Genomic DNA, 124279 nt, shown 5'->3' on the forward strand with positions numbered 1-124279 from the left:
ATAATATTCCAAAAGAAAAGAGCCCTGTGTTCACAGATAATACAATGAACGTTGTGATGGATCCACACACAGAAATACAAAGGTAGAACAATGTGGCAGTGAATGAACTATGGTGGCACCGAACAGGGTAAGTAAGTGTAAACTTAAATACCACGTGGAACAGAAGAGGCCACACTGCATTCCTATGGATTCGTAGGAAGTTAAGAGGTAAAATGGGAAGCACTCCCAAAATGTTAAAATAAGGTCCTCCAGAAATCCCCTCCTCCATAAAAACAGTTCCCTCACAGGCAAAAAGAGTCAAAACCCACCTTTTGGAGGTGTGGGAATTAATCCAAGACACTGAACCAGTCAAGCTTGTTTGTTCAAAAATGGGTATAAAACGGCTGAATCTTGGTAAGAGCACTGAGCTATGTCAAGTTTTAATTGCCTTAGTCCCATATCCCTCTCCCTCAGGTCCCCACTAGCCTTGAAAAACTGCATCATAGCAACCAGGGTAGCTGTGAAAACAGGCAGCCTACACCCAGTGGGATGGGCAGGACAGTTCAGAGCCCCCTCAAAAGCACCATGGCCATAGAGCTGTTACTACTTTTACGCCTGGCAGTTCCCCAGAAAATCCCCCTTCACAGGACTTGCCTTGCTATAAACTCTTAGAAGAAAACATAAGGAAACCTTTCACGGCACTGGATTTGGCCAAGGTCCCTCTGAGGCAAGGGACACCAAAGGCACAGGCAACAACAACAACAAAAAACAGACGAAATGGACTGAACGAAACTTTACAACTTTTGTGCATCAAAAACCACTCCTGATACAGGAAAAAGGCTACCCACAGAATGGGAGGAAGTATTTGCAAATCAAGTGTCTGTCTGATAAGGGATTAATATCCAGAATATACAGGGACAGTCCTACAAGTCAACACCACGAACAACAAAAGGAACGACCGGATTCAAAAAATGGGCAGAGAGGGGTGCCTGGGTGGCTCCATGGGCTAAGCCTCTGCCTTGCACTCAGGTCATGATCTCAAGGTCCTGGGATCGAGCCCCATATCGGGCTCTCTGCTCAACGGGGAGCCTGCTTACCCTCTCTCTCTCTGCCTGCTGCTCTTCCTACTTGTGATCTCTCTCTCTCTCTCTGTCAAATAAATAAAATATTTTTTTAAAAATGGGCAGAGGACTTGAAGAGACATTTCTGCAAAGAAGATACACAAATGGCCTGCGGGCACATAAAAAGATGCTCGACATCACTCATCATGAGGGAAACGCAAACCAAAACTGCAGTGAGGTACCACCTCCCACTCATGAGGACGGCTACCGTCCAAAAAACAGAAAATAAGACGTCCTGTGTTGGTGAGGACATGGAGGAAATTGGAACCCAGGTGTGCTGCCAGTGAAAATGTAAAATGGTACAGAGGCTGTGGAATACAGTGTTGCGGTTCCTCAAAAGATCACAAATAGACTTGCCATACGAACCAGCAATTCCACTCCTGGGTTTACGCCCCAAAGAACTGAAAGCAGGGTCTTGAAGAGCTGTTGGTATGTCCGTGTTCACAACAGCACTATTCACAATAGTTAAAACACGGAAGCAACCTAAATGTCCATCGATGGATGACCAATGGATAAGCAAAATGTGGTGTATTGTGATTGGCAATGGCACATGGGTGATTTCTACAGAACTAAAACTGTTGATTACGTCATTTGGGTTGTCCCTACTCAGCAGTTTCCCTCCCTTGGTAAAATATACATCACATAAAATTAACTATCTTTGCCATTTTTTAAGTGTACAGTTTCGTAGCATTAAGTACATTCACACTGCTGGACAGCCTTCACCACCATCCATTTCCAGAACCTGTCATCATCCCAAACTGAAACTCTGTACCCATCAGACAATAATCACTCCCAGTCACTCTTTTCCCCAGCTCCTGGTCAACTCTATTCTACTTTCTCTATGAACTACACCTTTTGAGGAACCTCATCTAAAGGAAATCACAGAGGAGAAGTTAAGATGGCAGAGGAGCAGGGGACCCTAATTTCGTCTGGTTCCTGGAATTCAGCTACATAGTTACCAACTCATTCTGAACACCTGCAAAATTAATCGGAGCTCTGAGAAAAGAATTGCTGCAATTCTACAAATAGGAAAGTGACCACCTTTTGGAGGGTAGGAGGTATGAAGACGTGAATCCGGGGCAATAGATGGGTAGATAGGTGGAGGGAGGAAGCCTGCTTAAGGAAGCTCCCTCAAAGTAAGTATTATAAGCAGGGGAGCACAAATCGGAACTTTTAGAAATCTGCTACGGTGGGGGATGTCCCTGGCTTAAAGATGCTCAGGTGGCGAGACGGGGTGGAATCCCACGTCGGATAGCGTGGCCCCGGGATCCCCAAGGTCACAAGAAGAAAGTGGGGTGCCAGAGTGTGGCAGGATTTTCAGGGATCGGAGCCGGGAAGCCAGAGTGAAAACAGCAAACCTAGCAGCCAGCTTTCTGCTCTGTGTTGCCATAAACTGTGAATTGCTTCATGGTGGTATGACTGCTCTCTGGGCAGGGGACCGCAACAGGCAGAAGTACAGCGAGGTCCGCACCCGCTTTCCTGGGAAAAATGGCATGTGTTCGCACTGCAGGAGTCTGTCAAGTTTGGAGATTCAGAGCTGGGTGGGTGCCTGATTTAAAAATGCTCGGTCACAGGCCGGGTGAACAAAAGGTTCCGTCGGAAACCAAGGAGACAAGAGGTGATTCACTGCATCCGTGAGGGCTCCCTGAAGAGTGCGGGGGAGGGGTGGCGGTGGCTAGAGATCGGGGCACGGCCATATCCATACCCCCAACCCCATCGGTGCTGAAGGCCTTCAGAGAACAAAACGGTGCGCAACACAGTGCAATCTGGAGCTGCTTGCACTGAGCCCTGCCCCCTGGTAATAGCAGTGCAATTCCACCAAGCAAGGACACCTGAGAATCCCTGCAACAGACCCCTCTGCCAGAAGACCAGCTGGAACAACTCGCTAGCACCAAGTTTTCCCATTATAGGGAACCACAAAACTTTAGCTTTGAGGAAGGACAGTATATAGAATTCACAGCTTTTTAAAAAAAATTATTATTCATTAGTCTTTCAGTTTTATTCTTTTCAGGTATTTTATTTTTTTAAATTCCTTTTTGGTTCTTATTGAAGTTTGTAATATATACTTTATTTATGTTCCCTTCTGTACTATTTTATTGTAATTTTATTATATATAATGTTACATATGTTATTATATTATACTATATATTACATTTACATATGCATTTTGTATTTCTGTATAAATACATAAGTTTATATATAATAATGTATATTTATAGATAAATTAATATTATACTTATTATATATATTTATATATTAAAGTTTTTCATTCTTTCCTACTTGAGATCTATACATACACATTGAGATATACATACACAAACAGATACACAAAAGTATATATGTAAGTTTTTCTCTCTTTCCTATTTTTGAGATCTAGTTTCTTTTAACAAACAAACCAAAGTACACTCAGCATCTAGTTTATTGTTTTGTTCTGTTTTACTTGTTGTTTAATTTCTTTTTTTTTTATTATTTTTATTTTATTTTTTATTATTTTTTTTAAGATTTTTTATTTATTTGTTTGACAGAGATCACAAGTAGGCACAGAGGCAAGCAGAGAGAGAGGAAAGGAAGCAGGCTCCCTGCCGAGCAGAGAGCCCGATGCGGGGCTCGATCCCAGGACCCTGGGATCATGACCTGAGCCGAAGGCAGCGGCTTAACCCACTGAGCCACCCAGGCGCCCCAGCTTGTTGTTTAATTTCTTCTTTTTTTTTTGGTTCTTATTTCCTCTGGTTAGTTTTGTTTGTATTTTTCTGGTGGTTTTTTTGTTTGTTTGTTTGTTTTGTCTTTTCTCTCTTTATTTTATTCTTTTCTGGACATAATGATGAGATGGAGAAACTCACACCAAAAGAAAGAACAGGAGGAAGTACTACTCACTTCCAGGGATTTAATCAATATGGATAAAAGTAAGATGTCACAACTAGAATTCAAAACAATTATTTAAAAAGTATGCTTGCAAAAAAGCAGAGAAGACACTAGAGACTCCATTACTATAGAAATGAAAGAAGTAAAAACTAATCGGGTGAAAAATAAAAATGCTATTCCTGAGATGCAGTAAAAAAAGGAGGCTCTAACCGCTTGGATAAATGAGGCAGAAAAGAGAATCGGTGATATAGAAGACAAAATGATGGAAAACAAAGAAGCTGAGAAAGGGAGAGAAAAACAATTACTGGATGATGAAGGGAGACTTGGAGAAATCAGTGATACCATAAAGTGAAATAATATTCAAATAATAGGGGTCCCAGAAGATGAAGGGGGTGCAGAAGGTTTATTTCAACAAATCACAGCTGAGCACTTCCCTAATCTGGGGTAGGAAAGAGGCACTCAAGTCCAGAAGGCACAGAGAAAGCCCCTCAGAATCAATAAAAATAGGTCAACATCTCGACCTACAATAGTGTAGCCTGTAAATTTCAGAGATAAAGAGAAAAACCTAAAAGCAGCTCAGGACAGGAGGTCTGTAACCTACAAGGGCAGAAACATAAGGCTGGCAGCAGACCTGTCCACAGAGACCTGGCAGGCCAGAAAGGACTGGCATGATATACTCAATGTGCTAAATGGGAAAAATACACAACCAAGATTACTTTATCTGGCAAGGATGTCATTCAGAACAGAAGGCAAGATTAAGAGTTTCCAGGGCCAACAAAAATGAGAGGGACTCCTAAACACTAAACCAGCCATGCAAGAAATGTATTTTGTTAAAGATTTTATTGATTGATTGATTGATTGATTGATTGGAGAGTGAGAGAGATGAGAAAGAAAGAATGAGAGAGAGAGAGAGAGAGAGAGATAAGGAGAAGGTCAGAGGGAGTAGCAGACTCCCTGACGAGCAGGGAACCCAATTTGGGACTCCATCTTGGGACTCCAGGATGATGACCTGAGCCAAAGGCAGTCGCTTAACCAAGCTACCCTGAAGCCTCTGCAAGAAATATTAAAGGGGATCCTCTGAGTGCAGAGAGAGCCCAAAAGTAACAAGGATCATGAAGGAACAGAGACAATCTACAGAAACAGCGACTTTACAGGTAATACAATGGTACTTAATATCTTTCAGTAATTACTCTGAATATAAATGGGCTAAACGCTCCAATCAACAGACACACGGTATCAGATTGGATTAAAAAAAAAAAAGGCCCCATCGATATGCTGTCTACTAGAGACACATTTGAGACCCAAAGGCACCTCCAGATTGAACGTGAGGGGATGAAGAACCATGTTTTATGCTAATGGACATTGATAAAAACTACAAGTAGCAATCTTTATATCAGACAAACTAGATTTTAAACCAAAGGCTGTAATAAGAGATGAAGGACACTATATCATAATAAAAGGGTCTATCCAACTAGAAGATCCAACCATTATAAGTATGTATGTCCCTAACTTGGGAGCAGCCAACTGTATAAACCAATTAATAACAAAATTAAAGAAACACATTGATAATAGTACAATAACAGTAGGGGACGTTAACACCTTACTCATGGCAATGGATAGATCATCTAAGCAGAAGATCGACCAAGAAACAAGGGCTTTGAATGAATGACACACTGCACCACATGGCCTTCGTGGACATATTCAGAGTGTTTCATCCTAAAGCAACAAAATACACATTCTTCTCAAGTGCCCATGGAACATTCTTCAGAATAGGTCACACAGAGTGGGTCACAAATCAGGTCTCAACTGATACAAGAAGACTGAGATCATATCATGCATGTTTTCAGACCACACGGCTTTAAAACGTGAACTCAATCACAAGAGGAAAGTTAGAAGGAACACAAATACATGGAGCTTGAAGAGCATCCTACAAAAGAATGAATGGGTCAACCAGGAAATTAAAGAAGAATTTAAAAAATACATGGAAACAAATGAAAATGAAAACTAAAGGTTCAGAGCCTTTGGGATGAACCAAAGGCACTTATATTGTATATAAGAATTCAAGCCCTTCTCAAGAAACAAGAAAAGTCTCAAGTACACAATCTAACCTTACACCTACAGGAGCTTGAGAAAGAACAGCAAACAAAGCTTAAATCCAGCAGGAGAAGAGCAATAATAAAGATCAGAGCAGAAATTAAAGATACAGAAATTAAACAACAACCACAACAACAGTACAACAGATCACAAGGAAACTAGGAGCTGGTTCTCTGAAAGAATTAATAAGATCAATAGCCCCCTAGCCAGATTTACCAAAAAGGAAAGAGAAAGGACCCAAACAAATAAATCATGAACGAAAGGGGAGAAATCACAGCCAACACTGAAGAAATACAATTACAAGTGAATATTAGGAGCAATTGTATGGTAACAAATTAGGCAATCTGGAAGAAACGGACACATTCCTAGAGACATATAAACGACCCATACTGAAACAAAAAGAAATAGAAAACCCGACCACCCGAGTGGCTCAGTCGGTTCAGCATCTGCCTTCAGCTCAGGTCATGATCCCAGGGTCATGGGATGGAGCCCTGCATTGGGCTCCTTGTTCAGCAGGAAGCCTGCTTCTCCTCTGCCTGCCTCTCCCCTTGCTTGTGCTTGTGCTCCCTCGGACAAATAAGTAAAATCTTCTTTTTTAAGTAATAGAAAACTTAAACACACCCATAACCAGCAAACAAATTGAAGCAGTAATCAAAAACCTCCCTAAAAACCAGAACCAGGGCCAGATGGCCTCCCAGTGGAATTCTACTAAACATTTAAAGAAGAATTAATTCCTAGTCTTCTGAAGCTGTTTGAAGAAATTGAAATGGAAGGAAAACTTCCAAGCTCATTCTAAGAGGCCAGCATTAGCTTGATTCCAAAGCCAGACCAAGACCCCACCAAAAAGGAGAATTACAGAGCAATAGTCCTGATGAACATAGATGCAAAAATTCTCTCCAAGATATTAGCTAATAGGAACTAAGAGTACATTAATAGGATAATTCACCATGACCAAGTTGGATTTACTCCTGGGTTGCAGGGTGGTTCAATACATCTTGACTTTCAACAATAGCTTTGTTGATACATAACTCATACTGGACAGCCACATTGCAGAAGAATGAAATCAGACCTCTTTTTTTTTCTAGGTAAGGCTCTTTATATGTAATTTTTATTTGTTTTTAAATTTTTAAAAATTTCTTTTCAGCATAACAGAATTCATTGTTTTTGCACCACACCCAGTGCTCCATGCAATACGTGCCCTCCTTAATACCCACCACCTGGCTCCCCCAACCTCCCACCCCCCACCCCTTCAGGTTTTTTTTCAGAGTCCATAGTCTCTCATGGTTCACCTCCCCTTCCAATTTCCCTCAACTCCCATCTCCTCTCCATCTCCCTATGTCCTCCATGTTATTTGTTATGTTCCACAAATAAGTGTAACCATATGATACTTGACTCTCTCTGCTTGACTTATTTTGCTCAGCATAATCTCTTCCAGTCCCGTCCATGTTGCTACAAAAGTTGGGGATTCATCCTTTCTGATGGAGGCATAATACTCCATAGTGTATATGGACCACAACTTCCTTATCCATTCGTCTGTTGAAGGGCATCTTGGTTCTTTTCACAGTTTGGCGACCGTGGCCTTTGCTGCTATAAACATTGGGGTACAGATGGCCCTTCTTTTCACTACAACTGTATCTTTGGGGTAAATACCCAGTAGTGCAATTGCAGGGTCATAGGGAGGCTCTATTTTTAATTTCTTGAGGAATCTCCACACTGTTCTCCAAAGTGGCTGCACCAACTTGCATTCCCACCAACAGTGTAAGAAGGTTCCCCTTTCTCCACATCCTCTCCAACACATGTTGTTTCCTGTCTTGTTAATTTTGGCCATTCTAACTGGTATAAGGTGGTATCTCAATGTGGTTTTAATTTGAATGTCCCTGATGGCTAGTGATGATGAACATTTTTTAATGTGTCTGATAGCCATTTGTATGTCTTCATTGGAGAAGTGTCTCTTTCTTAAACCATACACACAAATAACTCAAGACAGATGACAGACCTAAATGTGAGACAAGAATCCATCAAAATACTAGTGAGCACAGGCAGCAACCTCTTTGACCTCAGCTGCAGCAACTTCTTGACACGCCTTCAACATGAAGGATAACAAAAAGACAAAAAGTTTTGCACAGCAAAGAAAACAGTCAACAAAACTAAAAGGCGGGGGCACTTGGGTGGATGCCTTCGGCTCGGGGCGTGATCCCAGGGTCCAGGGATCGAACCCCGATCAGGCTGCCTGCTCGGCGGGAAGCCTGGTTCTCCCTCTCCCACTTCCCCTGCTTGTGTTCCTACTGTGTGTCTCTCTCTATCAAATGAGTAAATAAAATCTTTTTAAAAAGAACAAACCATAAAATAAACTAAAAGGCAACCTACAGAATGGGAGAAAATATTTACAAATGACATACCAGAAAAAGAAAATATTTACAAATGACATACGAGAAAAATGACATACTAGTATCCAAAATCTATAAAGAACTTCTCAAACTCAACACCCAAAAAACAAAAAATCCAGTCAAGAAATAGGCAGAAGACATGAATAGACATTCCTCCAAAGAAGACATAGGAATGGCTAACAGACACATGATAAAATGCTCAACATCACTCAGCATCAGGGAAATACAAATCAATATCATGATGAGATACCACCTCACACCAGTCAGCATGGCTAAAATTAACAATTTAGGGAACAACGGATGTTGGCGAAGATGTGGAGGAAGAAGAACCCTCTAACACTCTTAGTAGGAATGCAAACTGTGACAGGCACTCTGGAAAACTCTATGGAGGTTCCTCAGATAGTGAAACATAGAGCTACCCTATGACCCAGCAATTGCACTACTAGGTATTTATCCAAAGGATACAAATGTGATCTCAAGGGGCACATGTACACCAATGTTTATAGCACTGATGTCCACAATCACCAAAATATGGAAAGAGCCTAGATGTCCATCAACAGGGGAATGGATAAAGAAAATGTGGCGTGTATATTTGTGTGTGTGTGCATATGTGTATATGCAACGAAATATTACTCAGCCATCACAAAGAATGAAATCCTGGGGCGCCTGGGTGGCTCAGTGGGTTAAAGCCTCTGCCTTCGGCTCAGGTCATGATCCCAGGGTCCTGGGATTGAGCCCTGCATGGAGCCAGCCATGCATCATGCACTCTCCTCAGCAGGGAGCCTGCTTCCATTCCTCTCTCTGCCTGCCTCCCTGCCTACTTGTGATCTCTGTCTGTCAAAGAAATATATAAAATCTTAAAAAAAAAAAGAATGAAATCCTACCATTTGCGATGACTTGGATGGAACTAGAGGGTATTATGCTAAGCGAAATAAGAGAGAGGAGGACAAATATCATATGACTTCACTCACATGTGGGATCAAAGGAACAAAACAGATAAACACAGTGGAAGGGAACAAAAAATTAAATCAGATGTAAACAGAGAGGGAGACAAACCATAAGAGACTCTTTTTAAAAAATATTTTAAAAGATTTTACTTATTTATTTGACAGACATAGATCACCAGTAGGCAGAGAGGCAGGCAGAGGGGGCTGGGGGAACAGGCTCCCTGCTGAGCAGAGATCCCAGGAGCCTGAGATCATGACTTGAGCTAAAGGCAGAGGCTTAACCCACTGAGCCACCCAGATGCCCCACCATAAGAGATTCTTAACCATGGGAATCAAACTGAGGGTGTCTGGAGTGGAAATAGGTGGGTGTGGGGGTAATGGGGTAACTGGGTGATGGCCACTAAGGAGAACACTTGATGGAATGAGCACTGGCTGTTATATGTAACGGATGAATCCCTAAATTCTACCTCTGAAGCTAATAATACACCATATGTTAATTGAATTGCATTTAAATAAAACAATTTTTAAGTACATGAAATCATAGAATATTTGTCCTTTTGCGTCTGGCTCAGCTGTTCTCTTTTTAATAATTCAGTGTAAAACACATTTCTGTTTTATGCATGTCATGTGTTTGTGGTGTGATTCAAACTTAAGCATTTCAGAAAAGAAAAAAGTAGTGATGCAAATGGAACAAGAATGTTTATACACTCTGTCAAAGGGCTCATATGAAACAGAAGAGAAACTGGATGTGACTGAGAGTGACATAGGCTGAGAAGGATGGTTTCATAAGGGTGAGATATTACAGCATATAATGAGACTGGATCTATGGACAAACAGATGTTTAAGATGGAAAAGGGAGGGGCGCCTGGGTGGCTCAGTGGGTTAAGCCGCTGCCTTCGGCTCAGGTCATGATCTCAGGGTCCTGGGATCAAGCCCCACATCGGGCTCTCTGCTCAGCAGGGAGCCTGCTTCCTCCTCTCTCTCTGCCTGCCTCTCTGCCTGCTTGTGATCTCTGTCAAATAAATAAAATCTTTAAAAAAAAAAAAAAAGATGGAAAAGGGAGAAGGGACAACTGGAAAAGCAAACAACTCCACGAGAAATTAAAAAGGGTAGGAGACTCCGCATGCAAGCAGAGGGACTGGCCTTCGACTGGAGCATGGACAACTGATCCACCATAGTAGGAGGAAGATCTAGACACAGGGGGGCTCACCCGGCACCGACACGTGGAAGCACTCTTTGGACTGCTTCTATTTTTCTCAGCCAAAGGTGAGGCCGGAAGAAGTCAGGAGAGTGACCTGCTGGCCGAATGTAGGAAGAGGTACATATTGAGATCACAAATGTGCCGTTAGTCAGCATGGTTGTGGGTTTTCCTGAAGACATTTTTAGCCATTCAGGACAGGCAAGTACAAACAAGTACGTGTACAAGCAAGTACAAACAAATAACACATAACAGATGAGACATCACAGCACTCATAACCTGGGAGTCATGTATTCACTTGGTAAATAATTCTTGTTTGTCTACTTTCGGACAAGCACTCTCCTAGACCTGAGGGTATAATAAAATGAACAGACAGAACTGGTCACTGAACACACGGAGGCCGTATTCTAACACAGGAGAGACTTTCAGGATACCTAGTTTACCACAGGCACAGCATTAGCATACCAGGATGTCAGGGCCATCCTGTGAAGAGTGTGGGCCTGGACTCACCCACCAATGGGCCCATGGTACTCACCCAGAAGGGGAGGCCGCTCTACTGGCATCCCCATACACACGTTTAGACAGTGTTATAAACAGAACGTGAGAAACCAAACTTTGACGGTGTTAAAACACAGGGGTATTGACCCTTGCCCCGGGAGTCACCGGCGCACTCGGGTCTATCTTGTGGCACAGGGCTGCCACTCCACTTGCCTCTTCTAACAGACTGGCCTGTGAGATGACGCGTATCCCTACAATGCCATCCAGGGACAAAGAACAATCTGAGTTATGATGTCCGTGTGTTACGGAGCAAGAGTTTTAAAGGAGGGGAAGTGAGCAACAGAGTGTGCCTCCAAAGATGTCTAAGCCCCCTGGTCTGGAACACTTGGAGTTAGCCAAGCAACGGACGACAGCAGGGGCGGGGGTGGGGCATTCCGTGCGGCACAGTTGAGAAGGCATGGAGGTTTTGTTTCCACTCTCGAGGCAGGGTCTTGCATTTTAGCGCCTGCAGTCCTTCATGAGTACATCAGTCCACGATGTCAAAAGGACCTTAGCCAGGGAGCACTGAAGTTGATGCTGGGGAAGAAGTCACATAGAAAGGACACTACCTGAAGGATAACAGATCGGAAAGACTAAAAGGACATAGCCAGAGGCTGTGCTTCTCTCAGGTAGGCAGTAGCCACCCTTTATGCGGCCAGCATAGATCTGGAGCTAACGCCTGAGGGTCTCTGTGTCAGGGACAGCTGCTACTGATGGACACAGGCCACACACCATCAACCGATTCCCAACGGCCATGTCAGTGGCAGCTTCTTTGAGACAGTCTGCCTCCTCCTCGTCTTCTCTACAGAAATACCAAGTGGCTGCCTATGGGGCTGGCAGAGTGCTTCTGGCCTGGGCTCCACAAATGAAGGGCTGGAGGCGAGCACCAGAAGTGCCGGGACCTTCGTGTATCAGGTTGGGGATCATGCTAGTGTTGGTACTGATTTTCCTGCCAGGCTTGTACTGTGACCCTGGATCTGTGTATTACTCTTCTTACGAAACAGTCATCCCCAAGAGTCTGACAGTCAAGGGAAGGGAAGACCCAGGGGAAAAGGCATCCTATACACTATTAATGCAGGGCCAGAAGCAGGTGATTCAACTGAAGGTGAAGAGAGACTATTTTGTGAATAACTTTCCAGTCTTCAGCTACCACAATGGGGTCCTGGGGCAAAAAGTGCCTTTCATCTCTCATGACTGTCACTACGAAGGCTACATAGAAGGAGTCCCGGGTTCTTTTGTTTCCCTCAACACCTGTTCAGGCCTCAGGGGCATCCTGATCAAGGAGGGGAAACCCTATGGCATTGAGCCCACGGACACCTCCGAACGGTTTGAACATGTGTTGTACACCATGGCACCCCAAGCTCGAGTGTCCTGCAGCGTCACTTCCAGAGGCAGCCAAGTGGAGTCCACCAGCCGGCAACAAGGGAGCAGGAAGCCTCGCAGTCTACAGGCACTGCCGTCCTTTTGGTCACACACCAAGTACGTGGAGATGTTTGTCGTGGTCAGCAACCAGCGCTTCCAGATGTGGGGCAGTAACGTCGATGAGACAGTCCAGAGAGTAATGGACATCACCGCTCTGGCCAACATCTTCACTCGGGGCATAAACACCCAGGTGGTGCTGGCTGGAATGGAGATCTGGACCGAGGGGGACCTCATAGAAGTCCCAGCGGACTTGCGAGTTACACTGAGGAATTTCAATAGCTGGAGACAGGAGAAGCTCTTCCCCCGGGTGAAGCACGATGTTGCCCACATGATCGTGGGACATCATCCTGAAGACGATGTGGGACAGGCATTTCTCAATGGTGCCTGTTCAAGAGGCTTTGCAGCCGCTGTTGAATCCTTCCACCATGAAGACGTCCTCCTGTTTGCGGCGCTCATGGCCCACGAGCTTGGGCACAACTTGGGTATTCAGCACGACCACTCGGCCTGCACTTGTAAAGATAAACGCTTTTGCCTCATGCGTGAAAACATCACTAAAGAAAGTGGCTTCAGCAACTGCAGCTCTGACCACTTCTACCAGTTCCTCCGGGAACACAAAGGGGCCTGCCTGTTTAACAAGCCCCGGCCCCAAGGTCGCCTGCGTAGGGAAGCCACGTGTGGAAACGGTGTGTTGGAGATGTACGAGGAGTGTGACTGTGGACCTGACTGTGGTAATAACCTGTGCTGTGACGAAACGTGTAGGCTGAAGGCAACAGCACTGTGTAGTTCTGGACCCTGCTGTAATGAAACGTGTGGATTTCTAGAAAAGGGAATCATGTGCCGTTCTCCTTTTGGAGAGTGTGACCTCCCAGAGTATTGTGATGGTAACTCTGACAGATGCCCCACCAACACATACAAGCAAGATGGTACACCTTGTGAACGAGTTCACTATTGCATTGAAGGTCTGTGCAAGACTGCTGATTTTCAATGTGTAAATGTTTTTGGATACCCTGCAAGGTCAGCCCCAGAAGACTGTTACATTTCCATGAACACTAAAGGGGACCGGTTTGGAAACTGTGGCCTTCCCACTTCAGATAACCAGGAATATGTAAAGTGTACAGCTGAAAATATATATTGTGGGAAAATTATATGTACAAATGTTAGACATGTACCAGTGGTCAAACCCATGCACACAATGATCCAGGTGCCTCATAGGGATGACTGGTGCTGGAGCATGGATGCCTATAATAATACTGATATCCCTGATGATGGAGATGTGGATGCTGGCACACGTTGTGCTCCAGAAAAAATCTGTCTGAATTACTCCTGCGTTGATCATGCTGTGCTGAACTACGACTGTGAACCACGAAGAATGTGTAATGGGAGAGGAGTTTGCAACAATTTAAAGCACTGCCATTGTGAGGCTGGCTACGCCCCTCCTGACTGCGCAAGTATAGGAACTGGGGGTAGTGTGGACAGTGGATCTCCTATTGTACAACAGGAATCTGAAAGTGCTTTCAATGTTGCCAAACATGAACATTTCGTAGACAATACGATCATAATATTTCTCATAATTTTTTTCCTACTATTAATATTAGTAACTGCTTTTATCACTCTTTTGTGTAAACATTCAAGAAAAGCTCCTCCAGAGCCCAAAGAAAAGGGTTCAGAAGAGGCAGCAGAAGAGGTTCAGCCAGAAGAAGAGGAAGAGGAGGAAGAAGAGGAAGAGGAGGAAGAGGAGGAAGAAGAGGAAGAAGAGGAAGAATCAGAGCCATAAAAGTAGTGAGAGGAAGAAGCTAAATAGATCAAACATCTCAAGCACTGAGTGGAAATGAGGCTCAGGAAAGTACAAGTGAAGTGGGAATTGATGGCTCGGGGATGGGATCTGAATAAAAATATACCATCTATAAAAATACAATAATGTAGGAGGAGGGGTTCATCCACTTTTGGAACTCATTTTAGTAATTAAGCTTTTATTTATTTAATATATTAAATATTTTACTTTTTCTTTTCCACATTTCATTTGAACTCTTCACATGCATCTGTAGACATCAATGTATTTGTCTTGGGCCAATTTTTCCATTCACCAGAAATGTTTTTAGTACATGCCATCTTTCATCTAAGTTGTTTGACATGTACTACTGCATTTGTCTGCATTTATTACTTTCACTTTGTAAGTAACCACTACCTATTATGAGGGTAGTTGTTTGTGTGGTCATTTTAATTTGCCTTATAAATGTACATTCATTAAATAAAGAGTGTTTAAACATAAAAATAAATAAAACCCTATTCAGATTATACATCTCTTCAGATTCCACTTGGCATAGTTATTGAGTCCATTTTGTTCTGGGACTCTGTGGGAGGTACTATACCTGGGAAGCCAGAAGACCCTGATTGTCCCAAGGTCAAGGGGCAAGTGTTAAAATCATCTGCCTTTTCAAATCTGGCAGGTGTTTAACATGATGTATGTATATCCAGTTTGCTTCCCAGCATTTCCAAGAATTTCATAGAGCTATATTCCCTTTCACCTAAAAGGTTTCATTTATTTTTGTTCTAGAGCAGATTTCATAACCTTTACTCATTACTAATCTTCATGGGGTGAATTTCAGACCTCTAAATGTCTGTCTGATGAGCATCACACGACTCAAAAAACTAAGCTTATTTTCTAACAGTATACACACCCCAACATACCATAGTGCTAAGTATATGTATAAAACTAAAATTTTGTCTTTTCTGTTTTTTTAATTTATTGAAATAATAACTTGCTGACTCATATCAGAAGGAATCTCTCCAGTTATAGGCAAAGGAGCTTAGAGGTGGTAGATACTTCTCTATGAAGAAGCACAAAGCAAATATAATATTGTTATTCATTCTGTGGTAGAAACTATGTTAAATACTTCGCATTCATTTTCTCAATTTAATCCTCCCAACTTCCCTATGAAATCTCCATCTTGTTCATGAGGAAGCAAAGAAAATTTGCTCCAGAACTGGTCAGTGGTGGAACCTGTATCACTCCTCAGGTATGACTCCATCTCCATTCTCCACTCCCTCATGGGCTTTTTCCTGTGGTAAAAATGATGGAGAAAGCACTCAATATGTCCCTAATTGACCTCTATTATGAGTTCTCAAATTATGTCATTATTATTGATGAAAATGTCTTTTCTCCTATTACATCCTGACATCATGGAAGAGCATGTTGTCTTCCTATTCAGTGCTTGGACTCAGCATATTGTAAATGCTTAATAAATGTCTATCACATGAGTAGTTAACTGGAGCTAACCTTAAAATACAGGGCCAGATTCATTCCCTTTGCAGAATGCCTCTTGTTACTCCTTAACACAACCAAAATCTTAGTAAGAGGCAATATTGATACTAAACTTTAAAAATTTACTCATATTAGAGAGGGAGGAGGGGAAGAGAGGGAGAGAGAGTCCTAAGCAGACTCTTCGCTGAGCTTGGAGCCTGACAGGGCGTTTGATCCCAGGACCCTGAGATCCCAACCTGAGCTGAAACCAAGAGTCAAATGCTTAGCCAACTGTGCCACCCTGGCACACTGATTGCTAAACATTTATAAATTGTCAAGTAAATAATAAAAAGTTTATCAGGTCTTGAATTCCAGGAAATGAAGTTTTACCCACATTACGGTAGACTATGGTAGGGGAGGAGGCCAGTTTTAATGTGGGCAGGAAAAAAGTTAGATGTAACTTGGGTTGTGAAATCTCCACATTTAAGGGTCAGTTTCTTATAAAGCTCAGGCGACAACAGTTCTGCATTATGTCTGACTGCCTCTAGGAAGTATACCTCCTCATCTGATTCCTCTCCCCATTACATCTGGGGGATTCTGATGAATGCTTGCGTGTTCCAATCATCTGTGTCAGCAATCACCAGCCACCTGCTCCCCTAATGGTGACTTACTGCTACCTTTTACCTGTCTTTCCTGTGCAGCTATTGTCCCTTCTGTGCTGCCTCAGGCCATCAGAGAACCAGGCCCTTAATTCCTCAAAGCACGGCCACATCCAGGCTCTACAATTTTATCCAGATTTTGGAGCAAAGGGAAATTGCAAAGTGGAAAAGAAAAATGTGGGTGCTGAAGATACGTATTAGTGCTCCTGGAGTCCAGGGGTTATGCCTTAATGGTAGACTTAGGCCATTTCTCCCCTAGGACTTGACCCAACATCCTCTCTTATTCCTGCAGGACTGCTTGTGAGAATATCCTTGTTGCCTGGAATAAGACTCCACCACATTCTCTGGGGCCCAGTGAAAGGCAAAAGAAACTTTTTTAATTTTTTAAAGATTTTATTTATTTACTTGACAGAGAGAGACACACACACAGTGAGAGGGAGCACAAGCAGGGGGAGTGGGAGAGGGAGAAGCAGGCTTCCCACTGAGCAGGGAGCCCGATGTGGGGCTCGATCCCAGGACCCTGGGATCGTGACCTGAGCTGAAGACAGACACCTAACAACTGAGCCACCCAGGGGCCCCAAGAAACTTAAAAAAATAATAATTTATTGAAAACCCAGATCATATCTTCATAACCTCACATGAATGTAATTATGCCTACAACAAAGACATATGTTAGTTTGATAAAAATTCAGCTTTTTGTATGTTCAAACTTCTTTTTTTTTTTTTAAGATTTTATTTATTTATTTGTCAGGGACAGAGGGAGAGAGAGCGAGCGAGCACAGGCAGACAGAGAGGCAGGCAGAGGCAGAGGAAGAAGCAGGCTCCCCGCCGAGCAAGGAGCCCGATGCGGGACTCGATCCCAGGACACCAGGATCATGACCCGAGCCGAAGGCAGCCGCCCAACCAACTGAGCCACCCAGGCGTCCCTCAAACTTCATTTTTAAGCTTATTTTTTATTGAAATATAATTGACATATAACATATTAGTTTTAGGTGTACAACATGATTCATATTTGCAAATACTGTGAAATGGTTACCACAGTAAGTCTAGTTAACATCCGTCACCACACAGTTAAAATTATTTTTCTTTTTTTTTTTTAAAGATTTTATTTATTTATTTGACAGACAGATCACAAGTAGGCAGAGAGGCAGGCAGAGAGAGAGGAGGAAGCAGGCTCCCCGCTGAGCAAAGAGCCCGATGTGCGGCTCGATCCCAGGATCCTGTGATCATGACCCGAGCCGAAAGCAGAGGCTTTAACCCACTGAGCCACCCAGGCGCCCCCTAAAATTATTTTTCTTATGATGAGAACTTTTCAATTCTACTCTCTTAGCAATTTTCAAATACACAATACAGTATTAATTAGTCATCATGCTGTATATTATATCCGCAGGACTTATTTATTCTAACTGAAAGTCTGTACTTTTTAGTCACCTTCACCCATTTCACCAAACCTCTCATGCCCTGCCTCTGGCAACTTATTCCCTGTATCTATGAGATATTTTTGCTTTTTGCTTGTTTTTAGATTCCACATACAGTTGAGATCATATGGTATTGGTCTTTCTCTAGTGACTTATTTTACTTACCAGAATTCTCTCAAGATCCATTCATATTGTTATAAATGGCAAGATTTCTTTTTTTATTGCTCAATAATATTGTATATATATTACATATATATGTATGTACATTACCTTATATATAGGTATATATTAGATATTTTATATGTATATATAAATATATATATTTCTTTATCCATACATCCAATGATAAACACATAGCTTGCTTCCATGTCTTGATTATTGTAAATAATGCTCCACGAATATGGAGGTACAGAGATCTTTTCAATTTAGTGTTTTCATTTCCTTTGGATAGCCAATAGTGGAATTACTAAACATATCATAGTTCTCTTTATAATTTTTTGAGGAAACTCCATAGTGTTTTTCATAGTGGCTGCACCAATTTATACTTTTTTTTTTTTAAGATTTTATTTATTTATGACAGAGAGAGATCACAAGTAGACAGGGAGGCAGGCAGAGAGAGGGAGGGAAGCAGGCTCCCTGCTGAGCAGAGAGCCCGATGTGGGACTCGATCCCAGGACCCTGAGATCATGACCCGAGCCGAAGGCAGTGGCTTAAACCACTGAGCCACCCAGGCGCCCCAATTTATACTTTATACTTCCCCCAACAGTGCACTTTTGTCTACATCCTAGCCAACTCTTGTTATTCCATGTCTTTGATAACCATTCTAACATGTGCAGTGTGATATCTCATTGTAGCTTTGATTTGCATTTCCCTGATGATTAGTGGTCCTGAGTTCCTTTTTATGGACCTGTTTGCCATCTGGTATGTCTTCTCTGCAAAATGTCTATTCTGCCCATTTTTTATTTGGATTGTTTTATTGCTATTTAGTTGTTGGAGTTCTTTGCATATTTTGGATATTAACCCCTTATTAAGTACATGATTTGCAAATACTTTCTTCTACTCAGTAGCTGCATTTTCCCTTTATTGATGGTTTCCTTTACTGTGGAAGCCTTTATTTTTTATTTTAGATTTTATTTAAATTCAAGTTAGTTAACATTTGTGTAGTATTAATTTCAGGGATAGAATTTAGTGATTCATCACTTGCATATAACATCCAGTGCTCATTTCATCAAGTGCCCTCCTTAATGTCCATCACCCATTTTACTCAATGCCCCCACTCACCTCCCCTCCAACAACTCAGTTTATTCCCTATTTTTTAAAAAAGATTTTGGGGGGGCGCCTGGGTGGCTCAGTGGGTTGGGCCGCTGCCTTCGGCTCAGGTCATGATCCCAGGTCCTGGGTTCAAGCCCCGCATCGGGCTTTCTGCTCAGCGGGGAGCCTGCTTCCTCCTCTCTCTCTGCCTGCCTCTCTGCCTACTTGTGATTTCTCTCTGTCAAATAAATAAATAAAATCTTTAAAAAAAAAAAAGATTTTGGGGCGCCTGGGTGGCTCAGTGGGTTAAGCCGCTGCCTTTGGCTCAGGTCATGATCTCGGGTTCCTGGGATCGAGCCCCGCATCGGGCTCTCTGCTCGGCAGGGAGCCTGCTTCCTCCTCCTCTCTCTGCCTGCTTGTGATCTCTCTGTCAAATAAATAAATAAAATCTTAAAAAAAAAAAAAGATTTTATCGGGGTGCCTGGGTGGCTCAGTGGGTTAAGCCTCTGCCTTCCGCTCAGGTCATGATCTCAGGGTCCTGGGATCGAGCCCCACATAGGGCTCTCTGCTCAGCGGGGAGCCTGCTTCCCCCCTCTCTCTCTGTGGGGGGCTCTGCCTACTTGAGATCTCTCTCTCCCTCTGTCAAATAAATAAATAAAATCTTAAAAATAAATAAATAAATAAATAAATAAGATTTTATCTATTTATTTGAGAGATAGAGAGCAAGAGAAAACACGAGCCAAACAGGGGGTGGGGAGGGTCAGAGGGAAAGGGAAAAGCAAACTCCCTGCAGAGCAGGGAGTCCAGTGTGGGGCTCCATCCCAGGACTCTGAGCTCATAACCTGAGCTGAAGGCACTTAAGTGACTGAGTCTACACAGGTGTCCAGTTTGTTCCCTATTGTTAAGAGTCACTTATGCTTTGCTTCTGTAAGGGCCTATTCAGCCAGAGCAGCCCCACACCGGTTGAACTGCCATTTTGTTGTAAAACTTAAATTGACCTTGCCCCCCCAGGGGAACTTACTTAAAAGCAAGTCCGGGAAACCAGTCCCAGGTAACAAAGTCCAAATACAAGGGTGGGTCAGACCAGGTGGAGGTATTTAATCAGTGGGGGCACCTACGGTCTCCTAGCTACCAAGGAGTATGGGCCCCGCCCTTTGGGCACCTTTTGGGCACCAATTCTGAACTAGGTGATAGGCTGGTTCAAATGTCTACTAGGGTAAATTGTAATTCAATTGGTCGCCTAGCATCACTGTGGAGTTTCCTGTGTGTGTGTTATAATCTCATTGGCCACCTGTGTGTGCCAGGCCCAACCACATGGCCTTTGCTCTATAAAAGTTAGTCTGGAAAGCAGGGAGGGGTCATCCTCTGGGTAGGGGCGGCCCTGACCCGTCTGTTTGACGGTCGGTCTGATTCCTGATGCTTGGCGCGAAATAAAGCTTTGCTTGACCTTCACTTTGTATCAGTCTCGCTCCTTTAATCATGGACCCATTATTGGGGTACCCAATTTTAGGGGGACCCAACACTTCCTTCTCTGTTTTTAGCTTACCTTATTTTTCCTTCCCTTCCCCTATGTTCATCAGTTTTGTTTCTTAAATTCCACATATGAAATCGTATGATATTTGTCTTTCTCTGACTGACTTATTTTGATTAGCATAATACCCTCTAGTTCCATCCATGTTGTTGCAAATGGCAAGACTGCATTCTTTTTGGTGGCTGAGTTATATTCTATTGTGTATATATACCACATCTTCTTTGTCCATTCATCAGTTGATGGACATGTGGGCTCTTTCCATATTTTGACTACTGTGGATAGTACTGCTTATAAACAATGGGGGGCATGTGCCGCTTGAGATCACTGCATTTGTATCCTTTGGATAAATACCTAGTAGTGCAATTGCTGGTCATAGGGTAGCTCTATGTTTAACTTTTTGAGGAGCCTCCATACAGTTTTCCAGAATGCCTGTACCAGTTTGTATTCCCACCAACAGTGTAGGAGGGTTCCCCTTTTGCGACATCCTCACCAACATCTGTTGTTTCCTGAGTTGTTAATTTTAGCCATTCTGACTGGTGTGAGGTGGTATCTCATTGTGGTTCTGATTTCTATTTCCCTGATGCTGAGTGATGTTGAGTACTTTTTCACGTGTCTGTTAGCCATTTCTATGTCTTCTTTGGAGAAATGTCTATTCATGTTTTCTGCCCGTTTCTTGACTGGATTTTTTTGTTTTTTGGGTGTTGTGTGTGAGAAGTTCTTTATAGACTTTGGATACTAGCCCTTTATCTGATAAGCCATTTGCAAATATTTTCTCCCATTCTGTAGGTTGCCTTTTAGTTCTGTTGACTGTTTTCTTTGTTGTGCAAAAGCCTTTTATCTTGATGAAGTCCTAGTAGTTTATTTTTGCTTTTGTTTCTCTTGCCTCTGGAGACATGTCCAGTAAGAAGTTGCTGCAGTCAAGGTCAAAGAGGTTGCCGCCTGTGTTCTCCTCTAGAATTTTGATGGATTCCTGCCTCACATTTAGGTTTTTTTTGAGTTTATTTTTGTGTGTGGTTTAAGAAAGGGATCTGATTTCATTCTTCGGCACGTGGCTGTCCAGTTTTCCCAACATCATTTGTGGAAGAGACTGTCTTTTTTCCATTGGTTATTCTTTCCTGCTTTGTTTAAGATAGAGCTGAGGGTCCATTTCTAAGTTCTCTGTTCTGCTCCACTGATCTGTGTCTACCTTTTGTTATACCTGAGTTTTCGCCTCTGAGAGACCACCAAGGAGCCAAGCACCAATGCAATCACACGAGGGTTTATTTGATAAGCTTAAGCTTGGGCCCAAGTATATCCGACACAGCGGAATAGGGACTTGGACCCCGAGCTTAGTTAAAGCAGGGGTATTTATGGGTTCCCGTTACTAAAGCAGGGTGGGGATTCCTGGAACCAAAGCAAGGTGGGGGTCTCTGGAACCAAAGCAGGGTGGGCCTTCCTGGAACTAAAGCAGGGTGGGGGGCTTACTAAAGCAGGGTGGGGGAAAGTTCAGCCCTTGGCATAGGGGTCTGAGATGTCTGTACTTACGCTAAGGCTAAACCTGAGGTGGGATGGCCTTAATTTTTCTAGGCCTCCACACCTTTGTGCAGGTACCATACTGTCTTGATGATTATAGCTTTGTGATACAAGTTAAAATCCAGAATTGTGATGCCTCCAGCTTTGGTTTCCTTTTCAACATTCCTTTGGCTATTTAGGGTTTTTCCTGGTTCCATATACATTTTAGAATTGGCATCAATTGATAAATGGAATAAGAAGATGTGATATATACATATACATATATATGCATATATATGTATTACTCAGCCACCAAAAAGGAAAACGTTATGCTAAGTAAAAAAAGCCAGTCACAAAAGTTCACATATTGTATGATTTCATCTATATTAATGTCTGAAATAGGTAAAGCAAAGAAAGTATACGTAGAAGAAGCTTAGGGGAGAGAATGGGGAGTAATAAAAAAGTTCTAAAATTAGATTATGATGGTGGCTGCACAATCTGTAAATATTCTAAGACCACTGAATTATAAGCTTTACTTTTTTTAAAGATTTTATTTATTTATTTGACAGAGATCACAAGTAGGCAGAGAAGCTGGCAGAGAGAGAAGAAGGAAAGCAGGCTCCCTGCTGCGCAGAAAGCCTGATGTGGGGCTTGATCCTAGGACCCTTGGATCATGACCTGAGCTGAAGGCAGAAGCTTTAACCCTCTGAGCCACCCAGGCGCCCTGAATTAAAAGCTTTATTTTATTTTATTTTTTTTTTTTAAAGATTTTACTTATTTATTTGACAGACAGAGATCACAAGTAGGCAGAGAGGCAGGCAGAGAGAGAGGAGGAAGCGGGCTCCCCGCCGAGCAGAGAGCCAGATGTGGGGCTCGATCCCAGGACCCCAAGATCATGACCTGAGCCGAAGTCAGGGGCTTTAACCCACTGAGCCACCCAGGCGCCCCGAATTAAAAGCTTTAAATGGGTGAATTTTTTTAGTATGTTAATTATACACCAATAAAGCTATTTTTATTTATTTTTTAAAAAAGATTTTATTTATTTATTTGACAGCGAGTACAAGCAGGAAGAGTGGCAGGCAGGAGAGGGAGAAGCAGGCTCTCCACTGAGCAGGGTGCCCGATGCAGGGCTTGATCCCAGGACTCTGGGATCATGACCTGAGCCAAAGGCAGCTGCTAACTGACTGAGCCACTGAGATGCCCCAGTAAAGCTATTTTTTAAAGTGAAGAACATTAAATATATGGCTAAATCTCTCTTAATCACTTCTCCCCAGTCCTCCCTATTGGGAACCATTATTATCAGTTTTGTCCATTTTTAGGTAGAAAATACCTATATTTTTATTGTTTTATGTACATAAGTATATGTATAACATAAATAGTATAATGCTTCAAAAAACTCATTATATTTTGGAGATGGGTCCATTTTACACAAAGTCTTCAAAAGAAGTGCTGTGGTGGGATCCTGGGCATTATAAATGCTTACTATATTTGATGTAATTCAAATAAAGCAGAATCACGATATCTGGGGATGGCAGTCATTTCTGCAAAGGATTTCATTCCTGGCTGATTCACTGAGCCTCTATAATGGGTCAAATATTCCCGATGATATAGTATGAACTTTGTTGTATTCTCCTTAAATTAAAAAAAAAAACAAAAAACTTTTTGGGAAAAAACATGCATGGTAAAGGGAAAATCCTGGGAAAGTTCTTAGTCAAAAGGGGAACTTTGAAGGAAGTAACAATATTTTGTATTTGCCTCACACTTTTTACTTTGCAAAGCATTTCTAGAAATGCTGTTGAACAATCAACAAATCTCATATATTGTTATTTCCACTTTACAAACAAGAAGCTGATGCTCAAAAAGATTAAATAACAAAAATAACAATTTGCAAATAACCAAACTGGGACTTGAATTCAGGTTTTCTAGATTTAAAAACAGAACAAAAATAAAAACAAAAACTTTTTGAGTAAGGCTTCATATCGCAGTCCATGGAAAAATTATTTATCATACAATGCAACATTCTACTTTTTAATGGTTATGAAACATATTTAATTATGAGAAAGGAAGGGAGATTTGTAGAAAGTGGCACAGCACTCCTTTTCAGAACCTCCTCAAATCACTCCATAAAGACAAAGCACTAGGACGGTAAAATCAAAACTTATGAATAACAACAAAAGCTGATAAGGCATCTCACAAACCCCAAAGTATGCGTAGATGAAGACAAACTACTGATGGCTCCCAAGACCAAAGTGGTATTAGTATGTGTCAAGCAGAAATCAGAGTAATGAGATGCCAACTGGACCCCAGAATAAGAAAAACCCTAACTATCAGACAGATTCTCTGGGATGCATAGTGAGCCAATTTGACAAAACCAAACAAGAAAAGCAGGCTTAACTCACTGAGCCACCCAGGCACCCCTCAATAATTAAAATGTTATTTGCGGGCGCCTGGGTGGCTCAGTGGGTTAAGCCGCTGCCTTCGGCTCAGGTCATGATCTCAGGGTCCTGGGATCGAGTCCCACATCGGGCTCTCTGCTCAGCGAGAAGCCTGCTTCCCTCTCTCTCTCTCTCTGCCTGCCTCTCCATCTACTTGTGATCTCTCTCTGTCAAATAAATAAATAAAATCTTTAAAAAAAAAATAAAATAAAAAAAAAATAAAATGTTATTTGCCATTAGATTTTGGTAAACGGTCTTCACTATGTTTATGTAGCATTTTTGTGTTCCCATGAAATTTTCAAAAATAGGAATAGGTGGTGAATTTTAACAATTTTTTGGCATGTATTCTTATGTTCATTTTTTTCTCCTTTACGTTTTTTTAAAAAAATATTTTTATTTATTTATTTGACAGATCACAAGTAGGCAGAGGCAGGCAGAGAGAGAGGAAGGGAAGCATGCTCCCTGCTGAGCAGAGAGCCCCATGTGGGGCTCGATCCCAGGCCCCCGGGATCATGACCCGAGCTGAAGGCAGAGGCCCCAACCCACTGAGCCACTCAGGCACCCCCTCCTTTACGTTTTTGTGATGAATTATGATGAACCATTTTTTTAAATTTAACTTATTTTATTTAAATTCAGTTAGTTAACAAATAGTGTATCATTAGTTTTAGATGTGGAATAGGATTATTTCTTTAGATGTAGAGTTATGATTATTTCTTAATGCCAAATTCATGGTTATGTTTCTGGCACTAATTATTTTTGAGCATGGTATTTTCCTCCAATTCACAAGATTTGTAATATATCTTTTTGTTTGCCTCTGCATTCAGAATAAGTGAGATTTGTCTCTGACCTAAAAAATGTCATCTTTTTTTATCAAAGCTATATTTTTATTTTATTTTTTTGTTTTATGTTAGTCACCATACAATACTTTATTAGTTTTTGACATAGTGTTCCAAGATTCACTGTTTGCACATAACACACAGTGCTCCATGCAATGCGTGCCCTCCTTCATACCCACCACCAGGCTCACCCATCCCCACAACCTCCTCCCCGCTAAAATCCTCAGTTTGTTTCTTGGAGTCCACAATCTATCATGGTTCATCTCCCCCTCCAATTCCCCATATACTTTTCCTTTCCTTCTCCTAATGTCCTCCATATTATTCCTTATGCTCCACAAATAAGTGAAACCATATGATAATTGACTTTCTCTGCTTAACTGATTTCACTCAGCATAATCTCCTCCAGTCCCATCCATGTTGATACAAAAGTTGGGTATTTGTCCTTTCTGATGACTGAGTAATATTCCATTGGGTATAAGGACCGCATCTTCTTTATCTATTTGTCTGTTGAAGGGTGTCTCAGCTCTTTCCACAGTTTGGCTATTGTGGACATTGCTGCTATAAACATTGGGGGTACATATGGCCCTTCTTTTCACTACATCTGTATCTCTGGGGCAAATATGCAGTAATGCAATTGCTGGGTCATAGTGTAGCTCTATTTTTAAATTTTTGAGGAATCTCCACACTGTTTTCCAAAGTGGCTGCACCAACCTGCATTCCCACCAACAGTGTAAAAGGGTTCCCCTCTCTCCACATCCTCTCCAACATTTGCTGTTTCTTGCCATGTTAGCTATTCTAACTGGTATGTGGTGGTTTTGATTTGAATTTCCCTGATGGCAAATGATAATGAACATTTTTTCATATGTCTGTTAGCCATATTTATGTCTTCACTGGAGAAGTGTCTGTTCATTACAACAGCATCAAAACCCCTAAGATACCTTGGAATAAACCTAACCAAAGAGGTGAAGGATCTATACTTGAGGAACTACAGAACACTCATGAAAGAAATTGAAAAAGAGGGGCCTGGGTGGCTCAGTGGGTTAAGCCGCTGCCTTCGGCTCAGGTCATGATCTCAGGGATTGAGTCCCGCATCAGGCTCTCTGCTCAGCGGGGAGCCTGCTTCCCTCTCTCTCTCTGCCTGCCTCTCTGTCTACTTGTGATCTCTCTCTGCCAAATAAATAAATAAAATCTTAAAAAAAAAAAGAAATTGAAAAAGACAAAGAAAGATGGAAAAACATTCCATACTCATGAATTGGAAGAATAAACATTGTTAAAATGTCTATGCTGCCCAAAGCAATCTATACTTTCAACACCATCCTGATCAAAATACCATTGGCATTTTTCAAAGTGCTAGAACAAGCAGTCCTAAAATTTGTATGGGACCATAAAAGACCCCAAATCACCAAGGAATTGTTGAAAAAGAAAAACAAAACTGGGGGCATCACGTTGCCTGATTTCAAGCTTTACTACAAAGCTGTGATCACCAAGACAGCATGGTACTGGCACAAAACAGACACATAGACCAGTGGAACAGAGTAGAGAGCCCAGATATGCACCCTCAACTCTACAGTCAAATAATCTTCGACAAAGCAGGAAAAAATATTCAGTGGAAAAAAGATAGTCTCTTCAATAAATGGTGCTGGGAAAATTGGACAGCTGTGTACAGAAGAATGAAACTCAACCATTCTGTTCCATATACAAAGATAAACTCAAAATGGATGAAAGAATTCAATGTGAGATAGGAATCCATTAATATCCTAGAGGAGAACACAGGCAATAAGTAACCTCTTTACCCTCAGCCACAGCAACTTCTTTCAAGAACATCTCCAAAGGCAAGGGAAACAAAAGTGAAAATGAACTTTTGGGACTTCATCAAGACAAAAAGCTTCTGCACAGCAAACAAAATAATGTCAATAAGAACAGTCAACAAAACAATGAAAATAGGAGAAGATATTCTCAAATGATGCTACAGACAAAGGGTTGATAACTAAGATCTATAAAGAACTTCTCAAACTGAACACCCAAAAACAGATAATCAAGTTAAAAAATGCTATCTTAAAAAAAATGCTACTTTATCAAGTTAGGGTATTATGATTATCTTAACTCTATATAGAACCTTCCATTCCTTTAGCTTTTCAAATTTAGTGACAACAGATTTGCACAAATATTTTTGTATAATTTCAAATCTCTTCCATACCCATATCATACATTCCTAAATTATTCATTTTTTTATTGCAGTAACTACATAAGAAATCTATTTTTTTGACAAAATTTTAAATTTTTTTTAAGGATTTTATTTATTTATTTGAGCACAAGCAAAGGGAGCAGCAGGCAGAGGGAGAGGGGGAAGCAGGCTCCCCACTGAGTAAAGAACCTGATGTGGGGCTTGATCCTAGGACTCTGGGATTATGACGTGAGCCAAAGATGGATGCTTAACCATTTGAGCCACCCAAGCATGCCATTTTTATCAAAATGTTAAGTGTAGTATACATTATTGTTGACTATGGGTACAATATTGTACCTAGAACTAACTTAACTTGCTTAACTGAAACTTGATGCCATTGATTAATAAATCCCCATATCCCTTTCCCCCAGCCCATGACAACCATCATTCTACTTTTTGATTCTATGAATTCAGCTTAGATACCTCATATAAGTGGAATTATGCAGTATTTATCTTTCTGTAACTTTCCTATCTTACTTAGCATAATGTCATCAAGGTTCATCCATGTTGTCACATATTGAAGGAGTTCCTTATTTTTTAAGACTGAATAATATTCTACGGTATACACATACACATTTTCTTTATCTGTTGGACATTTGTTTCTATATCTTGTTATTGTAAATCTTGGCTACGTTGAACAAAGGAAATTTAGTATCTCTTTGCATTCTTTACTTCAATCTTTTAAATAACTGCCATAAATGAGATTGCTGAATTATATGATAGTTCTATTTTTAATTGTTTTGAGGAACTTCCATATTGTTTTCCATAGTGGCCACACTGTTTTGCATAGCCAGAAGAGTGTGCAAGGCATCTAATTTCAACAGATCCTAATCAACACTGCTTTGTTTATAACAGCCATCTCAACAGATGTGAGGGGATATCTCATTGTAGTTTTGATTTGCATTTCCCTGATTATTAATGATACTGAACATTTTTTAATACATTTTTTTTGGCCATTTGTATCTCTTCTTTGGAGAAATAAATCTCTATTCAGTCTGTAGCCCATTTTATAATTGGGATATTAACTCTGCTATTGAGTTGTAGGATTCCTTACATATTTTGGAGATGAACCCCTTATCAGATATCAAGTTTGCAAATACTCTCCCACTCTGACTTTTCAATCTCTTGATTGTTTGCTGTACAGAAGATTTTTAGCTTGTGATAGTCCCATTCATTTTTGTTTTTGTTGCTTGTGCTTTTGGTAGCATATCTATGAAATTATTCCACGGCCAATGTCAAACCTTCTAGGAGGTTTATGGTTTCAGTTCTTACAGTGAGTGTTTAATTCACATTGAATTGATTTTGTGTATAGTGTAAAATAAGGGACCAATTTCATTTTTTTGCATATAGATGTCTAGTTTCCCAACATCATTTGTTGAACAGACTATTCTTTCCCAGTTGTGTATTCTTGGCACCCTTGTCGAAGATCAGTTGGCCACATCAGTGTGAATTTGTTTCATTGGTCTATGTGTCTGCCTTAATGCCAGTACTGAATTGTTTTGAGTACTGTAGCTTTATAAAAGATTTTGGGATCAGGAAATGTGATGCCTCCAGCTTTGTTGTTTTTCTCAATACTGATTTGGCAAAATCTCTCTTAGTATTGCTTTTGCTACATCCCGTATGTTTTGGTATGTTGTGTTTTCATTTTCATTTGTCTCTAGGTGTTTTCTAATTTCATTTTTAGGTGGGGGAGGGGCAGAGGGAGAGAGAGAATCTTAAGTAGGCTCCACGTCCAGAGCAGAGTCTGACATGGGGCTCAATCTCAGGACACTGAGATCATGACCTGAGCCGAAATTAAGAGTTGGATACTTAACTGACCAAGCCACCCAGGTGCCCCTAATTTACATTTAAAGTAATTACTGATAGGGAAGGATTTACCATTGGCATTTTGCTGTTTTCTGTTAGTCTTGCAGTTTCTTTTGTCGGCCTTTTCTTCTGTCTTTTGTGTTTTATTAAATTTTTTGTATTTGGCAGGTTTTATTCCTTTCTTTTTTCTTTTGTAACTTCAATTGATTTTTTTTTTTTTTGTGGTTACCCTGGGGTTTACATAAAATAGAAGAGTTTATTTTACGCTGATAACAACTTAAGCTTAATCACATAAAAAACTCAACATTTAAGTCCTCTCCTCCTCCTTTGTTATTGTCGTTACAATTAGCATCTATTCACATTGCTCATCTTTTAATATATTTTTAGTTACTTTTAACACTTTTTCTCTTTCAAATTTATACTACAATTAAAACTTATTTACTCACCACCATTATAGGTGTATAGTTTTTTGTATTTATATATTTGCCTTTTATAATGAGTTTCATATTTTCTTATATTGTATTGCTTTATAGCATCCTTTCAACTTGAAGACCTACATTTATCATTTCTTTTAAGGCAATTCTAGTAATGATGAACTCCCTCAGCTTTTGTTTGAGAAGCTCTTTATCTCTCTGTTTTTCATGGATGATTTTGTCAGGTAGAATATTCTTGGTTGGCAAGGTTCCTCTCAGTTTGAATATTTCATGCAACTCCTTTTTGGTCTACAAAGCTCCTGCTAAAAACAAAACAAAACAAAACAAAAAAACACTTAGAGGGGCACCTGGGTGGCTCAGTGGGTTGGGCCTCTGCCTTCAGCTCAGGGCATGGGCTCAGGGTCCTGGGATCGAGCCCTGCGTTGGGCTCTTTGCTTGGTGGGGAGTCTGCTTCCCCCCCTCTCTCTCTGCCTGCCTCTCTACCTACTTGTGATCTCTCTCTCTGTCAAATAAACAAATAAAATCTTTTTTTAAAAAACCCAAAACATTTAGAGTCATAAATGTTCCCTTGTATAAAACAGGTCACTTTTTTCTTGCTGCTAATTTACATTTATCTTTGACTTCTAACAATTTGATTATGACATGTCTCAGTGTGGCTATCTGTGGACTCCTGTTTGGTGTTCTCTAGTCTTTGTGGATCTATATGTTCATTTTCTTCTCCAGATTTGCAAAGGTTTCAGCCTCTATATTTATTTGATTAAGATTTCTGGTACTTTTTCCCGCCTCTGTCCTCCTATAATGTGTATGTTGCTCTTTTATCCAAGGTATCCATTAGGTCCCTTAAGATTTCATTTTTTTTCTTTTTGCTCCTCTGACTGAATTCTTTCCAATGATCTGTCTTTGAGTTCACCAATCCTTTCTTCTACTTGATCTACTATGATATTGAACCCTTCTAGTGAATTTTTTAGTTCAGTTATTGTGTTCTACAGCTCCATGATTTCTGTTTGGTATTTTTTTTTAATATCTTCTACCACTGTGTTGAAATTCTCACTTTGTTCATGCATTATTTTCTTGACCTCAGTAAGCATCTTCTTGATGGTTATTTTGAATTCTCTATTAGGTGAATCTTATGCCTCCATTTCATTAGAGTTTGTTTCTAGAGATTTATCTTACTCATTTATTTGAAACTTATCTGCATGATTCTCCATTTTCCTTGACTTCTTCTGTTGGTGTCTGTGTATTAAACAAAGCAGGCAACTCCCTCAGTCTTCATGGACTGGCCTCATACAGAAAACCTCCACTGATCAATCTAGCCAGAGATTCTGGGCATCTCTACCAACTCTTTATCTCCCTCAGGGAGCAGCAGGAAGCTATGTTTTTGTCTCCTTGCTCTGTGCTAAGCCAGAGGTAGGAGGTATGGTGCCCATCAATCCAAACCACCATCTATCTCTGTTCACCAGGTGACTATACTGCATCAGATTATCAAGGTTCCAAGTCCAGCAAGACTGACCCAAGTTTGGGGGCAGTCCTAGAAAAGTTGGGGTATATGATATATAGATAAACTCTCTCCCTCCTCAAGGAGAAGCTAAGGTGGGGTTTTTCATCTTCTCACTTTGTGCTGAGCAGGGGGTAGATAATATGATGTCTACCTGTCCAAACTGCCATCTCTGTTCTCCCCCAAGGAAGCTAAACTGTGCAAGACCCGTAAGATCTCTAATACTGTCATGTCAGAAGCTAGTCCAATGGAGAGCCCTCTCGGAAAATCTGGGTGCTAGAAATGCAAACAAACCCCCTTCTCTCCCATGAAAGAAGCTGGGAGCTGGGGGGTGTCTCCTTCTGATTATATAGCACTATTACAGGGGTAGGGATTCTGGCAAGAAGGTGTCCCCAATCTATCAGCAATCAGAGTCTGGATGCATTTTCACCTGGGGTGCAGGGAGCTTTCAATTAATATATGTTTCTGAGGGAAATGAGGGCCCAGGGCTTACTATCCTGCCATCTTGCTAATGTCCCCTTAAACAATTGTTTATTATAAAATTCATTATTTTTTTCATCACTGATTTTTACAGTTTTTAAATGGGCATAAGAATATGCACTTTCTATAGGAAATAATTATCATATATGTGTGTATAAAATATCAAGTTTGTTGTTTCTATTATATTTTGTGTGTATACCATTCTTCATTATTTAGTTTACTGGCAAATTCTGAACAATATATACTGTATTTAAAACTTCTGCTTAAATTATGTTTTATCTTCCTTTATATTCCTTATATTATACCTTCTTTATCTGCCTTTATATTCCTTATATTCTAATAGTTTAAAAAAATTTTTTTTTCAGTAATCCAAAATTCACTGTTTATGCACCACACCCAGTGCAATACGTGCCCTCCTTAATATCTACCATGGGGCTCACCCAACCCCCTTCTCCCCTCCTCCAAACCCTCAGTTTGTTTCTCAGTGTCCACAGTTTCTCACGGTTTGTCTCCTGCTCTGATTTCCCCCAACTCACTTCTCCTCTCCATCTCCCAATGTCCTCCATGTTATTCCTTATGCTCCACAGGTAAGTGAAACCATATGATACTTGACTTTCTCTGCTTGACTTATTTCACTCAGCATAATCTCCTCCAGTTCTGTCCATGTTGATACAAAAGTTGGGTATTCATTCTTTCTGATGGAGGCATAATACTCCATTGTGTATATGGACCATATCTTCTTTATCCATTCGTCTGTTGAAGGGCATCTTGGTTCTTTCCACAGTTTGGCAACTGCAGCCATTGCTGCTATGAACATTGGGGTACAGATGGCTCTTCTTTTCAGTACATCTGTATCTTTGGGGTAAATACCCAGTAGTGCAATTACAGGGTCATAGGGTAGCTCTATTTTTAATTCCTTAAGGAATCTCCACACTGTTTTCCAAAGTGGCTGCACCAGCATGCATTCCCACCAACAATGTAATAGGGTTCCCCTTTCTCTACATCCTCTCTGACACTTGTTGTTTACTGTCTTGTTGTTTTTGGCCATTTTAACTGGTGTAAGGTGGTATCTCAATGTGGTTTTGATTTGAATCTCCCTGATGGCTAGTGATGATGAACATTTTTTCATGTGTCTGTTAGCCCTTTTTATGTCTTCTTTGGAGAAGTGTCTGTTCATGTCTTCTGCCCATTTTTTGACGTGATTATCTGTTTTGTGTGTGTTGAGTTTGAGGAATTCTTGATAGATCTTGGATATAAGGCCTTTGTCTATAGTGTCACTTGCGAATATCTTCTCCCATTCCACGGGTTGCCTCTTTGTTTTATTGACTGTTTCCTTTGCTATGCAGGAGATTTTGATCTTGATGAAGTCCTAAAAGTTCATTTTCACTTTTGTTTCCTTTGCCTTTGGAGACATGTCTTGAAAGAAGTTGCTGTGGCTGATGTCAAAGAGGTTACTGCCTATGTTCTCCTCTAGGGTTTTGATAGATTCCTGCCTCACACTGAGGTCTTTTATCCATTTCGAGTTTATCTTTGTGTATGGTGTAAGAGAATGGTCGAGTTTCATTCTTCTGTACATAGCTGTCCAATTTTCCCAGCACCATTTATTGAAGAGACTATCTTTTTTTTTTAAAGATTTTATTTATTTATTTGACAGAGAGAGATCACAAGCAGGCAGAGAGGCAGTCAGAGAGAGAGGAGGAAGCAGGCTCCCTGCTGAGCAGAGAGCCCGATGCGGGGCTCGATCCCAGGACCCCGAGATCATGACCTGAGCCGAAGGCAGCAGCTTAACCCACTGAGCCACCCAGGTGCCCCTGAGACTATCTTTTTTCCACTGGATACTTTTTCCTGCTATGTCGAAGATTATTTGACTGTAGAGTTGAAGGTGCATATCTGGGCTCTCTACTCTGTTCCACTGGTCTATGTGTCTGTTTTTGTGCCAGTATCATGCTGTCTTGGTGATCACAGCTTTGTAGTAAAGCTTGAAATCAGGCAACGTGATGCCACCAGTTTTTTTTTTTTTTTTTTTTTTTCTTTTTCAACATTTCCTTAGCAACTCCGGGTCACTTCTGGTTCCATACAAATTTTAGGACTGCTTGTTCCAGCTCTTTGAAAAATGTTGGAGGAATTTTGATCAGGATGGCATTGAAAATATAGATTGCTCTAGGCAGTATAGATATTTTAACAATGTTTATCCTTTCAATCCATGAGCATGGAATGCTCTTCCATCTTTTTGTGTTTTCTTCAATTTCTTTCATGAGTATTCTGTAGTTCCTCAAGTACAGATCTTTTACCTCTTTAGTTAGGTTTATTCCCAGGTATCTTATGGTTCTTGGTGCTATAGTAAATGGAATCGATTCTCTAATTTCCCTTTCTATATTTTCATTGTTAGTGTATAAGAAAGCAACTGATTTCTGTACATTGATTTTGTATCCTGCCATATAACTGAATTGCTGTATGAGTTCTAGTAGTTTGGGGGTGTAGTCTTTTGGGTTTTCCATATAAAGTATCATGTCATCTGTGAAGAGAGAGAGTTTAACTTCTTCTTTGCCAATTTGAATACCTTTTATTTCTTTTTGTTGTCTGACTGCTGTTTCTAGAACTTCTAGTACTATGCTGAACAACAGTGGTGAGAGTGGACATCCTTGTTGTGTTCCTGATCTCAAAGGGAAGGCTGTCAGCTTTTCCCCATTGAGAATGATATTCGCTCTGGGTTTTTCATAGATAGATTTTATGAAGTTGAGGAATGTTCCCTCTATCCCTATACTTTGAAGGGTTTTACTCAGGAATGGATGCTGTATCTTGTCCAATTCTTTTTCTGCATCAATTGAGAGGACCATATGGTTCTTCTCTCTTCTCTTATTGATTTGTTCTATCACACTGATTGATTTGCAAATGTTGAACCACACTTGCATCCCATGGATAAATCCCACCTGGTCATGGTGGATAAAATTTTTTTTTTAAGATTTTATTTTTATTTATTTGACAGACAGAGACCACAAGCAGGCAGAGAGGCAGGCAGAGAGAGAGAGGAAGGGAAGCAGGCGCCCCGCTGAGCAGAGAGCCCAATGTGGGGCTCGATCCCAGGACCCTGGGATCATGACCCGAGCCGAAGGCAGCGGCTGTAACCCACTGAGCCACCCAGGCCCTGTGGATAAGATTTTTAATGTACTGTTGGATCCTATTAGCTAGGATTTTGTTGAGAATCTTGGCATCCATATTCATCAGGGATTTTGGTCTGAAATTCTTTTTGGTGGGGTCTTTGCTTTGTTGGGGGATCAGGGTAATCAGAGTCTGGAAGTTTTCCTTCTGTTTCTAAACAGCTTCAGAAGAATAGGTATTATCTCTTCTTTGAATGTTTGGTAGAATTCTCCAGGGAACCCATCAGGTCCTGGGCTCTTGTTTTTTGGGAGGTTTTTGATCATTGCTTCAATCTTGTTACTAGAAATTCTATTCAGGTTGTTAATTTCTTCCTGATTCAGTTTTGGAAGTTTATGGGTTTCCATTTTGTCTAGGTTGCTTAACTTACTGGCATATAACCTGTTGATAATAATTTCTAATGATTGTTTCTATTTTCTTGGTGTTAGTCGTGATATCTCCCTTTTCATTCATAATTTTATTTATTTGGGTCCTCTCTCTTTTCTTTTGGATTAGTTTGGCCAGTGGCTTATAAATCTTATTGATTCTTTCAAAAAACCAGCTTCTAGTTTCACTGATGTGTTCTCATTGATCTCTGTTCTAATCTTGATTACTTCCCTGCTTGTGTGTGGGGTTGGCTTAATTTGTTGTTGATTCTCCAGTTCTTTAAGGTGTAAAGAGAGCTGGGGTATTCTGGATTTTTCAATTTTTTTGAGTGAGGCTTGGATGGCTATGCATTTCCCTCTTAGGACCGCCTTTGCCGTATCCCATAGGTTTTGGACCAATGTGTCTTCATTCTCATTGGTTTCCATGAATTGTTTAAGTTCTTCTTTGATTTCCTGGTTGATCCAAACATTCTAAAGCAGGGTTGTCTTTAGCTTCCAAGTGTTTGAATTCCTTCCAAACTTTTTCTTGTTGAGTTCCAGTTTCAAAGCAGTGTAGTCTGAGAATATGCAGGGAATAATCTCAGTCTTTTGGTATTGGTTGAGCCCTGATTTGTGACCCACTATGTGGTCTGTTCTGGAGAAAGTTCCATGTGCGCTCGAGAACAATAAGTATTCTGTTGTTTTAGGGTGGAATATTCTGTATATACCTATGAGGCCCATCTGGTCCAATGTATCAGTCAGTGCTCTTATTTCTTTATTGATTTTCTGCTTGGATGATCTGTTACTGTGAGTGGCATGTTAAGATTCCCTACTATTATTGTATTCATATCAATGTGACTATCTTGATTAACAGTCGTCTTATGTAGTTGGCTGCTGCCTTATTGGGGGCATAAGTATTTACAATTTTTAGATCTTCTTGGTGGATAGACCCTTTAAGAATGATGTAGTGTCCGGGGTGCCTGGGTGGCTCAGTGGATTAAAGCCTCTGCCTTCGACTCGGGTCATGATCCCAGGGTCCTGGGATCAAGCCCTGCATCGGGCTCTCTGCTTAGCAGGGAGCCTGCTTCCTCCTCTCTCTCTCTCTGCCTGCCTCTCTGCCTGCTTGTGATCTCTGTCTGTCAAATAAATAAAATCTTTTAAAAAATGATGTAATGTCCTTCTTTATCTCTGACTACAGTCTTGAGTTTAAAATCTAATTTATCTGATATGAGAACTGCTACCCCAGCTTTCTTTTGAGGCCCATTGGTATGAAAGATGCTTCTCCATCCCTTCACTTTCAGTCTGGATGTAGCCTTAGGTTCCAAATAGACAACATATGGACAGGTCCTGTCATTTTATCCAATCTGCAATCCTGTGCTGTATTATGGGGGCATTTAGGCCATTCATGTTGAGAGTGATTATTGAAAGATACATTTTTATTGACATCACGTTGCCTGTGAAGTTCTTGTTTCTATAGATTGTCTCTGTGAATTTCTGTTCTATGTCACTCTTGGGTTCTTTCTTCTTTTATAGAACCACCCTTAATATTTCTTGTAGTGCTGGCTTGGTGGTCACATGCTCTTTTAAACCTTGCTGGTCTTAGAAGCTCTTTATCTCTCCATCCATTTTGAAATGTAACCTTGATGGATAAAATATTCTTGGCTGCATGTTCTTCTCATTTAGTGCCCTGAATATGTCTTGCCAGCCCTTCTTGGCTTGCCAGGTTTCTGTGGACAGGTCTGATGTTATTCTGATGGACCTTCCTCTGTATGTAAGGAATCTCTTCCCCCTAGCTGCCCTCAGAAGCTCTTGTCTAAAATTATGATTCGTCAGTCTCACAATTAAGTGTCTTGAGAGGTCTTTCTAGATCCGTTGATCTTGGGGGGTGTTCTTTCTACCACTAGGACATGAACTCTGGTTCCATTCCCCAGATTGGGAAAATTTTCAACCAGAATTTGTTCAACTCTATCTTCTATATCTCCTAGTCTTCTCTGTTTCTCTACCCCCTCAGGGATCCCAATAATTCTGACATTGGAACGTTTCATGGCATCATTTATTTCCCTAATTCTGTTTTCATGGCTTCTAAGTTGTTTCTTCCATGCCTCCTCCTGATCCTTTTTCTCTATCAGTTTATAGTCTAGATCACTAATTCTATCTTCTGCCTCAGTTACCCTAGCTGTTAGAGTATTTAGATTAGACTGGATCTCACTGATAGCATTTTTAACTTCTTCCTGGGCAGCTTTCACTTCTGCTCTTAGAGATTCTATGTTTTCACTAACGATTTTCTCCATCCTAGCCATTGCCTGCATAATTGTTACCCTGGAATTCCCTTTCTGACATACTGTTTATGTCCATATCCAATAGTTCTATTTTTTAAAATTTGTATTTAATTAATTTATTTGATAGACAGAGATCCCAAGTAGGCACAGAGGCAGGCAGAGAGAGGGGGAAGCAGACTCCCTGCTGAGCAGAGAGCCCTGCGGGACTTGATCCCAGGATGCTGGGATCATGACCTGGGCTGAAGGCAGAGGCTTTAACCCACTGAGACACCCAGGCGCCCATATCCAATAGTTCTGATGGAGAGGGCAGAGTCTCTGAATTTTCCCTCTGTTGGGCATTCCTCCTCCTAGTCATTCTGGTGAGAGGTGGTTCAGGGTATGTATAGCTGAATATATCAACCACAATCCAGGCGAGGTGCACCCTGGAATGCTTCTGAGCAATCAGAAGTCACCACCAAAATGAAAGAACAAAGGAAAAGAGAGAGAAAAAAAGAAGAGAGAAGACCCAGCTGGAATGGGCCCCAAAGGTTAAGATTTATAAGGTAAACAAACAAAAACAGACAAACAAAAAGACCAACAAAAGTAAATGGCAAGAAAAAAAATCAGAAAAAGAACCCAGCCAAAATGAACCCCAAGAATAGGATTTATATAATACTAGAATAAAAACAAATACACAGAAACCCTGCAGAAGAAAAAGATGGGAGGGTGGTTATAAATCCTCGATGAGGGTGAGGAAGGTTATTTTGATTCTTCCTGGGTGTATCTTGGTATCCTTGTTAAAGGACTCAACTTTCCAGAGATAAAGGGAGATTAAAACTGGTTTATATGTATGGGTAGTATTGATTAAGGAAAGAGGATTACTTGAAGTTTATAAGTATGTTTAAAAAATAGAAAAAACCCCACAGGTTTATGTATGAAAAAAGTTCAAGTGAAAAGATTATTATGGAATATGTTGTATTAAACCTCTAGTTGTAATAGTTAGGTTAAAAAAATTAAAAAGCACAAGAATAGTGACAACGAATTAAAAATAAAAGTTGTATCTATGAAATATACAGGTTTTAGGGCAATGCTGGGAGCTTAATACATTGTTTTCCCCTGTATTGGAGGTTTACAGTTTTATGGGGACCCTATGGTGGTTGTCCTCTCATTCTTTTGGCTGGCTTTCTGGGGAAGGGCCTGCTGTTTTGTTTTTCAGTCAGTCTCGCTTTGGGTTGAGTCCTTCTGCCCCCTATCGAGGGGCTGGACTCTGTGGAAACCAGTTTTTCAGGCTTTTGCTCTCTGGAGGTTTTTGGGCTTTGGTGGCTTTCTGAGGGGTTTTGGAGGTTTAGTGGAAAGCAAGCTGCACCCAGACCTCCGTCTCAAAGAGAAGCTTCAGTCTGCTCCCCTCTGGTTGGTCCAGAACACAGACTCCCCTTCTGCAAACTCCACTGAGCCATGCGACCTCCCACAGGCACTACATGTCCCCAGCCACCCTCTCAGGGGTCTCCTGAAGCACCCACTTGTCTCTGCATCCCCGTGCCACTAAAACCGCAAGTGTATTTGTCCAGGGAGTCTGCTTCCGGTGGCTGCCTTTGCGGGGACTGCTGTCTGGGATCACAATAGCCACTGCAGGATCACAACCAGAGATCACGCTGAGTTCCTTCAGACCCCGGCTGGGAGAGTCCAGACCCTGCCAGTTCCTATAGACTGCTGGCTAGTGCCTGAATGGAGCTTTCTCAGGCACAGATGGGGAGTGGGTCAGACCCCTGTCGTGCAGTGCATGCAGAGCACAAAAGTTCTAGGGAATGCAGGCTGGTGCCACCACCAGACTCCCTCATGCATGGGCAGGAGTGCACCCAGCCAAGCGGTGGTACAAGCCACACAACCCCAGGGGCTCCACTGCACTCTCTCTGGCAGGGGTTGTCGCGGGCAGTGGCCATCCAGGGTCCGTGGGCTTAGGCCCATGCCTGTGACTGCCCAATTCCACCATTTGCCCCTTAAGATCTTTTGCTCTTTTTGAGTGCTTTTAACAAGATTCCAAGTTAATGCTGATCCCCAATCACAAGGCACTTTCGTATTGGGGTATTACTTTCCAATGCCCTCTTCTGTTTATCTTCAGATATCAATCCGAGGGTTCCCACTCCACTTTACCTCTCCACTCGTGTCTTCCGCCCCTGTAGAGATCCAGAAGTGTATAATCCTACTTCCCAGGCTGATTTCATGGGTGATCAGAGTGTTATGGTAGATAATTAGCTCACTTTAGGAGACTGGTTGAAACAGGGTTTCCTACTTCTCTGCCATCTTGCCCCTCCTCTGTTACATTCTAACAGATTTTTAAATGTGCTTGACACTTGTGGGTTCTTTTTTAAATGTATTTTGAAATAATTCATAGGAAATTGCAAAGATAACATAGAAAGATCATATATACCTTTCACTGAGCTTTTCCCCTTGATATAGGAGGTTATCATAACCAGGACATGACATTGATAACATGTGAATAGTTCTATGCCATTTTATAATATGTGAAGATTTCTGTAACCACCACCACAATCAAAATAGAGGACTATTCTGTTATCACAAAGTTCTCACTCATGTTACCCATCTATAGTCATACCACTCCTCACCCACCCCACTATCCCTAACCTCTGGCAAACACTAATATGTTTTCTGTTTTTATAATTTTGTCATCTCAAAAACGTTATACAAATGGAATCATACAATATGTAACCTTTTGAGATTGCTTTTTTTCGCTCACCATAATGCCCTTGAGATCCAGCTAATTTTTGTGGATCAGTGGTTCATTCATTTTTGCTGCTAATACATGATATGGACTTACCGCAGTTTAACCTTTCCCCTATTGAGCAACACTTCGATTGTTTCCAGTTTGGGGCTATTACAAATAAAGCTGCTGTGATTATCCGTGTACAGTTTTTATGAAGACATACATTTTCATTTCTCTGGAATAAGTATCTAGAACCGTAACTGTTAAGTCACACCATTTGCTTAGTTTTGTAAAGAAACTGCTTGTTTTCCAGCATTGAAACACAATTATATATTCCTATCAGCAATGTATGAAATATCTAGTTTCTCTGCATCCTCACCAACATTTGACATTGTCTATTTTTCAAATTTTAGCTATTCTAATAGGTCTGTAGTGATCTCTCATGGGGTCTTAAGTTGCATCTCTCTAATGCCTACTAATGTTAAACATCTTTTCATGTGCTTATTTGCCATCCATATATTCTGTTCAGTGAAATGTCTCTTTGTCTTTCGCCTATTCTCTAACTGGATTGCTGAGTAATAAGAGCTCTTTATATATTCTCGATGAGTCCTTTATCAGGTATGTGGTTTGCAAATGTTTTCTCCCAGTTTTTGGCTTGTCTTTTCATATTCTTAACAAGGTCTTTTATAAATTAAGAGTTTTTACTTTTGATGTGGTCCAATTTTTTTGGATTTCTTTTATGGATCATGCTTTTGGTATCATGTTAAAAATTCCTCACCAAGCCCTAGATCCTAAAGATGTTCTATATTTTCTTCTAAAAAGTTTTATAGTTTTACATTTTACATTTAAGACTATGACCCATTTTTTTTAAAGATTTTATTTATTTATTTGACAGAGAGAGATCACAAGTAGACAGAGAGGCAGGCAGAGAGAGAGAGAGGGAAGCAGGCTCCCCGCTGAGCAGAGAGCCCTTTGTGGGACTCGATCCCAGGACCCTGAGACCATGACCTGGGCCGAAGGCAGCGGCTTAACCCACTGAGCCACCCAGGCGCCCCAAGACTATGACCCATTTTGAGGTGATTTTTGTATGTGAGGTTTAGGTTGAGGTAACTTTTTTTGGTCTCTATATATCTAATTTTGCAGCACCATTTGTTGAAAAGACTGTCTTTCCTCCACGCAGTTCCTATTATTCCTTTGTCAAAAACTAGTTGGCCATACATGTGTGGGTTCTCTTTTCTATTTGATTGATCGGTGTATCTATCCCATCACCAATATTACATTGTCTTCAAATTGAAAAGAGGGATTCCTCCCATATGTTATTCTTCTCCAAAATTATTTTAACTGTATTAGTTTCTTTGCCTTTTAGAAAATTTACATTTACGTAAATATATTTATGTTTTATATGTAAATAAATATTTCACAGTCCATACATATATCAAGTCAACATGTTGTATGCTTTCGTATATACACAGTTTATTCATGAATCATACCTCAATAAAGCTGGGGGGTAGTTAAAGAGAAAATAGACCAAAACCTTGATAGAAAAGGGGGTAAAGACATGAACAGATAACTATTAAAAGATTTTTTTAAATGACCTTAAACATATTAAAACCTGTTCAAATTCACTCAAAGTAGAAAAATAAAAGTTAACCAGCACTGAGATGCCCCTTCTCACTTGTTAAATGGCTGAAAATTAAAATTTATGGCATGGTAACATACCCTGTTGCTTACAATGTGGGAAAACGGGCGTCTAATACACTGCTGGTGGGAATGCAACTGGTAAAACCTCTTTGAAGGGGAATTCGGCAACATTAAACAAAGCTACATTTACAGTTAGTTACAGAGGCACTGCTTCCCTATTTTGTAAAGGAACGCGCCTCCACAAAAATACATATGTGCAAGATTATTTGTTGATGTGTTGTATGTAATTTCAAAACAATATATACAATTCAAAAGCCCATACAGAGAAGAGTGATCGAATAAATTATATCCATAAAATAGAGTATTTATTATGCAGCTGTGAAAAAGAAAGAATGAAGAAGCTCTCACTGAACGGCTATGGGATTATTTACAGGATGTATCTTTAAGTTTAAAGAGGAAAATGCAAAATGTTATGCTATATTTATATAAGAAAGAAGAGGAAAGAGATGCCTGAATGGCTCAGTTCATTAAGCATCTGCCTTCATCTCAGTTCACGATCCCAGGGACTTGAGACTGAGCCCCACATCAAACTCCCTGCTGAGCTTCTCCTCTCTGCTTCCCCTTTCTCTCTACCCTTCCCCATCACTCATGTTCACTCTCTCATGCACACACTCTCTATCTCTCAAATAAATAAAATCCTAAAAAAAGAGAGGAGGACACAAGAAAATATACATGCATTTACTAGTTTGTGCAGAAAGAGAGGAAAAATAAACTAAGTACTATTAAGATAGGTGGTTGGGAGCTGGGTAGAAAGAAGTAGGACATGGAACAGATTAAAGGCTCAAGGAGGTATACTCTGCATACTTTCTTCAGTATACTACTGAGTTTTAGAATCATGGTAATATTTCACATATGCCAAAAATCATCATCATCATCCAAAATGTGGGGGAAAGCCCAAAATGAAATACAAACAGTAATACATGAACTTAGCTGTATTCAAAATGAATAATATCACATGCCGAATAAGTTTAGATAAAGAAGTATAACCTAGGGCGCCTGGGTGGCTCAGTGGGTTAAGCCGCTGCCTTCGGCTCAGGTCATGATCTCAGGATCCTGGGATCGAGTCCCGCATCGGGCTCTCTGCTCAGCAGGGAACCTGCTTCCCTCTCTCTCTCTCTCTGCCTGCCTCTCTGTCTACTTGTGATCTCTCTCTCTGTCAAATAAATAAATAAAATCTTAAAAAAAAAAAGAAGTATAACCTAGATAATTCTAGAAAACATTATTTTGACTTCATACTGTAAGGCTAAAGAGAAAAAAGAACTGAATATAAATATTATTTTTCAGTTTACATATATGCTTTTCACAGAGGCATGGATTACTCTAATACTTTACATGTATTCTAGGAATTAGCCAATAAAAATATTGTGACAAAGAAAGGAAAAGGAACTGGAGGTTTGAAAAGGGCTGAATGATTCAGAATAGGGATGGTGCAAAATATGACCTACCCAGAGATCTACAAACCCCTGCTCTGGAAACCTGTGGTTTCAATGACTCAAAAGAACAATGAATGACAGGAGAGGAAGACTTCCATGGGGACTGGGACTAAACGAAGAAGGTTATAGCTTTTTCTTTTCTTGGTGTGTGATCCTGAGTCATAATACTGGCAAGACCTTTGAAAGTTTCCTCTCTGTATGAAGTTTTCCTTGGTACACTCCTCTATGAAGACAGCAGGAGCTCAATTAAGCAGCACTAAAATTTTGTGCTTTCATGAAGGTTGCAAAATTAGGGCACTCCTGAGAAGAGACCACAACAGGAGTAGGAAGAGGCACAGTCAAACTACAGATGTAATCTTGTAACTCTCAGGATGGGAACAGCTATCCTTGCAACAGGCAGCAAAGCTTTGAGCTGTAACCAAACTGTGTCACTGACAAAGATATGGATCTCAGGCAAGGCAACTGAGCCAGAGGTATAAGACTATTAGTTGTTTCAACTGGGCCATGAAAATGACAACTGTAGTTACTTTGCCTCCCTTTTGCCCTTCCTTCTATGAAATCAAGTGGTCATGGGTAAGGTTTAGAATGATTTTTCTTCCAAGAATTCTTGAATGGGCACTTAAGAATGAGCCCTTCCTACATTAAGCTGCATGACATCTTTATAGCTGATAATGACTATTCTTCAAGGGGTACATTGTAAATGGAAATCTCTTTATTATAAAACAGTCATCCCTAGCAACTTGATGATATTCAAACTTCTGAAAGAAAAAGCAGAAAAAATGTCCTATATTCTGCTCATACAAGGAAAATGGCCTCTTATTAATATGAAGCAAAAGAAAGGATTATTTATCAAGAACTACCACGTTTATACACATCAAAATGGGATACTAGGCTTAGACATACCTTTTACTCAGGATGAATGGATGTTCAGAAGGTGAATTGCATTCTCTGTGACTATCAGCACTTGCTCAGGGGTATATGACACTGCCTTTGGCATCAAGACCATCTATACTTCAAAGAATTTGGGGCATATGGTTTTCAGCATATCTTTAAAATCAGGTTATTCTTGTACAGTGAGTGGAGATAAACAAGAGGGGCTCTTAACCACTTCACAATTTCAGAGCAAAATAGAACCCTCTTCCTTTTCAATGTCGTATATGTGGTCACTACCCAAGTATGCAGAAATGTTTACTGTGGTTGACAGTATGCAGTTTCAAGTGTGGAATAATAATGCTACCAAGACAATACAGATGGTAACAGATGTTCATGTTAACAGGTACAAGAAGAAACTAAATGTACTGTAACCCAGTATTATTTACTGGGTTAAAGATATAGACAGAAAGAAACCTAGTGAAAAATCTCCCTGAATTTGCAAGAAACACTTCAAAATTTTAACTGCTAGAGAGAATGGCATCTTTTGAGAAGAGTGAGGCATAATGTCATTCATATGATCATTGGCCAACGTCTTGGGAAGTACCAGAGCCATGCATTTCATTTCTTTTCTTTTCTTTTATTTATTTATTTGACAGGGAGAGATCACAAGTAGGCAGAGAGGCAGGCAGAGAGAAAGAGGGAAGCAGGCTCCCTGCTGAGCAGAGATCTTGATGTGGGGCTGGATCCCAGGACCCTGGGATCATGACCTGAGCCAAAGGCAGCGGCTTATCCCAGTGAGCCACCCAGGCGCCCGGAGCCATGCATTTCTTAGTGGAATCTGCATTGCTAAGAATTCGACCAGTGTTGAATCTTTCTGTCATGAAAATATAACACATTTTACAGCTTTTATGGCTCACAAGCTTGGCCAAAACTTGGGAATGAAGCATGGCCATGTGGGCCTGCAAGTGTCATGGCCAGAACCTCTGACCTCTGAATGAATTTCTTACTGTAGATAAGGGCTTCAGCAACTGCACCATTGACTACTTCCACTGACTGCGGCATAAGCACAGAGGGTATAGCCTGTTTAAAAAAACCTGAGCTCCAAAGCTCCTTTGGAAAGCCATACTGGGGAAAAAGAAAAGACAGTTAATAAGGGAAAAGAATGTGATTGTGGCAGCATCCTTGGTTATTAAAAGGATCACTACTGTCTTCATGCCAGCGAAGGAAGGTTCAGATAGCACATTTGGGATCCTTCTAAAAAACCAGCATATTTCTATACCCTGCTGCCTCAGAGGAGATGAGTGTGACCTCCCAGAACACTGTAATGGCATTTCCAGGTAATGCCAGTCAGATACAAAGAAGATGGCATTCCTTACAAAGAACAGGTTACTATTACCAGGGCTGGTGCTGAAGCATGGAGAATTGGTGTATTAAATTCTTTGGAAAGGACAAAAACGTAGCCTGGAAAGTTGCAAAATGTGAAAGGCTATTGACTGAATTAAAAAACATCAAACCTTACCCAGTTCCCCATGTAGGACATGTGGTATTGGAGTGCAGAATTTTTTGAAGTCACAGACAGAGCTGTTGAGAGGGATGGTACCCAACATCATTCACAGATCTATATTAATCAAACCTGCTTAGATACCTCTATACTCTACTATGACTACAACCTGGACAAGTGTCATGGAGGGGTATTTGCAATAATTTTATGAATATCACTGTGTCTACATCCATACCCCTCCTACATGTGAATCTAGGGGTTTGGGGGGCAGTTTGAATAGTGGCCCAGCTCCATGTGTCTGCTCTGACTCTCAGTATGACAAAAAGTTTATAATCCTAATCTGGATCTTGCCTAGCCTTTTACTATCTCTCATTCCTATTACGTTTTTGTTTACTTACATCCATAGAAGATCTAAGACCAGTGTCTGTGCAAAAAATTCATCAGAGAAGCAGATGAACAAACCTGAAAAACATTTCATCATTATCTTCTTTCTGATAATAAAGCCAAATATGAAGTGATACAAAAAAGATCTTTCTAAAAAATATTTTATTTATTTGTGAGAGAGAGAGACACAGAGAGCAAGCGCGAGCAGAGGGAGAGGGAGAAGCAGACTCCATACTGAGCATAGAGCCTGGTGTGGGGCTCAATCCCATGATGTAGAAATCATGACCTGAGCAGAAATTAAGAGTCAGACACCCAACCGACTGAGCTTCCCAGGTACCCCACTAAAAGAACTTTTTAAGAATCAAACTCCATAGTTCTGGTGTCCCTCAAGGTCTAAGGAAATAGGAATTTTTTTTCCATCTGCCACCCCAAATGTTAATATTACTCATTTTTTAAATTAAAAGAATTTAAAGAAGCTCCCTATGTGAAGCAATCTTTGTTGTTCTGTGCTACCCAGAAATCAGGTTTCCAGAACTATGGGGCAATGACAGGCCTCAAGATGCGATCTTGACGTAACAAGGCCAGGTCACCCTCCACAGCAAGGGTGAAGCTCATGGCCTCAAACCTAAAGATCTGTTACTGATCTCCCTAACATTTCTACAGAGAGTTCCTTCGGAATGATTTCTTGAACTTACGTTTCATAGTATCCTATCTAATTCACCATTGTAATCTACTCTGTCAATTATCTCTACCTTGAGAATTTTTCCTTGGACCAAAGGAGCAAATCAGGTGTGAAGCATCTCATTATTAGTTCCAGGTGTTTTAGTTGATTGTCATTCCAGCCACTTTGTCCATTTGGCTTTTCCTCTTTGTTTTGATATCATAATATCTGATGCCCTGGCCTCAGACTGGTTTTGTTCATAACTTAACTGAAGAGATCAAACACCACTTGTTGTGTGATTAAAGAAGAAGGGTGGTGCCTGGCTGGCTCAGTCAGTTAAGTGTTTGAATCTTGGTTTCAGCTCAGGTCATGATATCAGGGTCCCGGGATCAAGTCCTGTGTCAGGCTCTATGCTCAGCGTAGAGTCTGCTTGTCCCTCTCCCTCTGCTCCACCCACTGCTTGCACTCTCTCTCTCAAATAAATAAATAAAATCTTTCAGAAGAAGAGGAGGAGGAGGAGGATGAAGGAGAAGGAGAGGGAAGGGGGAAGAAGAAACAGGTAGACATTCTTGCTAGTGAATGAGGCTCTGCAGTCTGGGAATCTTTTCTTTCCCAAAAGGTTCTTTCTAGCCATTCATTCACTTATTCATTCATTTATTCTATAAAGATACATCGAGCACCTACCATTAGGTTAAACCATGCAAAATTGATGATATTAGGTCATTTTCACCTACAAAAATGCTAAGTTCATATGGTTCAATCTAATTCTATGTCCAGGGACTATGAAACCTACCTTTGGACTTCTGCTTATAAATGGGAGTTGAGAGCTTTTGATACCTAAAGTTTCTTTTAATCCTGATTTCTCTTAGATCGTATTATCCCTTGTAACTTCATGAGATTGGCCTTAATTTCCTAGAGCAGATGGTTCCTACTGTCAAGACTTAGAACAGCACTGAACAAATAAGAGAGTAGGATGTACCTGAGGATCCCACTGTCAGTTTTTTGGTAGTTACTGTCCTTGATTCTTCTGAGTTTCAAAAACTCTTCAAAGAACAGACACCCAGGACTTTCTTTGTCCAACTTCAGAGAGAATAACAATACTAGCAAAATCTGAGCAAGCTGCTGCATGCCACCCTACTTCCCACACGACCACAGAGTAGAGAGCCTGGAAATGGCACATATAAGTAATAACTTGGAAATTATCCAGAAGAGATTTAAACAAATATAGTATTCACTGAGGTGATAGGAGTCTATCTCTTAGAAGGAAAGTGGCTTTACCTCTCTGAACAAAGACTTTAGTGAATCTGAGAATAACAGAGAGATCCTGCCCAATTCAACAAGAAAAGCTACTAACCACAGCACTACATCCTCTTTCACTTCCATAGTTTAAGGCATGGTTGGAAAGACCTGAGATGTTGCTCCCCAACACTCTTCTCAATCCATTAATGTGGAATAATTCTGGTTCCTGGATGTTCCAGTATTACAGTTTCAAGAATGGTGGAGGGCTGGTATCAAAACCAAGGGCAGACTCCATTGTATCTAGGCCCCTGCTATAGAATCTCTTCTGTGAGCATAATAATGGTGTTTGGGTGTCTGCATCACGCCGAGCCTGTTGCTTTAGTTGGTAGAACTTGTATTGTGTCCAGCTATATACTCCACAGTTGAGAAGACCCTGGGATGATGCTGTTAGAGCCTGAGGAGATGAAGTGATGGAACCCATCCTTCAGGTTTTCAGAGATCCAGGGAATTGTCCCCATTCCCCTTATTTATAAAGAACTGTTATATTTGTTTTATCTCAAACAGCAAAATCTGGTGTCAGTTTTTCATATTTTTCTAGCTCTTTTTTTTACTATGCTCAATTAGCCAAAATATAGTACATCATTAGTTTTTGATATAGTGTTCAACAATTCACTAGTTGCATATAACAACCAGTTCTCAACATGACACATGCCATCCTTAATACCCATCACCTGGTTACCCCATCCCCCCACCCCCTTTGTTCTGTAACCCTCATTTTGTTTCATGGTCCCGACTCTCATGGTTTGTCAACCTCTCTGATTTCATCCCATTCTAGCTCTTCCTGAACTCACTCTTTGCACCGTACCTTGTTATGGATGACTGAGGGTCGGTCATACTTCTTGGCACATACATAACGAAAATGAATGAATTTCAATCCCCTTTCTTATTTCCCCCATTTCCCAGGTCAGGCTTGAGGAATATGCCCTATCAGTATAGTCAGATAACCCCAAAAAAAGCTTCATAAGTCTAATAAAAGAGGAAAAGAGAGAACTGTTCTATTTCTGTATTCCTCTCTCCTCGTTTACCTGGAATAGCTAATTTACCCCATTCAATTCGCTTTGGGTGGGAGAGAATTATGTCACTATCAGTGTTTCATAAAAACATTATCTGGTAGATTTTGGTTTTTTGTTACCCATCCCTTAAAAACACACCAATAAAATGAAGTTAAACAGAGATACATGTGCTCTGGAACGCATGGCAGCACTTTCACAGAAGTATCTACTTCATCTGTGAGGAAAACTTCACACTTTTCATAACTGAATATAAATAATACATTTTCTTTTTTGCAACACAGAAATAAATATGCTAAGGGAAAAAACTGTGCTTACTGAGTAATGTCAGTGTAAGAGAACAGGATAAGAGAGTGTAAAAATGGATACTGAAGGTGTTACCTGGAGAACACAGAGGGCCATGTGAATCTTCATGTCCTGTGGCTTGGTCAACTTTATGATCACCAGAATGACAGCTGTGAAAACACGAAGTATAAATCTTCTTGCCAGCCCTACCTGTCTGAGCATAAAATTCCCCAGTATAGGGACACCTGGGTGGCTCAGTCGGTTAAGCATCTGCCTTCAGCACAGGCCATGATCCCAGGGTCCTGGGACTGAGTCCTGCATGGGGCTCCCTTTGCTTGCCACTCCCGCTGCTTATGCTCTCTCTCTCTAATAAAATCTTTACAAAAATCCCCCAGTATACATGCCTACGCACCATGAGAAATAAGGGTACAGGCATAATGAAGACTAGGAATGAGATTAACCAGTAACATGAATCACTGGGCCTCCAGTCTCCAACTTCCATTCCTCGCTGACTAAACTTTGCAGGTTACAGTGTAGCAATGTTGGTTAAGATACACTATGGGGAGATAAGTTACACTTCTTGGTGCTTCAGAATTCACCAAGATCTTTCATAAGCACTATCCAATCTGATCTTCACTATATTTTGTGTACTAGAAGGGACAGGTGTTAGTATCTCTGAACTCTATCAGAATGTTTCCTCTCTTAGGTTGCATCTCATGTCTAATTACCTTAATTTCTAAAACACAGGAAGAAAAAGAAGAAAGTGGGACCAACATAGATTTTACAGTTGGACGGGAATTTTACAAGTTGCAGTCATTCTTCTTGGTGAGACCACTTTGCTTCATCAGAACCCAATAGGTGTCCTCATTATTACCCAGCTCTTCCTTTTAAGATACCCACCTGGGCCCCAGCAGCAAAAGAAGGCCACCGGGTAGAAGCGTACTTGCTGCTCCACAATGTGAATCACTGCCCACTGTTCACTCCCCAAGAAGCCAGTTTTTTTCACAAACTTTTTATAAAGGGTCTGGGCTTGGATGAGTAAGACCTAAACAGGGGTACATCAGTGAGTAGTTTGCCTGAGGCTTGGTAAAACTTCCTAGCTCTAGCTTCCTATTGTTGTAGGGGTGATCACTTCTCTCAGGATCTGACAGCAGGAAAACTCGTTCTCCTGTCTTTACCATCTAAGACTGGATTTTTCTGAAAGAAAATCATCTTCAGAGTGAACTTTTTTAGCGCAGGGGAAATGGATAGATATTAGCCAAACCTGTGGTTACTGCGTTCAATACATAAACTTTACATCAACTCACAGGCTTTCCCCCCCGCCCAACTGAGGCTAATCACAGTATATATAGGAAGTTAAAGCTAAGATCTAACCAGGCCCTCTTTTAAAATGCTTTACTAGAGCCTGTGTTAGAAAGTATTCTGTGCTTAATACCCTTAAAATAAATACATCAGCACCATGGCTGAGCTGAAATTCTCAACTCAAAGCAAAATAAAGTTTTAGGAAGTCTCTTCTTGCCCTTAGATGGAAAAGGGGACTGTTTTCCCCTTCCATCTGGGGCTCTCTATATAAGCTAATGAAACAAATATAAATCAGTTCAGAACTCCAATATGCTTTCTGTGGGGAGTAAATTAGGTAATAATCTTGGTAACAAATCTGACAAATCTAAAATTCTCCCTAATCATCCAGACCCACTCTCTAAGTTAATAAGCCAATTATTTAATTAAGTTTAGCCATGTAATTTCATTTCCCCACAGACATAGGAATCAAAAGGAGGCTTTTACTTATTTGGGAATATTAATGTCTAGTAGAATCAGTTCTGAAGATTGCATTATTTAAAAAAGCAATCAAGTATTCCCAGGGTAGCAGCACCTGGGTGGCTCAGGTCATGGTCCCAGGGTCCTGGTATTGAGCCTGGTATCAGGCTCCCTGCTCTACAGGAAGCCTCCTTCTCCCCTTCCCACTCCCCACCAACTCCCCACCCCCCACTCCCCCTGCCTGATCTCCTCTCTCTATGTCTTTCTTTCTGTCAAATAAATAAATAAATTCTTTTAAAAAAAAAAGAATCCCCAGGGTACCAGGCTATGAGATACCTACCTCTCTTGTCAATTAGTTCTAAGTGAAGATCATCAAAATCACCTTAATATAAACTATTCATTTCGCCCTCTTTACAAAGTTGCTGATTTGAGCTAAGCTATCTCCACAATTTATTTTTAAATTGTTAAAGGCAATTCTCCATAATTTTATTTTGTTCACAAGTGCCAGCTGCACTAGCAAAAATTCCCTCATTATTTGGGAAATAATCAAATTAAATCAGCACATTTCCAATGTTCTAGAGCATTATACTTGACATATACTATACGGTATACTTGACATATACTAACTTTCTGGTCTGGTCTTCCATGAGGATCCACAGAAACATATATTAATTAGTCCTAGAGTGTGAGCATAATTCTCACATAATGACTAGAGACTCTTTCCCCCCCAATCATTTAATCTTGGGAAGTCCAAATACTGAGGTAGTAATTAAACTGTCAATTATCTCTTAGCTACTTTCTTAGTTCTAAGACTTTAGGAAATGCCTCTCCATACCATTTTTCCCAGTCCCTGGGAATAACATCCCATCCCTCCCAATCCCCTCTCTTTCCATAAGAGCAGATGGCACCATACCACAATGGTGAGGAGGCTGAGGAGAAAGCTGGTCAGGAAAATGGTGATCCCATAAAAATAAAGTATGCTACAGACGGATGTGTTGGCAGAAGGCAGTTCAGCCATGGCTGATGGTGGTGAGAACATCAGAATACACCTAGGAGGAGAATCAATGGACAGGACCACTATTACAGATATGACACTAGAGAGATACACATTTGGTAAAACAAAATTTATTAAGTATGCAATTTTACTTACCATTCTGCTAACCCTGGCCCATAATACCTTATTCCTTCTTTATAGATACATTATCTTCCAGTCACTTCACATTATATTCCTCCTTATGCATTTTTTGCCTTGATTATACCTTGTTCTATAGACTCTACCAAGGTTCCATACAACCTTGTTCCAAATACAAGCAACTTGGCCAGAATGTATATAGAAAGTCTTTTCCATCTCTATATATAGAAAAGAAAAGGTACAGTCTACCACAGAAATGATAGATTTGGTCCTTGCTTACCTGTGGCTCTGGCTGAAGTTGTGGAAACATTCACTAACATTGCCCAGACAGAATACGGGTATCATTAACAGAAGAGGTATCAGGCTGGGAGGGAAAAAAAAAAATCACCCTAATAGTCCGGCATTTTTATGGCCTTTCCCCATCACAAAATACTCTGTTCTTCTCCCAACTCCATCACCCCTCCACTCTCCACAAATACATATATAGTATATATAATACATTATATATATAATACATTATATATAACATAAATATATGTTATATATATAATAGAATATATATTCATATATATATGAAATTATATATATATAATTTCTTCAAGAAAAATGCCTCAAAAACCTTATGTATAGAGGTGCCTGGGTAGCTCAGTGGGTTAAAGCCTCTGCATTTGGGTCAGGTCATGATCTCAGGGTCCTGGGATCGAGCCCCACATCGGGCTCTCTGTTCATCAGGGAACCTGCTTCCCCCTCTCTCTTGCCTACCTCTCTGCCTACTTGTGATCTGTCAAAAAAAAAACACCAAAAACCTTATGTATACTTTTTGTCCAATTGATGGGTAAGTGGAGTGGAGAATGCATTTCATACCTAAATTAATGAGCCCTACAATAGTGTCAGAGAGTCTTTGGGTGTGGATCAAAGTGAAAGGAAAAAACCTAACAGGGAGTTGTGTGCTAACTTTCCATGACCACCAGGAATAACTTAATTTTCATCACCCCATTTCGAGGAGCTTTTTCAAAGCATACACTTAAATAACCAATTATTAATCCAGCTAAATACAGCCAGCTCCCTATAAGAGGGAAAGATCCAGAAATAAAAGTTATAAACTCTAATGTCAACTCTGACATGACTACTACATTAGGTGAGATCCAGACTCTTCTGAGAGTAAATAGTTCCAAGACTCTCACCCAGTGTTATAAAGGTGGATGAGATCTTGAAAGCTATCTGTTATAAAACTCTTTATGATATAAAACGGAATTAGAAGTCCAAAGACTTAAAGCAAAATATTTGTTGAAGATCACAGAGTTAATGGCAGAATTAAGGTTAAAATCTGAATCTAAAATTGCTTGCCTATTCTACCTGGGAATATGGTTCCAATGATCATATGTTTGTTGCTTCCAACTCAGTAAGGCTCTGTGAGGACCTAGGAGTGATAGACTCTATGGAAATGAAGGGCACTGTCCTATTTGTTCTCACCTAGACCACAGAATAATGAGTTTACACCTTGCTAGAAAGGAAAGCAAAACCTTACCTTGACAAAATGATGGCTATTTGACCAACGTGACAAGTATAATCTATAACCTGTGAAAAAAATAAATATGATAAAGTCTTAGAATACTGTCAATCATAATAAAATAAATATCAGGTCATTACTTATCACTTGTACGAACAAAAATTCCCAAGAGCCTGCTTCTGTGAAGCAATATTTGCTACAAAACTCAATTAAATAGACAGTTCCTTAGCATTGGAGACCAGAGAATTTTATCTCTATTACTATAATCTAAAAAGTACAACAGCAACAACAGCCACAAGGAAAGTCTGTGGGAAGTAGCTTAATATAAGACTTGGATACCACAACATATTCTTTAAAAAAGAAAGGTAAATATGAAATCATACAGTACTCCTCCATCTTCTAATAACAGTTCAATCCTATTCTCTTTTAGATCCAGGGAGGTGTGGACTTTTCAGACCTTAAGGGTGGAGCAGAAGTCTATGTATAAAATGACCAGCAGAAAGCTTAATAGGCCAGGATTAGCATAAAGGAGGGAGGTCAAATAAGCCCTTAGGATATAACATCTATTAGACTCTAGAAGAAAGAAGATTCCAAACATCCCCAGTTGTGTTAGACACTGAAAAATAATTTATAGAAGAATGTTATCTACCCACTGGAAGTTTATGATAAGATAATTTGAATAGAACACCTTAAAGTGAGAATAGACTAGAAAACAGCTTTTTTCTGTTCTGAGGTAAGAGATCCTATTATACTCTAGAATGGCATTGTTAGGGGCGCCTGGGTGGCTCGTGGGTTAAGGCCTCTGCCTTCGGCTCAGGTCATGATCTCGGGGTTCTGGGATTGAGCCCCACATCGGGCTCTCTGCTCAGCAGGGAGTCTACTTCCCCCTTCCCTCTCTGCCTGCCTCTCTGCCTACCTGTGATCTCTGTCAAATAAATAAATAAATAAATCTTTAGAATGGCATTGTTAAAAATCAATAAGCATTAAGTGAGCAGTTAATCAATAATCAGAGATAGGTAATTGATTTGCCCTAAAAACTATGGATCAGAAAGAGTAAATGATTTCAAGTAAAACAGTCACTGTTGACTTTAAGTAAAATGAGAAAAGTAAAATCAATCTTGGGTGACCTCTCCTACCTGTGTCCCTTCTTCCCTTTTTCTATCCTCTACCCATCAAGCTAAACTGTTTTTAATTCTTGTTCTTACCTTACTGTCAATGAATCTCTGATTAAAAAAAAAAAAAACCTTACTGATAATAGTACCATTTATTCATTCAACAAATTTTTATTGAGTTTCATCATGCTTATGATAGTATACCACTTTCATTAAGTCTAGAACTGATCTGTAGGCTCTAGAGAAAGGTATGTGGGTAAGTTCTCCAGATTAATTTACTCCATGATGCTCTTAAACAAAAAATCCCCTTCAAAAAAACCAAAAAAACAGGGGTGTCTGGTTGGCTCAGTTGGTGAAGCATGCAACTTTTGACCTTGGCAGGTTCAAGCCCCATGTTGGCCACACAGATCACTTAAAGATAAACTCTTTTTAAAAACCACAATAGAATGGATACTATAGAAATAAGAAAACTGGAATATTTAGCAAGATTTATACAATAAGATTAAAATATATAATGACAGCCAAAGAAATGAAAATTGCTAACATCATAAAAATGTTTTTTTTAAAAAACGACTTTATTTATTTATTTGAGAGAGAGTGAGAGAGCATGAGCAGGAAGAAGGGGAAGAGAGAGCAGGGAGCCTGAGGTGGGGCTCAATCCCAGGACCCCAGGATCAAGACCTGAGCCGAAGGCAGACACTTAACCGACCGAGCCACCAAGCCGCCCCATAAATGTTTTCTACCAAGATCACTTAGTGATATACCGAAAGAATCAGGAATAAGAAACTGATTGTATGGAGCGCCTGGGTGGCTCAGTGTTGGTTAAGCCGCTGCCTTCGGCTCAGGTCATGATCTCAGGGTCCTGGGATGGAGCCCCGCATCGGGTTCTCTGCTCAGCAGGGAGCCTGCTTCCTCCTCTCTCTCTCTACCTGCCTCTCTGCCTGCTTGTGATCTCTCTCTGTCAAGTAAATAAATAAAATCTTAAAAAAAAAAAAAGAAAAGAAACTGATTGTACTATACAATGGAATACTATTTAGCACTAAAAAAGAATGAATGACTTACATATGCCATAATGGATAAACTTCAAAAGCTTATAAATGAAATCAATCAGACACAAGAGAATATATATTGGATAATTCCATCTATATGAAATGTCCAGAAAAGGAAAATCTACAGAATCAGAAATTAGATTAGCAGTTCCCTAGTACAGGGGGTGGGTAGGAAATCAACAATAAATGGGCGTGAAGAATTCGATTAGGGTAAAGAAAATATTTTGGAACTGATTTATGATATTATTTTACAAGATAGTAAGTCTTCTTTAGAAACCACTGGATTGTAACTTAAAATAAATGAATTATGTGATAAGTAAAATATGTATGCACACACAAAAAATCCACATGCACTTGGTGTTCTCCTCTCTTTTATAAATGTCATACTAGACAGTGCCCCAAACTCTCTTTGAACCAAAGAAGGGAAGACAACTATTCCCTGGATCCACCTTGTTTTCTGATTACCACACATGAGCCCCTCTGCCCTTCTACAAACCAGCATCTCTGTTATCCACACATATTGAAGAAATATAGCAGAGCAAAACAGACATTCTCCCTTTCCAACACCTGGAGCCCAAATCCCATGTGAGCAAACTGAGCATCTTCCCTGACTCTACCCAAGATCTTATTCTTTACACTAGCAACAATGATGGATTGGCATGGAGCTAAGAAGGATGGAACCAGGCAGTAATGACAGTACTGCAAATAATGTTTCCTATAATCAAAACCTTTTTATTTTTTTGATGGCAAGAGAGAAGAGGAAATCTTTTCAGCAGAATGGAAACTCTGTGAGAACATGACTTCTCTTTTATTAAGCTCCATGAATTCACCAACTCAGTCCTGAGTGCTTGCACTGTTTATCAAGTGCATATCAAGGATATATGGATTTGTTTCAGCATACTGTTTTTTTTTTTCCATTGAGGCATTTTATTTGTACATATGTATTAAACCCCTAGAAAAAGAATTCCAGGGGCACTTGAGTGGCTCAGTGGGTTAAGCCTCTGCCTTTGACTCAGGTCATGATCTCAGAGTCCTGGGATCGGGCCCCGCATCAGGCTCTCTGCTCAGCAGGGTGTCTGCTTCCCTTCTCTCTCTCTGCCTGCCTCTCTGCCTAATTGTGATCTCTCTCTCTGTCAAATAAATAAATAAAATATTCTAAAAGAAAAGAAAAGAAAAAGAATTCCAGGATTTTCCCTCCTTTGTGTTTTCATCTTGCTTATTCATGGTCCATGATATCAGCTGAGGTTGTCAGTACAATGAAGCCAAACTGGTGGGGCGGAAGCAGGTTATTCTGCCATTTTTCTACATCTTTCAGTTGTACATTAAATCGGGACCAATCATTCCACACTTGTTTAACCTGCCCCTGAGGTTCACAAAAATTTTCCCCGCTCTGTGATCATCAACGATTTCAAATTCGCCAATGTAATCATGCTTCATCATCACAGTGAGAAACCAGACGATGACTTTGGAGCACAGCCTAATAAGAACCTGGATTTTGTCTCTCTTTTCCGCATTTTTAATGCTCTTGAGAGCATGTGCCAGGACATTCATGCACATCATTATGGTGGCACTAAACAAAGAGGAAAGAAGGCGGGAGGGGTAAGCCCACGGAATTATGGGTAGCATACTTTTTTAAAAAGATTTTATTTATTTATTTATTTATTTGGCAGAGAGAGAGATCACAAGTAGGCAGAGCAGCAGGCAGAGAGAGGGGGAGGAAGCAGGCTCTGCACAGAGCATAGAGCCCCTCTATCCCAGGAACCTGAGATCACGACTGGAGCTGAAGGCAGAGGCTCAACCCACTGAGCCACCCAGGCACCCCAGGTAGCATACTGTTCTTAACTATCAACTCTGAGTAAAACTTACCAGTGGAAATGTGCTTTGTCCATTCTGGGTGTGTCTCATCCTCAACTCTTTGTACAGATACCAGATGTAATTGACGGTGTAAAGAAATGAGGAAATGTAGAATATCTAGGTGAGAATAAAAAAAAACCTCATAACTGTTACAGTCTGACTTCTTTCAATTTATTACATTATTTTCTACCATAAGAATCCTATCTAATGGTCTATTAGTAATGTACCATCTAATATCCATAACGTGCAAAACTGGGCCATGTCTGGGAATTCTACCCAGGCCTACCTATTTTATGTCTTGGATTCCTTATTTTATCCTTTTGACTATTTAGAGAAATCACAGCATTAGCCACCTTTTCTCACCCAGCTGTTCTACATTTATGAAGATATCCTAGAGTATTTTTCTATTTTATTTTTTAACTGGAAAGACTGTAAAGATTTCCATTTCTAATAATTTGAATTATTTGAACCAGTTTCCCATTTTAAAAAACTAAATATAGGGGGCGCCTGGGTGGCTCAGTGGGTTAAAGCCTCTGCCTTCGGCTCAGGTCATGATCCCAGGGTCGTGGGATCGAGCCCCGCATCGGGCTCTCTGCCCAGCGGGGAGCCTGCTTTCACCTCTCTCTCTCTGTGCCTGCATCTCTGCCTACTTGTGATAAATAAATAAAAGCTTTAAAAAAAAAAAACTAAACATAGTAGATGAAATATTTTTTAGATCCTTAAAAGGATCAAAGAACTGACAAGATAGCAAGGAATAAGCAGGACAAAATCCCAGAGAAAAAAATTTCTGCTTCCATCTTTGATGAAATAATAGAAACAGAATTTGCCCTTCAGCCTTAAAAACTAAAAATTGGGGAAAATATATGGAACATCCTGTTTTCAAATATTAGGGTAACCATCAGTCCAGAACAGTAATCCCTGAAAGAAGAAGAACAAGCAAATGACCCAACTCACTGGCAGGAAAAAGTGAGTGCCGTGAAGGAGAAACCACCAGATGGGCTGTCTTGGTGAGTGAGGAGGCAGAGTTCAGAGTTTGGAGAGGCCAAAGCAGCTATAATATATGAAGTAGATTATCAAAGAAGAGGTAGCTATATAGGTGTAATGCTCTGGAGATTTGCAGTGGTACCCTCAAGTCCTTGATTAAGTACTGATCTATGCATGTGAGACAGAAAACCATGAAGACCAGGAACAGAACAACCACAGAGGAATAGGTGAAACAATCTCCAAAGCAATAGTTTGTGCTTCCATCACTCAGAGTGGAAAGATGTCCGAATACATAGGCAGGAAATGAAGGTATTACAGCATAATAAGGTAGAATCTTAAGAAGAGTATTGCCTCACTAATGGGACAAAATTAGCTGTACATGGAAGACTGCCTGAATCAAAGTTTAAAAGTATGTCTTAGAAAAATAAGCAAGTCTTGAAAGCATCATATAGATTCAGAGTTCACTGCATCCAAGACAAAAAAAATACATACATATATATATGTATGTGTATACACACACACACATATATAGCAGATTTCACAATGTATATATACATTGTAAAATCTGCAATGTCTGGCATCTAACAGAAACTCAATCAGTAAAATTGGTAACCATTTAAACTAAGATCAAGAAAGAACTAGAGTTGGGGTACCTGGGTGCCTTAGTTAAGCATCTGCCTTTGGCTCTGGTCATGATCCCAAGATCCTGGGATTGAGCCCAGTGTCCAGCTCCCTGCTCAGCGGGGAGTCTGCTTCTACCTCTCCCTCTGCTCCTTAGCACACTCATGCTCTTTCTACCTCTCCCTCTCAAACAAATAATATAAAAGAAAAGAAAGAGAAGAGAAGAGAAGAGAAGAGAAGAGAGAAAAGAACCACAGTAAAATTAGGGGTCGCCTGGGTGGCTCAGTCGTTAAGCGAGTGCCTTCAGCTTAGGTCATGATCCTGAAGTCCTGGGATCAAGCCCCAAATCCACATTGGGATCCCCACGCAGCAGGAAGCCTGCTTCTCCCTCTCCCATTCCCCCCTGCTTGTGTTCCCTCTCTGTCTCTCTCTGTGAAATAAATAAATAAATAAAATCTTTTTTTAAAAAAAGAAATCATGAAAGTACTGCATAGTGCTTTCAGGGAACAAAAGGAGGCTATACTACACAGAATATTTTGTTTTTGTTTTTAATTTTATTTATTTATTTGAGAGAGAGAGTGAACAAGAGATAGCACACAGCAGAGGGAGGGGCAGATGGAGAGGAAGAAGCAAACTTCCCTGCTGAGGAGGGAACCCAACAACATAGGGCTCAATCCTAGGACCCTGGGATCATGACCTGAGCCAAAGACAGACACTTAACCAACTGAGCCACCCAGGTGCCGCTATGCAGATTGTTTTTATGAACAAAGAATTAAGCTGATTATAAAACCTCTATAGAGATACTATCAAAAACAAAGAAAGAAAACTACAGAGCAATATATACTTCATGAATAGATACAAAACACTACCAACTGAATACATCAATAAATAAAAGAAATACATAACTAACAGTATAATTAATCTGAAGAATGAAGGACAGATTGACATTCAAAGTCAATTAATGAATCCATAATAAGCTACGACTTCAAACCTACTAGGATGGATATATTAAAAAGACAATAATAACAAGTATTGGCAAGGACACAGTCATTGGAACTCTCATACACTACTGATCAGAATATAAGGCAGTGTAATTGCTTTGGAAAACTGGCAGTACCTCAAAAGGTTCAAAACAGAGTTATACCATATGACCCAGAAGATGCACTCTTAGGTATATACCCTAGAGAAATGAAAACATGTCCACCCAAAAACTTGCACACAAACATTCAGATCAGCATTATTTATAACAGCCAAAAAGTGGAAACAACTCAAATGCCCATCACTTGTTGAAGGAATAAATAAAGAGCTATATCCATTTAAAGAATATTATCCCCCAATAAAGAGGAATGAAATCCTGATACATGCCACAACATGATGAACCTTGAAAACACTGTTCTAAGTGAAAGAAGCCAGTCACAAAGGACCATATATTGTATTATTCCATTTATATGAAATGTATGATCCCATTTAAATGAAATGTCCAGAATAGGCAAAATTATAAAGACAACAAGTACAGTAGTGGTTACTGAGGGTTGGGAGGAGAAGACTGGATAGTGATGAATAGGAAGTTTGGGGTTTGAGGTAATGAAAATATTCTATACATCAAAACTAATGTTGTGCTATATGCTGGCTAATTGAACATAATAAAAATTTTTTAATATTCTAAAATTGATTGTGATGATGGTTGCCATTGACTTGTACACTTTAAATGTGTGAATTAGGGGGGCCTGGGCAGCTCATCGGTTAAGCCTTTGCCTTCAGCTCAGGTCCTGATCTCAGGCTCCTGGGATCAAGCCCTGTGTCAGGCTCTCCGCTCAGTGGAGAGCCTGCTTCCCCCTCTCTACCTGCCTGCCTCTCTGCCAACTTGTGATCTCTCTCTCTCTGTGTCAAATAAATAAATAAATAAATAATAAAATAAAATCTTTTAAAAAATAAATAAATGTGTGAATTATATATCAATAAAGCTGTTGTTAAAAGTAAATGCTGAACCACCCCTAGAGCCTACCACTTGGTCCTGGTGAATAATCCTTTTAATGTACTTTTGGATCCTATTGGCTAGTATCTTGGAAAGAATTCTTGCATCCACGTTCATCATGAAAACTGGTCTGTAATTCTCCTTTTTGGTGGGGTCTTTGGGTTTTGGGGTCAGGATAATGCTGGCCTCATAGAACAAGTTTGGAAGTTTACCTTTCATTTATTTTTTTCAAACAGTTTCAGAGGAATAGGTATTAATTCTTCTTTAAATGGTTGGTAGGGGAGCTCCTGGGTGGCTCAGTCAGTTAAGTGTCCACCTTTGGCTCAGGTCATGATGCCAGAGTCCTGGAATTGAGTCCCATGTCATTGGGCTCCCTGCTCAGCAGGGGAGTCTGCTTCTTCCTCTCCTTCTGCTCTTCCCCCTGCTCATTCTCTCTCTTGCTCACTCACTCTCTCTTAAATAAATAAATAAAATCTTTAAAAAAAAATGCTTGGTAGAATTCCACTGGGAGTCCATCCAAAGTGGACTCTTGTTTGTTGGAAGATTTTTGGATTAGTGCTTCAATTTCTTTGCTGGTTATGAGTCTGTTCAGGTTCTATTTCTGTTCTATTTCTTCCTGTTTCAGATTTGGTAGTTTATATGTTTCTAGGAATGCATCCATTTCTTCCAGACTGCCTAATGTGTTGCCATATAATTGCTCATAATATTCTTTTGTAGTTGTTTGTATTTCTTTGGTGCTGGTTGTGATTTCTCAACCATCATTTTGTTGTGGTTTCTCCTCATCATTTTGTTTATTTGGGCCCTTTCTCTTTTCTTTTTGCTAAGTCTTATTAGGGGTTTATTGATCTTATTAATTTTTTTCGAAGAACCGGCTCCTAGTTTCCTTGTGATATGTTCTACTGGTTATTCCATTCCCATATTTCCATTTCCAATTTCTATATCATTGATTTCTGCTCTAATTTTCATTATTGCTCTTCTCCTGCTGGATGCAGCCTTTATTTGCTGTTCTTTTTCTACTCCTTTAGGTGCAAGATTAGGTTATGTATTTGAGACTTTTCTTAATTCTTGAGAAAGGTCTGTACTGCTGTAGACTTCCCTCTTAGGACCGTCTTTGGTGCATCCCAAAGGTTCTGAACTGTTGTGTTTTCATTTTCATTTATTTCCATGTATTTTTTTTAACTCTTCTTTAATTTCCTAGTTGGCCCATTCATTCTTTAGCAGGATGCTTATTAACCTCCATGTAATTGTGATCCTTTCAAAGTTTTTGTGAATGAATTCAAGTTTTAAAGCATTGTGGTCTGAGAATATCATGGTATAATCTCAATCTTTCTGTATGTTGAGACGTGATCTGTGACCCAGCATGTGACCTATTCTGGAGAATATTCCATGTGCACCCAAGAAGAACGTCTATTCTGTTCTCTAGGATGAAATGCTCTGAATGTATCTATTAAATCCATCTGGTCCAGTGTGTCCGTCAAAGCCCTTGTTTCAATGTGATACACCATATCAATAAAAGAAAGGAACAAGAACCATATTATCCTTTCAGTAGATGCAGAAAAAGCATTTAACAAAATACAGCATCCTTTTTTGATTAAAAACTCTCTGCTATATAGGGCTAGAAAAAACATACCCCAATATCATCATCATCATAAAAACCATATGAAAAACCCACAGCAAATATCATCCTTGATAAGGAAAAACTGAGAGCTTTTCTCTTAAGGTCGGGAACACGACAGGGATGTCCACTCTCACCACTGTTGTTCAACACAGTACTGGAAGTCTTGGCCTCAACAATCAGACAACAAAAAGAAACAAAATCCATCCAAATAGGCAAAGAAGAAGTCAAACTTTTACTCTTCATAGATGACATGATACTCTATAAAGAAACCCTAAAAGAGGGCGCCTGGGTGGCTCAGTGGTTTGAGCCTCTGCCTTCGGCTCAGGTCATGATCTTGGGATCCTGGGATCAAGCCCCACATAGGGCTCTCTGCTCAGCGGGGAGCCTGCTTTCCCCTCTGTCTCTGCCTGCCTCTCTGCCTACTTGTGATCTGTCTGTCAAATAAATAAATAAAATCTTTAAAAAAAAAGAAAAGAAAAGAAAACCTAAAAGACTCTACCCAAAAACTGCTGGAACTGATAGAGGAATTCAGCAAAGTCACAGAATATAAAATCTATGCACAGAAAAGTCAGTTGCATTTTTATACACTAACAATGAAACAGAAGAAAGAGAAATCAAAGAATATATACCATTTACAATTGCACCAAAAACCATAAGATACCTAGAAATAAACCTAACCAAAGAGGTAAAGGATCTATACTCTGAAAATATAGAACACTTATGAAAGAAACTAAAGAAGACAAAGAAATGGAAAAACATTCCATGCTCATGGATTGGAAAAACAAATATTGTTAAAAAGTCTATGCTGCCCAAAACAATCTATACATTCAATGCAATTCCTATCAAAATGCCATCAACATTTTTCACAGAGCTGGAACAAATAATCCTAAAATTTTTATGGAACCAGAAATGACCATTAATAGCCAGAAGAATCTTGAAAAAGAAAACCAGAGCTGGAGGCATCGCAATTCCAGACTTCAAACTATATTACAAAGCTGTAATCATCAAGACAATATGGTACAGGCACAAAAACAGACACACAGATCAATGGAACAGAATAGAGAATCCAGAAATGGACCCTCAACTGTATGGTCAACTAATCTTTGACAAAGCAGTAAAGAATAGGCAATGGAAAAAAGACAGTCTCTTCAACAAATGATGGTGAAAAAACTGGACAGCCACATGCAGAAGAATGAAACCAGACCACTTTCTTAAACCATACACAAAAATAGGGGCGCCTGGGTGGCTCAGTGGGTTAAGCCTCTGCCTTCAGCTCAGGTCCTGATCTTGGGGTCCTGGGACCGAGCCCCACATTGGGCTCTCTGCTCAACAGGGAGCCTGCTTCCCCCCTCTCTCTGCCTGCCTCTCTGCCTACGTGATCTCTCTCTCTGTCAAATAAATAAAATCTTAAAAAAACACACACACACAAAAAAACAGACTCAAAATGGAAGAAAGACCTAAATATGAGACAGGAATCCATCAAAGTCCTAGAGGAGAACACAGGCAGCAACCTCTTTGTCCTCAGCCACAGCAACTTCTTGCTAGACACATCTCCAAAGGCAAGAGGAACAAAAGCAAAATGAACTACTGGGACTTCATCAAAATAAAAAGTTTTGCACAGCAAAGGAAACAGTCAACAAAACTAAAAGGCAACCTACAGAATGGGAGAAGATATTTGCAAATGTCTTATCACATAAAGGGCTAGTAACCAAAGTATATAAAGAACTTTCAAACTTAACACCCAACAAAACAAAAAAATCCTGTCAAGAAATGGGCAAAAAGGGGCACCTGGGTGTCTCAGTGGGTTAAAGCCTCTGCCTTCAGCTCAGGTCATGATCTCGGAGTCCTGGGATCGAGCCTCACATTGGGCTCTCTGCTTAGCAGGGAACCTGCTTCCTCCTCTCCCTCTCTCTGCCTGCCTCTCTAAATACTTGTGATCTCTGTCAAATAAATAAATAAAATCTTAAAAAAATGGGCAGAAAACATGAATAGATATTTCTCCAAAATAGACACAGAAATGGCTAACAGACAAATGAAAAAAATGTTCAATGTCTCTCAGCATCAGGAAAATACAAATCAAAACCACAATGAGATACCACCTCACACCAGTCAGAATGGCTAAAATTAACAACTTAGGAAACAAGAGATGTTTGCAAGGATGTGGAGGAAGGGGAACCCTCTAACACTGTTGGTGGGAATACAAACTGGTACAGCCACTCTGGAAAACAGTATGGAGGTTCCTCAAAAAGTTAAACACAGAGCTACCCTATGACCCAGCAATTGCACTACCGGGTATTTATCCAATGGATATGCAGTCATCTGAAGAGGCACATGACCCCCAGTGCTCATAGCAGCAATGCTCACAATACCCAAACTATGGAAGAGCCCAGATGTCCATCAACAGATGAAAGGATAAAGATGTATATGTGTATACATATACAATGGAATATTACTAATCCATCAAAAAGAATTAAATCTTACCGTTTGCAATGATGTGGATGGAAATGGAGGGAATTATGATAAGCGAAATAAGTCAATCAAAGAAAAACAATTATCATATGACTTCACTCATATGTGGAAATTAAGAAACAAAACAGAAGACCATAGGGGAATGGAGGGAATAAGATGAAATCAGAGAGAGTGACAAACCATAATAGACTCTTAACTAGAAGAAACAAACTAAGGGTTACTGGAGGGGAGGTGGGTAGAGGGTTGGGGTAACTGGGTGAGGGCACTAAGGAAGGCACTTAATGGAATGAGCACTGGGTGTTATACGCAACTGATGAATCACTAAATTCTACCTCTGAAACAGTAGTACACTATATGTTAATTGAATTTAAATAAAATTAAACAGGGCGCCTGGATGGCTCAGTGGGTTAAAGCCTCTGCCTTCGGCTCAGGTCATGATCTCAGGGTCCTGAGATCGAGCCCCGCATCGGGCTCTCTGCTCAAGCGGGGAGCCTGCTTCCTCCTCTCTCTCTGTCTGCCTCTCTGCCTACTTGTGATCTCTGTCTGTCAAATAAATAATTAAATAAATAAATAAATAAATAAATAAATAAAATTAAACAAATGAATGTAATAGGATTCTATACATTACAATTGGTCATGACATCCCAATAACTAAATAGTTGTTGGATTAGTTTTATCCCTATATAGCTTGCTCAATATTTTTTATGTTGATTGCTGACACCATTATATACTCATGATTTTTAAACTCCCATGTTTTTCTAAGAGTTTCATTGTTTCAGCTCTGAAATTTTAAGCCTCTAATCCACTTTGAGTTAATATTTGTGTATTGTGTAATGTAAGTTCAGCCTTTTGCATGTAGATATCCAGTTGACCAAACACAATTTATTGAAAAGGCTATACTTTCCCCGCTGAACTATTTTAGCCACTATGTCAAAAGTTGATTGTTTAAAATGTTAGGGTTTACTTCTGGGCTCTCAGCTCTATTCCATTGACATATATGTCAATCTTTATGCCAGTACACACTGTCTTGATTAATGAAACTTTGTAGTAAGTTTCAAAATCAGGAAGTGTAGGTAGTCTGACTCCTTTCTTTTTCAAGATCGTTTTGGCCACTCTGGGTCCTTTGTATTTCCACATAAATTTTGGATCAACTCATCAATTTCTACAAAAAAAAGGCAGTTGGAACTTTCATAGGAATTGTGATAAAACTGTAGGTCACTTGGGGATCATCTTGTTGTCATCTTAAAAATATTGTCTTATACAACTATCATATGATCTCCCTGATATGAGGAAGTGGAGATGCAATGTGAGGGGTTTGGTGGGTAGGAAAAGAAAAAAATGAAACAAGATGGGATTGGGAGGGAGACAAACCATCAGAGACTCTTAATCTCACAAAACAAACTGAGGGTTGCTGGGGGGAGGGGGGTCAGGAGAGGGGGAGGGGGGTCAGGAGAGGGGGAGGGGTTATGGACATTGGGGAGGGTATGTGCTATGGTGAGGGCTGTGAAGTGTGTAAACCTGGCGATTCACAGACCTGTACCCCTGGGGCTAAAAATACATTATATGTTTATAAAAAAAAAAAAAAAACACTTAGAAAACAAAACAAAACAAAAAAAAATATTGTCTTATATGGGCACCTAGCTGGCTGGGTTGGTTAGGTAAACTAACTCTTGATTTGGCTCAGGTCATGATCACAGGATCCTGGGATCGAGCCCCAGGTCAGGCTCCCTGTTCAGTGGGGAGTCTACTTGTCTCCCTCCCCCTCTACCCCTACTCAGCTTGTGTTCTCTCTCTCTCTCTCTCAAATAAATCTACAAAAAAAAATTGTCTTGTGAGGCATGCATGGCTGGCTCAGAGAGTAGAACATGCAACCCTTGATCTAGGGGGTGTGAGTTCAAGCCCCATATTGGACCTAGAACTTACCTTGATAAAAAAAGAAAAAAATACTGTTTTTGATCCATCAACATAGAATTCCTTTCCATTTACTTAGACTTTATTTGTCAACAATATTTTATAGTTTCTAGCATACTATTTTTTTTAAATATTTTATTTATTTATTTGACAGAGATCACAAGTAGGCAGAGAGAGAGGAGGAAGCAGGTTCCCTGTGGAGCAGAGAGCGCGATGCGGGGCTCGATCCCAGGATGCTGGGATCATGACCTGAGCCAAAGGCAGAGGCTTTAACTTACTGAGCCACCCAGGCACCCCCCAGGATCATTACTTTTAAAGCATGGATACTTCTCCACTATTTGCATGAACCATTATTTACTTAATCATTCTTTAACTGATAGTTATTTGAGTTCTAACCTCTTATTATTACAAAAAATGATGTATGAGTAACATTTTTGCCCAGTCATGCAAATATTTCCAAAGAATAAATTTCTGGGGGCGTCTGCCTGCCTCTCTGTCTACATGTGATCTCTCTCTGCCAAATAAATAAATAAATAAAATCTTTAAAAAAAAAAAAAAAGATTTTATTTATTTGATAGAGAGAGACACAATGAAAGAGGGAACACAAGCAGGGGGAGTGGGAGAGGAAGAAACAGGCTTCTTGCCAAGCAGGGAGCCCGATGTGGGGCTCAATCCCAGGACCCTGGGATCATGACCTGAGCAGAAGGCAGACACTTGACATCTGAGCCACCCAGGTGCCATGCCATCTTGTTATTATTTTAATTCATACTTTAATTATTAGAAGGATTGAGCATCTTTTCATTTATTGGACTTTTTATTTCTTCTGGAAACTTCCCATTTACATATTCTGTGGGTCAAATTAATCTCTTGCAAAGCCCACCCAGCTCAACCAAACAGTCAAACATACATGGTTATTATAAGCCACTGACCTCTATATAGTCACTGACCTCTCAAAAATGACAGCTTAAGTAGGAGGGAACAAAATCACACTGTCATTATCAAGGTATAACAGCCACCTTGGCTTATGTCCCAGATAGGCAGTCCATGAATTTAGCTTCAGTCCATGAAATGCTACAGTCCATGAATTTAGCTTCCAAGATCTCTGTAAGGAACATGCCTAATTTTAAGATTCATTGTATCCAGAGAAGCTAAGGATATCATTCCAAACAGGTATTAATGCTTTATTTACAACCTTCCTAGTTTGGGTATATTTCATTTATCAGGGGTCATTTTTACTGTAAAAAATGTTGGGGGCGCCTGGGTGGCTCAGTTGTTAAGCGTCTGCCTTCGGCTCAGGTCTATCCCAGCCTCCTGGGATGGAGCCACACATCAGGCTCTCTGCTCGGCGGGAAGCCTTCTTCTCCCTCTCCCACTCCCCGTGCTTGTATTCCCTCTCTCATTGTCTCTCTCTGTGTCAAATACATGAAATCTTAAAAAAAGAAAAAAAGAAATGTCGCCTGCTAAAAAAAGAAAAAAAGAAATGTTCCAACCTAGCTGATTTCCAAAAGAATAGTAGGCATACCTTGTTCTATTGTGCCTTACTCTACTGCTCTTTACAGATACTGCATTTTTTACAAATAGGTTTGTGGAAACCCTATATCAACCAAGTCTACTGGCACCATTTTCCCAACAGCATTTGTGTACTTCATGTCTCTCTTTTACATTCCAGTAATTCTCAAACTATTTCAAACTTTTTCATTATACTATATTTGTTATGGTGACCTTTGATCTTTAATGTTACTATTGTAATGGTTTGGGACCCCCAAAACCATACCCATACAAGACAATGAACTTAATCGATAAATACTGTGTGTGTCCTGACTCCTGTAGCAACTGGCCATTCCTCCATCTCTCCTTTTCCTCAGTCCTCCCTATTCTCTGAAACATAACAATATTGAAATTAAGCATCTTAATAATCTGCAATGGCTTCTATAATTGTTTAACCAAAAGGAAGAGTAGCATGTTTCTCAGATTATTACTTTTTAAAGATTTTATTTATTTATTTGACAGAGAGAGAGAGATCACAAGTAGGCAGAGAGGCAGGCAGAGACAGAGGGGTAGCAGGCTCCCTGCTAAGCAGAGAGCCCAATGCAGGGCTCGATCCCAGGACCCTGAGATCATGACCTGAGCCGAAGGCAGAAGCTTAACCCACTGAGCCACCCAGGCCCCCCCTCAGATTATTTTTTTTTAAGATTTTACTTATTTTAGAGAGAGACAGTGAGAGAGCGCAAGTGGGGAGGAGAGGAAGAAGCAGGCTCCCCACTGAGTTCAGCGCCAGAATCCCGGGACCATGACCTCTGCAGAAGGCAGATGCTGAACAAATTGAGCCACCGAGGCACCCCTGTTTCTCACTTTATTTTTTATTTTTAAAGATTTTATTTATTTATTTATTTGACAGAGAGAGAGAGAGAGAGAGAGAGAGAGAGAGAACACAAGCAGGGGAGTGGGAGAGGGAAAAGCAGGCTCCCTGATGAGCAGGAAGCCTGATGTAGGGCTTGATCCCAGGACCCTGGGATGGTGACCTGAGCAGAAGGGAGACGCTTAATGACTGAGCAACCCAGGCACCAGTTTTTCACTTTAAACTAAAAGCTAGAAATGGTTAAGCTTAGTGAGGAAGGCATGTCAAAAGCCAAGACAGGCCAAAAGCTTGGCCTCTTATATCAGTTAGCAAACTTGTGAGTGCAAAGAAAAAGTTCTTAAAGGAAATTAGAAAAGCTATTCCAATGAACACAAAAATGATAAGTGAAACAACCTTATTGCTGATAGAGCTTCAGTGATCTAAATAGAAGATTAAACTAATCGCAACAATGCCTTAAGCCAAAACCTAATCTAGAGCAAGGCCCTAACTCTTCAATTCTATGAAGACTGAGAGAAGTGAGGATGCTATAGCAGGACACTTTGAAGCTAGCAGAAGTTGGTTCATGAGATTTAAGAAAAGAAGCCATCTCCATAACATAAAAGTACAAGGTAAAGCAGTAAGTGTTGATGTAGAAGCTGCGGCAAGTTACTGATAAGATCTAGCTATGATAATTAATGGTGGCTACACGAGACAACAGATTTTCAATATAGATGAAGCAGCCTTTTATTGAAAGAAGATGCTGTCTAGCACTTTCCTAGTTAGAGAGGAGAGTCAAGTCAATGCTTGGCTTTAAAGCTTCAAAAGACAGGCTAACTTTCAGGGGCATCTGGGTGGCTTAGTTGGTTAAGCATCTGCCTCTTGCTCGGGTCATGATACCAGGGTCCTAGGACTGAGGCCCATGTCAGGCTCTCTGCTCACTGGGCAACTTGCTCCTACCTCTTCCTCTGCCCCTCTCCCTTCACATACCTTCCCACCCACCGCGTCCCAGCTCATGCTCTCTCACTCATGCTCTCTCAAATAAATAAATAAAATCTTTGATTAAAAAAGGGGGGGGGCGCCTGGGAGGCTCACTCAGTTAAGCCTCTGCCTTCGGCTCAGGTCATGATCTCACGGTCCTGGTACTGAGCCCTGCATTGGGCTCTCTGCTCGGTGGGGAGCCTGTTTCCCCCTCTCTGTCTGCCTCTCTGCCTACTTATGATCTCTCTCTCTGTCAAATAAATAAAAAAAAATATTAACAAAAGTAAAATAAAATAAAAGGACTGGCTAACTTTCTTGTTAGGGGCTAATGCAACTGTTGACTTTAAGTTGAAGCCAAATGCTCATTTACTTTCAGAAAGAAATCTAGGACCCTTAAGAATCATGCTAAGTCTACTCTGCCTGTCCTCTAGAAATGAAAAAAAAAAAAAGAGAGAGAAAGAAAGAAAGAAAAAAAGAAGCCTGCCTGAATGACAGCACATCTGTTTACAACATGGTTTACTGAATAATTTTAACCCACTGTTGAGAACTGCTGCTCAGAAAAAAAGATTCCTTTCAAAATATTACTGCTCATTGACAATGTACTGGGTCACCCAAGAGCTCTGATAGAAATACACAATGAGACCAATATTGTTTTCCTGCCTGCTAACACAATATCCATTCTGCATCCCATGGGATCAAGGAGTAATTTAGACTTTCAAGTTTTATTATTTAATACATTTCATAAGGCTATAACTGTCACAGATAGTAATGTCTCTGACTGATCTAGGTAAAGTAAATTGAAAATCTCTGGAAAACATTCATCATTCTAGTAACATTAAGAACATTTGTGATTCTTTGGAAGAGGTCAAAATATTGGGGTTTGGGGAGGGATAGGGTGGCTGTGCGATGGACACTGGGGAGGGTATGTGCTGTGGTGAGTGCTGTAAATTGTCTAAGACTGAGGATTCACAGACCTGTACCCCTGAGGCAAATAATACATTATATGTTAATAAAATAATATTTTTAAAAATCAACATTAACAGGAGTTTGGAAGAAGCTGATTCTAACCCACATGTATGACTTTGAGGTATTTAAAACTTCAGTGGAGGAAGTACTTCAGATGTGGTGGAAATCGTGAGAGAACTAGAAGTGGAGCCTGAAGATGTGACTAAATTTCTGCAATCTCATGATCAGACTTTAAAGGATGTGTGCTCCAAAGTATAGGATAATGACTGCCACACTGTAAACAAGAAGTTTTCATCAAATAACTCTGAGTTCCTTTACCCAAGGCCATAGGCAGATGCAAGTTTAGATTTTAGGAAAAAATCTTAAAGAAAGATCCCTAAAACCTTCCCACCATTACTATGACAAACATATGAGAGAAGTGATGATCTATAATAGGGAGTGGTGTCCTTTAAATTACATGGCTATTCAACACTGGCAGTTTTAAGAAGCGATAGGTATCCACTATATACAATGGAATATGACTCACCCACAAAAATGAATGAAATCTTCCATTTGCAACAACATGGATGGATCTAGAGAATATTATGCTAAGTGATATAGAGAAAGAAAAATACCATATGATTTCACTCATATGTGGAATTTAAGAAACAAAACAAAAGAGCAAAGAGAGAGAAAGAGAGAGACACCAAGAAACAGACTTTTAATTAGAGAATTGATGGTTACCAGAGGGGAGGGAGTTGGGGGCTTGGGTAAAATAAATGATGGGGATTAAGGACTACACCTGTCATGATGAGCACCAGGTGATGTATGGAAGTGTTGAATCACTATATAGTATACCTGAAACTAATATAACACTGTATGTTAACTAACTGGAATTAAAATTAAAACTTAAAAAAAAGGTAATTTCATTTAAGTCCAGTAGAGGGAACCAGGATGTCATCATATCTGACTGATTCCTCCCCCCCCACCCCACTAGATATGTAAACATTCTAAATTTGACACTTCTCACAGGTTTCAGATTTAAAAATCTGTAAAATCCTGAGAGCATCGTTGTTAACAACCTTGATGATTATGACTAATATTAACATTCTTCAATATCAAATGGGGTGACTAATGATAAATTTATCATCCTTTGGGGCACCTGGGCTGCTGAGATGGTTAAGCATTTGCCTTTGGCTCAGGGCATGATCTCCAGATCCTGGGATCAAGCCCCATGTCAGGCTCCCAGATTGGCAGGGAGTCTGCTTCTCTCCCTCTCCCTCTGCTTCTTCCACTGCTTGTGCTCTTTCTCTCTCTCTCGCTCTCAAATAAATAAATAAAATCTTTTTAAAAATAAAATAAATTTATCATCCTAACTACTTGTAGTCTTTTGAGACACTCACAACTCATCAAATCCATTATCTTTATTCTCCTAAAATCCCAGTGAGGCAAACAGTTACAGAATGACTACCATGTAAAAAGAAGGACTTATAATAGAGAAGATGAGTAAGAACCATCTATTCAACCTTATATTTGTAAGATGCCTTATAACTTAAAAGTACTTTTACATATGTACTGACATATGATCTTTATTTTTTGATATAAAAAACAAAACTAGTACTTTAACATGACTTATTTAAGGTCTGTTAAGCAGCAGAAGCAAGCTCACTTCTATTATTAAATTAGTAAAAAACCAATGTAAGAACTTATTTGCCTCAAATATCCTCTACACCAATCTAAAACAGATCCAAAAGATAACTCCAGAATCTCAATTTTCAACCAGACCTTTTTTTGTTTTTTTTTTAATTGAATCCTGAAACTAAACAAGATCTTAATAGCTTATTTAGTTCACTCATGTACAAAATGAAGATACCTAAATTTAAAATGTGGTTTTCTACTTTTTTTTAATTGTCTTGAAAAGACAGCAGCTCAAACTTACCATAGAAAATAGAAATATAGTATAATCTAGTATAAAAATACTCTCAGATGGGATTTTTGAGCAAATCCATACTTGTCTTTGTAGACAAGGACACATTCTCTGAGCAACAGAAAATAAGGTAAGAGAATTCCACTCTAAAGTAGACTCTAGATGTCCCAAAACACTTAACAGTTTGGGTAAAGATACTTCTGTTACATGGACCTAGTATACAAGGGGTTTTTGCTATTGTTGTTAGAAGTATTTACCCTTAACAAAGGCGAGTGGTCATGACACAAATCTGTTCTGTCACAGATCAGAAATGGTGCCATGGCATTAATCAGATGTTGGTTAGTACACCATGGCTAAAAGAGATAGCTAGCTAAAGTGGGCTAGCATCAGAAATCTACCCATAGAAAAGGGCTTAGGGCCTTTAAGCATGAAATTAAATCCAGAGAAGTCAGCTATCAATTAGCAAAAGTTTATATGAGGTCCTATTATATTTAAACCAGACCCTAAAAATCACAATAATAATGTCACACAAACCACCAGCCACTGTAAAATTTAGGCCTTGGAGTTAGGCAGGCTAAGCCCAAAAGGTCAGAGAGGCAGTGAGAATGTATTAACAAGCAAATATCATGAAGTAAAATCCTAGATAAGAGGATATTTTTAATAGACTGCTTTTTACCAGACAAATTCAGAAGGTAACAGATCAGTAAATATGGGGAGGAAACAAAAGGCCTGCAGGTGAATTCTGTTCCTAAGAAGATCAGCAGATATCCTATTTTACCTCCAAAAATAACAAGAACAGCAATAATTCACACTAGGAGCAAGTACTTTGCATTTTTACCAAATTTAATCTTCATGACAACCCTAAGAATCCCATCATTATTCATATCTTACAAGGGAAACTAAGACTTAGGAAAAATATCTTGCTTAAAAATCATACAGCTAATAGGTACCAGAGCTGGGATTTAAACCCAGACCTGTTTGACTCCAAACTCTATGCTTTAACTCCAAGCCACGATTTTCATGTTGTCTGCAATCCAAACTGGTATCTCTCAAGTATGTGACCAGCATATTCTTCTAGGAAATGAAACATGGTTCATTCACTAAGAAAAGGTGACTGCTGACACTTCAACCCATGTCAAAATAAATACTAGAATAGCCAAAAGTAAATAGAGAAGCAGACTGGGATAGTGTCTGGCACTGTCATTTTCCCTTATCTTATTTCTCTATCACAGTTATCTCTGATCAACAAAAATACTAGCACAGCAATAATCCTAGACCCTTTTAGAAAAAGCAAGGAATTTGGTCCTGATCCCAAGATTGATCAGGGGGACAATCATATACAAATTAACCTTCTTGGTATAGATCTAATCATCTAACAGAATTAAAAATTCTCAGCATCTTAGACTATGGATCAGATTCCATCTTTCAGACCCAAATGCTATACGCCAGACAAAACCTTCAGATTCCAATGTTATGGTGGCATGGTAACATCTATTTACTGGTTGGCTGAGTTTACTAAAAAGAGAGCACTTGGAAAATCTCACATCTTAATTTATTAATCAAAGAATGAAATTATTTCTGATGGCCTAGTTCTCAAACTCACTTTGCTTCTCAGATAAGTTCCAGAACAAATGACTAGCTCTTGGTAAATGATTTCTTCCGTTCCAGTTCACTGAAGACACATAAAAGCACCAGAGCTGCAGTGAGCCAGTGTTCATCCCTGACCAGCTCTGGGTCTCCTATAAAACTCTTTTCATTATCTAAATCAGGCAAGAACTCAGTAACTCCAACACATAATAAAGTAATAACATAAGAGGTGAATAAGCCTGATTCTAATTTGCATCCCAAAGCCACCCCAATAGAGGAGGAAAAGCTCAAAACAAAACAAAAATCCACATGTCCTGAAGCTTTAACATCTGAAACCTGGAAAGAGCTATGAAGGCCTATATAGTGCAGTAATTTCCAAATGCTAGTTCAAAAATTAGTGGTGATCCCTGACTAAAGAGGCATTGGTCTAAGAAATATTGAGAAAAAGATAGGAATGTAATTAAATTTTTCATATAGCTAAATCTACTAATTTCAAGAGTCCATGTTCTTGGGGCACCTGGGTGGCTCTGTGGGTTAAAGCCTCTGCCTTCGGCTCAGGTCATGATCCCAGGGTCCTGGGATCGAGCCCCGCATCCCAACCAGCTCTCTGCTCAGCGGGGAGCCTGCTTCCCCCCTTTCTCTCTGCCTACTTGTGAGCTCTCTCTCTGTCAAATAAATAAATAAAATCTTTTAAAAAATAAAATAAAAATAAAGAGTCCATGTTCCAGTCTGAGACTATATTTTTTAGTATGAATTGTTATTCCTTTTATGAAATTAGGTAGTATTTGTTTAAAAGTATTCCTAATTTAGCAAAATAGCAACAGTATGAAAACTCACATTTTTCTCTTTAGTTTTACTCATTTGTGAAACCCTGAAGTCCAGGAATCTGTGAACCACTTATCTGGTATATCACCTGGAAATCCATTTCACATGGATGAAAATTACACATACATTTGACAGGGAAACACCAAACTGACCCTAATGATTTATTCCTGCATAATACTCAAGATTTCTACCCATACTATTTTCCTACTACTGCTTAAGCCCATTTTCTTTCATTCTGCTTCAGTGGAATTAATTAATAACTACTAAATATGTTCTAAAAATCTTGGCACTTGTTTTCTTTTTTTTTTTTTTTTTTTTTAAAGATTTTATTTATTTATTTGACAGAGAGAAATCACAAGTAAGCAGAGAGGCAGGCAGAGAGAGAGGAGGAAGCAGGCTCCCCGCTGAGCAGAAAGCCCGATGCGGGGCTCGAACCCAGGACCTGGGATCATGACCTGAGCCGAAGGCAGCGGCTTAACCCACTGAGCCACCCAGGCGCCCCTTGGCACTTATTTTCAAAAAATTTTTTTCTCAAAGGATCTCGCTTGGGGCCCCTGGGTGGCTCAGTGGGTTAAAGCCTCTGCCTTAAGGGCTCAGGTCATGATCCCAGAGTCCTGGGACAGGCTCTCTGCTCAGCCGGGAGCCTGCTTCCCACTCTCTCTCTGCCTACTTGTGATCTCTGTCAAAGAAATAAATTAAAAAATCTTAAAAAAAATTTTTTTTTAAACAAATAAAAGGATCTCACTGTTCAAAGAATGAAACTGGAAATTTAAATTAAGGAACCTGAATATCTTGTTTGTTTAGATCAGGTGACAAGTCCTTTCCTTACTATGACTCTTGGAAATCTAGGACCTCTCATCTGGTTGTGCAAATAAGGAGTGCCCCACCTCCACCCACTCCTAGTGTTTTTCTCAAGAACAAATTACAAAGGAGTGAGAGACATTAATCTCAACTGGTTGAACTGTGAAAGTTAGGGGTAGAAAAGGGAGGTGAACTTTTACTTTTCATTTGTAAACCCCAGGTATGCAAAAACACGTGTTTTAATTTTTATCAAGAACATGTATTAATTTTATAAATTAAAACAAATCTTTATGTAGAAAAGCTAAAAAATAAAAATTTTCCATTTTTAAGGAAAGATGTATTTTTTAGTCTCCAGGTCTCTATAGAGTTATTGAACTTGGAACCAGGATTCTCCAGTAACACAGAGAGACATAAAAGAGCCAATTTGGGTTTGCTCTTATGACATAATAAATACATGTAGTTCCTGACACAGCGCTCCTAAAACCCTTGGAATTTTCTGAGTGATGAGAATGATAGGGGTATCTCACACAGAGCTCCTAAATCCCTTGAAATTTCCTGCGTCATAGGAGCACCTTTTGTTCTAATGAGATGATACTTGGTGGGCTCCTGGATAGCTGGTTACCAGAAAGATCAAACCATGACTTGAGACTTAGAACTTTCAGCCCTACATCCCCAGGGTGAGGAGAGAGGCTAGAGACTGAATTAATAATTGATCATGCCTACAAGATGAAGCCTCCATAAAAAACTCTAAACTACAAGATGTGGAAAGCTTCTGGGCTGGTAAACACATCCAACTCCACAGGGACAGAAGCTCCTGCATTCAGGACCCTTTTGGACTTATGTATCCGTTTATCTGGCTATTCATCTGTATCCTTAATTATATCCAACTAGCAATAATGATTGTTGTAAAAATCAAATGACTTCCTCAAAATCATATGGAGTCTCAACAGCAAAACAATGCAGTAATAATTGTCATTTCTGATACCCCTGCTAATGGAAACATCTTCTGATGGATGTACAAAATAAACAGAGACAGAGGATAGATGTCCACATACACAGTTCATAGTTATGGCAGCTTGATGTTGAGCATATTCCTGGGGAAAGAGCTCGGTGGTCGCTGGCTGGGGAACGCACTGCCTCTATAATGGCTTGCTGCAAAACAAACACTGGATGCTATTTTTGTTTTTGCCTTTTTCCACAAAAGCCAAAATCCTCCTTGGATTTCTTTTGGTTTGTAAGGACAGGTATTCATGGAGGTCTTTATTTTTATTTTATTTTATTTTATTTATTTATTTGAGAGAGAGAGAGAGAGAGAGACAGTGAGAGAGGGAACACAAGCAGGGGGAGTGAGAGGGAGAAGCAGGCTTTCCAGTAGAGCAAGGAGCCTGATGTGGGGCTTGATCCCAGCATCCTGGGATCATGAACTGAGCCCAAGGCAGACACTTAACAACTGAGCCACCCAGGTGCCCCTCATGCAGGTCTTTCTTAAAAGCAAAGAGGTATAACACAAACTATTGACAAGTCAGGGATACCTATGTCTCATTCTCTCCTAAAGTTGAATAAATGGACCAACTGACTATTCAAATGAATTGTGTGTTTCAATATAAAGAAAAGCCCCAAGTTAAATAGCATTTTTTTTCCTCCAAGCTGACAGAGTTGATCAGGAGGGAAGACAACAGGGAATATTAAAACATTAATCTGAAACAGTCTAGACATTTTTCTATTCTAAAGAATAACTTAAATATTTATTGAGAATTATTTAAATAATATATTCCTCTAAAAGCTCCAAGTTAACCCTGAATCCAAACACTGAAGTTTTTTAGTGGCACCTGGGTGGCTCAGTGGGTTAAGCCTCTGCCTTCAGCTCAGGTCATGATCTCAGGGTCCTGGGATCGAGCCCCGCATCAGGCTCTCTGCTCAGCAGGGAGTCTACTTGCCCCTCTGCCTCTCTGCCTACTTGTGATTTCTCTCTCTGTCAAATAAATAAATAAAATCTTAAAAAATAACAACAACAACAAAAAAACGCTGAAGTTCTTTGAGCATTTTCTTAGACCCAACCTTTACTTATGAATTTCTATGGCCAAGATGGAATAACAAGAACTCAATTCACCTTTCTGGCAAACAAACAAAAAAGACAGTCAAAACATTTCAAACAAGAGTTTCAAGACACAAGACATCAAATAACAAAATCAGTGATCTCTGAAACATGGAAACATGGGATGAGCCACAGAACTACCTCAGCTTTCTTTCTTTCTTTTTTTTTTTTTAAGATCTATTTATTTATTTGAGAGAGAGAGAGCATGCCCATGAGGGAGGGCAGGACAAAGGGGTAAAGAGAGAATCTCAAGCAGACTCCCAACACTGAGCACAGAGCCAGATGTGGGGCTTGATCTCACAGCCCTGAGATCATGACCTGAGCCAAATTAAGAGTTGGCCACTTAACCAACAGAGCCACCCAGGCATCCCTACCTCAGCTTACTTTTTTAAAATTTTATTTTATTTATTTATTTGAGAGAGAGAGAAAGTGAGAGAGAGAGAGAGAGAGAGCACAAGAGGGGGTAGGGACAGAGGGAGAAGCAGACTCACCACTGAGGAGGGAGCCCAATGCAGGACTTGATCCCAAGACTCCGGGATCATGACCTGAGCCAAAGGTCACTCAATCAACTGAGCCACCCAGGCATCCTCAGCTTATTTTATAATATATATATACATACACACACACACACACACACACACACACATAAATTTTTTATATAACATATATAAAACATATATAAACATATATAAGAACATATATATAAATAATAATATATATACACACATATAAATTTTTATATATAAACATATAAAAATTTATATATATAAACATATAAAAATTTATATATGTGTGTGTATATATTATGTATGTATTTATTTATTTATTTTGGTCAGAGAGAGAGAGAGAGAGGACAAACAGGGAGAGCAGCAGGCAGAGGCAGAAGAAGACTCCGGGCTGAGCAGGGAGCCTGATGCGGGACTCAATCCCAGCATCCTGAGATCATGACCTGAGCCAAAGGCAGACATTTAACCAACTGAGCCACCCAGGCACACCTCAGCTTACTTTCTAAAGAGTTCCCATGCTATAGTACAGGAAGACAAAACTAAGGGAGGGCTCGGCAAACTCTGAGTTGAGGAGTTAGAAATGAGAATCCAGGAAGACTAAGGCTGCTAGAGTTCATAGAACAGAGTGCTGGAGAGGAAAGAGCTGCTCAGAGCACCCTGGATATTTGCAGGTCTTCCTTGAGTATTCAGCGAAGTACTGATTGATGCATGTGTGTCAGGGAACTATCCAAAGCTGAAAGAACTATCTAAAAGTATTACAGAATAGTATCTAGAGTTCACATAGGCCCAAAAGTAGTTCGTACCACCAAGATATCAAAAAACTGGTAATTCAACAGGACATAAGGTAGAGTACTCAGGAAGGTCTTGGCTCAGTTGTGAGAAATAATTAGCCTGAGACTGAGCATCACTCCAGAACTAACTAAAAAAAATCATAAAAGGAAGATCTGAGAGATTCAAACTATTTCTAAGTAAATTATCTGCATCTAAGGAGAAAATACAAGAATGGTTGTAGGTATAGAGAAATATCTAGTACACCCCAAATATAAAATTCACAGTGCCTGACATCCAATAAAAGATGCAAAGAGGGAGTAAAACATGATCCATACAGAGAAGAATAATCAATCAACTGAAACTACCCAAAACTGAAACAAATATTAGAATTAACAGTAAAAGACAATAAAATAGTTATTATATTCTATCTCATATTTTTAATAATTAGAAACATGGAAGGTATTTTTAAAGACCTTATTTGAGCTGTTAAAGATAAAACTACAATGGAGGAAGTAAAAATAATACAGATTAGACACTACAGAAGAAATGACTAATGAATCTGAAAGTATAACAAAGGAAAATACTCAAAATGAAAAACAAAGCCAAAAGACAAAAACAAAGAATCCAAAAACTGAAAAAGCATGAGTGAACTATGGGAAAGCTTCAAGTACCATTATATATAGGTAATAGGATGCCTGAAAGGAGTGCAAGTAGTGGGGAAAAGGGAAACAGACAACATATTTGAAAGAAATAATGAACAAAAGCTTTCCAAATTTGATGAAGACTATAAACTCATAGATACAAAAGCTCAATTAATCCCAAGGAAAAGAAATACAAAGAAAATGACACCAAGGCCCATCATAATCAAATTATTCATTTTTAAAAAGATTTTATTTATTTATTTGTCAGAGAGAGAGCTCACATGCACAAGCAGGGGGAGCAGCAGATAGAGGGAGAAGCAGGCTCCTTGCTGAGCAAAGAGTCTGATGAGGGACTGGATTCTAGGACTCTGGGATCATGACCTGAGCTGAATGCAGATGCTTAACCAGCTGAGCCATCCAGGTGTCCCAAATTATTCATTTTTAAGACAAAATCTTAAAAGCAGCCAGAGGAAAAAAGATGCAGAGAGGAACAAAGATATAGTATCAGATTTCTTAAAGGAAACAGTTCAAGCAAAAAGACAGTGAAGAGATATGTTAAAGTACCAAAATTTTCTCAATCCACAAATCTATACCCAGCAAATATACTCTCAAAAACAAAGGCAAAATAGACATTTTCAAACACACAAAAGCAGACCCACAACATAAGAAATGTTAAAGAGTATGCCTCAGGCAGAAGAAAAATGTTATCACACAAAAATCTGAATTTACCCAAAAGAATGAAAAACATTGGGACTAATAAGTATAAAAGATTTTTTTATTATTTAAATCTCTGTAATGATAATTAACTGAGCAAATATAAAAATATATTGTGAGCTTTACAGTATACATATAAGAAATACATGGCAATAAGCATAAAGCCCAGGAGAGGAGAAATGAAAGTATTACATTGTAAGATTGTCACCCTACATGTGAAGAGATATGATTATTACTTCAACTATGATAAGTTAAAATGTATACTATGAACCCTGTAACATAACCACTAAAGTAACACAACAAAGGGTTTTAGCTAATAAGCCAACAAGGGAGATAAAAGGTAATAATAAAAATAGTATATTAGGGGCACCTGGGTGGGTTAAGCCTCTGCCTTCAGCTCAGGTCATGATCTCAGGGTCCTGGGATCGAACCCCATGTCAGGCTCCCTGCTTGGCGGGAAGCCTGCTTCCCCTGCTCTCTCTGACTGCCTCTCTGCCTACTTGTGATCTCTCTCTCTCTCTCTGTCAAATAAATAAATAAAATCTTTAAATATATATATATATAATATATTATTATATATATTGTATTATATATTGTATTATATATATTATAAATAATATATAATAATATATATATAAATCCAAAAAGGGAGAAAAAGGAAGAAAAGGGAAAAAAGAGCAAAACAGAAAACAAAGGGCAAAATGATAGATTCAAATAAAACAGTACAATCAAATTAAGTGTAAGTGGCCTAAAAACCACAATTAAAAGGCAGAGATTGTTGGACTGGATAAAATACTAAGACCTAAATACATGCTGGTTACAAGAAATGCATTTTAAATAAAAATATACAAATAATTTAAATTTACAAGGAGATAAGAAGATATATCATGCTAACAATAAATGAAAGTGAAATAACAAAACAGTAACAAAAGGTGAAATGGCTATTTAAATATCAGAAACAAAGTAAATTACAGAGCAAAGAAAATTACCAAGGATAAAGTTCATTTCATCATGGCAACTAGTTCATCTAAACAAAAGAATATAAAAATCTTAAATTTGTATACTCCTTGGGAGAGAACTTAAGAATACACGAAGCAAGAACTAATAGAACTAAAATGAAAAATAGATAAACCCACAATTATTATCAGTTATTATCAATTATCAATTATTATCACTATCTTTCACTAATGAATACAATAGGTAGACAGAAAAACAGCAAGAATCTAATAGACTTGAAGGTCACTATCAATCAACCTGACATAATCAACAAGTATAGAACATTCCATCCAGTGACAGTAGAGTACATCCTAAAATCCACACATAACCATAAGGGACCCTGAGATTGTTTTGACTAAAACAATCTTTTTCGTCTTTTTTAAAAATTTAAATTCAATTAATTAACATTTAATGTATTGTTTCAAGGGCACAGGTCTGTGATTCATCAGTCTTATACGATACCTGGTGTCATTACAACACATACCCCATCCCTCCACCTCACTCCCCTCCAGCAACCCTGAGTTTATTCCCTAAGATTAAGAGTTTTTTAAGGTTTGTCTTCCTCTCTGGTTTCATCTTGTTTCATTCTTCCCTCTCTTCCCCTATGAACCTCTGTCTTGTTTCTTAAATTCCATATATCAGTGAGATCATATAATTGTCTTTCTCTGATTGTCTTATTTCACTTAGCATAATACCCTCTAGTTCCATCCACTTCGTTGCAAATGGCAAGATTTTTTTTTTGATGGCTGCCAAAATAATCTTTAAAAAGAACAAAGTTGGAGGACTCCCACTTCCCAGTTTCAAAACTTAGTACAAAGTAACAGTAATTGAAACAGTGTGATACTGCCTTAAAGACAGACAAATAGAAATGACAGATCAGAATAGAAAGCCTGGAATAAAATGTCACATGTAAGTCATATGATTTTAAACAAGAGTAGCAAGACCATTTAGTGAGGAAAGGACAGTCTTTTTAGCAAATGGTATTTAAAATACTGAATATCGGGCACCTGGGTGACTCAGTGGGTTAAGCCTCTGCCTTCAGCTCAAGTCATAATCCCAGGGTCCTGGGATCAAGCCCCTTATCAGGCTCCCTGCTGGGTGGGGAGCCTGCTTCTCCCTCTCTCACTCCCCCTGCTTGTGTTCCTTCTCTTGCTCTGTCTCTTTCTTTCTGTCAAATAAATAAATAAATATTTAAAAAAAATAAAATACTGAATATCCACATGCACATGAATGAAGCTGGACACTTACACTATATACAAAAATTAGTTTAAAATAGATCAAAGACTTAAACCTAAGAGGTAAAACTATAAAACTCCTAGCAGAAGACATAGGGGAAAAGCTTCATGACCCTGGGCTTGGCAATGATTTCCTGAATACAAAATCAAAAGCACGGGCAACAAAAGAAACAATATATTGGACTACATCAAAATTAAACATTTCTGGGGCACCTGGGTGGCTCAGTGGGTTAAAGCCTCTGCCTTCGGCTCAGGTCATGATCTCAGGGTCCTGGGATCGAGCCCCGCATCGGGCTCTCTGCTCAGTGGGGAGCCTGCTTCCTCCTCTCTCTCTGCCTGCCTCTCTGCCTACTTGTGATCTCTCTCTGTCAAATAAATAAATAAAATCTTAAAAAAAAAATTAAACATTTCTGTGCATTAAAAGACATAATCTACAGAGTGAAAGGGCAACCTATGAAAGAATGGGAGAAAATATTTGTAAATCATATATTTGAAAAGGAATTAATATTCATAATACATAAAGAAGCCCTATGAATCAACAACAAATTTAAAAATGGACAAAGAACTTGAATAAACATTTCTTCACAATAGATATAAAAGTGGTCAATAAGCACACAAGATATTTAACATCACTAATATCATTGACTTTTTTAAAAGATTTTATTTATTTATTTGAGAGACAGAGAGAGCATAAGCAGGGCAGAGGGAGAGGGAGAAGCAGACTCCCTGCTGAGCAAGGAGCAGGGAGCAAGATGTGGGGCTCTATCCCAGGACCCTGGGATCATAACCTGAGCCGAAGGCAGATGCTTAACTGACTGAGCCACCCAGGTGTCCCTAAACTGTACATTTAAAAATGTCAGGATGTAAATTTTGTTGCATGTTTTTAACCCAATTTTTAAAAAAATTTAATGATTAAAATGGTCTTATGATATGTACTTTACCACAATTTAAAAAAAGTTAGGGGTGCCTGGGTGGCTGGGTTGGTTAAGCATGGGCTCTTGGTTTCAGCTCAGGTCATGATCTCAGGGTCATGAGATGGAGCCCTGCATCAGGCTCAAGCTGAGCATGGAGACTGCTTAAGATTCTCTCTCTCCAGGCACCTGGGTGGCTCAGCTGGTTAAGTAACTGCCTTCAGTTCATGTCATGATCTTTGGGACCTAGGATTGAGCCCCACATCCAGCTCCCTGCTCAGCAGAGAGTCTGCTTCTCCCTCTCCCTCTGCCCTCTCCCTCTCTGTGCAATGATTGTGCAATGATCTCTTTGTGCTCTCTCTCAAATAAAGAAATAAAATCTATAAAAAAAAAAAAGATTCTCTCTCCCTCTGCCCCTCCCCCACTCAAATGCGCTTTCTCTCTCACTAAATAAATAAGAATAACTAAATAAGCTAGTGTGTTTTAGCCCTCTTCAGCCCATCCCTCCCATTGATTACAAACAAAAACTCTCGGAAAATATAAAAATTAACTGCTTGAAGACTGAAAAGTAAAAATCAAACAAAGGAATCAAATACAGAGAAGCAAACTGCACAAAAGTAAGTTTCCCAAACCTTTCTCTCTTGCTCTCTTATAGCTTTTCCTCAAGTGTACATCCCAATCATAATGCCTCTCAATGAAGGCCCCTGGAACCCTAACAGAAACCTATATTCTAGGCCACATAAACCAAAGAATGTCCCATTTCAGGCAGGAAAGTGTAGGTGGAAACCCAAAAGTGACAGAGCAAGAAAAGCAGATGTCCTAATTCTGTGTATGATGCCATATAAGTCTCAACCTAACCACTGCACTATGCACGCACATGACAGCCCAAAACAAGCATAGCTAAGGCTTAGAGAACTAGGCATAGAGAACTTAAACCTAAAAATGATGAAATGAAATTCACATTCTAGGGCACCTGGATGGCTCTGTTGGTTAAGTGACTGCCTTCAGCTCGGGTCATGATCCTGGAGTCCCAAGACCAAGTTCCACATCAGGCTCCCTACTCAATAGGGAGTCTGCTTCCCTCTCTGACCCTCCCCCACTCCTGCTCTCTCTCTCTCAAATAAATTTTAAAAATTGTTAAAAAAAAAAAAAAAAAGGAATTCACATTCTAAACCTAATCAGGTTGATTGTCTGCCAAACAAAAACATTAGCATTCTCCAGAGAATTACAAAAGAACCCCAAGTCTATGATATGTCGCAGTCACAATGTCCAAGATGAAACCCTAAATTACTTGACACACAAAGAACAAAAATTTGTCACCCATTATCATGGGAGAAGACAATCAACAAACACCAACTTAGAGATGGCCAGATATTGGAAATATCCAACCAAAAAAAATTTTTTTTAAGATTTTTTTATTTATCTGACAGAAAGAGACACAGCAAGAGAGGGAACACAAGCAGGGGGAATGGGAGAGGGAGAAGCAGGCTTCCCGCTGAGCAGGAAGCCTGATGCAGAGCTTGATCCCAGGACCCTGGAATCATGACCTGAGTTGAAGGCAGACACTTAATGACTGAGCCATCCAGGTGCCACCAACCAAAAATTTTTTAAAGCAATTATTATAATTCATATGCTCCATGAGGTAAAAGAAAACAAACTTGAAATTATTTTGGGGGGTGATGAAATAGAAATGTTTGTTATCTTAGTTGTAGTAATGATTTTTTTTTTAAGATTTTATTTATTTATTTAACAGAGAGAAAGAGAGAGCTCACAAGTAGGCAGAGAAGCAGGTGGGGGGGGGGTAGGGGAAGCAGGCTCTCCACTGAGCAGAGAGCCCAAAGTGGGGGTCAATCTCAGGACACTGAGATCATGACCTGAGCTGAAGGCAGAGGCTTAACCCACTGAGCCACCCAGGTGCCCCATGTGGTAATGATTTGAAAGGGATATATATATACTAAAAAAGATAAAATTGTACACTTTAAATATTGTTGTGTAGGGGCACCTGAATGGTTCAGTTAAGCATCTGACTTTGGCTTGGGTCATGATCTTGGGCTCCTGGGACTGAGCCCACATCGGGCTCCCTGCTCAGTGGGGGCTCTGCTTCTCTGCTTCTCCCTCTTCCTCTGCCCTCCCCACCCCCACTCATGTTTTCTCCCTCTCTCAAATAAATAAAATCTTTTAAATAAATCTCATTTATTATATGTATAGCTCAATAAAATTATAAAAAAAAACAAAGTAACATTAATCATACCTATGCCAAGCACAAGGTAAACAATATTAACGATCACTTTACAGACTAGGAGATAGGAGACTAAAGTTCAGAAATTATTAAGTATTTGCCTAAGGTTACAAAGTTAACTGGGTCCAGAATTCTATACAGATTTTTTTTTACTTCCAAAACTATATTATTTCCTTAGCTGAAAATATAATACAGTGTTACTCAATTTATGAGATATTAGGACTGAATAAAGTATGTTTTTATGATACTAAAATTCATGAGATATTTAATATATATTAGTACATGGATTTCATACCACCAATTACATGTATTATTTTCATACTAAATTGAAAGAAATATTCCCTCTAGTAACAAATGTCAAAGGAAACACATAGCGGTGAGTACCAATTGCATTTTAACCTCTACTTTTTCACACAGCAAGTCTGAGAAATATAAGAAACATATACAGATGGTACTGTGTGGGTTAATCCACTGTGTGGGTTAATAAAATCTGTGAAAAATCTATAATCCATACATGATAATCTATAGTATTTCCCAATTGAAGCCAATGTTTATTCCTTTTTTTTCCATTTTATTTTATTTTATTTTATTTTATTTTATTTCTTTTCAGGGTCAATGCTTATTCTTTTAATAAAAAAATGTATTATTCTCAAAAGCTGCTGTTAAAGAATGTTTTATTACATGGAAGTACACTCATGATATGTTGAAAAATAAAAGCAAATTATACGAAGTATTAATGTGTTATTTGTTTTAAAATGCATATATGTACAGAGAAAAAGATTGGAAAGATATATAATATATATAAAATAATATGTGAGTGATTATAGGTGATTTTAATTATCTTTTTGCTTCTCTGAATTTTCCACACTTTCTATAATAAACAAGCAGTGTTTTTTTTAGTATATGTGCTGCTGAAGTGAGCATAACAAGCTGTGTTTTTTAATATGGAAAAATATTAAGAGCTGTTGTTTCAAAGGATAACAATAAACAAAGGGATCCCACTTACCAAGATGGATTATCTTTACTTTCTATTTAGGTCTGAGTATACCTGTCTTACAAGATACAGTCACAGTCTAGTACCACTCACCTGTCCAACTGCTTGCAAGTTATAGCAGACAATGTCCTTATTGGCTACTGAAGTTCCATAAAGAAGTGCCTTAATGAGCCAGCATATCCCCAGGAGAAGGTCAGAGAAGCTCAGATAAAAGAGTGGCCTTATCTGTCAAAGCAACAAGAGCCTCATTTTATAAATGATGTAGCTAGGAGAATAATAATCAATTATTTTTAAGTTATATCTTTCTAGGAGAAACCTGGGCATCATTTTTCTGGGGTCTCTGTCATTGGTGGACTGTGGGGAATGTAAAGGAATACTCCACGTAGGAAGGAATCTGTAATTTCAACTATCCCAACTATCCTGGAATAAGACTACTCATGGATAGATTAGCATTGACCTTCTTCCTTATAGACATATTCATTCCTCAGATTCAGGGACAAAGGAAAGAATGGAGAGATAAGAAATTTTGTGATGGGAAACACACCACAAATAGAAAATTAAAAGTACTTGAGCTGCACGGCCAACATCTTCTAACAATAGGAAATGAGATCATCAGCTGAGTGTTTAGGGATATGGTTAACACTCAAAGAAAATAAAAATGGGTTTTTAAAATCTTAATACAGTTTAACTTGCATTTTTCTCACTTTTCTTTATTGAAAAAATTGTAAGATATTTAAAGTGTGCAATGTGATGATTTGATAGACAGGTACATTGTGAAAGGATTTCCCCAAGTTAACACCTCCATCACCACACACATTTACTTTTTTTTGGTTCTACTCTTTTAGCAAATTTCAATTACACAACAGTATTATCAACTATAGTCACCACATTATACATTACATCCTCAGACTTTATTCATCTTATTTCATCAATGAAAACTCAGAGTAGGGGGTGCCTGGGTGGCTCAACGGGTTAAGCCTCTACCTTTGGCTCAAGTCATGATCTCAGGGTCCTGGAATCAAGCCCCAAATAGGGCTCTGTTCAGCAGGGAGCCTGCTTCCCCTTTCTCTGCCTGCCTCTCTGCCTACTTGTGATCTCTCTCTCTCTCTGTCCAATAAATAAATAAAATCTTAAAAAAAAAAAAAGAAAGAAAACTCAGAGTAGGAAAAAATATTGGTATGAATTGTATATGCTGTTTTTCGATTTCTCACCCCATCAGTGAAGTCTGTCCTTCTTTGTCACTTTCTAGTATTCTTCCCCTTTTGCCCTCCCAACTCCCACTTTTCTAAAAATAGTATTGTTTAGCATACAGAGAAAATTATAAAATGTTTATTGAGAGACATCAAAGAAGATCTAGAGTGAAGATATACACTATGTTCATGGATTGTAAGACCTAAGATTACAAAAATGTAAGTTCTCCCTAAATTGATATATAGATTAAATGCAATCTCAATTGTATTTCAACATATTTTCTTGTGGAAATTGACAAGCTGGCTTTATATCTGATGTAGAAATATAAAATATCAAGACAACCAAGACATTCTTGATAAAAAAGGAGAAAGAAGATTTGTCCTACACGTAGCAAAACTTAATATAAAGCTAGAGTGTAGATACTGTGGTACTAGCATAGGGATAAGCAATAGACAAACAGAATACAGAGCTCAAACAAACCTAAGCATATATAAAAATTTTTGATACATGATAGAAGGGCTTTTTATTTTTTTTTTTTTAAGATTTTATTTATTTGACAGAGATCACAAGTAGGCAGAGAGGCAGGCAGAGAGAGAGGAGGAAGCAGGCTCCCCGCCGAGCAGAGAGCCCGATGCGGGGCTCGATCCCAGGACCCCGGGACCATGACCTGAACCGAAGGCAGAGGCTTTAACCCACTGAGCCACCCAGGCGCCCCTAGAAGGGCTTTTTATTTTTTTATTTTTTTTTTTAAAGATTTTATTTATTTATTTGACAGAGAGAGATCACAAGCAGATGGAGAGGCAGACAGAGAAAGAGAGAGAGGGAAGCAGGCTCCCTGCTGAGCAGAGAGCCCGATGCGGGGCTCGATCCCAGGACCCTGAGATCATGACCTGAGCCGAAGGCAGCGGCTTAACCCACTGAGCCACCCAGGCGCCCTAGAAGGGCTTTTTAAAAAAAATACTTATTTATTCAACAGAGAGAGAGAGACCACAAGCAAGGGGAGCAGCAGAGGGAGAAGGAGAAGCAGACTCCCCACTGAGCAGGGAGCCCTACTGCAGGGCTCGATCCCAGGACCCTGAGATCATGACTCAAGGCAAAGGCAGACATTTAACCATCTGAGCCACCCAGGTGTCCCTAGAAATGGCTTTTTTAGAAAATTTTTATTATTATTGGCAAAATTATTATTATTACTGTATTATTGTGGAACTCAAACTTACAACCCTGAGATCAAGATTTGCAGCCTCTGCTGACTGAGCCAGCCAGGCATCACAAAGTGGCTTTCTGGATCAAGAAAGAAAGGATAGGGACGCCTGGGTGGCTCAGTTGGTTAAGCAGCTGCCTTCGGCTCAGGTCATGATCCCAGCGTCCTGGGATCGAGTCCCACATCGGGCTCCTTGCTTGGCGGGGAGCCTGCTTCTCCCTCTGCCTCTGCCTGCCATTCTGTCTGCCTGTGCTCGCTCGCTCTCCTCTCTCTCTGACAAATAAATAAAATCTTTAAAAAAAAAAAAAAAAGAAAGAAAGAAAGGATAGTCTTTTCAAAACATGATGTTGCGGGGTGCCTGGGTGGCTCAGTCATTAAGCGTCCGCCTTTGGCTCAGGTCCTGATCCCAGGGTCCTAGGATCAAGCTCCACTTCTGGCTCCCTGCTCAGCAGGAAGAAAGCCTGCTTATCCCTCTCCCCTCCCCCGCTTGTGTTCCCTCTCTCTGTCTCTCTCAGTTAAATAAATAAATAAAATCTTAAAACAAAACCACAACAACCATGATGTTGCAACAACTGGGGTCTATATGGATAAAAATAAAAGTGGACCCCTACGTTCTATCTCACACACTCAAAAATGAGTTCCAACTGGCTTAAATAACTAAACATGGAAAGCAAAACCCATAAAAAATTTGTTTTAGATAACAGAGGAGAATGTCTTCAACTTTTGGCCAGGGAAACTTTTCCTAAACAAAAGAAAAGGACTCTAAAAGGAAGTAATTGAAAAATTCAACCAGTGAAAAAAGAAAAATGTGTCAAAAGACACCACCAAGAAAGTGAAAAGACATGCCACAAAATGGGAGAAGATTATCTGCAGCACATAAAACTAACAAAGGACCGGTATCAAAACAAAATTAAAAACAAAAACTCTTACAAAGCAATTAAAAAAAAAAACCTAGTAGAAAAAAATAGGCAAAAGATGTGAACAGGTAGTTAAAAGGAAATCCAAATGACTATAAACGTATGAAAATATGCCTAACATCATTAGTAATCAAGGAAATGAAAAATTAAGTCCACAAAAAATTATACATTCATGGCAAAAAATTTTTAAATCTGACAATATCCAGGATTAATGGAAAAATAAAGCAATGAAACCTTTCCTACCCTACTGGCACAACCATTTAGAAAAAGTTTGGCATTATCTAGGAATATGCCTCTCCTACAGCAATTCTATCATTAGGTAAATGTTTGCATGTGTGCACCAGAAGACATGGACAAGATTAAAGATTATATATAGATATAACATATATATTATATCTACACACCATACAAAATAACATAGATAAATTAAAATGTGTTCAAAGTAGAGAATGCTAAACATCAGTGAAAATTAAATGAACCAGAGCTTTACACAAGAATAAATCTTACAAATAACACTGACAAAAACCAGCAAATCACAGAACTATACAAAAATACATACAGTATTAGTCCATTTCCAATAAAGTTCAAAAGTGAGCTGAATTAAATTGTTTAAATACACATATCTTGACAAAACTGTACATAAAAGCAAAGAAATTATGATCACAGAAGTCAGGAGAGTGTTTACCTCTAGAGGTGAGGAAGAGAACTGTGACCTAGTAAGGAGCATAGTAGGTTGACCAGTAAGGAGCATTTTGGTACAGGCAATTTCTATTTCTTATTCTTACTGGTTATAATCATTCTTTAAAAAGTGCATACATGTTTTATGCTTTGTAATCCACATCTGATATATATCACAAGAAAAAGTAAATTAAAAAATTTTTTAAGTTATTATCACATACTACCTAATATAAAAACGAATCTTGCCTGTACAAAAGGGAATTTTTCTCATACCCCTCTTCCAAATGAGAGGAAAGCTAAGATGCTATACCTTGCAAGCAGGGGTAAATGGTCAAGCTGCTTTGGCTAACAAAAACAAAAACGAGTGAAATAACATTTTTTTTTACATTTTAAACTATATTTAATAAATATCAGATATTATTATTTTTACCATATATAGCCTTTGCTCTGGGTAAGCCTACTAAAATTCCAGCCAGATGGCACATTCACGGATTCTACTGGTCCATGACCTCCCACAAGTTTATAACTGTTAATGGGTAAAAAATTAAAAGCGAACACCAAATAAACTCTGGAGGAGAAAGGCAGCCAGGAGGCTTTTGTGAGCAAGAATGCAATTTTATTTATGGTCATTGATTCAATAAATAGCCTTACAGAGAGCACTATTTGCAACTAAAACATACCTAAAGTCTTTGGCAGGGAAATGGAGGATAAAAAGAGATTTATATACTTTCACTCACGCTTAGAAAACAGTGAGTTCTAGTAACAGGAGATAAAGTCAATCAAGTAAACAACAAAAATTAACTGAGCACCTATTGTTGAAGCGAAGAAAAATTTCACCCTGCCTATGTTTACAAAATACTATGTTGAAGGTAATACAAAGGTACGGTATAGTCCATGGTTTAAGGAAAGTACAATCAGTGCAGTAATCTGTAATACACATAAAAGCAAAAGACATAGTCCTAAATATGAAAGCTTTTGCTTTTTAAAAAACATGCCTAGTGGCGCCTGGGTGGCTCAGTCGTTAAGCGTCTGCCTTCGGCTCAGGTCCTGATTCCATGGTCCTAGGATTGAGCCCCACATTGGGCTCCCTGCTCAGTGGGAAGTCTGCTTCTCCTTCCCCCATTCCCGTTCCCCCTGCTTGTATTCCTTCTCTAGCGATCTCTCTCTGTGTCAAATAAATAAATAAAAATCTGTAAAAAAAAAATATGCCCAATTCGTACCTCATTTAAATCAAGAGCAGGATAAGGGGTCGAACATGCACTGTGGGAAAGGGTTTCCCTGGGGAGGTTCTGAATCCAAGTGGGTTCTGGTGAGTTGAAAGACCTAAAATAGTATTCATATGAATACTCTTCTAAAATCCTGCTTCCCAATATTTCTATTCAAATGAAATCAGGTTACAAAGAATATCAAAAGTGATCTTGGGGCGCCTGGGTGGCTCAGTGGGTTAAAGCCTCTGCCTTCGGCTCAGGTCATGATCACAGGGTCCTGGGATCGAGCCCCACATCAGGCTCTCTGCTTGGTGGGGAGCCTGCTTCCCCCTCTCTCTCTGTCTGCCTCTCTGCCTACTTGTGATCTCTCTCTCTCTCTCTCTCTCTCTGTGTCAAATAAATAAATAAAATCCTTTAAAAAAATTAATTAATTAAAATAAATAAATAAATAAAATCCTTTAAAAAAAAGTGATCTTTATGGGGAAATGAAGTCACATAAGTGTGTAATAAAGTATATCTGCCCTGAGTATTATTTAACACTGGCTAGTCTGGCCACCTTCTCTCTTCAGTTAGCCTTTCTGAGTCACTGTTTCATCAGTTAATCACCTCAAAGATTCCCTATGGATTTCTCCAATTTACTACATTTATTTTAATTTAATAAACTATTTTGGTCTTTTTCAGATTATGACTTCCATGTGTTTTTTGTGATTAAAAATATTCTTTAAGGGTGCCTGGGTGGCTCAGTGGGTTAAGCCTCTGCCTTCGGCTCAGGTCATGATCTCAGGGTCCTGGGATCGAGCCCCATGTCAGACTCCCTGCTTGGCGGGAAACCTGCTTCCCCTGCTCTCTCTGCCTGCCTCTCTGCCTACTTGTGATCTCTGTCTGTCAAATAAATAAATAAAATCTTTAAAAAAATTCTTTAATGGACAAAAAAGGAAAACTGGAGGATGGCTGATATTCTTAATCTGGAAAAATTGGAATTTTTCCTACACCAAGAAAACAGAATGTGTGGGAACCAGTGAACTAGTGGTTGTTAAGGTCCTTTAAGCTCTGGTTATGTGAAAGGTATGGGAACTGAAGCCAGAGAAACTAAAGGTCACATCCTAGGCCAAAGTAGATCCTACATCTTTATAAAGCTCTAACCCACTGTCATGCCAGAGGTCACCTTAGAGCAGTGACCTGAGTGGTCACTGAGCCAGGAGCAATTTTGTCTCCCCCAGGAGATATCTGGCAATAAATGTAAACATATTTTGGTTTTTACAACCTCAGATGTATGGGGAGGTGGTTTGCTTCTAACATCTAGTGGGTAAAGTCTGCAAAGCATCTGAAGGTGCAGACAGCCCCCTACAACAAATAATCGTCCAGTCCAACAGATAAATAATGCAGAGACTGAGAATCTCTGCTTAGCTGTCCTACTATGTAACTTATACTTCATTAACTTAATCACCTATGAATTAAAATTTCAGCAAAGGACACAAACATTAGGGAAATCTGAATCACAGAAAGATATGTGGCCTAAGATTACTTTGGCAGGCAATGACAGTACAGTACCAGGACTTCTACTTTCTAGTTACTTACATAGTCACAGTCTATGCCTGAAATTCAAAGTCCTATTTTCTTTTTTTTTTTTTAAGATTTTATTTATTTATTTGACAGACAGAGATCAGAAGTAGGTGGAGAGGCAGGCAGAGAGAGAGAGGAGGTTGTAGGCTCCCCGCTGAGCAGAGAGCCCGATGCGGGGCTCAATCCCAGGACCCTGGGATCATGACCTGAGCCAAAGGTAGAGGCTTTAAGCCATGAGCCACCCAGGCACCCCCAAAATCCTATTTTCATTACATACCATATTTCAGCGGCTTAAAAAGCATATATGGAGAATGGCTTTGGAACAAGACAATCCTGTACTCAAATTCTAGCTCTAACAAATTACTGGCTATATATAAGATCTTAGGAAAGTCCCTCGACCTTACCAGGATTCCATTTCTTCACTATAATATCAGATTAGTAATATCTACCTCACAGAGTTGTTTTAAGGATTAAATGAAAAATGTATTTAAAACACTGAACAGGGAGCCTGGGTGGCTCAGTGGGACTTTGAGCCTTAATTTCCTCATCTGTGAAATGGAGCTAATACCATCGTTCCCATGGGAAAGTGATGAAAGCCAATAGATAAAGTCTGTAAAGCACCCACCATACTTGGAGCTCAGAAAGTGTTCAACATACGGAACTACTCTGATTAGGAAAGTGGGCCCAATAAAAACCCAATCACATTTTCCACATACAAAAGCCCCCCTATATATGTGAACTATATTTTGTCTAATTTTGTGCCATTTGGCCTAGTGAGAGAAAGTGTTGTTACATTTTTATTTCATAGCTAGGAAATACTCTCTCTTCCTAGTCCTCTGTCAATCAGGAAGGTTTTTTTGTTTGTTTATACCTTAAATATATATAATTTTTGTTTGTCAATTACACCTCAAAAAAAGGAAAATATTTTTACTTAATCTTTTTGGTATGAATAATTTTACCTAGGATATATTTTTGTTCTGTTTTCACCATTAAATTGTAATTGCCTAGAAGGCCTGAACAGCAAACCTAATATTTTCTGGAAACAAAGTCTGAGCTATTTCTTAGCCCCACTAGCAATATTGCTAAGATATCAATATCAGAAAACTCACCTCTTGGCAGGATCATACTGTGCTTAGAGTGACTAGAGGCTTCAAACAACTCTATTTCCTAACTTTAATAATTAATGCATAGCAAAAAAATAGTACTTTTAGTAGCCAATCTCTCACTATTCAAAGTTATAGTTAAAATAATTACCTAGAAGAAAAGGGAAACCTATTGACTGTGTCTAAAATATCTCAATGTAACATAAGGACAAATTTACAAGTAATTCATAGACTTATTCCATTATTTATAGGTGATACTTCTCTTATTTATTTCAAAGGCTAAGTCACTAAAAAAGTTCAAATCCAACACAAAAAAGAGTTTGCTCACCTCTGGAGATTTCTGTATATTCTGGAATACGGCATAGGCAATAAGTGAACTTGAACCGATAACACTGACAGAGATAAAAGATAATCATTAAAAGAAGACTACTAGGGCTCCCTCATTTTTGCTAATGATTTTTTACAGCTTTACTGATATATAACAGATAAAAAAGAAACTACACATTTTTCTAAAATATGGAAAGCTTCATGAATTTGTGTGTCATGCTTGCATAGGAGACATGCTAATCTCTGTATCATTCCTACTGATTTTGCAAATCAGTCCTGCTGACCAAGTCCTTTGATTTTCAGATGTTATTACTCAATCTGTTTTTTTGTTATTGTTGATGTTACATTTATTAATCAGAAAATATCAACATGGTAAAGAACAGCATTTCTCCCTAAAGAGTAAAAGCAAATACCCAGGGGAAAAAATGCAGGAAACTTTAGAATTCTACAGTTTTGCTTTTACTAGTTAAAACAGTCATAGTACATGAGATTAAATAAATTTACCTCAGAGTAGCCATAACAAATTGTATCCACTGTATTGCAGAAAAAACCTAAACAAAACATAAAAGAGAATAAAATCAAAACTCTAACATTTAATATTCAACCTTACTCCAATTTCACTGTTTATTCAGTGTCTGTGCAGAGCACAGACTCTTCAGTGCCTAATCAGAAGACCCTACAAGTCTGAGGCGGAGCAGAAAGGCCTCTGGAAAGGCAGGGTGGTCCTTGTTTCCCCCCTTATTGCTCCATCTCTAGGAAACAATATGATCAAAAGAGTAGAGAGGTGGACAGAAAAGAGAGTTGGATGAGAATATTTAAAAAGAAAAGAATAAAATGGAGAAGAGGAAGGAAAAGTTAAATTTTGAGAGAACAGACATGCGTGAAAAGAACAGGTACAAGGAAAGGTAAACAAGTACTAAATAGAGTTGACTGATAACTAGAGAGAGAAAAAATAGAATAGTAAGGAGTAAAGAAATAGGAAGAAGTAGCAAAGAGACACTGTGAGTGAAAAGTACAGAACAAGGAGGAAGAAAAGGGGGAGCAAAAAGAAAAGGACAACTTATAATCTCACCAAGTCCCAGTTGTCCTCCAGAAAGCTAGCCTCCAGCAGGAAGGCCATGGGGACTTCTGCCCCAGCTATGCTTCCGCAGCCCGATCCTTCTCAGGTTCTGAATCCTGAAGCACAGAACAGGTGGCTCCACCCCCAGCTCTGCTGGGCTCCTCCCTACCCAATCCTGCTCTGTATCTTGAGGACAAGGAAAGAGGTGGTGACAAGTGGAGGAGAAAGCCAAGCAGAAAGAACAAAAATAGAAAGAGCAGGTGACAAGGAAACAAAGTATTAGGAATTGTAAGAGGAAGAGACAGGAATAATAAAAAATAGAGAGAATGGTGAAAAGATAAACGGAGCTGCAAGAGACAAATGGAACAGAAAAAAAGGAGAGAAAAGTAAGGAAGAAAAAGGAGGTCTGCTTAACACTTGCCCCATTTAGGGATAAAAGCCTGTGATGGAAAAGAGAGACTGCATATTAAAGCAATCAGTAAATTTTTAGTAATACCAAGAAAAGCTGTGAAGAGAATGGGCTGTTAATATCTCACATTTAATAGTAACATCTGAGGGCGCCTGGGTGGCTCAGTGGGTTAAGCCGCTGCCTTCGGCTCAGGTCATGATCTCAGGGTCCTGGGATCGAGTCCCGCATCGGGCTCTCTGCTCAGCAGGGAGCCTGCTTCCCTCTCTCTCTCTCTCTCTCTGCCTGCTTCTCTGTCTACTTGTGATCTCTCTCTGTCAAATAAATAAATAAAAATCTTAAAAAAAAAAAAATAGTAACATCTGAAATATTCTGTACCAAAAATTCCCACCAGAAATATATTAAATTACATGATTCATTTAATATACTTATGTTTATATATCAACTCTGTGTAAAGCATTGTGCTATAGAAGATACAAAGACAAATAAGAGACAGACCCAGATTTCCAGGAGCTTGTAATACAGCAGGAAAAATGACCTGAATGCCAGAATCTCAAATTATTTGCACACAAAAAAATATACACTGCCTGTCATTTGAACAATATTCGGAAGAACTGGTAAAATTTGGACAAGGATTATAGTAAGGAGCAAGCAGAAGGAGAATATTTCATCTTAGCTTTCATCTAAACATAGTTTCATACACTCTACAGAATATTTACTGATAACATAATTTGGATCATTTGGATCATAGGTTCAGTGATTTAAATATGAGATTCACTTATTCATAGGAGGTTAATATAGGATTCATTTGTTCACCATAGTGTGGAGTAGAAGAAGGGACATCATTAAACAGAGGTAGGTTTTGCTAGGAAACTATTAAATTGGAGGCAGGTTCTAACCACTTTGCTTAAAGTACTAAATAAACAAATAAAAAACACAGGTCGATTTCTGGTTCAGAAATCCCTACTATAAGGTCTCAGGGAGTGTTCTGAGGCCTCTAATCATATATCTATCTAATAAGGGCAAGAGGACTAATGACAGTCTCACCAAGTGATAAAGAGAATGCCTTTGGACAAAGGACTCTTGTCTCAGTCAAGAACAAATCTCAAATTGTTCAAGAAACAACCATGCCAAATCAGTCTGCTGCTCTTGATATAAGAACTTTTCACTTTTGGTACTCTTCTAAAATGTCTTCTGCCACTGACCAAATTCCCATTTGGGGATTTACCTTTCCATTTTTCTCTCTGTATTAGTACCCTGCTTTTTGTGTATTAGCATTACTCCCCCTTGAAATAACTTTTTTTAAAAAAAGATTTTATTTATTTATTTGACAGAGGTCACAAGTAGGCAGAGAGGCAGGCAGAGAGAGAGAGAGAGGAGGAAGCAGGCTCCCCGCCAAGCAGAGAGCCCGATGCGGGACTCGATCCCAGGACCCTGGGATCATGACCTAAGCTGAAGGCAGAGGCTTTAACCCACTGAGCCACCCAGGCGCCCCTGAAATATCTTTTGAAACATAATCTTCCCATCTTTCTTTTCTGCAAGGGCTAACCCAAGCCCAAATGAAGTGGGTGATACTTACTTTTAGTTTTCTCTTCTCTTTTTACTTAGCTCCTTAGTAAGCTCAAATACATCATAGCTCACTTAATGTAATGGGCTACTATATTTCATGTATCAATTAAATTAATAGATATTCTTTAAACTTCTACCATGAGCAAGTTACAACTATGGATACAAAGTCAAAAAAGACATCTCCCTAGTAAAATATTTTTATTTAAGCAAAAATTATACTTAACTCAAATAAGATTCCTAGTAATAACATCTACCAATTATCAAGTGCTATCTATGTATAAGACTCTATGCTAAGCATTCTAATTGTCAACAAAAATTTTGAGGTAAAAAGTAATATTTCCATTTTTTTAAAAAAAATTTAGTAGACTCACACCCAGTGTGGGTCTTGAACTCACAACCCTAAGATCAAGAGTCCCATGTTCTACCAACTGAGCTAACCAGGCACCCCAGTAATGTTCACATTTTTTTCAGATGAAGAAACTGAGATTTAAAGAAGTCACTTCTAATGGTTATGGAGTCATCAACGGTAATACCAATATTCAAATCCAGTCATTCTGACTTCATAGTTTGCACTCTTAACACACACAATATTCTAATGGAGAACTAGTTAATAGGAAGAGAGGAAAAGATAATTTTAAAAATTAATGTAACATCTGGGACACCTGGGTAGCTCAGGCATTCAAGCATCTGCCTTCAGCTGAGGTCATGATCCTAAGGTCCTGGGTTGGAGTCCTGCATCGGGCTCCTTGCTCAGCAGGTAGCCTGCCTCCTTCTGTCTTTCCACCCCTCCCCTCACCCCATGCTCTCTCTTGATCTCCCAAATAGATAAATAAAATCTTTACCAAAAACAAAACAAAACAAGAAGAATGTAACATCAAGGCAGCTCTTTTATTAGGCAATTGCTTCTTAGATATGACAATAAATGCATAAGCAACAAAAGAAAAACACAGATAAATCAGTCGTCTTCAAAATTAAAAACTTTTCTGCTTCAAAGGCTACCATCAAGAAAGTGAAGACAAGCCACAGAATAGAAAGAATATTTATAAATCATGTATCTGATAAGGGACTTATATAGAGAATATATAAGAACTCCTACAGGGGCACCTGGTAGCTCAGTCAGTTAAGCCTCTGATTCTTGACTTTGGCTCAGGTCATGATCTCAGGATGATAAGATCAAACTGCAGGACAGGTTCCATGCTCAGCAAGGAGTCTGCCTGAGATTCTCTCCCTCTCCCTTTGCCCCTCCCCCTACTCACATGCACCCTCTCTAAACAAACAAATAAATAAATAACAAAATCTTTTTTTAAAAAACCCTCCTACAATTCAATAATAAAAATACAATACAGGGGCGCCTAGGTGGCTCAGCCACTGGGTGTCTGCCTTTGGCTCAGGTCATGATCCCAGGGATCTGGGATCGAGCCTGGCATCAGGCTCCCCACTCAGTGGGAACCCTGCCTCTCCCTCTCCCTCTCCCACTCACCCTGCTTGTGTTCTCTCTCTCATTATTTCTCTCTGTCAAATAAATAAATAAAATCTTTAAAAAAATTTCAACCCAATTTAAAAACTGGCAAAGGCTTTATTTTTTTTAAAGATTTTATTTATTTGACAGACAGAGAGCACAAGTAGGCAGAGCAGCAGGCAGAGCAAGAGGGAGAAGCAGCCTCCCCGCTGAGCAGGGAGCCCGATGCGGGGCTCGATCCCAGGACCCTGGGACCATGACCCAAGCCGAAGGCAGCTGTTCAACCCACTGAGCCACCCAGGCACCCCTGGCAAAGGTTTTAAACAGAAGTTTCTCCCCCCAAATAAATAAATGACTAATAAACAGGAAAAGATGATTAACATCATTAGCCAGCAGGGAAATACAAATTAAAGTCACAATGAGATAACTTTTCATATCTACCAGGATAGCTATAATAAAAAACAATAGACAATAGCAACTGTTGCAGAAACTGTGGAAGAATAGAAACACATAACCTGCTGGTGAGAATGTAAAATACTGCAGCCACTTTGGCAGTTGCTCAAAAGATTAAACATAGCTTATATGACTCAGCTGCTAGGTATAAACTTAGTTCTACTTCTAGGTATATACCCAAGAGAAACTAAACATATGTCCACACAAAAACTTGAACACAAATGCTTATCACGTTGTTATTCATAAGAGAAAAAAGGTAGAAACACAAGTGCCCACCAACTGGTGAATGGATAAATGAAATGCAGTATATCCACAAAATGAAGTATTATTCAACAATTACAAGGAAAGAAGTACTGGTGCATTCCACACCATCAAGAACCTTGGAAACATTATGCTAAAGGAAAGAAGCCAATCACAAAAGACCACATATTGCATGAGTCCATTTGTATAAATGTTCAAAATAAGCAAATTTATACACACATAAGGAAAATTAGTAGTTGCCTAGGGCTGGGAAGTTAATTTGGGAGAGAATGGGGAGTGACTACTGATGGGCACATGATTTCTTTTTAGTGTGACAAAAATATTCTAAAATTAGACAATGGTGATGGTTGCACACTTTATGAATATACTAAAACTCATTGAATTGTACACTTTAAGAGAATAAGCTGTAAATAGGCAAATTTTATAAGGAAATGACCCTTTGCTGAAATTCATGGTATAATGATTAATGGGTAACATGTTTTTGTCTTTCCTACTGAAAAGAATAATATTTAGAATAAAAAGTGTAAAACAAACATTTTAAGAGGGAACTGAAGATAAAGTTTGTAAGAGAGCACCTGACTGCTCTAAATGAATCCACCACTCCTGGTCTGAACAAAGTATACTCTAGGACTTTGATAAAACTTGCAGGTTAACCCAATAAAGCACTGAATGAAATCTGAGAGTTTGTGTAAAAATGGGAAAATTGTTAGAAGTTGTAGAGTATCACAGAAATTTCTACAAATTGTAGAAAATTGGTGATAACTAAATTTTTATTTCTAAGGAAGAAAAGATGGTAGAATCTGCAAACCATAGTTCAAAGAGCTTAGTACTGATCCCAAATAAGATTGTAAAATGAACCATCCAAAAAGTGTGCTTCTAAACAATTTTTTAAAAAGTAATCACTAAGTTGGAATGGATTTATAAAAAAATCATGCCAAACTACCCCATTCTTTCTTTGGATAGAATTACCATAGTATATATGCTATTTTGACAAAGCATTTGGTGAGAAATTTTATGATATAAAAATAAGGAGAGGCACCTGAATTTGAGTGTCCAAATCTTGATTTTGGCTTGGGTTGTAATCTCAGGCTCATAGGTGCATCAGGCTCCGCACTCAGCAGGAGGTCTGCTTGGGATTCTCTCTCTCCCTCACCCTCTGCTCCTCCCCCTGCTCATTCTCTCTCTCTCTCTCAAATAAATAAATAAGATCTTAAAAAATAATAATGAGGGGGTGCCTGGGTTGCTCAGTTGGTTAAGCATCTGCCTTCGGCTAAGGTCATGATCTTGGGGTCCTGGGATCTAGGCCTGCATTGGATTCCCTGCTCAGCAGGAAGTCTGCTTCTCCCTCTCCCCCTCCCTCCACTCCACTCCCACTCCCCTCCCACTCCAGCTCTCTCTCTCAAATAAATAAATAAAATCTTAAAAAAAAAAAAAAAGGAAATACAGGCCAAGTGGAAGCACAATTAACAGCATTTCTTGCACAAGTAAGCCTAAGGGAGTATTAACTAAATGATCAATATCAACTTAGAAATGACTCCTAGTGGGGTTAATCAGCATTCTGACTTGGCACAGTTCTGTAAAACACTTTCATTAATGACTTCAGAGAAAATATAGTGGGCACATTTATCAATGTGTGTGTGTGTTAAGTTGCATAACAACTTTCCACAAATTTAGTGACTTAGAACACACATCATCTCATAGCTTCTGTGGATCAGGAGTATAAGAAGAGCTTAGTTGGGTCCTCTGCTTCAAGGCCTCTCACAAGGCTTAATCAAGATTATCAACCAGGGCTGAGTCTCATCTGAAGGCTCAAATGGGGAAGGATTCTGCTTGCAAGTTCACAAAGTTGTTGGTCTAACACAGTTCTTCCAGGGTTGTTGATCTAAAGACCTAATTGTTGATCAAACACTTCACTCAGTTCTTCACCGCATGGATTTCTGCAAGATATCTTCCGATCAAGACGGAAGTCAGAACCTTATGCAACAAAATTGCTTTAGTGATATTCTATCACCACTTCTGTATTCTATTGACCACATATCTTGCCAACAGCCAAGGAGAAAGGATCACATGAGAGGGTAAATACCAAAAGGCAGGGATTATTGGAGACTATCTTAGGGTCTGCCACTGTGTTTTCATCCAATGTATCAAGTACTTTTCCAATTCAGGTCATTTATAATAGCTTTCCTCTTTCTGCAATGTTCTTCCCCCAGATAATCACATGACTAGCTCCTTCTCATCCTTCAAGTATCAGCTTAAACGTCATTACCTCTGAGATGTAACATTTATCAAATTCCAAAATATCATGTTTGTTTTTGCTGTCTGCTTTCCCCTAGTAGACTGGAACATCCTTGAGGACAGACAACTTACCTGTCTGACTCACTCCAATATCTTCAGTACCTAAAAAAGTGCCTAGAATAGGTACTCAGTATTTACTGAATGAATGTACTCAAGTTGTGGGAGGTAGATGACAGATTTAAGATCTAATAAGACCTAAATACTTTAGAATAATGAGTTTCATTTAATAAGATAAAAGTTAATGGAAATAAAAGTATACTGTCCTTGCATCTAAAACACCAACTGGACAAAGATTAGGATGAAAAGTAGCAACATTTTACTTTAAAAATCTAGAGCAGTGCTAGCCAATAAAAATATAAGTTACAGATGTAATCTAAAAGTTTCCAGTGGGGGTGTCTGGGTGGCTCAGTGAGCTAAGCATCTGCCTTGTGGTCAGGTCATGAACCCAGAGTCCTGGGATGAAGTTCCATATCAGGCTCCCTGCTCAACAGGGAATCTGCTTCTCCCTCTGCCCTTCACCCTGCCTATGCTCTCTCGCTAACTCTCTCTCTCAAATAAATAAAATCTTAAAAAAGAAACAAACAAAAGTTTCTAGTGACCACACTAAAAAAGCAAAAACAGATGAAATTTTAATAATAAATTTTACTTAACCTAAATATCCAAATTTTGTCCTTCCAACATGCAATCAATATAGAAAATCATTGATATATTTCACATTTGTAATTTTGAACTTCAAAATTTAGTGTTTTATAACATCTCAATTCAGAACAGCCACATTTCAAGAGCTCAGTAGCTATATGTGATATTATAAATATCATTTTTATTTAGACTCTTTAATTTATAACTAGATTTTGGAGGCTCTTGCATTTGGATTTTATCCTACAAAAATGTCGCTATAAATTTCTATAATCAAGCAAATTTCCAAGAAAAGAAATGGTACGACATAATAACCATAATAGTCTTAAGCGAATTATGTACTATATGGCAGATACTGTTGTAAATGCTTTATAACTAGTGTTAACTAATTTAAATTAGTGTGAATTAATTTAATCCACTCACAATCCTATGAGAAAAGTATTATTATTATCCCTATTTTATGTGATTGTAATTACACGTTGGCAGTGTGCAGGAAAGACTGAAGGGGGAAGAGATTGGCAAGAGTTGGGTTACTTTTATTTACTTACTTATATTCCACTTTGACCTAGATAGTATTTCAGGTGGCTTACAAGAGTACGAAAATAAGACAAATTAACATGAATTCAAAGAGGGACAAAAGTGTGGAGGCCAAGAAAAACAAGGCTGTACCCACCTCGAGTCTAGCCCTGACATAAATACAGCCATCTTGACAAAGCAAAAGCTGGCACCTTGTACCCCCTCTCCACCCGCTCCCCTCCCCTGAGTAGTATGTGTGACATTCCTCAGCCACCCCTGGCTGCCCTAAAAGAAAAACAAATAGTTAACTTGCAGAGATCGCAATCCTGCAAGACAGGAGTCTCCCTTGGTTTACAAATGTCCTAGAGATTTAACAATAGCCCAGTTTCCAGAGGCAAATAACTCAGTTCCCCAAGCCCTAATGTAGCCCTCCCCACCATAAAACTGAAGGAGGCTGAAGGAAATGTAAATAGTTAAATTTCTTCTAAACCCAAATCTCATTAACAAGGACACTTGATAGGAGAAGTGTGAAACTTTATCTCTAAACCTCCAAGATAGTGTCAGCAATCATTCCCAAGCATATGACCCACGGATATATATCTAAAGGGTCTCATGAGAAGATTTTTTTTTAAAGATTTTATTTATTTATTTATTTGACAGAGAGAGATCACAAGTAAGCAGAGAGGCAGGCAGAGAGGAGGAAGCAGGCTCCCCGCTGAGCAGAGAGCCCGATGTGGGGCTGGATCCCAGGACCCTGAGATCATGACCTGAGCAGGAGGCAAAGACTCAACCCACTGAGCCACCAGGTGCCCCTCATGAGAAGATTTTTATTTCTAGTAACAAATAACCTTTCTCCCAACAATAGCTAGCCCCTCAAGGTCCTGGAGACCTTGCTTCCAAAATTTCTTAGAGACTTACATCATCCCCTTTGTCCTCACCCACCGACAAGTCCACCCCTACTCTGCCTTTAAAAACTCTGACTATAATCTGGTTCGGGGTCCAAGTCCCTTCTCGGCTGTGTCGGGTATACTTGGGCCCAAGCTTAAGCATGTCACCTCAGGGTCCAAGTTCCTACTCCACTGTGTCAGGTGTACTTGGGACTAAGCTTAAGCTTGTCAAATAAACCCTCATGTGATGGCATCGGTGTCGGCTCCTTGGTGGAGACGACGCGAAAACTCGGGCATAACAAAAAGAAGAAAAACATCTCTGTTTAAACGATTTGATCCACGGATGTTAAAATCTCTAAGATTTTTTAATGTTAATTCATTGAAAAAACAGTATTAAAATAACAGAAATCCATGTTTCCTACAATCTCATCAGCTAGTTGGAACATCCTTTTTATTTTTGTTACTTTAAGTCCTTGTCCCTATACATATTCAGTTTCTATCCATTTGTAGTAACTCTATAGCTAGTATTTTATATTCTACATTTTTCTCAATATTATTCCATAATAATTGTATTCTCTTTTGTTAGTCTTATTTTCTTTCTCTTCATTCCTCTGGACTGTAACCAATGCTAAAAGCCTAACGTATTTCTCTACATCTTTCTCTGTGCTTGTTAAAATATATCCAAATAGGGACAAAGGACACAGTCCCTCTTTGGGTTGCTGGAAGGAAGCACAAAGGAACAGGTAAAAAAGAAAACTGAAACCACCGCTCAGGGGACCGCAACTTCCCTAACAAGACCTCCCACCACTCAGACCGCCCAGATCTTTTGAGCTAAACCCCGGAAGGACCTTGGAGTGACCACTGGAGTAACCTGCAATTACCTTTACCTCATTATAATACTAAAATCTCAGCCTAAGGAGGAGCTTCCACCTCATTTACGTAACATACAAAGTATTTATAGGATTTTATGCCCGCCTCTACATACAATGACAAGGCTTTCTATCTAAATATTCATCCTGGGGCGCCTGGCTGGCTCAGTAGGAAGAGCATGCAACTGGTGAGTTTGAGCCTCCTGTTGGGTATAGAGATTACTAAAAATTAAATAAAAACTAACTATTCATCCTAACCCTAAACAAAAAGCACCCATTCACCCTCCCTCGGGGTGAATTCACAGCTTTAGAAGCTATTTCCCATGATCTCTTTATTTGCTGCATATGAAGTTTACTTTGTGCAATAAAAAAACAAAACCACATCCAAATGTATACATACATAATAGGGGTTATTATGTTTATGTTATGTTTTAGTTACAGGGTTTTAAAAATGGGATCACATATTTCTGTACACATTTCTTTTCTCATCTAGTATTTCATGGAAATAGTTCTAACCCATTCTGATAGCTGTATAATATTCTATATAAGATCATTTCTCTAGGGGCACCTGGCTGGCTCAGTCAGTAGAGTTCAACTCTTGATCTTCAGGTCTTGAGTTCAGATCCCACACTGGGGATTGAACCTACTTTAAAAAAAAACAAACATCATTTATCCAACACTTACTCTCAGAAACTTGTGAGTTGTCCTTAGGTTTTTTCTTCTTTTTTTCATCTACAAACAATGCCACAATAAGTATCCCTAATTTCTGCACTTACAACCTCCTGCTATGCTGATGACTTTGCTATTAAAGAATAAATTCCAGAGTGGAATTCTTTAAGTTATCAAATATTTCAAGTTCTTTCTCACCCCAGAGCCTTTGCACTTGCTCTTTTCTTTTCCTAAAATCCTTCCTAACATACACCAATTTGCAATTTCATATTGATTTATAATTATTTAATATCTTTCTCATCACATGAGCCTAAGTTTCTTGAGAGGTGAATCTTATTCATCCTTTAGGTCTTTCTTCAGCTTACATATACTTGTTTCTAGAAGTTTGCCATGAACTCCAATCTCAATTGATCCCTCCATCATATTTTTTCATAGGTCTTCAACTTTTCTTTCTAGAAATTATCACAATTTGTAATTATATATTTATTTGTCTGATTATTTAATGCTGGTTTCCCCAACTAGGTCTGCAAGGAGCACATCTATTTTGTTCACCAGTGTAACCCTTACCCTCAGAAAAGTATATGGTACCTGAAAAATGCACAGTAAATAGCGGTTAATATTGAAACACTGAAATAATTCTTTTCACATAGAAAGCATTCCTTTTTAAGATTTTATTTATTTGAGAGAGAAAGAGAGAGACATTGTGTATGTGCAAGCACGAGCAGGGAGGCCGGGCAGAGGGAGAGGGATGAGGAGACTCCCCGCTGAGTAAGGAATCTGATCTCCATCCCATGACCCAGATACCAAACCTTGAGCTGAAGATAGATGCTTAATAGACTGATCCACCAAGGTGCCCCAATATTCAAAGAATTCTTAGAGGAGGATGGGGCTTAAAGAAAATCCTACCACTGGTAAATCTTTCCATAACAATTTTTCACAGATGAAAATGGCTTTGTTCTTTAGACAATTTAGGTGTTCATCTATCTCAAAAGAACTAGTGTTAAATCCAACAAAAATTTGCAAGAGAAAAACAATTAGCTCCAAGGGATGGAATATCTCTGAAGAATAGTATGAGGCTTAAGAAAGGAATGTAGAAAGAGCCAATGGAATTTTGAGAGATAGCCATGGAGTAATTTCTCTATCATTTATTTACTCACTGAACAAGTAAATACTGAGCACCTACCATGTGCCAGACAGGGGGCTATAGTACCTTAACCTAAACAGACAAAAATATAAATCAGCCCTCCCTGGGAGCAGATAAAAAGAAAAATAACCAAATTATATGTTAGCAAGCTGACAAGTGCTATGGAGGGAAAAAAGGGGGGAGCTACAAAGCAAGGAAGTATCAGGAAGGAACAATTTTTTTTTCAAGTTTCAGATATTTATTAATCAGTGTAAACCCCAACACAATACAGAAACATGATTTCAGCATTTAGAAGGGAACTATTTCCTGGATAAGTGGAAAATTGTGCTGATGGCTTCTGGGACACCTTCATTCTAAGCAGCTTTATAGTGAGACACTTTTTAAAAGATTTTTTATTTACTTATTTGAGAACGAGAGAGAGGGAGAGAGAGAGAACACGAGTGGGGAGAGGAGCAGAGAAGTGGTGGGGAAGCCACAGAAGCAGACTCCCTGGTCAGCAGGGAGCCTGACGCAGAGCTTGATCCCAGGACTCCCAGATCATGACCTGAGCTGAAGGCAGATGCTTAAAGACTGAGCCATCTAGGTGTCCAAAACATTTAATTTAGAAATCTAGATCTTCTTTCTTCAGTTTGCTGTAATTTACATTAACTGAGTACAACTTGTATTGATCACTGAGGACCCAGTCTTTTACAGGGTTCTGAGTTATTCTTCCTATCCCAACGGACATCTGGATTGCACAATGCCAGGGGCAAGACATACAGCGCTGCTCCAGTACCTGTTACCACAATAAATATGAAAAGGGGGACTAAATTTGGATGCTTCTTTGCCTGACTGAGGATCTGGCATAACTTGGTTGTAGGAGAGCCCTCCAGCCAAGGAGAAGTAAAAATCAAATATGCAAGGCCTGGAACTAAGTCGACCCTACCAGAAGGAGCAGTTTTTTAAATGACGGTCAGGGCAGATCTTAGGAAGTTGACAAATGAGCAAAGAACTTCAGGGAAATGAAGGAGCCAGCCATATGAATATTTTAAAGAAAAGCTTTAGAGGGAAAAAGCCAATACAAAGACCCCGAGGCAAGAACATAACTTGTATATACAAGGAACAGCAAAGAAGTCAATGAGACTGGGAGCACACTGGCTTGATGATGTCAGAAGAAAAAGAATGGAATTTATTTATTAGTTGCCTTAGCAGATCATGTCACCTTTTTCCTCCTCACTCCAGCTCCCACATCAATCGGGTCATGTGCGCACTCCTTTTGATGCAGAGAACAAAGGCAAAAGAAATATAGAAACAGTTAAATTTCCTTACAACTTACAGCTCATTGACAATACTTGGGACTGGCAGGGTGACCTTCCTCCAGAAACTCAACTGTTTATGCTTTGCTGGGGCAAAAAGCAACCTTAGCTTGACATTATCCTGGCTTCCAGGATTCTGTAAACCCACTTTAACAGAGGAAATCTCTTTGGAAACTTCCTTTATCTCTACCCCCTAAGATATATGTTAGCAATCATCCTCCAAACATATAGCCCACTGATACACACCTGAAGGGTCTCATGATTAAGGTTTTACTAGACCGTAGTAAATGACCCCTCAAGGTCCTGGAAACCTTGATTCCAAATTCCTTAGAGACTTACACGTATCCCCATTCCCTTCCAACTTGAAAGTATATAATCAGTCACTCCTCCAGTGCTGCTGTTCCCACCCACAGATCCCTTCCCTGCACTGTAATAAAAGCACCTTTTTGCACCATAAAATGTCTCAAGCATTCTTTATTGACCAATGGGCTCAACAATCTTGCATCAACTTAACCTGCCCTGCCTCTTCCTTCCTACCTCTGAGTAAAGCATTGAGACAATTATTGTACTGCACTGAATTGTTTCCATTCATAGCAAAAGTACCAGTACCCTCTCCAACAAATCCCCTTCCTTCACTATTTTCAAAACCTACTTCAAAACTATAACTAGAAAGTAATTCCTGATTGATTACGCTAATTAGGTGTACCCAAAGCATTTACAAGTTCATAAGTGATCATTTAAAAACAGTTTAAACATCTTACAAAGGGTTCTAAAAACTCTTTTTTTTTTCCTTTACAGAGATCACAAGTAGGCAGAGAGGCAGGCAGAGAGAGGAGAGGAGGAAGCAGGCTCCCTGCTGAGCAGAGAGTCCAATGTGGGGCTTGATCCCAGGACCCTGAGACTGTGACCTAAGCCAAAGGCAGAGGCTTAACCCACTGAGCCACCCAGGTGCCCCTGGGTCTAAAAACTCTTAATAGCTCCTCACTGAGTACATGACAGAACAGACAATTCTTAGTTTGATTTTTTTCAAGACTTTATATTGCTTGGACTTAAAACTCTCACTAACTAGCGTTGTGAGAACTCTTTCCAGCCAGCTCGGTCTCCCTAAACCATCATGCTTATTCCCACTTCTGCTCCCTTTTCATTTTTCTCCACCTAAAATGTTCTTTCTTCCAAGGGTTAACTCCATTTCCACTTCCTACATGAAGGCTTCTTTATCCACTTTAGCTCATAATTTTCCCCCCACTGTTTATCATTTGTCTATGTAGCTCATTTTATTTAATAGCTTATTAAAGCAAACTCAAATTTTTCCAAACCCCCCAAAACAAACACACACATTGATTCTTTCTTTCAAATTTTCTATATAAACTGGTTGCCCATAACTGGATCCTATGATCTTTGATGACTATTTTATACACCCATTTATTAACATATACAGTGGTTAATATGACGCTAAGACCCTCATAATGCCATTTGTTCATAAAAAATTTGTGAATTCTACCCTACGAAATTTCTCACTTCGACCCTTCCCTCTCCTTGTGGGGTACTGCAGGACCTTAACCTCCCTTACCTAGACTACTACAATTGATCCTTAACTAGTCTCCCCGCCCTCTCCCTTCTTCAATCCACTCCCTTCACATTTTCTCCCCCCCCCCCACTCCCCTCACTCCTAAGTGAAAGCAAATCCAACTCACTGTCCTGGTTAACACCTGTGGTGGCTCCAAACCCTTCAGCTTGATGATACCCTTTGCAATGTACCCCGGTTTACTTTTGACAGATTCACCATGTTTTTCCCCTTTTTAGAAATACCCTTTGGTATTTGGCTTGTAAATGCCTCCTTCTCCTTCACGATCCAGTTTAAAAGTCATTTCCTGTCTTTAACTTTCCCTGACACCCCTGAGCAGGCCTAACTGAATTTCCACTGATGTTCTCACAACACTGTAATGGTCTTATCACCTCCTCCCGAACACAGGTCCTTTCGTCCAGAGCTCTGTCTCCTTCACCTCTATTCCGTATTTCCGGAGGCAAAATCAGGATCTGGTGTAAACCACGCCGTGAACAAATATCTAGGGAATAGAATTATTAGAACTTTTTTGTTCAGTTTTTTGTTTTGTTTTGTTTCAAGACCTTCAGGAGCCTAGGGCGTAGCTGGGCGTATACTCCGCTTTCAGTAAAGCCGGCTCTACTGAAGCCCAGCGTCTCGCCACTGAGGCACTTCACCACAGAGCAGGCACTGGACAGGGTTCTGGGTGGCCCTGACGGCCCTACTGACTAACAGCTGACTCTGCGTGACCTGCTCGGGTCCTGAAGGAGCTGGGGCAGTATGACCGACCTCGCGAGTATGGTAGCACAGACTGACTGACAGACTAACCTAAAGCAGTAGCGGGTCTCAATGGACTGCCAGTCGGGCCAAAAGCAGGAAGAAATGGTGGCGAGCCTCGTCATCTTCGAAGAAGGGTAGAAAGAGCGACCTAATTGCTGCAAGACGCCAAGCACGCGCCTCGAGCCTCTCCTCGCGCAGGGGAAGACGGGAAAAGGGCAGGAGGACTGGGAGCCTCGCCGAGTGCGCGTGCGCAGCAGCCTCTTTCCACCACCCTCCACCCGCGGCCCCGCCCCCACACCCTAGGCCTGCGCGAGCTTCGCCGACGCGCGCGCACGCGCGCGGCAACGCCATTTCCCCGCCCCTCACGTGGCCCCTCCCTCTCATCCTAGGACTGCGCGAGCCTCCCAGGCTGTACACGTGCGCGCAGCCGAGCCGGCCTTACAAGTCACGTGACCCACGACTCGGCGTTTTCTCCACTACAGCCTTCCTAGCTCCTACTGCCAGATTCCGGCGTTATGGCTGCCCGCGTTCCCCGCGCCGCTTCTCTCTCCCCACTGTTTCCCCTTCTGTTCCTCCTGCTCCTCTCCGCTCCGCATGGCGGCAGCGGCCTGCACACCAAGGGCGCCCTTCCCCTGGATACAGTCACTTTCTACAAGGTAACGGGGTTGGGGGAATCGCGCAGGTGCTGCCTGAGCGCCCAGGGGAGCGCACACCTGTGGGCAAGGAGGCAGGGCTGGCAGAAGGTGGTCTGTAGCGACGATCCCAGGGCTTCCCACCATCCTAAAGGGCCGGTGGACTCTGGGCCGGGACCATCCTGCGACCATGGGGCACACACAAGCCAGGGTCCCCGCGCACGCTTGTCTTTGCAGTATTTGTACTTCCTCTTTGGTAAAAGAGCTGCAGAAATGCAATCCAGGGAACTTGCTGCCCCTTACCCGCACCCAGTGGGGAGAAGGCGGTGCCGGGCAAGATCCAATCCTCGAGTCCCAAGTGGGAGGCCTGGAGGGCGGTGAGAGGCGGACACGAAGTGCTCCCGGCTGTGGTGGGGCGGGGGTAGTGAGGGAGGTGGTTGGAAAGCCCGCTTCTTAACTGGCGTTTCTGCGCCCCTCCTCCCTTGGAGGGAGCAGGGAGTGCACTCTGCTTTGCAATACGCAAACAATGTCCAGAGATCCTGTGTCTTGCTGAAAAGTGCAAGCGTTAAGAATAAGGGAACTCTGTAGGGAATATCTTGGGCCTGGGAACAAAATGAGTAAAATTGGGTCAAGACGTGGAAGGATTCCCCTGGGTAAGTGGACGTTGGAAATGTTGAAGGCTAAATGCAGTGCCAGCTCCCTCTGGCACCTGTCTTCACCCACTGGCAGCTTTCAACTTCGCCTACGAGATGGGCAAACTAAGCACTGAGAGAGAACCCATTCGTTTTATTTTCTTAATTTGTACCCATTGCTAGGAAGTGAAACCAAAAAGTGGAATTCTAAATCTGTCTCAAGCGGTTGAACTCTTTCTATTCTCAAAAGGTTTCCTTGTCCTGGAATTGGCATCTGTGGTTTATTCAAATATTTGAAAGTGTAGGTATGGCTGATTGGTTGTCAGGCGCACCCCACAGCACCCTATGCTTTTGGGGTCTTTATTGAAAAAATGACACCCCAGCCCCCAAAAGGGGGAATGGGGTAACATCACAGACCAAGCGTGACTTAGAGGGAAACTTTGCACTGTTGGTGCCTCTCAGTTTTTATTGGTATCACCCTGGTCTCGTCTGTCATTATAGTAATCTTGCAGGTCTTACTGTTCAGCCTTTCCTGACCATTCCCCCTTTTGTTCCCTCAGCTCCAGCCATATAGGCCTTCTGTCCTTTGAATACTCCTAGCTCATATCACTGACATGGGCCCTTTGCACTGGCAGTTCCTTCTGACTAGAACATTCTTTGCCCAATCTTTGAAAGGCTGGTTGCTTCTTATCATTCAGGCTTAGGCTAAATATTACTTACCTTCTCAGAGTCCTTCCTTGACTTCGTTTTCCCCTTGTCTGTTTTATCTCTCCCACACGAGAATATGAAGAACTGCCTTGTCTATTTTGTTCACTGATCATCTGCACGACCTTCTGTTACATAGAAGATACTCAATAATAATTTATTGAATGAATGAACAGATATCTTCTCCAGTCCCTTTCTAGATCCTCTTCCATCACCACTGAACAGAACGAGAGCTACCTGGTGATACATCCAGAGGCCTTGTTCCGTGCTTTTTGTCTTTCAGCAATTTCCAGTGTCTTCTTTTGTTTCTTACCCTTCACCATCACTAGAAGTAAGAGACCCTGCCTGCTTTTTTTTACTGCTGTGTTCATGTAGAGTGGTGTCTAGCTCATGATAGGTACTTTTTTATTCAATGAATGAATGAATGATGAAATCATCTTCATCTTGAGAAAGCAAGTTACCTAAATATAGGATATGGTGGAGTTGATTCCTTAAGGATAAAGAAAGGAAACAGATTTCTAAAGCGATTAAGAGGTACAGGCTAATTAATGAAAAGGAAAAAATCCACTGTGCAGATGGGTGCCATTCAAAACCATTCTGTTGGGGCACCTGGGTGGCTCAGTGGGTTAAGCCGCTGCCTTCGGCTCAGGTCATGATCCCAGGTCCTGGGTTCAAGCCCCGCATCGGGCTTTCTGCTCAGCGGGAAGCCTGCTTCCTCCTCTCTCTCTGCCTGCCTCTCTGCCTACTTGTGATTTCTCTCTGTCAAATAAATAAATAAAATCTTCAAAACCATTCTGCTGATGGCCTGTAATGGCAGAATAAAAGATGGAGGCCTCTCAGTTCTGTTTCAGGGTTAGACCACCATATAATTATTAATTATTCCATAATACAAATGTAGGCTCTTTGAAGATAGGGTTCCTGTGTTGTACTTTTAAAATATTTTCCCCCAGACATATGTAGCATCTGCTGCCATAGCCTACCCTAGTTGTGTTCGTCTATCAAGTATTTTCAGAGCATCTGCTACATGCCAGGCACTCTTGGGTAATAGGGATAGAGCGGACAACAAGTCAGACCAGGTCCTTGTACTCATAGTGTATGTTCTAGTGGAGAGGACAGAAAACAAATACGCAGATAAAAATTTTAGTGAGTGATTATTGCTGTGAAGAAAGCACAGCAGGGTAATGTGATAGAGGAGGGCGAAATAAAGGAGTGCTAGGATGGTATGAGTGGAGGATGCCTCTCCATTGTGGGTGGGGGGACATTCGAACTGAGCTTTGAATGACTGACATCCATGGAAGGAGCTGGGGCAAGTGTATTCCAGCCAACAGAGACAGCAAATGAAAAGGCCCTAAGTGGAAATGAGTTTGTGGAACTGAAATAAGGACAGTCAGGCCAGAGGGATGTGATCTGGTTTATATTTTAAGTCTTACCTGCGGGGCACCTGGGTGGCTCAGTCAGTTAAGCATCTGCCTTTGGCTCAGGTCATGATCCTGAGGTCCTGGGATCCAGCCCCACATTGGGCTTTCTGCTCAGCGGGGAGCCTGCTTCTCCCTCGCTGCACCCCCCCCACTCATGTTCTCCCTCTCTCTTTCTCAAATAAATAAAACCTTTATTTTAGAGATAAATTAGATAAAAAGCACAAATGGGGGAGCAGGAAAGGGAAAAGCATGCTCCCTGCTGAGTAGGTTCCTGATGTGGGGCTCAATCCCAGCTCAGATCATGACCTGAACTGAAGGCAGATGCTTAACTAACTGAGCCACCCAGATGCCCCAATAAATAAAATCTTAAAAAAAAAAATTCTTACCTGCTTTTAGGCCCCCAGAGCTCAGATTTTGGGGGTCAGTGATCACTTAAAAGATTGCCTGTCCTGGGGCGCCTGGGTGGCTCAGTGGGTGGCTCTGTCTTCAGCTCAGGTCATGATCCCAGGGTCCTGGGATCGAGCCCAGTGTTGGGCTCTCTGCTCAGCAGGGAGCCTGCTTCCCTCTCTCTCTCTGCCTGCCTCTCTGCCTCCCTGTGATCTCTGTCAAATAAATAAATAAAATCTTAAAAAAAAAAAAAAAATTGCCTGTCCTGATAGCTTCTCCTCCTTTCCTTGTGTCCCTAGGCAGTGTTAAATATTTTTTAAAAGCTAAAACCAAATAGACATCAACGCACAGTGAGCAACAAAGACTAACAAAAACTGGAATGATGTCAGCTTGACTTAATTATGATAGTGATTGCCTATGATGAAAAATGGGCAAGAAGTGATCACTTTGATTAGAAAAGCAAAAAGTTGGGGTGCCTGGGTGGCTCAGGGGGTTAAAGCCTCTGCCTTCGGCTCGGGTCATGATCCCAGGGTCCTGGGATCAAGCCCCACATCGGGTTCTCTGCTCAGCAGGGAGCCTGCTTCCCTTCCTCTCTCTCTGCCTGCCTCTCTGCCTACTTGTGATCTCTGTCTGTCAAATAAATAAATAAAATCTTAAAAAAAAAAAAAAGAAAAGCTAAAAGTTATAGGAGGAGAAGAGGGCAGTTGTTAGACTAAAGCTGTGCATTGGGAGAAACCATCAAAACAAAGATCTTGGGGATTCCTCTAAAACTTAATCATAGAATTACTATACAACCCAGCATTTCCACTCCTAGGTATATACCCAAAAGAAATGAAAACAGGCGTGCAAACATTTGTAGGCAAATGTTTGTAACAGTGCTATTTACAAATAGCCAAAAGGTGGGATCAGCCCAAATGTCCCATCACCTGATGAATAAATAAATAAAATGTGGCATACCCATATAGTGGAATATTATTTGCCTACAAAAAGGAATGAAATACTGAGACATGCTACAGCATGGGTGAATCTTGAACGTGTGATCCTGAGTTAAAGAAGCCAGGTACCAAAGGCTACATATTGTAGGATTCCATCAGAGTAGACATCATAGAGATAAGTGATTGCCAGGGGCTGGGGAGGGAAGGAAGAATGGGAAGTGACTGCTTAAAATGTGTATGGATATGTGATTCCTTTTCAGGGTATGAAAATGTTCTGGAATCGGTATTAATGATCATTGCACAGTATTATTAATGGACTAAATTTCACTGTATTGTACACTTTAAAATGGTAAATGTTGGGTGATGAGGATTTTACCACAATTGAAATAAAGGTCTTGACTCTGACAGTTTAGGACCTGGAGACCTAGACAAAGGGAGTGGTGGTCAGGGAGGGGACATTGTCCTAAGTCTGCCTCTCAGCAACTTTCTGTGAACCCTGAAACTGCAGAGTTGAACCTTTTGGCTCCCTAGCCAAAACACCTCCATGGGTGCCAACCTCTTTACAGATGGTTGGTTGGTTGGTTTTTGTCAGATTTCTGGTTCATTGTTTACTGAGAAAGGCCCTCTGGGATGATGGGCATGCCATGGGGCCAATGTAGTGTTTTCTGAGGGTTCCCTTAATCTTACTGGAAGAGAAGGCCTTAATATGTCTGCAGCTTTGTTTATTCTAAGCAGGGTTGTAAATGTCTTTGATTACTGTGAACCAGTACCTAATGGGGTACCCAATACCAATAAAATGTTAAATGATTCAGTGGGTCAATGAATGAATGAATGAGTATTAGTGTGTGAGCACTTACCTCCTTGCAGGCATGGTTTCCACTCTGTTTCTTAAACAGGGGTCCCTTGTGAAAGGGAATTAGCCCCAAAGGTCCCTGGAATCCTGGACTTGCTCAGCTCTCTATGCCCTCAGGTCATTCCCAAAAGCAAGTTCGTCTTGGTGAAGTTCGACACCCAGTACCCCTACGGTGAGAAACAGGATGAGTTCAAGCGTCTGGCTGAAAACTCGGCCTCCAGCGATGATCTTTTGGTGGCAGAGGTGGGGATCTCAGGTATGGACAAGTCCAAACCCGACTGTGGAGGGCAGAAGGGGAGGAAGCTAGGAATCATTTCCCTCCTTGTAGGTGGGATACCCAACACTGTTCTGTCAAAGCCATGTAGGAGTGTAAGTGAAGTCATGGCCTCCTGGTGACAGCCTTAGCTTGAGCAGATCTGATACCACAGAACCTCAGTTCATCCTTGCAGGTGCCCAAGGGAAAGGGATCCCCCATCCTTCACCCTCCACCCCACACTAACGTGAAACTTACTGTGAGAATCTGGAGCTCTCCTTGCAGGGGACTGTGGTCAGAGGAGGAGGTATTACGGTTCCTAGGGTCCCCATAGTCACATCTCCACCTTCTTTTCATCTGTTTTTTATGAAAACGATTGGATTGTGGCTTTAACTCAAATCCGTCAGAGCTACCACTCGATCAAGGACTGTTCTCAACCGCAGTGACCACTCTAATAATGATAGTTGCCAACATGTGGTGGTTGACAGTGCACTTTACTTCTTCCCTTGAACGCTGCCTAAAACGTGAGGCACACGTTCTCCGTGTTTATACTTGAGGAAAACTGAAGCTCAAGGAACTAAGCGGCCCACCCAGAACGCCACCTCAGTATTTATTCTCAAGTCCATTGGGTTCTTCCCTCTCTCCGCTTCCTTCCAGCAGGGATGCCCCGGTTCCCTGGCTAGCTTGAGAGTCTGATCCTGGGCAGAGATAGTTCCCACACTTTTCCAGGGCAGTCAGTCAGTTCTGACTCAGCCGCACATCCACTCCCTTGGGAATTTTTAGAAAAAGAAGAATAGCAGCTGACATTATCAAACATGTACCGTGGGCCAGGCAACTGTGCCAAGTGTTATCCATGTGTCTTATCCTTGTGACAACTCTAGGAAGAAAGTACTATGACCCCTGTGCTTCATGCTGAGAGTACCTTGCTCAAGACCGTACAGTCTGAAGTGGCAGAATGAGGATTGGAGCCTACACTTCTATACTACTATCCTGTAATAGGCGGCCTTGGCCCTTTCTTTTTGGCCGGGTATAAGAAACCTGCTGTCACAGCATTAGTCCTTGGAACTGCTACTGCTTGTTAGGAAGTACATAGCAAATGCCACATATTGCACTGAACTCGCCAGGTCAAGTGCACTTATCTCCTCACGGGGTCCTCCTAAACACCTCACATGTGGTAGAGATGCTGCCTGTTACTTACCACATGTTGCCCTTGCTCACTAAGCTCCAGCCAGAACGGCCTTTGCGAGCCTTCAGTCTCCCCAGCTTATTCCTGCCTCAGAGCTTTGCTCTTTCAGTCCTTCCTACCTGAGGCATTCTTCCCAGATTATCACGTGTCTGGCTCCTTGAAACTTCCAATCCTTGAGCTCATGTCATCTCCGCAGAAAGGCCTTCCATGACCACCCAGAGTAGGCCTTCTTACCTACTGTCACATCACTCCATTTTATTTTTATCTTTTTGTTACTAATCAGGTATGTTTGTTTACCATCTCTCTTCTTACCCTTAAAAGAATATAAGCTCCTTGAGGTCAGAGAAGTTGTAAACTCTTAATCATAACTAGATCCGTAGCACTCAGAACAGAACCTGGCACGTAGTGGACTAGAATAAACATTCAGAAGAGTTCCCATTTTTCATATGAGGAAAGTGAAGTTCCGAGAGGTTAAATGACCTGATAATGCCGCATGTCTGGGAAGCAGCAGAAGAGAGAGGTCTACACAACCAGAATCCTTGCTGTCAGCTCAGATAGGCCTCACAGCCATCTCCTGCCCTGCATTCCTCATGGTCTTGCTCCTCATACCTGATTTCTGTTCACAGATTATGGTGATAAGCTGAATATGGAGCTGAGTGAGAAATACAAGCTGGACAAAGAGAACTACCCGGTCTTCTACCTCTTTCGGGACGGGGACTTTGAGAACCCAGTCCTGTATAGTGGGGCTGTGAAGGTTGGAGCCATCCAGCGCTGGCTGAAGGGGCAAGGAGTCTACCTAGGTATGCCTGGTTGCCTGCCTACTTATGACGCCCTTGCTGGGGAGTTCATCAGGGCCTCGGGCGTGGAGGCCCGCCGGGCCCTCTTGAAGCAGGGGCAGGACAACCTTGCAAATGTGAAGGAGACTGAGAAGAAGTGGGCTGAGCAGTACCTGAAGATCATGGGGAAGGTCTTAGACCAAGGTGAGGACTTCCCAGCGTCAGAAATGACCCGGATCACCAAACTGATTGAGAAGAACAAGATGAGTGATGGGAAGAAGGAAGAGCTCCAAAAGAGCTTAAACATCTTGACTGCTTTCCAGAAGAAGGGGGCTGAAAAGGAGGAGCTGTAAAAAGGCACTCCGGGTTTTTCAGGGGTTGGTGGGGGTGGGGAGGGGAGAGTTACCTGCCGGCTGAGAGACCTGGGATATAAGAGTGGTGGTTAAAGTGGTACTAAGCCAGAGATCTGAGCATGCCCGGACACTGAAGCTGATATGACCGTGCTTGGGACATACCTATAGCCAGTCTTTGTATAACCAGAGCACTTACCAGATGGCTTGTGAAATTCCCCCTCAGAAGGAGTTGGTGCTATAAAGAGAAGTGTACTGCCCAGGTCCTTGACAGGTGTTATTCTGACCCAATTAAAGTTTCTGTGTTTTGGTTAAAAGGACCTGAAGCCATTCAGTTTTCTTTCACAAATTATACTTTGGCCTGTGACCTGCTTTCGCCTTTGAATTTATTTTTTAATCTGAGCTGGTATGGACTCCACTCTACCAGGGTAATTGACTATCCTTATAACACTGTAGAAACTGGTCCCAGCTCAAGGTCTGCCTTTATTACTTTCCACCAGTGTTCAAACTCCAGTGGACTGATTGTGGGTGGCAAAATGCATTGTCCTTTTTCTGGTCCTTAAAAGTGGAATGGCAGCATTTTTTTTTTAAGATTTTATTTATTTATTTGACAGCACAAACAGGGAGCAACAGGCAGAGAGGGAGAAGCAGGCTACCCGCTGAGCAGGGAGCCCAATGTGGGGCTCAGTCCCAGGACCCCAGGATCACAACCTGAGCCAAGGCAGACACCTATGTGATTGAGCCACCCAGGCACCTGTGGAATGGCAACATTAAGGGAGCTCAATGTAATCATTTTCCATACTCCATAAAAAAACATAGAGTAGGGGTACCTGGGTGGCTCAGTTGGTTAAGTGGCTACCTTCGGCTCAGGTCATGATTCCAGGGTCTTGAGATGGAGCCCCACATTGGGCTCCCTGCTCAGCAGAGAGCCTGATTCTCTCTCTCCCTCTGACTGCTGCTCTGCTTACTTGTGCTATCTCTCTGTCAAATAAATAAAATCTCTTAAAAAAAAGAAAAATACATAGAGCAAATTCTTAGTTTTATTGATAAAATCAGATGTTTTTTTTTTTTAAGTTGGATTTAGATAGCTAAATGATACAATTTGGTCTGATTTGAAAGGTTTTTTAAAAAGGGATTGTTTTCCATCTAAGCTACTTTGCCACTGTCAGTAAATACCAATATTAAAGAAGCAGAGTGGGAGACCGTTGTACTAACTCAAATCTGTCTTCAGGAGCAATGGGCAATTACCTGTAATGATAAGGTTCTTGATAACCTTCACTTTTCATATTTAAGAACTTGGAAATACCAAAGTGCAGCTTCAGAAATATTATTACAGCCACGAAACTGTAGTTGAACAGAGTTAGCAAGTCAAACCTTAACTTGTGTTCCTCCATTTCAGCCAGATTGGTAAATTCACTGAAAACAAAAACAATTGTGGTAGCTTAGGCTCACAGTTCAACTAAGTAAAAGGTTCAGGGGCACCTGGGTATCTCAGTAGGTTGAGCGTCTGACTCTGGATTTCAGCTCAGGTCATGATCTCAGGGTCATGGGATGGAGCCCCGTGTTGGGTTCTGTGCTCAGGGTGGAGTCTGCTTTGAGATTCTCTCTCTCTCTACCTCTTCCCCCGCCAATGGATAAATTAAAAAAAAAAAAAAAAAGTTCAGACCTAAACTCCTGCCAGTAACCAGCATAAGTACTCTCAACATTTAAGAAAAGGATGTAACTATATATTTATTTCCCCTACTCATTATGAAAATTTTGGAAGATCTTTCTGGATGCTTCTCACTGATACACTTGCTTTAGCTGTTGTAGTTTTTTCTCATCTGTATAAAACAGATTCACCTCCAAAGAACTAAGCATTCACTGTCGTAATGGGAAATACAGTAAGACAAATGGAAGGGAAAGAACTCTTCAAAGTACGTGCATCCACAGTCCCTTAATGTGATCCTGTCAGCTGGGAAAGAAATGGTGGCAGCACATCAGTGGGTACTTAATTGGATGAGTCCAGGCCGATTATTATTATTTATAAGCCTAGGGTATTGAAGAGCCATTGGGCAGGGCTAGAGTATCCTACCAGAGCCTCTTCATAGCAAGTATTTTTCATTAAAGATGGGCCCTCTAAACTTTAGAGTCTGAAGTGGTTTGCATAAGCCACATAAAATTAAATCTTCCCTGACACTTAGGTTAAATAGTTTCCTTCCCTCTTCTTCCTCTAATTAAATAATACTGTGGCTCAGGTGCTGCTAATCCGACTATGAGGAAGGCTATGGACTGGCTTCCCAGAATCAAATACAATTTCTAGGGAATCTGTAGATAACCCGAAGCAAATGAGACCCTGGATCCAAGATGAAGAATCTCATTCTGAGGAACTTCTAAGTTACCTAAAATAATCCTTGGCAATTGGTGCCACCAAAAAAAGTTGCATCAGAATTAATTCAGGAAAGATTGATTGTCAATAAATAAGGCAGAGACTGGGAACATGAATATAGTCATCAAGACTACTAAGAATGTGAGATGGTGAGTTGGGGGTGGTCTAGATTTCAACTCGCTTCATCAATGCTTTAGAGTTTGAATCTTCCCTAATCCTTACCTTGCTAGGTAGTCTTAGGTGATAGCCTTACCTTCAGTAACTCCTTTTCTCATATGTGAAATAGTACCTTGTCAGGGACCCCCTTTTACTGGCATATGTGGAAGCTGGAGGTTGCAAGAGAGTGCTGTGCTTCTGTGTATAAACTGGTATATAGGTCCCCCATAATTTTTATAAGCATTTGGCTCATGGTTGCTTACCTTCTACTTGTTACTATGAAATACATATCTGCATCAAGGCAGTGACAGCATCCAAAAATGGAACAGAGTATAAACCTGAAGATTTTGAGGAAGATTAAAAATGGCATTTGAGCTGCCGACTCTCGGTTTTGGCGCAGGTTGTGATCTCGGGGTCGAGATCGAGCCCCACATCAGGCTCACGCTCGGCAGAGAGCCAACTTGGGATTCTCTCTCCCTCCCTGTTTCTCCCCTGTGCACATGCACACACACACACTGTAATAAATCGTAAAAAAAAAAAAAAAGTATTGAGGTATATCAAAGTACCCATCTTTTGTTAATGGAAAAAGAATGATGGGATGGAGTCCCAGGCAGAAACCGACTTCTCAGGGCCCATACAAAGGCATTTAATGGTATAGGACAGAAGGGAAACTAGGAGTTCCTCCTTCCACTGTACTGTCAGTGTGTGATCTCAGCCTGTGGGTCTGAGTACTCTTGGGTTAATCATATCATCAGTCTGCCTGAAATCCTCCAGCAACTTCCCACTACATTTAGAAAGCTCCTTCCTTCCCCGTCTATAAAGTCCTGATTGCGCTCTATCTCTTTCTCTCTCTCTCTCACACACACACACACACACACACACACAGAGAACCATTTACTTCCCCCTTTCCACTCCTTTAAGCCCAGACACTTGAGCCCTTTTTTGTCAGTCACTGGAACATGCCCAGTAGTTCCTACTGTGAGGCCTCTGCACTTGGGTTCCTTTCTCAGTTGCTTACTATCAGGTCAGATGACACTGCTTGTGGACCCTGGTTATCATGCACCCTAAAACGGACTTACAAACTAATGTTTATTTTTGCTCTCTTCCCACACCTGGGCCACTAACTAGGATGTGTGCTCTTATTTACTACAGAGTCTAAAGTGTAAAGAAGCATCCAGTGCATGTATGTTGAATTCATGAATGCTAGCATGTAAGGTACTTTTTTTTTTTTTTTTTTTGAGGTACTACTTTTAAAAAGACTAGTCCCTGGGGCTAATAATACATTATATGTTTATAAAAAAAAATTTTTTTTTAAAAGGGCAAAAAAAAAAAAAAAAAAGACTAATGGCCTTGGGATAAAACTTTTAAATTCATAAATACTACAATTTTGCCAAGGAATATAACACTCAGTACAAAATTGAGATGAATTACCTCATTTAAAAGGTGTGGCTTCTATGAATCCAAACAGAAATGACCCAGGCAGAAATTCCAACTTAAAATGGAAGAGTTTATGTAAATCAACCCATCTAGGGGCGCCTGGTTGGCTCAGTGGCTCAGATTAAGCCTCTGCCTTCAGCTCAGGTCATGATCTCAGGGTCCTGGGATAGAGCCCCACATCAGGCTCTCT

At 40.1% G+C, this 124279-nt stretch overlaps 3 protein-coding genes, 1 non-coding gene and 2 pseudogenes across 11 annotated transcripts; 2 read left to right on the forward strand and 4 right to left on the reverse strand.

The window, feature by feature from the left end:
* The first annotated feature begins 11410 nt into the window (after window positions 1-11410).
* On the forward strand, window positions 11411-14841 carry LOC125082574 (disintegrin and metalloproteinase domain-containing protein 1a-like). Its single transcript, XM_047698338.1, has one exon. The coding sequence runs from the start codon at window positions 11880-11882 to the stop codon at window positions 14319-14321; it is 2442 nt and encodes an 813-aa protein (XP_047554294.1). The 5' UTR covers window positions 11411-11879; the 3' UTR covers window positions 14322-14841.
* A 507-nt stretch (window positions 14842-15348) lies between these two features.
* Window positions 15349-112189, reverse strand: TMEM116 (transmembrane protein 116). 8 transcript variants are annotated; one of them, XM_047698345.1, is made up of 13 exons: window positions 112050-112189; window positions 96664-96710; window positions 96161-96224; window positions 88065-88196; window positions 57903-58007; window positions 53894-53943; window positions 52646-52729; window positions 52147-52282; window positions 50376-50520; window positions 49572-49645; window positions 48986-49018; window positions 43229-48574; window positions 42555-43016 (listed from the first exon to the last, which is right to left on the reverse strand). In XM_047698345.1, exons 2-12 carry the CDS (start codon window positions 96675-96677, stop codon window positions 48362-48364), a joined length of 1050 nt encoding a protein of 349 aa, XP_047554301.1. In that variant the 5' UTR covers window positions 96678-96710; window positions 112050-112189; the 3' UTR covers window positions 42555-43016; window positions 43229-48361. The 8 variants fall into 8 exon arrangements, with proteins under 8 accessions (XP_047554303.1, XP_047554306.1, XP_047554308.1 ...); XM_047698348.1 differs by lacking the exons at window positions 48986-49018; window positions 112050-112189 and adding an exon at window positions 97232-97336 and having other exon boundaries at window positions 43229-46298; XM_047698344.1 differs by lacking the exons at window positions 48986-49018; window positions 112050-112189 and adding an exon at window positions 97232-97336.
* LOC125082583 (40S ribosomal protein S15a-like) lies at window positions 57214-57596 on the reverse strand (annotated as a pseudogene).
* Window positions 96343-96445, reverse strand: LOC125082756 (U6 spliceosomal RNA). The gene has a single exon (XR_007122080.1). It is a non-coding gene; the product is annotated as a U6 spliceosomal RNA (small nuclear RNA).
* On the reverse strand, window positions 108951-112123 carry LOC125081808 (cytochrome c oxidase subunit NDUFA4-like; annotated as a pseudogene).
* A 191-nt stretch (window positions 112190-112380) lies between the features above and the next one.
* Window positions 112381-120448, forward strand: ERP29 (endoplasmic reticulum protein 29). Its single transcript, XM_047698353.1, has 3 exons — window positions 112381-112657; window positions 117681-117819; window positions 119629-120448. The coding sequence occupies exons 1-3, from the start codon at window positions 112517-112519 to the stop codon at window positions 120129-120131; spliced, it is 783 nt and encodes a 260-aa protein (XP_047554309.1). The 5' UTR covers window positions 112381-112516; the 3' UTR covers window positions 120132-120448.
* The last annotated feature ends 3831 nt before the right edge of the window (window positions 120449-124279 follow it).

The sequence above is a fragment of the Lutra lutra genome, chromosome 12 (assembly GCF_902655055.1).
Source record: "Lutra lutra chromosome 12, mLutLut1.2, whole genome shotgun sequence".
Taxonomy (NCBI): Eukaryota; Metazoa; Chordata; class Mammalia; order Carnivora; family Mustelidae; genus Lutra; species Lutra lutra.

What these genes read in the sequence shown, in the direction of transcription:
- LOC125082574 (XM_047698338.1), top strand. Translation starts at nt 11,880, where the DNA reads ATGTCAGTGGCAGCTTCTTTGAGACAGTCTGCCTCCTCCTCGTCTTCT.
- TMEM116 (XM_047698344.1), bottom strand. Translation starts at nt 97,279, where the DNA reads ATGGCCTTCCTGCTGGAGGCTAGCTTTCTGGAGGACAACTGGGACTTG. An exon ending in TCAGCCTCCTCACCATTGTG is followed by an intron (nt 50,521 to 52,146) that starts GTATGGTGCCAT and finishes ACCCCTGTTTAG; the next exon opens with GTCTTACTCATCCAAGCCCA. An exon ending in TGGCCCTCTGTGTTCTCCAG is followed by an intron (nt 48,575 to 49,571) that starts GTAACACCTTCA and finishes TCATCTCCTCAG; the next exon opens with GCTCTAACAGCATCATCCCA.
- ERP29 (XM_047698353.1), top strand. Translation starts at nt 112,517, where the DNA reads ATGGCTGCCCGCGTTCCCCGCGCCGCTTCTCTCTCCCCACTGTTTCCC. An exon ending in ATACAGTCACTTTCTACAAG is followed by an intron (nt 112,658 to 117,680) that starts GTAACGGGGTTG and finishes CTATGCCCTCAG; the next exon opens with GTCATTCCCAAAAGCAAGTT. An exon ending in GGCAGAGGTGGGGATCTCAG is followed by an intron (nt 117,820 to 119,628) that starts GTATGGACAAGT and finishes TTCTGTTCACAG; the next exon opens with ATTATGGTGATAAGCTGAAT.